Genomic DNA, 144179 nt, shown 5'->3' with positions numbered 1-144179 from the left:
GCAGACCAATGCACAGTTATGTGGAAGCAGCCATCTAGCAGGTTGGGATGTCCCCAGTGGAATGTACCCCCAAGTAACAGTGCATGGGATGGCAGGTTCAAAATACTGTTTATTACAAATCCGTCCTTTTTATTTAATCCTCATATATACAAATATTTAATATGGAAAAATATACTTTAGCGTGGCTGTATGTACCACGGGCAGTAGAGCAGAACCAGCAGGCTCAGCCAATGTTCATTTCTGTCTCGAACAGGAAGGACATGGTGGAAACACACGTCTGCCCATTTCTCACAGGTCAGCTGTGCATCCAGTGAGCATCAGACACCCGCCCCTGGTCATATGGTACATTCCATTTATCCTCACAACAACCCTGTGAGGTAGGTTAGGCTGAGAGACAGTGACTGGTGCAAAGTCACCCAGTGAGCATCATGGATGACTAAGGATTTGAATCTGTATTTCCCCATTCCTAATTTGGAACTCTAACCACTACACTACAAGAGAAGGCTATTGCCTTCATGTCCCTATTACCAAATATGTTCCTTTAGCCATGTATACAAACTTGTGCACATTCTCAGGACAAATATTTGTTCAGGGATCTTTTAAATCTTGGCAATAGTGTGTCTTTGGCAAGGCGGATCCCAATAACACCCCCCCCCCCAAACCCACACACAAGTTTCTTCAAACAATGGGGAATTTATTAAGCTAATAAGAATTTCAAATATACACTCATCAGTTTGGGGGAATTAGATGGTAGAGCATTCTTCATAAACATGTACAATAAAACAATAGTTAAACTAGGCCACGGACATCTGTGCTTTATCCAAGCAAAAATGCCTGCGGTTCTGAATGCAACAAAGTGAGATGGGGGTAAAGAGGAAACACAAGAGAGCAAATGGGGATACGAGCTGCAATCCTTTCCACTAGTTTGGTCGGGGAATGCTGCACCAAAGGCAGGCTCCAAAAATAGAACAAATCACTAAGCAGGCTCCAAAAATAGAACAAATCACACACTCACTCATACAGGGAAAAGAAGGTGTAGGGTAGGAGGCTGCACCACGTAGAAGGACTTCCTGATGACAGAAGAGATGTGGACCCAGGGAAATATATCTTTACCATCAACCTGTTCCTATAGCTGAAGTTTGGGGCATCTTGAAACCCCTGAGTCTCAGCTGACAAAGGAAAAATATGTCCGTTTGAAAAAGGGCTTTTGCGGACCTTCCTCTTTGTCAAGGTGAGGACCAGACTAGACTTAGTCTGCGCAAAATAAAAGCAATGGAAGAGTGACAGAACTGCAGTTATTCCATAATCTTTGGTATTTATCTCTGGGCTTTTCCAATGGTACTGGGAACTCCAGGATTTGTCTCTCTCTGAGAGAGATGAGTTGGAGCTCCTGCCAAAACGTGGCTGGGCCAGGAGTTTAATGTGTTCAGTAGCAAGAAACCAGATGGCACGAGCCCTCCAGCTATCATTTTTGTTGTTGTTCAGTCATTCAGTCGTGTCCGACACTCTTCATAACCCCATGGACCATAGCACGCCAGGCCTTCCTGTCCTGCGTTCTCTCTTTCATTGTATCGGTGATGCTATTTAGCCATCTCATCCTCTGCCGTCCCCTTCTCCTTTTGCCTTCCATCTTTCCCAGCATCAGGGTCTTTTCCAGGGAGTTTTCTCTTTGCATTAGGTGGCCAAAATATTTGAGCTTCAGCTTCAGTATCTGTCCTTCCAATGAGCACTCAGGGTTGATTTCCTTTAGTATGGACTGGTTTGACCTCCTTGCAGTCCAGGGGACTCGTAAGAGTCTTCTCCAGCACCACAGTTCGAAAGTATAAATTCTTTGGCGCTCAGCCTTCCTTATAGTCCAGCTCTCACAGCCATACGTTACTACTGGGAAACCAGCTATAATAGGAACCATCCAAAGGCTGGCACACTAGTGTACAAAATCCAGGGTGGGGTGGAGTTATCCAGTTTACACAATGGGTAGGTTTGCATTGGAGGCTGGGGCACAATCTGAGGGGAAGGTGTCTTGCGCACAGTGGGGGGTTCACACCCTAGGGTTTCAGAGTGGTTTGTAAACCACCCCAGCCACCCACCCTCACTGGATTTGGACTTCGCAACAACCCACACTGAATGAGAGTAATTAGGCGGCTCATGACCTGGTCCAGGACTTTAACATGATGGGTGTAAGGAAGATTCTCAAGTACAGAGAAGAGCTGTTTCTGGCTGAAAACAATGAGGCTGATCACCCTACTACCAGAACCATCAATAATACAAAAGAGGGCGATTCTTGGGAATGGGTGCTCTGTCCAGAGCTGAACCCCAACTATGCAGAATTGTGAAGCCTTTGTAAACTAGACAGGTTCTCATCCTTAACAGCTGGAAGCCCTTCAGTCAGGAGGAGAAATAACTTCAGGACTGGTTTTTGCATGTTTCCTTAATTTTACCTCTTGCCTGCCTTGAGGCTTTTTGCATATATATGCAGCTTTGATTAATTTGGTAATGCCATATCTAGCCTTGAGTATGTGACCTAAAGCTGCCGAGAAAACCCCCTTGTTAAGGCCAAAGGTTCCCACCTTGGCTCAAGCTAAATTTCTCTTAAAGGCACCCTACTTATGGCTGCTAGTATGATGGAGGTTGCAGGGCCTACTCTACCATGAGCAGCCTGCTAACATCCAGTTTAGGTGCTTCCCAGGTAGGTAACCTGGTGCCTTCCAGAAGTTTTGGGCTACAGCTCCCGTAAGCCCTGGCCAGCATGGTCAATCGTCAGAGAATTTTATGGGAATTGTAGTCCAAAACATCTGGAGGGCGCCACGTTGCCTAGCCCTAAACTAGATGGATCATTAGTCCAATCCAGCAGGTCTCCTTATATTCTTAGGAAGGACGTTGATGTGGAGTTCCTCTATGTATTCGGTGTCTGATGCTCTCCAGATGTTTTGGACTACAATTCCCATCAGCCCTGGCACTTCAACAGTAAAGCATGGGAGTCTTGCAGGATCCTAGGCAGATGGTTCCAGAGGCTGCAAACCTTAGGTTACTTACCAGAAACGGTCATGTTGCAATCAGTGGAACTAATTAGAATGAGCCGTCAGAGTGGAGCCTGGCTTCAGCCAAGGGTGCATGTTTGGAGAACAGCTGTGATGCTATAATAATTTTACACCATTGAAACAAGTCTCTCCGGGGCTATTTTTGCCTATCCATAATTGTTAGTGTTCTCTAACATTCCAACGCCCACCCAACCCCACCCAATTGCCTGCTATGCCAAGGCAGAAAGTGGAAATCAAAAAAGACCTTTCTCCAGCAAAGATGAACATCGGTGAAGTATAAAAAACAGAAGTTCATCAGCTGTTTGACCAGCTAAAACAGGACTTATCGTAGGCCTAAACGTTTGCTCTGGAATGACACCAGCACTGAAAGCAGGTATGTTTGCTGTTTTGGCTGGTGCCATGTGTTGTAGCATTGAGCCATTAAGCAGAACTGAGCGTTTGGCTGCAGAACTATTTGCCACTTAGAAATCAGATTATTTTTGTGCGTAACACTTACAACGCACATCAAACCAAGTGATCACAAGCTTATCATATGGAAATAGGCAGAAGCCAGCTTGGAATAACCTGCAGAAAGAATAAACTCGTTTATCAAGGAATTTCTTCTCCGGAGATATCTCTGTCACTAACTCTCTAAAGAAAGTGGAAGCTGGTCAGAATTCTGGGACAGGGAAATCCCACATTTGCACTGGGGGAGGGGGTGTAATGCAAATTAAGTATATTTTCATGTATTGTCTTGCAAAGTATGGACTCTGTGCAGAAGTAAAACCTACAAGGGGATTCTCCAGTCTTTGCTTTGGTTTGAAATACATATGTTAAAATAACAAAAAAGATCTAATATGGAATTAAAATCTGAACTTCATGGCTCATCAGAATCGGAAATGCCACAAAAGGTATGGTCCTGAGATCAGTGCTGGATAACCTCAAGAGTAGCTCTGCTGTTGCTTGCAAGCCAGGCTTCTTTCAGCTGTGGTAGTAGTGCATTGGTGGGTTCTTTTTAACAATTAGGACAAAATGTTGTCTGTGGAAGATGAGAGACTGCCCAAGCCAGCCTTGCCCAACCTGGGTCCCTCCAGATGGTTTGGACTACAACTCCCATCATCACTGGCCATGCTGGCTGAAGCTGATGGGAATTGTAGTCCAAAATATCTGGAGGGACCTAGATTGGGGAAGGCTGGCCTAAAGTATGCCTTCAGGAGCAAACTTTTATACAGTTAATTGAAAGGGGGTATTTGGCAAAAGAGGACTCAAACAGTTGTATGTCAGTTTTCTTGAGTATATTTCAGTGGCATTAAGCAAGTGGCGGCCAAAGTGCAATTTAAAAACAGACTGAAAGATGTATTTGTGTAGCCTGGTCTGTTTATGTTAGAAGATGATGTGAAGGCAGTGCCATGACATTGTATGACTAAACGCAAGCTTGATTAGGAAAATTGTCTACCAGAACTGAAGTGTTCAATTAGGAGAGCACTGAGACTTCTTCCATTTCAAAGATGCCATCTGTGGCTTTGGATAGACTATCTAGGAACATTCCTTACATTCTGAGTCACTGTATGAGTGGGTTGTGGAGGATATTCCTCATTATTTGTTGCAGTGTTGTATCAACACGGAGATAAGACTTCAGTATTTTGGCATAACTTCTTGGGCTGGATCCTTGTTCAAATGAACACAAATCTGAATTTTTGCTAGCCAGCAGAGACAGGAATATAATTGGAAAGATTGCTTTGCATGCTTTTATAGCAGGTGGTATGTACCAACGAGTAGTGCAATCGTATTTGCACGAGTAGTATTTGCACGAGTAGTGCAAACCTGTCTACTCAGAAGGCATGCGTGGGACTTACTCCCCAGTAACGGTGTATAGGATCGAAACCTTAAGGCTCCTTCACACGGAGCTTTAATCCTGCGATTTGAGTTTGCTCCTTCATGGAAGTTTGCGGGCTGTTTACATGACGCGGTGATCCTTCAGGGCGTCTCCCTTGGTTCCGTTTTTAAATAGATTGCAGGTAATGAGCTATCAAATTACCACCACCCCTTGTGTTCCGCTTCAGTCTCCTCCGCGAAAAGAGTTAAAGCGGCAAGAAGAGGAACGAGATCAATTAAAGATAATGGAAGACTCAGATACCGGAGAAGGAGGGGGAAGGGGGGGGGAAGGAAGTGCATGTAAAGAGAGTCAGTTGTGATCCTGCATTTAAAATGGAAGCAGAAAGCTGGTGTAGAGATGCCCTAAGACTTCTGAGCAGACATGCATAGGATTGCATTGTTATGATTTTATGTGCTACTTTTGTATATTATTATTTTGTTATGACCCATGGTCTAGAAAAATAGAATTTATTCTTCATTCTTTCATTCATTCATTAAAAAGCAACAAAAAAGCAATAATGTTCTACAGCTGTTCTTTCTAGACCGGAGGTGGGCAGAGCGTAGGTTGGGATCTTTTATTAGATGTCTGGGTGGTTTGCAGTAGCTCAGAAAAGGTTTCTGATTCCCAATTGTTTAACAATAGCAACAAAAACAACTTTTTCACCTAAATGAGACTCCTGAAATGAAGAACATTTGGGGGTAACCTTAGTGGACCTTTCCATGAGCTCAGTTCAGTTTTGAGACTGAAAACAAATTCCTGTGCTCTGAATGTGCCCAGTTCTCTAATTCTAAGTGTATGTCTTTTGCATCTGGCTCCTATTGGTGGATTTTGGTGTTCTCGTAAAAAAACAGAAGCAGATCTGACAAGCCTGTCTATCCTGTTCTAGGCTTGGATGAGATGGTCCTCTGCAGCAATCTCCTCAGATTATCAGCTTTCAGCCAGTATTAAAAGGCAGTTTATTTTGTGATGTGGCAGAAAGAGTTGGCTACAGAGTCCTGCTCATACTTGCCATTCTTCATACATGCTGCAAGAAAATATGAACAGCTGATAACAGTAGTACTTGTATGGCATATTCCAAATGGGCTAAGACTATCACCAGTACTGGGTTTAGGAACAAGCCAAGTAAGCCATGGCTTAGGGCCTCATATTATGCGGGGCCTCTAAATACTTTGGAGATAAGAAAGATTTATTATAATTGAAATCACTTTGGTTTAAAGTTTTCAGACAAAATCCACCACCAAAATTCTGAACCCTGACCTCCCCATCCCAATCCACACCCAGTCCCATCATCTTCCCCTCCAGGGCTGCTGGACTACTGTCAGGGTGGAAGATGAGCCCATAGAGCCCCAGAGCAGTTCTGATTCTGAGGAGGAACAGCAATCCGTGGGAGCGGAGCTCGCTCATCTCTCACAAGCACAGCAGCTGGCAGAGATTCCTCCTGCCAGCATTCCTGGGATAGATAGTGACCCTAGCAGCGAGAGAGCACTGGAGGGAGGCTTGCTGGACACTCGGCGCAGATGCCGGGAGCGACAACAGATGGAGGGTGCGGAAAGGAGGCGTAGCGCCTGTCTGGCGCTCAAGCAACGGTCACGTCCCATGGACCCAAGGGAAAGAGGGAAGTTCAGAGTCTTCCCGTGATTCTCCTTCAAATGGGGACCAACTGCCTACCCGGAGCATAGGCTACTCTGCTGTTCATTGCTTAGTTGCTGGTGATTAACATCTGAAAGAGTAATTAAGTTGTAAAAGGATTAAAGCCTTGAAAAGAATCCTTTTGTCTGTGTCTTGAGTTAGCTATTGGAGTAGACTGAAAGAGGCTGCCAGGGCACTCCTGACAACTACTTGCATCATCCACAGGTTGCTCAGTCTCAACTCAGGCCTCAGAGGAGACCTTGGGAGCTAGCCTACCAAAGGGACTTTAGCAGCTAGCCTCCTAAAGTCTTGTTCCATGCCAGGCATAATCTCTGCTAATCCCCTCCTGACTACTTTCCCAGCTCTTCCTATACCACCACACAGGCCTGTAGTCAGCCCCAGTGTTCTGGGGGCCGACGAAGATATAGGCGGTGTTGTGTTGCAGGAATTACAAACTTGAAGGACTTGAAGCTTCTTTATTTCAGGATCTTTGCAAAACTGAAAACTAATCCATGAGGCCACACTCAACAACACTAGCTCTGCCCTCTCACTTCGCCTTCCTCCCAGGCTCCTTCCATACCTCTAACTACAGCTCCCAGCACACAACTCACCCACTGCATTCATCTAATATGAAGACCATTTTAAAGACTACTTTATCATTGGCTAAGCAAAAAAAAATAATTCTAACAATGAAAAAAACTTGAAAGTGCCTTGACTGATGGTGAAATTTCATTCTGGACACAGAAACATCCCTCAGAGTGTCAACACTGGAAAAGCTCACTCGAGAAATCAAAATGATTATTCAAAAACTTCTAGAGAAAAATAAGTATGCTCCATATATTCCATGTGCTGGACTTGTTGGTTGTACTGCAGTTGATTGCTGCCTAGATGCAGTATTTTATTTATTTATGTTTTGCTGTTGTGCAACAAATATACCCTTTCTTCTCAGCCTGTTAAATGCTGGGCAGTACTCAGAGTTTATTATTTGATAACATCATCCATGATTTTGCTCTTTTCAAATCACAAAAGAAAAAGTTTAAGTTTGATGTGCAAAGAGGAGCTACAGTGTAAGTTACTTCTACTTCCATTTACTAAGTGCTAATCTGTGTAGTGTTCTTCTGTTCCTTTACATTAAAAGTATTCCATTTCATAGATGCTAAGAAGTTATAAGGTATTTTCATTTAAAGGTATACAATAATGCATATAGGATTACTGCAAGTCTGTATATGTTCTGTTTAGAATACCAGTATTACCTTTTCATTATAAGCTACATTGCTACTTGCATTTACTAAGTTCTGATCTCTGTAATTGCTCTTGTGTTTCTATAAATTAAAAGTCTTCACTTTCATACATGGTAATTAAGAAATCAAGGTATTTGATAATGCAAATAAAGCGTTTTGAAAGAAGTATGTTTTATTTAGTTGTTTCTCATTGCATCTTTGCCTATGTATAGATGCAAATATAATGGTTTACCTTTCTGTTATAATGTAATACTTTTTTTTCTCTTTATGTTTTATGGCATGGGGCCTCTGAATCTTGACATGATTTAGGGCCTCAGCATGGCTTAATCTGGCCCTGAGTATCACATACTTTATTTCACTACCCCAATGGGACTGCACAACCTTTTTGCCCAGAGGGCGGCATCTGGGGCATGCTGGGGTGGGGGGCTACATGCATGTGTACACCTCCCCCCCCTTCTTACCAATTTTGACATTTTCCCACCAAGCGTTCTAAGCACAGGTAAATTCTATGCATGTCTACTCAGAAGTAGGCCTGTAGCCAGCCTAAAGGTTCGGGGGGGGGGCAGAAAAGTAAGGGGGCACTTTATCTGGTCTGCAGGCATTTTAAAGTCAACATTGTACATTGTTTTTATTTACCCCTTATTTTTGCAGCCATACTGCAATTTATGTACATTCAAAAATTTTCACTGAGCAACTTCAGCAATTGTTATGGTTCTTGCCACCAATGAACAAAAAAGGTAAACAACCAAAAACAACCCACAGTAGAAAATCAAGAATAAGCTACAACAGGAATATTCTTAGTATATAATCATAGAGTTGGAAGGGGCCATTTAGGCCGCTGAGTTCAACCCCCTGCTCAGTGCAGGAATCCCATTTAAAGCATTCCTGACAAATGGCTGCCCAATCTTTGCTTCAATACCTCCAGCAACAGAGACCCCTCCCTGTCCTTGGAAGTTGAGTCCATTTCTGACTGCTGTGACCCCTAGGAAGTTTTTCCTGATGTTCAACCAAAATCTGCCTTCCTGTAGCTTAAGCCTGTTATTTCATGTCCTACAGTCCTGGATGACAGAGAACTGGTTTCAGCCCTCTTCTGTGTGACAGCCCTTTAGGTACTTGAAAAGTAATATCATATCCTCCCTCAGTCTGTTCTTCTCAAGGCAAACATAACCAGTTCTTCCTCATAGGACTTAGAGCATTTCTACACAAGGCTTTTATTGCACACCTGTGATTGGGTCACTCACAGAAGTTCATGGGTCCTTTACATGACATCGTCAACCTCCAGGGCACTTCCTGCACTTTCTGACCTTTATCCCAATTTCCAAAAGATCAGGGATAATGTGGTAATAAATGTAATTCCACTTTAATGGCTGTGTAAAATTGCACAGTTCCACTCTGTCACAGCACCATCTAGTGGCTGTATAATGAAACATGTAGAACTTGCAGACAAAGGAAGTCCCAGAAAAGAAGCCCATGTCAGCTTGTGTAAGGAACCGAGCTTAATCCCGTAAAGAATCCAGAAGCAGAAACACTGGTAAGTTGCGGGATAAAAAGCCTGGTGCGGAGAAGCCCTTAGTTTCTAGTCCCCTGATCATCTTTGTTGCCCTTTGAATTTGTTCCAATTTATCTGAATCCTTCTTAAAGTGTGGTGTCCAGAACTGGACACAGAGTATTTGAGGCGAGGTCTGCCAGCACAGAGTAGGATGGAACTATCACTTCCCATGGTTTTGAAACTATACTTCTATTGGTGCAACCTAAAATTGCAGTTGCCTTTTTTGCAGCCACATCACACTGCTGGACTCATATTCAGCTTGTGATTTACTGCAACTCCAAGGAGGTTTTTTACACGTATTATTGCCAAGCTTATGCCTGTGCATTTGATTTCATTTTCCTAAATGAAGAACTTTGAGTGCTTCAAAAGTGTTGTTGAAAACAGTATAATTTTGCATTTCTTGCAACTGCCTCCCAACACAGTCAATAAGCTTAAATGCTGCCTCAATAACCAGATTTTTCTGCTGCAGCAGTGATGTTACAGGTTTAAGATATCCCAGTACTTTTAATATAAGTTCAGTAAGAAAGGGAAAAGAAAGACTACTGATCAGATTGAGCAATCCAATAGCTTCAATTTTTAGATGATTTTTTTTTCACACGGGGAAGATGCACTGATTAATTTGAGTGCAGAAAGAATGAATTCTTTATCTGAATGTATAAACGTAACTGAATCCAAGTGGCCGGTCCAACTGCCTTTACAAATCTGAGCAACATGCCCCGTCTTAAACATTATGTACAACTATGGGCATTGTTAAGAGAGGCCCATCTGGGCACAGGTCCCAGATCTTATGAGCAGCCCCAATTGCCATCATCTACCTAGTCTGCTTCTTCCCTCAGTAGCCTTGCAGTTACCAATGGGGCCTTAGGAGTTCCTTCTAATAGAATAGCAGACCAATAGGGAGTGTAGTCTGAATGCACCAGCATTTGGAACTAGAGGGGGGACTGCCACCTTTCCTTCCATTCATTGTTTTTTCTCTCTCCCTCTACCTTTCTGCTCTTACGTGCCCACTGCTGGGAGCCAGCTTGCAATTACTTTTTGAAGAGGGAGAGGGAAGGACAGGAAGAATTCAATGTGAAGTACTGGCATTTCACAGAACATCTGAGTGTATTGCCCCCCCCCCCCACTGGAACTTTTGGCTTCTGCGGAAATATAGTAGCTTCAGCACAGCAAAAGATTCAATCGTACTCCACAAACTGCTTTCTCCCCTTTCACTTAAAGTTCTTCTAAATAGCTGCAGGCCTCAAGGTTATTCCAAAAGGAGGGTTAGGACTATGTGACATCATGACCAAGGAAGTGCTGGTGCTTTTAAATAGGCATTACAGTTTTTAAAAAGCAAAAAAAAAAAGCCCTCAGCCACCTCGCCTCATATAATCAATTTGTGCAATCCTTACAAACCCTCCACAGCCTCCTAAATTCCTCCGAAGTGCCACCTCTCTGAAAGGAGATACTTGGCTTGCGGAATTCCCTCTCTCCCCACTCCATTTCCAATCACCATTCATCTTTTCTTCTTTTCTCCCCTGTTATGGTCTTTCTATCTCTTCTTTATTCCACCCAGAGCGTATTTTGGGGAATTCTCAAGGAGAATTCTCTTTGCTGGGCAAGAGAAGTTCTGAACTGTATTTGACTTGATACAAACAGACAAGACGGTTGGGTTTTCTCTTCCTCCTCCTCTTCATCCAAGGCTTCAAGAAAAGTGGGTTCACATAGGTGCAGAGGAACGAATCTGGGGTTCTTCTGTTTGTCAGTTGTCATTATCCAGCAATGGGAAGGGCTGTGGCTCAGTGGCAGAGCGCATGCTAAGCGTGCAGAAGGTCTCAGGTTCAATCCCCAGCATCTCCAGGTAGGACTAGGGTTAGGGTTAAAAAGAATCCTGCCTGAAACCCTGGAGAGATACTTCCAGTCAGTATTGTCAATACTGGGCTAGACGGACCAACATTCTGACTCCGTCTATGGCAGCTTCCTATGTTCCTATTAACAGAAAGCTTTAATAAAAATAGGAGAGGAGGGTTGGAAGTGGAGGGGAGATACACACTGCTCATTCATATAATCCTATGTATGCCTACTTAGAAGTAAGCCCCATTATGGTTAATGAGGCTTACCCCCAGGAAGGTTTGCATAGGATTCCAGCACAAGTTACTTTTGCAGGGAGGTTTGCAGCATGATCTTCTGCATATTTACTCAGAAATAAATTCTGAGTTGTGAGCATGGTTGTTGTTTATTCGGTCAGCCGCTTCCGACTCTTCGTGACTTCATGGACCAGCCCACGCCAGAGCTTCCTGTCGGCCGTCGCCACCCCCAGCTCCCCCAAGGTCGAGTCCGTCACCTCCAGAATATCATCCATCCACCTTGCCCTTGGTCGGCCCCTCTTCCTTTGGCCTTCCACTTTCCCTCGCATCAGCATCTTCTCCAGGGTATCCTGTCTTCTCATGATGTGGCCAAAGTACTTCAGTTTTGCCTTTAATATCCTTCCCTCAAGTGAGCAGTCTGGCTTTATTTCCTGGAGGATGGACTGGTTTGATCTTCTTGCAGTCCAAGGCACTCTCAGAATTTTCCTCCAGCACCACAGTTCAAAAGCATCTATCTTCCTTCGCTCAGCCTTCCTTATGGTCCAGCTCTCGCAGCCATAGGTTACTATGGGGAATACCATTGCTTTAACTATGCGGACCTTTGTTGTCAGTGTGATGTCTCTGCTCTTCACTATTTTATCGAGATTTGTCATTGCTGTCCTCCCAAGAAGTAAACGTCTTCTGATTTCCTGGCTGCAGTCAGCATCTGCAGTAATCTTTGCACCTAGAAAGACAAAGTCTGTCACTGCCTCCACGTTTTCTCCCTCTATTTGCCAGTTCTCAGTCAAGCTGGTTGCCATGATCTTGGTTTTTTTGAGGTTTAACCACAACCCAGCTTTCTCACTTTCTTCTTTTTCACCTTCGTCATAAGGTTCCTCAGCTCCTCCTCTCTTGTGCGCATGGTACTGCAGGCGTAATACACTGCATGCCCAATTCCAGTGTAATGAATTGACTACCCTTTGAGCCCAGTCCTATGGATGGTTTGTCATTTGTGTTTTGTTTTCATTTTGCATGAACTCTAGCTTCAGTGGTGAGGCAAAGGCACTTAGTACATGCTCAGAGTTTCCCCATAATTTAGGCCTAAATTATGTTTTGAAAATAGACTCCTTGGCTGAATCCTGCTGAAGGCTTGGCACAAATTAAGTTGTGGGGAGGAAGATACAGTGAGAGCTTGTGTATAACAAGGAGGAGGTAGAGGAGACATCTGTTTTTATGAGATGCTGGAAGATGTTAGAATGAGGAGGGATTGTTGTATGGAGGGGAACGGAATTGATAGGGGGAGAATGTAAGTGCTTAGTGATGAAAGAAAAGCGTCCTGCATATGCTCAGAGGCACTCTATATTTAAGAACATAAGAAGAGCCGTGCTGCATCAGACCAAGGGCCCATCTAGTCCAGCATTCTGTTCACACAGTGGCCAACCAGCTGCCCACAGGAAACCCACATGCAGCACCCTCCTACCCATGTTCCCCTGCTGCTAACACTGGTGAAAGGTAATTAAATTCTAGTAATTTTAAATCTGCGTGCACCATGCAATAATTATACACACACACACAGACAGACATTAATTTAATATAATATAATATAATATAATATAATATAATATATATATAGTATTCTCTCTCTCTCTCTCTCTCTCTCTCTCTCTCAATACATACATATAATTAGGGATGTGCATTGAGTTTGAACAAAGTCTGAAGCCCAAGCAGAATTGGACAGTCTTTATGTCTCAAAATAACATATTTTGCTTTAGTTTTGCTAAGAGCTATAGTAGGAGTGGGGGGGGGGAGTGTGGTTCAGTGAATCACAGGTCTATCTTCTAAATCTAGGACTCATTTTTACCATGGTCTCCCATCGCTGTGCTTTGGGGGAGGGCAAGGATGGGACCATGAGATGGCCATTCTTCCAATGCCAGCACACTTAATTATGAAACAGCCTTAAACCAGATTTCAAGCATCATAATAACATAGCCCCTGCTCCTATCCTCCTGAAACTTTGCAGGTTTCTTGTCTGAGGGACACCTCTAATGACCTGTACATTTTCATACAAATGCACCCAAAAATGATGGGAGGTGAAGGAAAGGGAAACCAAATCACTCCCTCCCCCAAACTGGAAAACTCCTTCCACATGAACTGCTGCACCTATCCTTCTGAAATTTTGTTGGTTTCTTACTTAGGGACACCTCTAGGTGGTCTGTAATTTTGAGAACAATGGTCCACAAGAAACGTAGGGAGATAAGTATGTCCTCTTTTGGAGACCCTCAAAGCTACCATTGCACAAAAACTCCTGTGGCTATCATTCTGCAATTTAGCAGACATTATCTCCTCTGATGGGGCAAAGAAACCTTTTCATCTATTCTTCCAAGGAATAAAAAAGTCATTGGCAGTTCCCTTTAAATGAAAATTAGTATCTAGAGGCACTTGGCACAAAAAAACTGTGCACCTATTTTTCTGACATTGTGCAGGTATAATCCCCTCCTAAGGGGCAACTGTGCTTGTAACTATCATTCAGTTCTGACCAAGAGAAAAAAGTCACAGTGGTTTTAGTTCCCATGATATAGTCAACAGGAAGCATAAAGACTCACTTCTCCGAACCTTGACTCGGGTTTGGTACTGAGCTGAAGTGGACTGACTCCAAATTGGCACAAGCAGAAGTGAGATGTCTTCCAAACCGCTGAATCAGGGTCTGAGTTGAAGGGGTGGTGGTGGTCACTTCTAATGTATGTATGTATCTACACACACACACACACGCTCTATCTATCTATCTATCTATCTACCTACCTTTGAGGTGTGGTCCACTTTGACTGGGACATATATATAGCACATGCAAATTTGTGTTATGGGCCTGTGCCCATAACACAAATTTGTTTAAGAACCTAGCAGCACCCCTGTGTACAACTGTTCACATAAGTCAACTCAGCTCAGGTATACCTGCAATTGCATGTACTATTAGAAATATGTGGGCGATTCCACCATGGCAGTGTCCCAAAACAACAGCATCTGTACCTTTAAAAAGAAAAGGCTTTCCTTTTGGTTTCTAAAACTTCTGTAATAAATTTAATTATTTGTTTGTAAAATATTTAGAGGGGGGCAGAGGAAATTGGGGAAGCTGCCCACCCAGGTTACGGGCCTGTTCCGAGTAACAGCTTTCAGGCATGCAAAGCACAGCTCAGACTGCGCTGTTCCACTTCCAATTGTTAATAGAGTTTCACATGATGGAATGTTCTTCCATACAAATTCTCTGCACACAGAAAACTAGCATATTAAGGAAGGGTGGGTTAGACGCATTCTCCCTGGCATCTATTTTTCTACATGCAGGGAATATTTTTTTGTATGGACTGGAGCAGCATTCAAACATATGAGCCCCCATCTAAAATCTGAAGTGGTATGGTTCAGACACAGATTTGCCTCTTCATCTATTGTTCCCCAGGCTTTTAGGCCACAGTCCTACACACATTTACCTGGGAGTAAGCCCCATTGAACACAATGAGTCTTACTTCTAAGAAGACATGCAGAGGACTGCACCTTTAGTTTTAAAAGGGTGTTAGTGCTTTTTAGATCCTTGCACTGCTTTCTCTTGCTGGTTTTATTGTGTGGCTATTTGTAATCTGTTTTAGGCTTTATGACAATTTTATTCTTGTGTTTTTATATTGTATCGTTTTCGCCTCTTTTTTGTAAACCACCCAGAGAACTTTAAACAGAGTGGATGGTGTAGAAGTGCAGTAACTTAAAACAAATTGTGAGACAGCTAAACCCTGCTTATAATGGGTTTTTGGAGGAAAGTGGGTACTTTAATGTAATGTTGCTGAATGTCGGTTTGGCACCTGGACACATTTGAAACAGACAAGCTTCTCGGGGTTCCATAGCCATCCGAGACTGCCACTCCGCTGTCCCAACTGTGCAGGAAGGATGCAGTGCTGGGCAGTGTGCATGCACTATTTCCTCTTCCATAGGAATGCTGACTGGCGTGGCTCTTAATTCCTGCGACTAGTATTTGTTTGTTTGGTTTTTTGCTCCACTTCCAGTGCCGTAAACAGAACAAAATTTAAAACAGCTTCCCAAGCTGCTAAGGAAGTATTTCCACCTTTCCTGCTGCCTAGGATAAAGACAGTGTTATTTTTTCTGTCCAGTAACGTCTAAAAGAAGAAAGCCCAAGCAAACCCCACCAGCTAGAAAAGCAGAAGTCTATGTTTCCCTCTCCTGTTTTCTTAGATTTGGGAGTGACCTCCAGATGTAAGGTACATTTCTGGTGCTGTACAATTAAATTGGTAAGTGTGCTTCTATTTCCCCCTTCTCCCTGATTATTTTTTTAACCATTTTTGTTGATCGTAATATATGTGTTCTGATGCATGCACATTTTCGCTTTCAAGCAACTAAGCTTTTTGTTCTACACATTCAAGAGAATGAGGTGGAATTCTAAGGTGGAAGAGAGTACTGTAGCAGTTCAGGCTGCAGGAGGGGGTGCTGTTTTTGAATACTCCCCACCCCACCCCACCCCACCCCTGCAAGTCCAATATTCCCTGTAAGTAAAAGGTTTGCATAGACTATGTCTCTTTAGACTGTAGATGGGGATCATATTTTTGAATGCTGCCCTACATTTAAAAAAACAACAACCCTGCAAATACAAAGCTAGCACAGGAGGCAAAGGATGGATGTATTTGCTTCCACTTTTCAGAGAGATTTTTTTTTTAACCTGGGGGAGCTTTTAAGAGTGGTATTCCTCCACCTCTAACCTGAAGTGGTACAGTCCATTCTACCTCATCCTCATTCCATTCAGCCTAAAAAGGCAATGGTTGTATAGCCAACATGGTGCCCTACAACTACCCTAACCTTTATGGGCCACACTGGTGGGAATCGTAGTTCAAAACATCTGGAGGGCACCATAGAAATGCCCATGGAATCATAGGGTTGGAAGGGGCCTACAAGACCATCGAGTTGAACCCCCTGCTCAATGCAGGAAGCCTGATTCCCAGGTGGTCTCCCATCCAAGTACTAACCAGGGCTGACCCTGCTTAGCTTACGAGATTAGCCGAGATCAGCCACATCCAGCCCTTTGCTTAATCTTCAGGTAGCATACCCCTGTGGTAAAGTGCCCTGGGGCTTGCTCACATGAGCAAAATAGTAAGGCTGCCAGATTGCAGTCCAGAGGTCCCCCCTGTACCTTTAAATCTGAATCAGGAAACAATGAAGCCAGAGTTTCTTCTCCTGCCTGTTTCCCCCATCCCCTGCTTTTCTCTGCTGTAGCAAGCAAGAGTCCATTTGTGGTGAGCAGCTAGGGAAGAGGAGCGGACAGAAGGGCCAGAGGAAAAACAGGAAAGAGAAGCTACAGCTGCCTTGTCTTCCAGTTAAGCAGTGCATTTAATGCGGGGTGGGGAGGCAGGATTACTACAGTGCATACTAGAAACCTTATGAAAACAGGAAAATGAGGATAATATAAAGGATCTAATTCTCATCATCCTTGCACGTTGCCAGTTTAGAGGTGGGTTGCTTGAACTACCATTGGCAGGGCTCCTGCTTCTTTAACAGCAACATGACAACCAGACATTGTACAAGTGAAGTTTTTGTTCCCCCAGTTTAGAGCTGCAGCGATGGGAAAAGCTTTGTCTGTAACAGGTGTGGGCAACCCGCTGTCCTCGGAGGCCACTGTGTGATCCGCTGCAGGTGCCCAGTGATGCCAGCAGCATGGTTAGGCCTGGGCTCATGTGCCCCTGGCCCAGGATCTGTTTCCTAGGGCCCCAAATCCCCAAGTGTCTATTGGTGCCAATGGGAGATTTTTACCTCAGCTTAATTGCCATGCAGGGGGCCATTTTCAAGGGGGACCGCAGCCAATTAACCCCCCCTCCCCACATGCTGCAACCACCACCTCCTCAAAAAAAAAAAAACCCTACATGGTAATTAAACTTGGGGGGGGGGGATTCAGTTGAGCTTTTTTGTCTCCAGCTTAATTACAGGGGGGCCGGGGTTGTATGAAAGGGTTCATGAAAAACCTAACCAGCCACACATTTTTGTGCATTTTTTTCCATACCTGTTCACAGCCATTGCAAATTAATTGTAATTGAAGAGGAACTACTGATTTAGGATGATTTGTGTGGGGGGGTGCGCAAATAAATTGAATATTTTATTTGATGTGATTTGCATAGGAAATTAACGGTGCAATCTTATGGCTGCTAGTCAGCAGCTAGACGGCAATAGGATAGGTCGGTTCCCTGAGAACTGACCTCCACTCACTCCCACACTGCCTCGTAGGCAGCATGGGATGGCCCCACGCCTGGAAGAGAAGCGCGGAGCAGCAAAAATGGGGCGTTCCTGGGGGCATGCTAGGGCAGGGAGGACAGAAGTGCCATTTCAACGCTTCCTATGCGTTGGCCTGTATCTGCCCCCACGGCTCCGCCTTCCCGCAGCTAGACAGCTAAAATCGGCTGTTTAGCCGCGAATGCAGAGTGGCTGAAGCACAGAGGAGACAATCCCCTCCGCACTGCCCCTGCCCTGCATTGGATAGGCAGTCGCCTCTGAGTTCAGAGGCGGCCCCCTGTCCCAATAGGATTGTGCCCTAATTGGCTGACTTTGCGAAATGTAATTAAATTCCAGTCATTACTTCTAAATTTGCATGCATACACACACACACACACACACACACACATGCATATTTAGATTTAAATCCTATCAGTCTGGAGCCCACATCTTTGAAGTGCCTTGCAACATAGCAACGCGCCTCCACTATCCCCCTGCCACCCTTTGTTATACAGCACAGAGACCCTACTGGAAAATAGGTGGTAAACCTCATTGCAGGAGTCTATTCTGGGAATTTTGAGCAATCAGCTTTTAGAGGAGTTCTAAAGATATTTCTGGGATTTGGAATAACCACTTCTTCCATCATGATCCTACTTCTCTTCCACTCTGTTCTTAGGGAAGAGTGTGGATGGCAACACGCCCTTCACTACATTTACCCTCTCAATAACCCTCTGAAGCAAGTGTCAACATTGATATACTTCCATTCCCACTCCATCCATCCTGCTTCCCCACCCAGCTTCTGGCTGCCAAGCAAGAGCTTTCTCCTAATGCTGGCCTCTCCCACTGCCACAGCATTTTTTTTGGCTTCATCTTCTCAATGGCATAATGTTGGCTTAGATCCATCTCCCTTTCTCATGCCACTTAAACAAGCCATCTGAGTGCAAATGGCACCCCCTCCCCTAATACAAGTCTCGTTCCACTGGGAAGTTCTCTTGCACAAGCCTCATTGAAATCAATAAGATCGTTTGCGCAGCTCTTCTTTATTTCAGCCAGGCATGCGGAGGCAGTGCTGTAGTTGTACAAAATGCAGGCAGCTGTTTTGATCCATCTCTCTCTCTGTGTTATATACGTCCTTTTTAAGCTAACGGGTCGTAATTACCCATTCAAGACCAAGCCACCCTAAAATATTTTTCATTCCAACAAGGAACAATATATTGTTGCTGGGAAAATTCGTTTCCAATACTGTGTGGATTGCACCTAAGCTCAGAGGGAACAGGGTGGTCCGAGGGGGTGGCAGAGGACATCCAAGTCCCAACTAGTCAAAAAGTCCTGGGGCTTCAACCCTCCAAGCCCTGGCTCCACTACACAGAGACCTGGTTCACACAACATGGTGGGCTCATCCGGAATTATTTAACTCATGGTGTGCTACGGCACGTGCCTGGTGCATGCAACATTTCGAATAGGGCTGTGCACCGCCTCGTTACGAAGCCCGAATAATGAGGCGAAGCGGGCTTATTTGGAGCAAAATCCTTGTGATACGAGGTGGGTCAGAGCAGTATCGAGGCGCCCCGGGTGAAGCGCCCCCACCCCCAGCACCTCCTCCACCTTGTATACTCTCGTAAGCTCTCCTTAATGCCTGAGCAGCCCAGACAGGCTGGCTCCAAAATGAATCAACTTCTGAATGCTCACCTGGAGGGGCAGGAGGAGGAGGAGGAGGAGGGAGGGGGAAGGTAAGCAGAGGCGGGAAGGCGGCAGGAGGAGGGAAAGCAAGTGCACGAGGAGGAGGGAGTGTGCTTTGGTGAAAAGGAACTCTCTGCCAAAACTGATGCCAGCAGTCTCCAATCAGAGAGAGGTGGAGGAAGGTGGTATATTGGTGAAAGGCTGCGTTCAGTTATTGTGCTAGCTGTGTCTTTTGACTCTTTGGGAGAGGGCTGGTGTGGGTAGATGATCGTGTGTGTGCATGTGCGTGTGCATTCCTAGGAGTTGCTCCTTCAGTTCATTTGATTTTGATCGCCGTTAGGCTTTCCTCAAAATTTAAATTAAAAGGAAACAACTTGGTTGTACTGGGAGTGTTTCCTCGCTCCTTGATACTCCGTCTCTTTGGGACGGTGTCTTTTGCAGCACCTCTTCCAGCCGTCCTCTCCTATTTTCTTCTGCCTCCATTTGTTATTTGTATTTGATTAGATTCGTCTCTCCTTTCCGTAATTTTTCATACTGACATAGCTTTTCCTCGGTTGTTGCTTCTAAGCTCTCCCCTCCCCTGCCATTCCTGTGTTTGTTTGTTTGTTTGTTTGTTTATCTCAATTTTGGACTCAGGAAAAGGCTTCCTTTGTTGTTTAAGGTCAACCATCACTTCAGCTTTCTCCGCTCTATTTCCTTGTCTTTTTTGCCTGTCAACTCTGTCTCTTTTAGATGTTTAAAAACTCAGTCTTATTTTGATTTTTAAAAGCAAACACTGACTTCTAAACATGTTCCTCCTCCCCCCTTTTAAAGTCATATTCAAGCATTTACTTTTATCTTTCAAAATTCTGAAAGAAAGGCATATTATAGCAGCCTATGTAGTGCTTGTCCCCTGCCCCCCCCCCCCATGATGTGAGCCGTCTGTGTCTTCTCTCTCTGTTGATCCTCCCAAAACAGAAATTAAAGAAGGGGTTTTTTTTAACGTTTGTGATTTCTGCTCTTATCTTACTGCCTGCGCTGTCCTGTATTTCTTGACGTTACCTTGCCTTCTATAAAATAACATGAAATATAAAACAATAAATTAAAGACACCCGTCATTTGCTTAGGTATTTCTGCTTTTCTTTAGCTATTGTGTGTCTTTGTCCGTGTGTGTGCGTGTGCTAGGTTATAGTTCCACCAACACCATATATCCAAATTTCAAGTCACTGTTGAAAAAGCATGAGACACATAGTATTTATATTAATTACCTTCTTATTCCAATAAGAGTCCACTGTGTGGCAAAGCAATCCAGCACAATATGAGGCATCTTTGGGGTGTTGGCAGGGGCAGAGGTGGGGAGAAGTTACAGCTCTTGGTTTTGGGAGTTTTACTGGAAAAAATTAAAAATTCACCTGTGCCTTGCACACAAGCCAGTGGGTCAAACTGCCTGGAATTTGGCAAGTGAGATGCCCTTGAGGGGGGCTGGGGGGGGCAGATGTCATGCACATCCCTGGAAACAGGGAGAAGTTATGGCTCTTTGCTTTCTGAGTTTTTGTGGAAAACCTCAAATTTCACCAGCGCCTTGCACACAAGCCAGTGGGCCAAAGTGCCCAGGCTTTGGGGGGGGGTGCAATGTGCTGGAGGGGGGCTGGGAGGGGCCAAGGGGTCATGTGCGAGCTTGGAAACAGCAAGAAGTTACAGCTCTTTGCTTTGGGAGTTTTCTTGGAAAAAGTCAAATTTCACCAGTGCCTAGCACACAAGCTGGTGGGCCAAACTGCCTGGGCTTTGGGGGGTGCGATGTGCTCGAGGGGGGCTGGGAGAGGCCAAGGTGTGGAAACAGGGAGAAGTTACAGCTCTTTGCTTTGAGAGTCTGTGGAAAACCTCAGGTTTTAACGCCACCTATTACAAAACCCACTGAGCCAAATTTTGTCTGAAATTTTGCAGCTGGCCTCCTCTCCAGGGGGTTGAAGAGGTCTCCAAATATCATGCCTGTGTCGTAAAAACTGAAAATGTTATGACCATTTGTATTTTCCCATGCAAGTCAATGGGAAAATGCCCCAAACGGGCAATCCAGATATCCGAATCTCGCTTCAGATCCAAGTTGGAGCGGGAGGGGTCCGAATCAGTCTGAAGCGGATCGAGGTCGCTTCGGACGATCTGAAGAGGCATCCAAAGCGGATCGGGGGGTCTGTGCACAGCCCTAATTTTGAATATGCACCCCCCACCTGGGGGTTGTTGTGTCATGTGAACCCGGCTACAGAGGGCTATTTGAGCATTAAGCAACCCTTGCATAACCCTTGGTTTGTTGTAGGGTTATGCGATGGTTGCTTAACCCTCACATAACCCTCGGGGCTGGGTTTGCATGACATAGCAACTCCCACTCAGGGTTGCATATACAAAATGCAACTTGCCACATTAAATAACCCACAGTGAGCCAGCTGTGTCAGGCAAACCAGCTCACGGTGTGCAAGGGACCTTCTTGTCGCGTTGTGTCCCAGGGGTCAGGTCTGCTTGTCTCCCACTCTGCTGACCACAATAAAGAGCCTGCCACTTTCCCACATCTCAAGATCGGGATTGCCTCAGGCAACAGTGAGTTGGCATATTGACAACTCCTTGCTCATTATTTACTCCTGAGCAATGGTGGCCAAGGGAAAAGGTACATTCAGGAGAGACAGTGCCACCTATGTAACTAACCGAGTTGGAGAGAAAAATTTAGTCATCTAAATTAAATTAGCATGGTTGAAAGTGTGAGCTAGTGGTGCAATGAGGTGGAACCTAGTGAGGAATGGGAATCTCCTTATAGCTCCAGTCTTTCTTCTGAAAGGAACTGACTTTGGAAAACAGTATCCGGAATGTCCCACTGCTTGTGGAAAAGGATAACAAAATCACGGTTTGCATGTATTTGTTTGTTTCATTACAGCAATTTATATCCTCTCCCTCATGCCCACCTCTTGCACTTCAATAGCAGTGGGACATGGAGGAGGGCTTCCATTGTGAAATGAGGCTCTTGAGCAGATTCAAATGGGAGGAGAAGCCCTTCTGGAAACACACTAATCCCAGATTGAAGGTCAAAGTCTGCACCCTCAATAAAGCCCCAAAACATTGTCAACTAGCACAATTGGTTAAGGGGTTATAGTCCAAAACATCTGGAGGTTACCAGGTTATTTAACCCTGGTTTAAAGTTCCACAAGACACTTCTCTTGTTTTTGCTGCAACAGACTTACATAGAAATTAATTTTTCAGGAGAGCTCCATGAGCAGGAACAAGAAGGCCTCTCCTGTCCCTGGAGCGTTCCTGAAAAATGCATGTAGATTTTTCAGTTCTAACAAACTTTTCAACAAGTGTTTCTGTATGGCAAGCATTCCAAAAGTGGAGTTGTAGTTCAAAACGTCTGGAGAGCACCACTGAATAGAGTAGATACATACTCAAATTGGGATCAGCAACATGGAATGATGAATCCATTCTCATCCTAGTTGACTACACGCTACTTCCTGGGAAAGGAAAAGGAGCTGCAGTGTATTGTTGGTATAACCTAGGAAGAAGGAATTCATATGTACATTTCATTCGCAGATCTTTTAAATGCCTCACATTTTCCCCTTTACATTCTGTACGCCAGCCTTGCGTTACGAAGATCAGTTGTTTTAAAAGTCTCTCAGAATTGTCTTTCCCTTGCCTACAGTACAGATTGGATCATACATCTCTGAATTCACACATTTTGCTTTTACCATCTTTAGCCTTTAAAACATGTGGAAGCCTAAGCAAGCTCTTGGGATACAGAAATAAGACACAGTTTTCACTCAAGCCAGGCACATCTTTTGCTGTTCTTGAAGGCCTGCCAACTCTTCAACCTCTTCCAAGTTCTAGACGTTCTTTCCATTTGTAATGACCTTTAGCACCTAGAATTGTATATTGATAGCACAGGGATTTTATCTAGCATCTTTTATGATACCTGCAACTCCTATCATTCCTGGCAAGCATGACCATCGGCAGGAGTTTCAGGGCCTTGGATAACTCCAAGTAGACAACTTATTCCAACAAGATCTGGAGCTCAACTGAGGCCTTTATCCCTCTTGGGCTGGACTACCCTTCTTAGTCTCCACTCCCTAACTGAGGAGTGGAGAGCCTTAAAGGGGTAGTCTTCTGGCCTGAAGCCTAGCTTGTCAGTCAGCTCCTACTCTCTGCAGTGTCTACACTAGCAAACTGCACTGGGAAACATGATGCCCCTGGTATTAAAGGGGCCAGCTCCTCAGGCGAATCTGTCTTGGGGGGTTTGGCACAATGGGGGGGGGCGCTCTGGCTCCAGCTCAGCTTTGGGATCTGGGTCTGGGTTCAGCACCTCTGTGGTTTGCATCACAGCTCTTCCTGAAGCAGATGTTTCCTCTTCCTCGTTGCTGCTCCAGGTCAGGGTCATAACACAACTCCTGAGAAAGGAAACAGGAAGAGGATGCTTACTGTTTGGTCAACAATCTTTTTCCATGAGGTTACCTTGCCTGCGTGGTTATGGTATGGACCTTGGTTTCTGGTGGCTCTCCAGCTTCTGTATATTCCCTTCAACTTGCTGGCTACCTTACATTTCTCTTCCCAGGCGTGTCTGTCCATGTGCTTCCCACCTGTTTGCCCTGCTGTTCCAGGATTCCAGCCTGCCTTGCCTCTGCCTTAGTTCCGATTTCAGCTGTGAAGACTTACCTCTCCAGCTTGCATTCTCCAAACATCACTTGTACCCCAACTAGTTTGGGACACCACCATCACATCTATAAGATAGTGCCTTCACCTTTATCTAAGATATCTCTACATAAAGTGGATGGACATCCATTTTCCAAAGTATCAGATACTTAGAAGCCTGTTGTTTTACCACATGTCCTCATCTACACATGTCTAACAATGCACATATGCCTCAATGACACGTCAGGAGAAAATTTTAGCCAAGAGGCAGCCCAAATACCTCTGCTTTCTTGTCCTGTGTACCCAAGCTTTTACTTGATACTTTACCCAGGCAAAGTGGACGTTTCTAGAGTCAAGATACTAGGGGTATACTTAAAACAGCAGCAAGGGTGAGCTCAGTAATGGTAGGCAAATATATACTTGTTTTGAAGTGACAGCCTTTTTGGTTTAATGTGACTGTAAACTATCCTTGACTTGAAATTGCTTTTAACTGCAGCTGTTTAGATGACTTCTTCATATTTACAATCTAGTTTTTAAAATGACTCATATGGGTGGTACTAGTATTTTGTACAGAATTTGCATCCCCAAGGGAGGGATTGTATGCATGTATTGCAAATCTTGAACAAAAATATTTTCCAAAGGAATGGAAATTTACCAGAAACACACCCTTCCCCCCCAGCTAAACATGATTCTTTTAGCCTGATGTTAAATTTTGAAAGGAAAAGTACCATCTTCAACTTGACTAGATTTACAAGGGTGGGCAGAAGGTAGATCAGGATCCACTAGTAGTTCTCTGGGGGGTTTGCAGTAGATTCGGCAAGCATTCTGACTCTCCGTTGTTCAACAATAACAGCAGAAAATGATAGCCCTCCCCACATACTATACTGCTGAAATTAAGAAAGCTTGAGGTAATCAGGACTGGATTTTTGCATGAAAGGATGGTGAGCTCCACTCAGTTGTGTTTTTTGTTGTTTATTCATTCAGTCGCTTCCAACTCTTCGTGACTTCGTGGACCAGCCCACGCCAGAGCTTCCTGTCAGCCGTCGCCACCCCCAGCTCCCCCAAAGGTCGAGTTCATCACCTCCAGAATGTCATCCATCCATCTTGCCCTTAGTCGGCCCCTCTTCCTTTTGCCTTCCACTTTCCCTAGCATCAGCATCTTCTCCAGGGTATTCTGTCTTCTCATTACATGGCCAAAGTACTTCAGTTTTGCCTGTAATATCATTCCCTCAAGTGAGCAGTCTGGCTTTATTTCCTGGAGCATTGACTGCTTTGATCTTCTTGCAGTCCAAGGCACTCTCAGAATTTTCCTCCAACACCACAGTTCAAACGCATCTATCTTCCTTCGCTCAGCCTTCCTTATGGTCCAGCTCTCACAGCCATAGGTTACCACGGGGAATACCATTGCATTAACTATGCGGACCTTTGTTGTCAGTGTGATGTGTCTGCTCTTCACTATTTTATCAAGATTTGTCATTGCTCTCCTCCCAAGAAGTAAACATCTTCTGATTTCCTGGCTGCAGTCAGCGTCTTCAGTAATCTTTGCGCCTAGAAATACGAAGTCTGTCACTGCCTCCACGTTTTCTCCCTCTATTTGTCAGTTATCAATCAAGCTGGTTGCCATGATCTTGGTTTTCTTGAGGTTTAACCGCAACCCAGCTTTTGCACTTTCTTCTTTCACCTTCGTCATAAGGTTCATCAGCTCCTCCTCACTTTCAGCCATAAAAGTGGTATCATCTGCATATCTGAGATTGTAAATATTTCTTCCAGCGATTTTAACTCCAGCCTTGGATTCATCAAGCCCAGCACGTCGCATGATGTGTTCTGCATACAGGTTGAATAGGTAGGGTGAGAGTATACAACCCTGCCATACTCCTTTCCCAATCTTAAATCAGTCCGTTGTTCCGTGGTCTGTTCTTACCATTGCTACTTGGTCGTTATACAGATTCCTTAGGAGGCAGACAAGATGATTTGGTGTCCCCATACCACCAAGAACTTGCCACAATTTGTTACGATCAACACAGTCAAAGGCTTTAAAATAGTCAATAAAACAGAAATAGATGTTTTTCTGAAACTCCCTGGCTTTCTCCATTATCCAGTGGATATTGGCAATTTGGTCTCTAGTTCCTCTGCCTTTTCTAAACCCAGCTTGTACATCTGGCAGTTCTCGTTCCATGAATTGCTGGAGTCTAGGGTTAAAACTGATATAAAACTGATTAACTTTTGTGGTGTAGATAGACTCCTTAGCAGGAGTGGGCAACTGGTGGCCCTCCAGATGTTTTGGCCTACAGTTCTCATCAGCCCTAACCAACATAACCAATGGTGAGGGATGGTGGGAGTTGTAGGCCAAAATATCTGGAGGATCACAAGTTGCCCACCCCTGCCTTAGAGGAAAGAACATGATGGAGATCCCATTTCTGATACATGGTCCGTGCAAAATGTGATTGACCTCTAAAAGCAGGCTGTATTCAGATTCCTGTCACTGCAGAGATCAGTGTAAGTAGTACCTATGAATGAAACCTCCCCCACTGTGAACAGAATGAAGATGCAAATATTTCAAGCTGGGATTTATCATTAACACTTCTAACATTAATTTGGAAAATTGCCCCATAAATTACTCCTTTACGCACAATCCAGCCAGTTGCTCTTGCACATGCTGTTCCAAGTACATTTGCATTGCATATTTTGGTTTAGTTAGCAAAGAAGTTAATTAAACTTAATGAGGTTGAGTGCCATGTGGAAATTCTCTGAAGCATTAATCTAAATGCTCAGATGGAATGCACGAAATCTCAACTGTATTTGGTTTTAAACCTTGCCATATTCTTCATCTCCTCAAGGTCCCACATTTGTGCTTGAGATGTCCCTGTTTGCATTTGATTCAGGACAACGTGGAGCATATCCGGGCCTGTGCTAATATACATGACTGTTTTATTATGCCAGTTGTTTGAGTTGGCCACTGTTCCTATAATTACAGAATATGAGCTCTGTTGACAACTCAGATTAAAAATGCTGTTTGTTTCTGGATTGTGAGATAGGTGCTAGTGTAGGCAATTTAATCAGGCATATCAAAGAAGCATACTGGCTGTATGAACCAGTTTGCCTTTGTCATATTACTGGCAGGAAGCTTGACCTACAGAAAAGATAATATGACGAGAAACATTCTTGCTCAATAAGGTCCATGACCCAGACAGGTTAAAACCACAAAGGACAAGTTGGGAATTTTCTATAGAACTGTACAGGGAAAAAACAAAACGTCATCAAATATGAATAAATTTGAAGATGCGGGATTAAAAGAGTACAGTAGCCAGAGTACAGTAAGCAATCACATTACATATCATGTTCAAGTATAAAACTATAAAAGTAAAAGGAAGATACTGGGTGGGATTGTTCCCAGAAGGGAGTAATCTCTGCTGACAGAAATTTGTATTTATGTACAGTGTGCTTTGTCTTGTTTTCCCGTTGTAACCTTTGTCAACATATATCAAGGTATCAATTTCTTTCTATAATTGTCTTAAATACATTTGCTTGTTGTTAACAAATGTTTAAAATATAGTATATGAGTATCTATTTATAAAGTAACTGTGTTGAGTGTAAAATGACTGAGTTCTCAGCATCAGAAAGACCACATCTCTATGGACCCAGATTTAGACAGGAAGTAGGATCCTGTCAAGATAACAAAAGCTCTGTTTAATTAGATTTATTATCCATACATTATTTCTCCTACACTCATTGTTTGTTTTTCAGTTGTTTTTAAAACATCTGCTATATTGGCTTAAGCACCCTTTCACTACCTACCATTCTTTCACTCCTGCTTGAAGTCTCCAGTAGGTGCTTTTGTTTTCTTTCTTTGAAAAAATGTGGTTATCCACTCTGCAAGTCTAATTTTGTCTACTATAACAAACTGACAAGAGACTTCAGCTGATTCCAGATGGAGGACTCCTAGTGATACCAATCCAAAAGACACAGTGCAGCTATTCCATCTTTTCCTCCTTAACGGATTTTTGTTCTGCTAAGAAAAAAGGTGGAAGAAGCAATGGGAAAGCGGAGGAGGGTCACAAATGAAAGATTGTCTGGACACTCCCACCACCCCGGCAAAATTTCATGTTTGGGGGAGGGTGATTGCAGGATAAAAGCCTTGCTTGGAAGCACTCAAAGACCCTCAAATCAGTGGGACTTACTTATACATACAAAAGATGGAATAACTGCAAATTCAGCATCCCTTGGGTGCCTGCAGTTTTCATTGCCAATTGTGTTGATCCACACAGTGGCTGCCCTATCCATGTACTTGCAGCAGAGAAACCCATCCCTTGTCGCTTCCAGTCCCCTTTATATAAGAAGCAGGCATTTTCACCCAAATAGAAACATAGGCATATGCGGGCCTCATCTGTGGGTGAGGGCTAGTGTTTAGGATGGTGTGTGTGCATGAGAGAGAGATAGCTCAGAAGTCCCATTGCTTTCAATGCAGTTTTCTTTCAAAGCAGTATGCTTTGATTTGTGGCCTTGAGAAACTATTTTCTGGGCTAAAAGGGGAGGGGGGAATGCGCACATGCAGCTAACTGCGCAGCTCTGTGTATACCAAGTCCCACTGAATTCAACGAGGCTTGCTCCCAAGTAAGTGTGCATAGGGTAGAAACCTAAATAAATGGAAGATACCTGTGTACACAGTAGATCTTTGCTTTCTATTTTTAAGTAGCAAGGCTTCACTTATCAACAGTGAGAACGGAAAGACAGCTTCATGCATGGTTCTTTTCCATGCAGACATTTCCCTTGGGATTATGGTTGTAATTCCTTAAATTGTAACTGTTTGGAAATTAGTCTTATTTCCAGATCTGCCCTACAGCACCACAAATTATGTTATTTAGTTTATTTATATATTTATGAGTTGCCTTTCAGCTCAAATAAGCCAAGAGCAGAATTAAGAGCAGGAGAGAATCTTAAAGACAAAGCGAGAAGCTCCTCTGCCTTTATTTTAGAATGAGGAACAAAAGAGTATTAACAGTCTGCCTAAAACTGAACAAAGAAGGGGCCAGCCTAGCTTCCTTTGGGGGAAGAGTTCTGCAGGCAGGGTGCTGTCACAGAGAAGGCCCTGTCCTGTGTTCCCACCAACCTAGCCTCTTTTGGTGATGGGACATGCAGAAGAGTATCCAAAGATCTTAAACTATGGGCAAGTTCATATGGGAAAAGCTATGTTCTGAAGAACTCTCTCCACCCGCTCATTAAAAATATCCATAGGACAGTGCTGCACCAACACCTCACATTGGATTGTGTGGATAAAGGAACCTATATTTGTCCCCACCTGGCATACAGATAGATAGGGGACTATCATGGGCTGAAGACCCTCAAGCATGGATTGCAGTGGGAGTAAATAAGTGCAGCTGATTCCCCTAAAGCAGGAGTGAGGAACCTCTTTCAGCCCAAAGCCCGACTTCCATTTTAGAGAAGCTCTCGGGGGCTGCATTCCAGTGGTGGGTGGAGCTGAAGGCAAAAGGGTGGTGAGTAGAACCAAAAAACAAAAATACAACCAAAATCCCCAGGATATTTTACCTGAAGTTTAAAGCTATTACTGCCGGTAGCTAAGCCTCAGGGAGAGGCATTTCAACCTTTGAGAAGGACAGGGGCGGGGGGAGAACTGCACAATAGCTGGGAAGCCAGCAAAGGATTGGTAGTTAGGGGGAAAGGGGTGGGCCTGTGGGAAGGGGGCATGGCCTTCTGAGGAAGTCTGAGGGGCCAGATTGGGAACCTGAAGGACTGTATTTGTCACCCCAATCTGAGATTCTGCACCCTTGCCCTGAAGAAAGCCTGTGTGGCCACCCCTGATATTTAACGCTGAAACTCAGTCTTATCACAGTCATGAGCTTTAAGACAAGCATCACAAATTGATCAATTCTGTTTTTCAATGACAACACATCAGTGGTGTTGATGGGGTAGCAAACATCTGAGTTTCCCAGAACCCTACTATCACTGTCTGACAAAGCATGCATGTCAGGTTTCCAGGGAAACTCCTATTTGTAGTCGGATAACTTGTTTGTTTTATTTTTTTAAGGGATATTCTTTAAGAATCTGTATTTTAACATTATTTTGCTTTCTGACACTTTGATTACTTTTTTTTCGACCTACACTGATGCTTTGCTTCTTCTCTGATTTCTGTTTCCAACGTTAATAGGAAAGTACCCAGCTATAGCTGCTGACTGAAATACTTTTGACCAACAATAAGGAGCTAAGCTTCCCAGCCATCCTGAAAGGTAGGAAAGTTAAGTATTGTTCTTCCCATCCTGCCATTTTTATTTTGTTACATTTATTTAAGCATGTTTAATTCTGCTTTTTTACATGAAATGCACCGCATATGTTTTACGGAAAGAGAAAACTCTGGTTAAGATCATAGAAAAGATAAGAGAAAACATCAGGAGTACAACATTCAAAGGAGCACCTGATAGCTTCTGTGTCAGTCTTTCCCAACCAGGTAGCTTCTAGATGTATTGGACTACAATTCCATTTAGGCATGTTGGGTGGGGATGATGGGAGTTGTAGTCCAAAAAATCTGGAGGGTTCTAGGTTGGGGAAGTCTGTCTGTGAGATGATACTTCCAGATAGTAAGGCACAGTACCTTGAGGAGGTATCTAGGATGAGGTCCAGGAGCAGTGGCCAGGAGCATAAAGTTGCAGCTTCTTTCCCCACTTGAACCCAAATCTCTGAGTCCCATATATGAATCTGAACTGACCTCCCAGCCCCTGGGCAGTGCCTTAGGTATCATATTAGAGGTTAATCTAATCTAATTATCTTGCCTGTCTCCTGATATTGGCTATTCACACTTATTTCATGTAATAGTGATCTTGAGGATAAATATTTTGATAGGTAAAATAGTTTATTTATTGCTGAATCACTGACCTGTATGTGTGGGCAGGTAGATTCCAGTAGGTTGTTATAAAACGCCACAGCAAAGCACCATTCCATGAGAGTTTGTTTTGATGATCCCAGTTTCCCCGTGATTTCCTTCCCCCCATCTCCCCCCCCCCCATTCAGGAGACAGCCCGTGACGGTGGCATCAGCTGACCTCATGCAGTACGAAGACAATTTCACGGAATACCTCCAGAACTATGAAGAAGATGAGCCACCCCTGTCCTATCTCAGTTGGGCCCAAATAGCTTCTCTTGTGCTCCATAGTCTGGCTTTTCTCCTTGGAGTGCCTGGCAATGCAATAGTCATCTGGATCATGGGCTTTAAATGGGATAAGACTGTCACTTCCCTCTGGTTCCTCAATCTGGCAATTGCAGACTTAATCTTTGTCTTTTTCCTGCCTCTCTACATTACATATGTGATCCTGGGCTTCCACTGGCCATTTGGGAAATGGCTGTGCAGAGCAAATTCTTTTATTGCCTTGCTCAACATGTTTGCCAGTGTCTTCTTCCTGACAGCCATCAGCCTCGACCGTTACATCCATCTGATCCACCCGGGCTTCTCCTATAAGCATCGGACTCTCAAAAATACCTGTCTCCTGATTCTGACCATTTGGGTTTTGGCGGCACTCATTGGAAGCCCGTCACTGTATTTCAGAGATACGCTTACGCTCCCCAGCAACATCACCATTTGCTACAACAACTTTCACGAGACCGACTTCAATCTCATTGTGCTCAGACACCATGTCCTGACCTGGGTCAGGTTCATTTGCGGCTATCTCTTTCCTCTCTTAACCATGATCATTTGTTACTCCCTTCTGATCATCCAGGTGAAGAAGAGTGCTATCCTGACCTCTAGCAGGCTCTTCTGGACTGTTCTCACTGTTGTGGTGGTCTTTTTTGCTTGTTGGACCCCCTACCATATATTTAGCATTCTTGAGCTGTCTGCTTACCATAATAACTCCTTGCATGACTTGCTTCCGGATGCCATTCCTCTTTCTGTTGGCTTTGCGTTCATCAACAGCTGCCTCAATCCCATTCTTTATGTCCTTCTCAGCAAAAAGCTCCAATCCTGTTTCAGAGTGACGTTTTCGGAATTAGTGAAGCACACCCTTTGGGAAGTCAGCCGCTCTGGAACAGTCAGTGAGCAAGTGTGGAATTCCATGAGCTTACAGCCGTGGGAAGCCCCTGAGGATGAGATCCCTCCCAGTGAAATCTTGCAGTGACTGACAGTCTCTTTCCAGAGTAGCCCCCATGGTCAATCAAGCAGCAGAGGTGTTTGCAATTAAAACACTCCACGCTAAATATATGTCCACATTCCAAAGCCATAGTACAGCTTTGCCCAACCTGGTACCCTCCAGGTGTATTTGACTACAACTCCTAGGATCCCCCAGCCAGCATGGCTGGCTGGGGGGTGCTGGGAGTTGAAGTCCAGCACATCTGGAGGGCACCAGATTCCAGGAAGCCTGGCAGGGTGGACTTGAGTTTCGTCAGGTGAATGCTGCAGCTCACTTCAGCCATTTTTTACAGGCTCTCATGATCATGAGCATCTTTCATTGTCCATAGGGTTGTCAGATTTTTAGCGGCCCAAAGCTCATGTGACTCTTGGAAGATAACGGCATCAATGAAGATGCGTCACAGTGGCTATTTCTGTCAGAGGCAGCATGCCTCCCAATACCAGTTGGTGGGGACAGAGGAGCAGGAGGGCGCTATTGTTTTTGAGGGTGTCCCACTTGTGAGCTTTCCAAAGGCATCTGGTTGGCCACTGTGGGAACAGAGGGCAAAATCCAACCTAAGTCCTACTTAGAGTACACCCACTGAAATGAATGGGACTTAAGTTAGACACGACTAACTGAAGTCCCATTCATTTCAGTGGGTTTACTATATGTAGAGCTTAATTGGATTTTGCCAAGAATGCTGGACTAGGTAGGCCTTTGGATTGATCCAGTATGGCTCTTCTTGATGTGCAAGCATTAGTTGGTGATGTTGTTTATCCCCATGTCATGAAAAGCTTCACCTCCTAATTCCTGCCTGTCAAGCTGTTACTGAAGCCACAAGACTAGAGCTGAGCAATTTCCCCCTCTAATTGGCAAACACAGCATCTGAGGCTATTAGGTGACAGTGCAGTCCTTTACATGTCTTCCCAGAAATAAGTCCCATTAAATTCAATGGGGTGTATGCCCATAAAAGGGTGTACAGAGCTTTTCCCAACCTGATGCCCTCCAGATAGGTTGAATTTCAACTCCCATCATCCCCAACCAGCACAGCCTCGATCATGCAGGCTGGGCATGACTATGCTGGCTGGAGATGATGGGAGTTGTAGTCAAACACATATGGAGGGCACCAGTTTGGACAAGGCTGGTGAATAAGCGTGCAGCCGGAGTGAGGGTGTTTGATAGGGGCATAAGAATATAAGAACATAAGAAGATCCCTGATGGATGAAAGAAAAGGTCCATCTAGTCCAGCATTCTGTTCACACAGTGGTCAACCAGCTGTCCACGGGAAACCCACAAAAAGTACATGAATGCAACAGCACCCTCCTACCCATGTTCCCCAGCAACTGGTGTACATAGGCATTCTGCCTCTGATACTGGAGGTAGCATATAGCCATCAGGACTAGAAGCCATTGATAGCCTTCTCCTCTGGGAATTTGTCCAACCCCCTTTTAAAGCCATCCCAATTGGTGGCCATCACTACATCCTGTGGTAGCGAAGACCATACTTGATGTGCAGTGTGAAGAAGTGTTTCCTTTTATCTGTCCTGAATCTCCTACCACTCAGCTTCATGGGATGACCTCGGGTTCTAGTATTTTGAGAGAGGGAGAAAAGTGTCTCCCTAACCACATTCTCCTCACTATGCATAATTTTGTATATCTCTGTCATGTCTCCCCTTACCTTCCTTTTTCCAAGCTAAACAATCCCAGCTGTTGCAACCGTTCCTCATGGAGGAGTTGCTCCAGCCTCTTGATCATTTTAGTTGCCCTTTTCTGCATGTTTTCCAGCTCTACAATTTCTTTTTTTTAGGTGTGGTGACCAGAATTGCACACAGTATTCCAAGTGCAGTTGCACCATAGATTTGTATAAGGGCAGTATGATATTGACAGATGATTTTGGAGGATTATCTGTTTCATGATATCATTTTATTTTATGGTTCATCAAAATATTGTCCTCAGTGGCCTTCAGATGAACACTATAATTCTCCTATAAGTCCCTGCTATAATCACATAGGAAGCTTGTCTATAAATGCCCTTTCCTGTGCTGCTTAAATATGCTACATTACAATATTTAAAAGTAATCTAAATTACTATTTTTGGCATAATGAAACCAACAATAAAAGCACAATTTGCCTCCCCCCCCGCTCATTTGTGTGTGTGTGCTTGCTGAGGATGTATAAGGTTATATAAATTAAATGGGTTTGATTTTGTTGCTTCTGTGAGGCATGTTAATCTGTAATCCTACCAGTGAGCTATCTCAAGAATTAGAGTGCGCTTTCAGTTAAGCTGGCTTTTTATGCCTACATACCAATGCAGCATGCAGATGTGCACAATTATAAAGTTCTACAGAGCAGTATTGTGGAGTCAGTTGTGGCATTTGCACATGTGAGGTCTGTGGCCCACTGAAAAGATGTGCACGCACAGAAGTCCTCAGGGGTATTTGCACTTGCAAAAGGAAGGAGGGTGTTGGCAAAGAAGCTAAGCAAAATATTAATCAAGAATGAAAGAGTGGCTTTTAGAGATCAAGCTGTCTTACAATGCAGCTACATTTAATCTCTTGGCAGTGAGATAGTGGCCTGACTACAAAATATTTAGTGCTTGAAATGTGTCACTAGCGCTCCTAACTTCCTCCCCAACTATAGCATGTGGCCTGCTATTTATCAATGTGAGCTTTATTCAGAACACCCCCAGCCCCCCCCCACTCATCTGCTCCTTCTTGCCTCTCTTCCATGTCTGCTCAAGCCTCCTTTTCTTTTACCTGCCCTTTCCTCAAGTTCCTATTTCTCAGTCTTTTGATTATTTTGCACGCTTCCTTCAGCTATGTTGCCTCAGGCTCTCTCCCTTGGCTTCCCTATGGGGTTCATCACACGGAGCTGTTATCCTGCTATTGCGATGGCTCTCTCATGGCTTTCTCACAGAGGTTTGCGGGCTCTTTAGATGACACTGTCACCCTCCAGGGTGTCTCCCGCAAATTTCCTCCAGCCTATCCTGTGTTTTCCCCAAACGCAATAAATGCGGTATTTTTTTCCAGCCCACGGAACAGGAGCGTCATGACCTCCGCATGAAATTCTCCAATAGCGGGAGAAACCGCTGTGTCTGCCTGCTGTGGGCGTTTGTTTTCAGTTGCTGGGGGCACCGCGTCAGAATTATGAAGGCATTGAGGATGGGAGCAGGCCCTGCAGGAGCAGATTTGACAGGCCCGAGGGCAAGAATCACCTGCCAATTGCAGCTCTTGCCTATGCTCAAGTCTTGCTAAGGAAAGACTTTCCTTGATTCCTAGGTTTCTGTCATGTAAATGCTTTTGCAGATTTCTCAGTTGGAGGGAGAAGAGGGTAAAATGCCTCCCTGCAACGAAGGGAGACGCATGTGATCTCCCACCCCACCAAGCTCAGAAGTAAAGTCCTCTGTTGATTCAGAGCACCCTATTAAATTCAGTGAGGCTTACTCCCAAGTAAGTGTGCTGAGGGTTGCAGACTGACAGGGTGATCTTATGTCTACTCAGAAGTAAGTCCCATTGAGTTCAGTGGGGTTTACTCCCACGTAAGTGTGCTGAGGGTTGCAGACTTACAGCACAATCTTACATTTTATGTCTACTCAGAAGTAAGTCAGAGGTTTCCTGGGAGCTGTGAGTTATGAAAACAAGACCCCCCTTGCTCCTTTGCACACATGCCAGGGAGGGAGGGAGGCACTCCCTCAGTTCAAACCACGTGTCTGCCATGTGAAGAAGCCCTTCCTAATCCCGCAAAGAAACCGAAAGCAGGATGCTCCGGAAAGGATGTGGATTTTTGCGGGTTTTTTCCTTAATGTAGGAACACCCTATCTCTTGAGAGACTTTTTCTCAGTTTTGGGAAACTCAAACCTACTCTTGCTTCTAGCTAAAGTGTTTTATCTCAGAATGACAACTTCCCCTTCCCTCAAAGAATCTGGGCTATAAACATCCTGACAACTTTGTTCCCTGAGCAGTTGCAATGTTCATGGACATTCCAGTCCATCACAGCAACTGTGACAATCAATGTCAGAGGCTTCATCACTACAATATAGATAGATAGTCCATCCAAGGATTCCTTCCTTCCTTTATATTTCTATACCTCTCCCCCTCTCCCCTGCCGAAGGTCTCTGGGCAGTTCACTAAAATTAAAACCCATTAAAATACATTATACAAAGTACAAAAAAGCATTTACGTAAAAACATAAACAGATAACACACACACTGACAACATAGATCTAACAACAATATTTAAACCATCAGCCAAAGACGATTCAGGACCTGATTAAAAACTCATTATATGCTGCCAAATGCCTGAGAGAAGAAGATGACAGAATGAGGATTTGAATTAGACTTCACTCTGTAGGTTTTCAGCCTTTACTCCTGCAGCCTTTTCTGGACTACTGTAAAATTATAATTGAATCCTATTTGTAAAAAATAAATTTTATATAAATGTGTGTGCTTATGTGTGTGTATGACATTTCACTGAGCTGTAGGGTAGAAATATTTTACAGCAATTATAGCCTGCAATATGTTGTAGTCACATCATGGTAAAATTATAGTATTGGCAAAACAAGGGAACATTTCTAGTAAATTATTTAGATTAACTTTGTTTTCTTGGGATGTGGCATTCTTTTTGGTACTTACGTAATGCCATTTTTAATGCTTGAGAACGTATGTCCAACTACAAATATGGAGGACCGCATAGGTTTGCCTGCTGACTTGAGCAACCAGATCAGCCCTGTCTTCTCTTTCCTAGAAAAGCTGGTTTTCCTGTCCCTGTCTGGTTTACGTAACTTTTAAAATAATAATTAAAAAAAAACATTTTGTTTAATTTCTGCATGGGTTTTATGCATGCACATGAAGCAGGTCCTTAAGAGACCTGGTGCAAGTGTGTGTGTGGCTAGGGTGGCCATGTGTTCTCTTTTACAGAAGACAGTCTTTTATTTGAAAGCATTCGCTCAGGGGTGGGCATGTTAATCTGTAGCAGGAAAAACAACAAAGAGACTTGTGGCACCTTAAAGGTAACAAATTTGTTTATTCTGGCATACGCTTTCACGGAGACTGTCTACTTCATCAGATGCATTGACACAGTGTGATTTTATTTTCCCATTTTTCTCATGTAGTGTTCCCTACATTTTCTTATACCCACATGTATTCCCCTTTATATCTTACTTTTAATATCTTATCACCTTTTATTAATTTCTCTCTCATCTCTTAAATCAACCTTTACTTGATTTCTATCAATAAAGGTTGTTTCCTTCTATAACTTCTCTCCCTGTCAATGTCAAATTGGCTGATCTGTATACAAATGGAGGGGAGGTGGGGAGATGTAAACAGTATTGCCAGAGGAAATTGAAATGCAAAAAAAGTACAGACACTGATAATTAGCTTAACAATTGCCATTCATAAGGAGTTGTTGGCCAATAACACAACCATTGTAGTGGTGAGCCAATTAATATATAGAAATGCAAAACTGAAATGCAGGAAAGTACAGTGATTATTACCTTAATGGTTGCTATTCAGAAAAATTTGTTGGGTGATAACATAAACATCATTGCAATGGTGAGCTGATGAAGACATGTAGTGTGATAAAGAAACATTGCCCTTATTCAATGTAATTGAATTGTAGTATTCAAACTACAGGAAATAAGAGTTAAATTTCTTAATGAATTGTACTTCAGCAATTTCACCTGGTATTTGTCTTTGAAATTTCTTTGTACAAGAATGGCAACTTTAAGGTCATTCACAGAGACCTTAAAGGTAATAAATAATCATAGAGGTTGCCTTGGCTTGTGATGTCATCCAAACCTGGTGGCAGGGGTTCTTTGAGGGTTAAGCATCCCGCAGATAACCCATGGCTTATCCTAGGATTATCCAAGGGTTGTTTAACCCTCACATAACCCACACTGTCTGGGTTCACATGACAAGCCACAGTGCCCGCCTGCTGCAGCTTGCATATTCAAAATGCTGACAGGCACATGCTGCAACCCACTGTAGCTTAAAATAAATAAGCTACAGTTGGCTGCGGTGATTGTGCAAACTGGCCCAGAATGTCCTTGGAGGTTGAAATGGCCCCCACTGGTTTCTGAATGTTACCATACATTATGTCAGATTTTTGTCCATTAATTCTTTGGTGTGGAGAGTGGCCTGTTTGTCCTGTGTAGAGCACAATGGGGCATTGCTGGCAAATGGTGGCATATATCACATTGGAGGATGAACAGGTGTGGGAATCCCTGTAGGGTTATCACCCAACAACGTCTTGAGAATAGCAACTGTTAAGATAATTATCACTGTCTGTACTTTTTTGCATTTTAATTCCTTCTAATAATAATGTTTACCTCTCCCCCACTCCCCTGCATGTGTATATAGATTGGCCAATTTGACATTGACACGTCATGCATCTGATGAAGTGGACAGTGACCACGCAAGCGTATGCCAATATAAATAAATCTGTTAATCTTTAAAGTGCCACAAGACAGTTATTTTCTCTATTGGGAGGGCTGCCCTGTCCAATTCCAGTCTAAAGACAAAGAACCATAAGAACCATCCACAGTTAGCACCTGGGCGGCAGACTAAATAGGCCAGCATACAGATCACCTGGTCATAGTCTCCTGCACTATCGTGAGATGTACTATATTTCTATTTAAATTGTCATAATTATTTCTAAATGTGCATCTATACTTATGAATTAGCATAGCCACGCAAATGTTACGCAGATCACTGGCCTCTTTCGTCCTCTTTTTTTTGGTGATGTCTAAGTGGCCATCCTATATGGGGCTCATGGACCACAGAATCAAATGGTCAGCTGCCATTTTAGCAGGAGCCCTCTCCAGTCTGAGCCTTGGCTGCTTTTGCTCATTGTTGGCTGCCTCACTCACTCACTGCTCAGGACTCTTTTGTGACAGGTGGGGCTGTGGGAGGCAGAGGGGGTACAGGCAGGAATGCCAGGTGGCGACAGCAGCAAGGAGGGGCTGGCTGAGGCTTGGTTACTGGGCTCACTCGAGTTTGCCTGCCACCAGTGAAAAGGAGAGGTCAAGTGGCTGCTATCAATAAAGCACAGGCTAGCCAGCAAGTGAAGAGTTAGCAGCAGCAACAGTAATAAACCATGTCATGGAGGTATGAGTGAGTGCAAGAGTTTGTGTCTCAGGTCCTTCCTGTGCCTGAGAAGGGGTGGGTGGGGGAGAGAAAGAGGAGAGTGTAACGTATAATACAACCTCCCCCAAGCTGGTGCTCTCCAGTTGCTTTAGACTACAACTCCTATAAGCCCCAGCTAGCATGGCCAGTGGAACATGATGATGGGAGTTGTAGTACAAAACATCTGGGGGGTGCCAGATTGGGGAAGATTAGTATAAAAGCTTTGTAGATGCTTAATTCCTTAAGGACATAATGCAAAATTGGCTCACTTTCTTGGGTGCTGTGCTGTGCTCGTGTTTTGTGTTCTTTGCCGTGGACTCACTTGATCTATAGTATGTGGTTTACCTCATTTCCTTGAGAGATTTGCTTTGTGTGGGTTCTGAGTTTTCCCCATAAATTCAGTTGATCTGTAGTGGTGGCTTGGCTTGCTTTGAGTTCTCTGCCCGAAATTCACCACTTTGTCATGTGGATTGAAATTTTTAACCCCCCCGCCCCCACCATTGTTTCTCATTTGTAAAATGAGTAAACGTTTCTACAATATCTTCTAATTCTTTAATATGCTGGATATTTGATATGTAGAATGCAGCTGGACTCAGTGACAGGCTTTATTTTCTTGAGCTGTGCTTGTGACCTAGTTGGAGCCTTGCTTGTGCTGGGTCAATCTGTATGGGCTTTCCATGCACAACTCCATTTTGCCATAGACTCAGACTCTTTGACCTGGTTTGCATCTAACGACACCCCAGAGTATGGGTTGTTGTTACGTGCAAACACAGCACTATGGTTTAACCATGAACAACCAAGGAAGAGAAGCCATGATTTGTTGTTTGGTTGTGAACTCAACCCATACTCTGGGGTGTCGTTAGATGTGAACCAGATAGCTCTTGCCATACAAGTGGGGCAGTTTCATGTTTAAGTACATGTGGTCTAGTTAGGTCACACTTCCATTTCTCTTAGAGGAGAAAAACACCTGGAAAATTTGGATACTGTGGAAAAGTATTCTAGTGATATATAGCTATGTACATCATTCTGTTCAAGTTTGTTTCTGCAAATGTGTGTGGGCTAGAAATGGCCCTAGAACAGCTGGCATTCATGACTGAGAAACTGTGGCTTTGCAGAAATGCACACACCCCAAGCTTACCGCAGAGAGCTGGCGAAATGGACTAGGCTGTCTTGGCAGCTGGATTGGCCACCTTCAAGGTTCATCTAGCAGCTAACATATCACAGAATTTGCTGCTGGTAATTTGATAGGCGAGATTATGCTCTCTTCCATCTGACTCATTAAAGCGTCAGTGTTTGGAAATACAAAACAGACTGCAATGATAGTTCTCTGGCATATTCTTAGAAAGCCAGGTGATGCTTCAGATGCGCTGGCCGTCTGCCATTTTGGATGATCACATTCTACTGTTTTTTCCAATTCATCAACATCTTTGGTCAGCTGTAATATAGAGGGGGTGCAAGAATCTGTTCCCGTGCATCAGTACCAGATGTCATGAAAATATTTTTCTTGGATAATGCTTCTATGCCCTTTAAATTTTGGCTCAAGGGAGTGTCAGTAACTTTTTCCAGTTTGGTTCATAGTCCACCATGTTTTTATGATGCAAATAAAAGAAAAAAGTGGGGATAATACACTAAAGCAGACTTTTCCAACCTAGTGCCCTCCAGATGTTTTGGACCTCTGCCTCAGCCAGTTTGGCCAATGGTCAGAAAAGCTGGGACTTGTAGTTGGGAAGAGCTGCACTAAAGATCAAAGCTAAGAATCCCAACCTCCACCAGCTTGGGCATATTGTTACAGTAACATATTGTCAAGGGCTCCTTGGAGGGCTCTCTCAATCTAATCCAGTAGCCAAGTCCAGACGCAGACAAAGGGATTCTTTACAAAGCTTTATTCTTCTCTTACAACTTACAACTCTACAGGTAGCAACTAGATCTGAGCAGCAGCATCCCTATGCCCTAAGTTGGAACAGTTGGTCCCCGTTTGAAAAGCCTTGCGTAAGAGAAGGAATAAGAGAATTACTGGCAGACCCCTGAATATAAGGACTAGGGAGAATCCCTCCCCTTTTCCCTTGGATCCTCTGGGCGCAACCGTTCTTTGAGCGCCAACCGGGCGCTACGCCTCCTTTTCGCGCTCTCCATTTGGCGCCGCTCTCTGCGTCTGCGCCGCGCATCCAACCAGTCTGCTATCGGTGCTGGGTCACTCCCTGGACTGCTTTCTAATCTAGGAATGTGGGTGGGAGGAATCTCCGTCAGCTGTTGGCCCTGGGAAAGAGGAGCGCGCTCCCCTCCCAGGAGCGACTGCTCTTCCTCCGAATCAGAACTACTCTGGGATTCTATGGGCTCAGTGTCCACCCTGACACATATGTTGTTCATGGAAGATACATCTCTTGATGGCTGCGGTGCAGACACAGTATGGCACTTAATACTAGCTGCTGAGGGGCAACAATGTGTGAGATCTGTTAGCCTCACATCCTTCCTGTGGGCTTCCCAGAGCATCCAGCTGGCCGCAGGCTGATGGACTGTCCATCTTGCCCAGTCTTCAGTTGGCAGAAGTTGCTGGACCACAGCGCTGATAATTCCCAAACATTGGCCATGCTGGCTAGGGATGATGGGAGCTCCACCAGCATCTAGAGAACCAAGGTTGGGAAAGCCTAGACTAGAGGGACCTTTGTTCTGATACCGCAAGGCTTCTCTTACGTCCATATAGGGCTCCTTCCTTCTGTGGCTGGGTTCAGTCAACATGATAACCCACACTCAAGGGTTGAGTACGTGTTGAGTGTGGGTTGTCATTGAAGCATGGGTTATTGTGAAGTGTGGGTTATCGTATCGAACCGAGCCGTGAAAACAAACCATGTTTTTTTAACCACCAACAACCCTTGAAGAGAACCCATGGTTTGTTGTTGGGTTGTGAACTATGGGTTGTTTGTGGTTAAGAAACCATGCATGGTTTGTTATCACAGCTGGGTTCAGACAACACAATAACCCACATCTCAGCAACAACCCATGGTTCAATGCCAAGCCACATTCAACCCATACTCAACCTTTGAGTGTGGGTTATTGTGTTGAGTGAACCCAGTCTGTGTCATCCTATTGACTTTTGTTCACTAGCTCTGTCCCATTTTCTTTGAAAAGGTCCAGGTTAATTCACCTTGAAGACTAGACTGTGCAAATGCAAAACAAGCCAATCTGCACATGTGGCTGCATAAATTAAACAAAGAGATACCAGGGTACAGAGTATGGGAGGTTTTGTAGTTCTTTCTCCCCTTCCAAAACACCATCACCCAGGTCCTTTGTAAGTGGACCTACTTCACTTGGACCAGGGGCATCGAACCTCAGGCCCAACAGCCAAATCTAGCCCTCCTGGGACCTCCAGGTAGCCACGAGCCCTTTCTCTGACCCCTTTTCCCCAACCACTGGTCATTTGGTGGTTTCCTGGCTTGTTTCTATTCCAAAAGGTTGACACGCCTGTCCTAAAGCTTAATGATTGGCAGGAAGAGCTTTTTGCTAACATGTGCTGGCACTTTTGGTATTCCTAGTATTTTGCCCCTGCCCCCTTTTGCCTTTGGCCCCACCCACCACTACAATGTGGCCCCCGAGAGCTTCTCCAAAATGGAATTTGGCCCTCAGGCAGAAAGAGGTTCCTCACCCCTGACTTAGACAATCTGAAGAAAACATTCATAGCTTCTTTCCGTGTGTGTGTGTGTGGCGGGGGTGTTTGGTGGCACCAGTACCCTGAAATAGGCCCTAAAAAAAGACACTCACTTGCTACTTTTGCCTATTTTTCTGCGTTACTTAGAAGTTATTTACATCCACTCAAGATTTTTGGGGGGTCATCTTTGGGATAGAAATCGTTTAAATAAAGCCACTTGTTTTATTGCTTTTCTGGTCCATGAACCTTATGCAACAGGGCAGCTAAACAGATTGCTGGAATATGCCTTTTCATTTTTCCCTGGTCGGTGCTTGAGAAAGTGTTTACTGGAGCCTGGGAAAAAACCTGCTGAGGTGTACACCTTGCACCTGCTCTTTCCCACATCTCAACTCAGCACCTTTTTCAGAAGGGCATTTTTCACTATTTAATTTTTCAAAAATACTCCAAAGTTTTGCAGCAGTATGCAGATAATGAAAACAAAAGTCAAAGCAAGCAGGTCAAATTTTCTTTACTTGTGGAAGTGAACTTGGATAGTGTTTCAGCCCTGCAGGGTATTATTAGGTTGCTAACAAGCAAATGCACTTTGAAATAAGATGGTCAAAGGTCAAAATACAACCACATCCGTCTTAAGGGGCAGGAAAGAGCAATATTTCTTGCACTGTTGAAAACCAAGGACTTTTAGTCAAGCTTGCTAATTTCAGGCCCTTTAATTTACTTCTTGCACTGTTTGATGTGCTTCCTCCAAATAGCTCTGAGAGGTTTAGATAGTAATATAGTCTCTGGTATCTGTTAAGCTTCTGCAATGGTCTGTGTGCCTTGCTCAGATCATCACTCTCTGGGCTTTAACAGCAAAGGTGATGAGCTAAAGCAGCCTTCCACAACCTGGTGGTCTTCAGGTGTGTTGGACTACAACTCCCATCATTCCCAACCAGCATGGCTTCAACACATCAGGAGGGCACCAGGTTGGGGAAGGCTGAGTTACAGAATTATCCCTGGCCTGAAGCAAAAGACAATTCAGCACCATAGGCATATCTAGAACAGGGGTGGGCAGAAAGTAGACCTCCAGATGTTTTAGATGTCAACTTCCACCATTCCTGACCATTGGTCATGCTGGCAGGGGCTTCTGGGAGTTGAAGTCCAAAACAATTGGAGATCTACCTTCTGCCAGTCCCTGATCTAGAACGCAAAGGATCAGCAGCTCTCCCAGACAGAAAACTACCAGTAGCCGCCAAAATAAATGCAAATGGAACAAAGTCTTTGTTAACGGATTGAGGCAAGCTCAGCGAATGAAGGAATATCGGAACAGGGCAGGCAGTAATGCTAAGGAAAAACCAACAAGGTATTGTGTGTGTCTGCGTGCATGTGCATGCATGCATGCGTGCATGTAGGAATGCCTAAAATTCAGCAAAGAGTTGAATATATGAAAGTGACCATTGGAAAGATGTTTATGTCAGGGGTGGGAAACCTGTGGCCCTCCAGATGCTGCTGGGCTGTACCTCCCATCATCCCTAGCCAGCATAGTAAATGGTGAGGGGTGATAGGAGTTGTAGCTCATCATCTGGAGTGCCATACTTTGCTCCACCCTTGCCTTAAATTTCATGTAGTTTTCAGTAGCAAATATTGCTTCACAGCAATTATGTATGAAGAGTTTTAGTTAAAGGGATGGAAGGGATGAGAAAACAATTCCAATATGCAAGAAATAGGAAAGAGAGGCATACAGTTATCAGCACCCTCCTCTTGCTCACCCAACAGCATGAAGCAGTAGGTCACCGTCTATATTAAAAAGCATGACAGGAGCTGGAAACAACAGACAGTTGATCACCACACCTTCTGGTCCTTTTCTGTTGCCAAAGTTCTATTCAAACTTCTCCCCCATCTTTCACCAGTTTTGATGCAACAGTTAAAAGGAATAGCGTTACATACATCCCAACAATCCTGTGAGGTAGACTGAATGCTAAGCCAGGTTCTCACCTGCAGCAGAAGGGAGGCAGTGTGGACTGCAGGAGGGTATTACATTCCAAATGCTTGCCTGCATTAAAAATTTCCTGCAGGAAAATGTCTTGCCTGCAGGGAGAGTTAGGCCAGAATCTCCCCTCCCCGCAATCCCCTTCCCCGTCCTAGTTTACCTTTGAACCAGGTATTTTATTTTTTTGCATCACCTCAGCCTACCTTCTATGGCTAAGAAGGGTTGTGAACCCAAATCAGGTTTCCTTGATCAGAATAAGGCACACTATACACTTGAGACACAATATGGCAGCCTTCCCCAACTTGGTACCTTCCAGATGTTTTGGACAACTCCCAATATTTCTGATCATTGGGCATGTTGCCTGGGGCTGATGGGAGTTGCAGTCCAAAACATCTGGTGGGCACCAGATGCTGGTGGAGGTTGCGCTATGGTGTATTCGTTCATTTTCGCAGTGTTTTGGCCAAGGCACAAAGTAAAACTATATAGAGCTTGCTGCTTCGAAGGAAAATACATGTGCACCCTCTGTAGGATATACGAACACTGATGAGCCATGACCAAGCACCAGCTGTTTTTAAATAGCTGAAGGCTGAAAGCAAAAGGTTACACACATGCAAGGTTTTACTAATTTGTACTGACGGCAAATGGACAGGATCATTAATCAATCCAAATATTACAACTTTGGCAGATTGCACGGCCTTTTCCCTTTCAAGCAAAGCCATCCCAGATAAGCAGGTGAAGAGGCCCTGTGATAAAACTAACCAGCCATCTGAAGATGTGAATGCAAGATGTCACAGTTGCAACATTTAGCACCTCTAGCCGGATTCAGAGGGATGACATTCAATTAATCCCTTTGTTTTCCATCTCAGGGCGACAAAGGGATGCGAGTTATCTTCACAGAACAGAAAGACTAGGAGTTTTGTCAAGCAAAAGGTTGCACTACCAAGCCTGAATTTTGACCATATGGAGATTCATGCCATTACTGCTGATCACTCATTCTCTTTCAGAACAGTTAAGAAGTGCTATGGATGTATTCGCACAGGGTTTGTAACCGCATTCGGTTACAGCACTTCAATAGCTAATGTGCTGATCAGAATTAATTCCGAACGGACAAAGCTCCCTTGCACACCCACGGTCCATATACCCACACAATGTAGGTTCAGTTGTCTGATGTAGAATTTGGGATCCTGAGACCCATTCAGCATCTATACCCTCCTAGGGATGTTTCTAATCATAGCAATGGATTTTCCCCAAGCAATACACTTCCCCATAAGTTTCACTAACGGCCAAACTAGATACAGTGTTAATCATGCAATTAGCTGTTGCATGAATTTAAGTTGCAGTCGTGGTGGGGGATGATCTGGATTGGGATCTTGACATGCAGGAGCGGATAGTCTTTTGACCCCTCTGCAGTTCCAATTCAAATCCCCCTTTTGTCTTCTATTTGCCCGCAGAGGAAAGCTTCCATGAGTGTGGGAGGGGCCCCAGTTCAGATCAGGATCATGTTTGAAGTAATGCCCCTCCCCCTCCATGGTCCTGATCCAGTTTGCCCCCCACCACAAAAACGTATAAAAAACCAAATTGCACAATGGCTAATGACACGACGATATGTCTTGTTTGGCTGTTGTAGGAAGTAACTTATAGTAAGATCTTAGCGAATTTAATTCAGGTGACCATCATATCTACTATTGTGGGCAAGAATCCCTTAGAAGAAATGGAGTAGCACTCATAGTCAACAAAAGGGTGGGAAAAGCAGTACTGGGGTACAATCTTAAAAATGATAGAATGATCTCAGTACGAATCCAAGGCAAACCATTCAACATCACAGTAATTCAAGTCTATGCCCCAACCACTGAGGCCGAAGAAGCTGAGGTTGATCGGTTCTATGAAGACCTACAACACCTTCTAGAACTAACACCAAAAAAAGATGTCCTCTTCATCATAGGGGATTGGAATGCTAAAGTAGGAAGTCAAGAAATCACCGGGATAACAGGCAGGCATGGCCTTGGTGTACAAAATGAAGCAGGACAAAGGCTAATCGAGTTTTGCCAAGAGAACACGCTGATCATAGCAAACACTCTTTTCCAACAGCACAAGAGGCGACTCTACACATGGACGTCACCAGATGGTCAATATCGAAATCAGATTGATTATGTCCTTTGCAGCCAAAGATGGAGAAGCTCCATACAGTCAGTAAAAACAAGACCTGGAGCTGACTGTGGCTCAGATCATGAGCTGCTTCTTGCAAAATTTCGGCTTAAATTGAAGAACGTCGGGAAAACCACTAAACCGTTCAGGTATGACCTAAATCATATCCCTGATGAATATACAGTGGAGGTGAGGAATAGATTACAGGGATTAGTCCTGATAGACAGAGTGCCTGAGGAATTATGGACGGAGGTCCGTAACATTGTTCAGGAGGCAGCAACGAAATCCATCCCAAAGAAAAAGAAATGCAAGAAAGCCAAGTGGCTGTCTGATGAGGCTTTACAAGTAGCTCACGAAAGAAGGGAAGTGAAAAGCAAGGGAGAAAGGGGAAGATATACCCAACTGAATGCAGAGTTCCAGGGAATAGCAAGGAGAGACAAGAAGGCCTTCTTAAATGAACAATGCAAAGAAATCGAGGAAAACAACAGAATGGGAAAGACTAGAGATCTCTTCAAGAAAATTGGAGATCTCAAGGGAACGTTTTGTGCAAAGACGGGCATGATAAAGGACAAAGAAGGCAGGGACCTAACAGAAGCAGATGAGATTAAGAAGAGGTAGCAAGAATACACAGAAGAACTATACAGGAAAGATCTGAATGTCCCTGATAGCCATGATAGTGCGGTCACTGAACTTGAGCCGGACATCCTCGAGAGTGAAGTCAAGTGGGCCTTAGGAAGCATTAGTAACAACAAAGCTAGCGGAGATGACAGTATTCCAGCCGAGCTATTTAAAATCCTAAAAGGTGATGCTGTTAAAGTGCTGCATTCAATATGCCAACAAATCTGGAACACTCAACAGTGGCCACAAGACTGGAAAAGGTCAGTTTACATTCCAATTCCAAAGAAGGGCAACGCCAAAGAGTGTTCAAACTACCGCACAATTGCACTCATTTCACATGCCAGCAAGGTGATGCTCAAAATCCTACAAGCTAGGCTTCAGCAGTATGCGAACCGAGAACTACCGGAAGTACAAGCTGGGTTTCGAAGAGGCAGAGGAACTAGAGATCAAATCGCCAACATTCGCTGCATCATGGAGAAAGCAAGAGAATTCCAGAAAAACGTCTATTTCTGCTTCATTGACTACGCTCAAGCCTTTGATTGTGTGGATCACAACAAACTGTGGCAAATTCTTAAAGTGATGGGAGTACCAGACCACCTTACCTGTCTCCTGAGAAACCTGTACGAGGGTCAAGAAGCAACAGTAAGAACCAGAGATGGAACAACCGATTGGTTCAAAATTGGGAAAGGAGTACGACAAGGCTGCATATTGTCACCCTGCTTATTTAACTTATATGCAGAGTACATCATGAGAAATGCCGGGTTGGATGAATCAGAGGTCGGAATTGAGATTGCTGGGAGAATTATCAACAACCTCCGATATGCAGACGATACCACCCTAATGGCAGAAAGCGAAGAGGATCTAAAGAGCCTCTTGTTGAGGGTGAAAGAGGAGAGTGCAAAAGCTGGTTTGAAACTCAACATTAAAAAAACGAAGATCATGGCATCTGGCCCCATCACTTCCTAGCATATAGAAGGGGAAGAAATGGAAGCAGTGACAGATCTTACTTTCTTGGGCTCCAAGATCACCGCAGACGGTGACTGTAGCCATGAAATTAAAAGACGCTTGCTCCTTGGGAGGAAAGCTATGGCAAACCTAGACAGCATAGTAAGAAGCAGAGACATCACCTTGCCGACAAAGGTCCGTCTAATCAAAGCTATGGTTTTCCCAGTAGTAATGTATGGCTGTGAGAGCTGGACTATAAGGAAGGCTGAGTGCCGAAGAATCGATGCTTTCGAACTGTGGTGCTGGAGAAGACTCTTACGAGTCCCCTGGACTGCAAGGAGGTCAAATCAGTCCATCCTAAAGGAAATCAACCCTGAGTGCTCATTGGAAGGACAGATAATGAAGCTGAAGCTCCAATATTTTGGCCACCTAATGCGAAGAGAAAACTCCCTGGAAAAGACCCTGATGCTGGGAAAGACTGAAGGCAAAAGGAGAAGGGGACGGCAGAGGATGAGATGGCTAGATAGCATCACGGATGCAATGAATATGAACTTGAGCACGCTCCGGGAGAGAGCGCAGGACAGGAAGGCCTGGCGTGCTATGGTCTATGGGGTCACGAAGAGTCGGACACGACTGAACGACTGAACAACAACAATCCTATACCCCTCCGTCTCATCCCTGTAATCTAGTCTTGCCCAATCTGCTGTGCACTAGATGTTGGCTGGGAATGCTGGGAATTGTAGTCAAACACATGTGCAGTCTTCCTCAACCTGCTGCCCTCCACAACTAACCCTACCTCTTCTCCCCCTCCCATGGCTCTAAACTCAGTAGAGAACATAGGTCCTATCAACAGAGAAAAGTATTAAATGCATAGAAATCCCCAAACATATTCAACTATATATTCCTCATGCATAACGTAACAGTCCAATAGTCACCATAACGTTTGGTCCAGCCAATCATCACAAGCTTCCTTAGAAAAGCTTATCTGCATATCACCAGACCATGGTCCTGTGCTGTTCTCCTTAACCATGCAGACCCTTGTTTTTTTAAACCCCCCTCATCCTGAAGAGTGAGGTTGAATGGGCCTTAAGAAGCATTGCTAATAACAAGGCAGCAGGAGATGACGGTATACCAGCTGAACTGTTTAAAATCTTGCAAGATGATGCTGTCAAGGTGATGCATGCCATATGCCAGCAAATTTGGAAAACACAAGAATGGCCAACAGATTGGAAAAAATCAACTTATATTCCCTTACCAAAAAAGGGAAGCACCAAAGAATGTTCAAACTATCGAACAGTGGTACCTATTTCACATGCCAGTAAGGTAATGCTCAAGATCTTGCAAGGTAGACTCCAGCAATTCATGGAACGAGAATTGCCAGATTACAAGCTGGATTTACAAAAGTCAGAGGAACTAGAGACCAAATTGCCAATATCTGCTGGATAATGGAGAAAGCCAGGGAGTTTCAGAAAAACATCTATTTCTGTTTTATTGACTATTCTAAAGCCTTTGACTGTGTGGATCATAACAAATTGTGGCAAGTTCTTGGTGGTACGGGGATACCAAGTCATCTTGTCTGCCTCCTGAGGAATCTGTATAACGACCAAGTAGCAATGATAAGAACAGACCACGGAACAACGGACTGGTTTAAGATTGGGAAAGGAGTATGGCAGGGCTGTATCACCCTACCTATTCAACCTGTACGCAGAACACATCATGCGATGTGCTGGGCTTGATGAATCCAAGGCTGGAGTTAAAATCACTGGAAGAAACATTAACAATCTCAGATATGCAGATGATACCACTTTGATGGCTGAAAGCGAGGAGGAGCTGAGGAACCTTATGACGAAGGTGAAAGAAGAAAGTGCAAAAGCTGGGTTGCGGTTAAACCTCAACCCCCCCCCCCAAGATTATGGCAACCAGCTTGATTGAGAACTGGCAAATAGAGGGAGAAAACATGGAGGCAGTGACAGACTTCGTATTTCTAGGCGCAAAGATTACTGCAGACGCTGACTGCAGCCAGGAAATCAGAAGACGTTTACTTCTTGGGAGGAGAGCAATGACAAATCTTGATAAAATAGTGAAGAGCAGAGACATCACACTGACAACAAAGGTCCGCATAGTTAAAGCAATGGTATTCCCCATAGTAACCTATGGCTGTGACAGCTGGACCATAAGGCTGAGCAAAGGAAGATAGATGCTTTTGAACTGTGGTGCTGGAGGAAAATTCTGAGTGTGCCTTGGACAGCAAAAGATCAAACCAGTCCATCCTCCAGGAAAGAAAGCCAGACTGCTCACTTGTTGTTGTTGTTCAGTCGTGTCCGACTCTTCGTGACCCCATGGACCATAGCACGCCAGGCCTTCCTGTCCTGCGCTCTCTCCCGGAGCGTGCTCAAGTTCATATTCATTGCATCCGTGATGCTATCTAGCCATCTCATCCTCTGCCGTCCCCTTCTCCTTTTGCCTTCAGTCTTTCCCAGCATCAGGGTCTTTTCCAGGGAGTTTTCTCTTCGCATTAGGTGGCCAAAATACTGGAGCTTCAGCTTCATTATCTGTCCTTCCACTTGAGGGAATATTAAAGGCAAAACTAAAGTACTTTGGCCACATAATGAGAAGACAGGACACCCTGGAGAAGATGCTGATGCTAGGGAAAGTGGAAGGCAAAAGAGGGACCGACCAAGGGCAAGGTGGATGGATGATATTCTGGAGGTGACAGACTCGACCTCGGGGAGCTCGGGGGAGCTGGGGGTGGCGACGGCAGACAGGAAGCTCTGGCATGGGCTGGTCCATGAAGTCACGAAGAGTCAGAAGCGACTGACCGAATAAACAACAAACATTCACTAAAGGTGCCTTGGATTCAGTGGACTGTTTTGGGGTCTTGCAAAGCTTGCTGCTTGCAAAGCCCACTCAAGGTAGAAATACACCCACGGAGCTCTCTGCAGGCATAGCAGGGGCTTCTGCCAGGAGAGGGCATCCTGGCACCAATCTCCAGCAAGCAGATCTGGGAGTTGGGATTGCCCAGGAAGATTCTAACCAATGACTGAACAGTAGCTTTGTCTAGTGGAATATACGCCTTCTTTAACCAAGGAAATAAAGCGGAAGGAACAGGAACACAGGGGAAAAGACTAAACACCACCCCCATCTCTGCTGAAGCCCCAAGAACTGCACTAGAATGAGAAAGCAGGTGCTGCAAGGAGTCCTGCCTTGGGGTCTCTAGAATGGCTGGGTACAGAACTGCAGCCTCTACAGGCTTTCTAGAAGCAGAGGGACACCCAGAGCACAGGGAAAGAGACTAATTATTTCCCCCTTGTCTCTGCCGGAGCCTGATGCACTTCACCAGAATGAGTGAACGGGGCATGGGAGAGAAACCTGGTTGCTGTTTGCTGCATTGGGTGTTGGGGGGGAGTAGTGATTGGTTGTGCGTTTGGTAATGCATTGGAAAGATTTTGTGCATTTGTCTTCGGCTTACGCATTACTGAGTAATATAAACTGATACTGTGCCTTAATAGTTGATATTGCCTATTGTTTAATTAATGTGAAATATTTATTGTTGGTGAAATGAATTGCTTCCGTTGTTTTGATAATGATGTATTACTGCGCTTGATATACTGATAGGCATTCTTGTTTTCGTATTGCTGCATTTGTTTTGTGAGCTGCTTTGGGCACATTGTGTGGAAAAGCAGCATACAAATTAAAAGTGGTAAGTGATTTCTTATTAACCTACATATCTCACTTGTAAACAACTAGTTTGAGAGGGGAAAATGCTCTATTCTTTCAAGGATAATAATGTAACTCAAACCAATACATTTTTTAATTGCACCTTATGAGAAACAAAACATGAAAAGCCTGGGTGTTGCAATAGTTTTATTCCTGATGCTACCAGGACTTAAATTTTGTTGAAAGCAGCTACATCCATTGATTGTACATAATCTTCAAACGCAGTGATCTTCTCTTCCAACAGATCAGTTCCAACTTTATCATCTTCTACTACACACTGAATTTGAAGCTTCTTGATTCCATAACCAACTGGAACCAGTTTGGCTAGAAAGAAAATAAAACAGGTATTAGAACCAGTGTTCTACTCTCCCTATATTTTTGTAAACTGGTGTTCATGAGGGATGGGTGAGAATTCTGCCCCCCTCTCCCCCCACTCCTGAAGGGGGCAGAAGCATGCCTGGAACAAATCTACCCTGTCTGCACCTGTGTGTATGTGGGGAGGCTAGCAACCAGGTGCCTGAGCTGGAAATCACCCCCTACCCCATCATCTCATATTCAGGCAAGGTGTGTTTTAATTTACTTCATTAGAGCAGAAAAATTATCCCATAAGGGCAGTCCACTCTCCTAGCCTGTCAATGGGGAAGGGGGCAGGGGAGGAGAGAAACAAGGACACTTCCCTTCCCGTTACTCAATCAGTCTCACAATCAACAGAAGGCTGTTTTTGTATTTAAAAATATCTTTGGGTAAGGCATCCTCTATGATGCTTTATAGGGCGGAGGTTTGGGAGAATGACAGTAGGACTGTTGAGAAGCTTCATAAGAGATTTCTGAAATCAATTCTAGCACCCCTTAGGGGGACCCTAGCAACTCTGGTTGGCCACTCCTCTGTTACTTCAAGAATCCATTCTTGCCTACTGAGATTTCATTAAAGGGTCTTGGCCCTACCAACCCAGCAGCTAGTAAGGGTGGCATGCACTAGTGTATAGCCAAAGGAAATACAAAGACAGACAGACAAACCTCCATCCCTTTTCTGCAAGGAGTGGGGAGGAGCTCAATGAAACTGATGGTAAGTTTTATTTTTTACAATATTTATATACTGCTGCTCATCAGAAGATTTCAGAGCGGTGAACAACAAAGGTAAAAGAATAAAAACCAGGCTAAAACTACGACGAATTCCAATAAAGTCGAATTTAATAAACCATGGCTGGTCACACAATGAAGGTGTGACCAGCTTTATCAAACATCTCTGGATTGGCTACAGAGCACATTTCACCAGCACATCGACTTAAAAAAATGTATTACAGAAACTGAGGTAAGGGCTGCCTACATTTGAAACTACTTCACCAAATAAAAAATTACTGTGCATTCCAGCATTGGTCTGCACATATACCCCCGCCCCCTTAACAAACACCACCAAACATCTCCTCTGAAGAGGCACCATCCTGGCAGTGATTTACAGGCACCATCCTGGTAGTGCTCACTCTCATCCCATCTGACTTGCAAATGCAGACGGAAAGATAGCTTCTTATTCCATAATCCAAAAAATCCAGTGGGTGAAGTTTTAGAAACCACACCCCTGCCTCCATCTCAGACTGTGATATGCAGGTGGGTGGTGGCTGCAGTCATCTGGATTCTACGATCCATTCCAGAGTTTTGATGAAACTCTGCCAAAAGTCCATTCTCTGCCAAATTCAGTAGAGAGGACCTGTGAGATTGCACTGATCCACAGCTGTCCTACAACTGCCCATCAGAAGATCCCAAGGGTTTCTCAGCAAGTGGAAAGAGATAAAGAGTGCCACTGCCCTGGGAAACAAGTTCTCTAGACTCCAATTTAAGATCATGGGCCCTTGTCCATGCAAAGCATGTGCTCGACCACTATGCTATAACCTTTCCATCACCAGTCAATTACTTACAAGAGCCCCAAACCAGGCCATCGGCCTGAATGCTTCTGACACACTCCTCCAGTTTGGCCATGTCTGTCTCATCATCCCAGGGCTTCACATCCAACAAAATGGAGGACTTGGCAACAAGAGCTGGTTCTGGAGAAATCAAAGAACAGCTCAGTAAAAACAGCAGAGGAGATTGTTCAAATTAAAATGAGGAACTCAGTGCAAAAACATTTTTGCACGTTCCCTACACATTCCAAAAAAAAAAAAGCACCCCAACAAAAATTATATTGGTTCCAGTTTTCCAGGGAGCTGGTAGTGTAACATACGAAGTACTTCTAAATTTTAAGATGGTCTTAAATTCTCTAACTAGAGTATCACAAAAACCTAACATCTTGTCCGTTACACTGAAATTCTCTTCCCCTGATTGAGAAAGGAGCATTGTCTAGTGTAACTGCTGATTTCCCACAGTTGGAATACTGCAACTGCTACAGTACAGAACAGTTTCAGTCCAGTAGCTGTGGAATTCTGTATTAGTTATTAATGGTCAGTATTTCACCATCAGCAGCAAAACCCAGGAGTAGCTCATAAGCAATCTGTCCTACTGCTTCCATACCACTGCTTGCACACAGCACTGATTAAAATGGGAATTTAACTCCAGGTTTATTAAGATATTTTAGGGTTGCAAGTGGAGGCCGAGTGTAAGCTAGACTATTAATATGCATGGTGAGTTTAATTCATAATGAGCTTAATCTAAGAAGCAATTCAAAGTGAGTACACTGAAAGACCAAAGGGCTGACTAACATACTTTTGGCTTTCTTGGATTCATACTGAGCAAGCCGCTCCTCCCTTAATCTTTTTGCTTCTTCGCTTTCCTGCAGAAAAGAAAAAGATCAGGTTAAACAAAACAAAGTAACTATTTCCATATACTGGGGCTCACTTGGAATGTGAGATTGCTGAACAAGAGATAAGGAAATTTAATCAGGGACTCAACAGGGACTATGGTTTTTATGCACATTATAAAGACTCTCAGTGCACCCTGTGGTTTGCAACTGTTCTTTAAGGGGATGGAATTGGACCAATGGGGCCTAGAACATGCTGGGGCTTAAACAAACCACTGTGGCGATGGTGCAAACTGGGTCTATATGTGCATTACACTTAACCCTTGAATTTGTAAACAGAAGAGTAACACAGTTATACTATAATATTACGTCCATATAGTGATCAGCTACAACTGGATCGTTCAGGTAAAACAAATCATCATTATTTCAGCCGAAAGATGGTGATTTGGTTTTGTTCATCATATCACCAGTTAAAAGCTCAAAAAATCTGCATAATCTGCGCAACAAAAATTGAACAGGAAAAGGTTTCTAGGTACCTCCTCTTCATCAGAGCCAAACAAATCGATGTCATCATCATCTTTGCTATCTCCACCTGTTGTGTCTTCGACATCTGCAGGACCATATTTCCCCAAAGCCTTCTTCAGTCCAGGCAGACTAGGAAAACAGACAGCACTTCATTATTTATAGTGACCTCCTACCAATCCTATGCACTCCTAAAGTAAACTGGCAAAACTGGGATGCAGTTTCACAATCAGTTAACAAGGGCTACCACTTAACTACACTGACATTTCAAAGTCAAGACACCAGATGCCAGTTACAAAGGCACCTGCTGCCCAGCAAGCTAGCTTACTACACTTTGCATACATAACCATCAGAGATGGAGGGCGCAATAGGACACAATCCTATGGCCGCTAGACAGCCATAGGATATTGGTCGGTTCCTGGAGAACCACCTCCTCGCCCCCTCGGATTGGCTCTGGGCTCGTAAGAGCAGTACGGAGCGGGGAAAAGGGGGCATTCCCGGGGGCGGGGAGTGCTGGTACAACGCTTCTTATGCATTGTCCGGCCTCCCCACCCCACACTCAGACGTCCCGTGGCTAGACAGCCGAAATCGGCCATCTACCCATGAGTGCAGGGCAGCTGGAGCGCAGAGGAGAGGATCCCCTCCGTGCTCCTCCCGCCCTGCCTTTGATAGGCGGTCGCCTCAGGGTTCAGATGCAGCCACCTAACCTGAAAGGATTGCTCCCCAAGCAGAACAAGGTGAGAACATGGTGGATGAATGGAGTGCATAACTTCAGACTTTAGGTGTGCGGGGTGTGTGCACTATTTTTGACTGGCCCCATTCATTTAAAGACTCCCTGCAAATAGACGATTGGCACATTGGGGTGGGGAGATTCTAACCCAGCCCTTTGCCTGTTGTGCTGATTTTTATTTGCATGGCATTTTTAGCATTGTGGAGCAACAGAAAAAGATTATTATCCCACCTACAGCCTGAAGTGGTGCAATCCATTCTACCACCCCATTCTGCTGCATGAGAAGAACTAGGACTAAGCAAAATGTATATTATTTCTTTCTACTACCTAGCTTTTCCTGAGGTGTTCTCATAACAAACATACATTTGACCTTAAATTAGGTTCATAGCTGCTCTGGCAAATCGAACATGCTCTTGCAACCAAGAGATCACTCAGGCGGCAATCCTAAACATAACTATGCAAAATTGACCACCTTAAGGCAACTGCAGGGTTCTCTTTAGGCAGGTCTCCATGAGTGTCTCATAAGCCCTAAATTCTCCCAGTCCTGTTTTTTAGTGAAGGATTAAACAGCTCATTAAGTCCAGCAACTGAATAGGGTTAAATGTTTTATCAAAGGCCTGGAGTTTGCTTAGATTTGCTTCAAAACTTAAAAATATACACATCCGAATGCAGTGCTAGACAGAACTCTTTTTTAACTTAAAGAAGTACAAAACACTTTTAAAGCTTGAGGAGAGTGCCACCTGGTGCTTGAAAGTATAGTTTGGGCTATACAACACTGACTCTTGTGTATTCATTATAAAGCCACAGATTTTTGAAGAGCAGTAGTTAACAGCTAAGTAGAGCCCCTGTTTACATTTTTACTGTACAGAGAATAATCTAGATCGTTTTACTGCAGCCACTGCTATTACTTTCAAAAACAATTTCTTGGTAAAAAGTGTCTGTCATCCCTAACTTCCCTAAATATTGATTTAGAGAATCTCTTGAGTCAAATCCTTATGAACAAGAGATTAAGTGATATCAAAAGCTGTATAATTTATATGCTGCTCAAAGTGAAAATTCAGTCACCACAGTATTGTGCTTAGTGTTTGAGAAGACACGAAAGACGGGAGAAACTACCCCATTTTCATCCCAAGGTGGTTTGTACAGAACTAAATTGAGGGATCAATGATGGGGCATAGAAGAGATACTGCAAGTGAAGTACCTTTCTTAAGGAAGACCTCAGTTTCCAGGAATAGCATCTTTCATGAGCAATAACATTCTCTAAAAAAAGAAATGAATATTTCACAATTTCCCTTACAGGTAAGCCTTGCAGTTGACATTAACGTAGCTTAGCTTCAGCATTTGATATTCACACTATCTTCTCAAACACCATTAACAGAAATGAATTGCCAAGAGGAAGAGCTTTCTGTCCCTTTTCTGCTAGCCCCCAGCAGGCCCACTAAACAGTTTTGCAGGCTAGTAACCTTTGTGAGTTTATTTACAAGGCTGTGTTAAACGTATCAGGCTTTTCTACTACTAGATTTATTTCATGCCCACAAAGTGACACTCTTCTACATAAAAAATGTGACCTTAAGTGATCAACGGATATTATGGGCACGTAAAATGCCAGAACCGGGCTGAGGGATAGTGCATTACACAAGCTTGCCCTGATATTATCTGTACAGTAAACCATTCAATTAATGCAATTCTTACTGATGTGCATTTTCCAAGTACTTTTGAAACTGGAAATTTTCTGATGTCCTAAACCTACTGGGATCTGATTTAGGTTTAGTTTATCTCATTTTAAATTTACACCCCCCTCCACTTCTCTCTGCATTTGTGGTAAAAAGGAAGCATGTATATAATATGGTTTCTAAAGCCCAGAAAGAAGTTAATCACAACTCTGAAACTGCTTAGTTCAACTGGCATTGTATGAATTTATTATATTACTAAGCTTATGAAACACTGCGTTTTAACAAATGGGATATTTTACACTCCACATTGCTGACTGGTGTCGTCATACAACTATCCAGGCCAATGAACTTCTAAAGTAGTAACATCTTTCATTTCACTGTCTGGAAGAAAGACTGACTGCAATCCCAACACAAAAAGTAATAGAAATGGCACAAAGTGAATCTTACCTTGCTTTTTGTTTCTCATAGGACTTAATGTGGTTGTACCATCGGAGGGCATGGAAGAGCTCAAGGGGAGGGGGAGCACCAACTGCTTCAAATATTGCAACATCCGCCTGGGATGGGACATACCTACAAGATGACAAATCCATGGTAAAATGGGTTTTATTTAGCATAACAGCATAAGTATTATAAATGAAAAATAATCACAATAAGCCATTCAGGTTTACTCCCAAATGGTAACCAAGTTCTACAAAATTTGAGGAGGTATTCTAATGACAATCTTTCTTTTAACCAATTCTGTGACAATCTTTCGGTCAAACAGAAAGTGAAGATAGCCATGCTGGAAAAATTCCCCAAAGAAAATGTCCAAAATCTTTACCATCATAATTCCTTTACCAGGCCAAATCAAAGATCACAAAATACCGTGCAAGCTTTTGAGTTCTCCTTGCTTGATGAAGAGTTCTGGAGAACTCAAAAGGTTGCACAGTATTTTGCGACCTTTGAGTTTGCCTAGTGAACATGTTATGATGATATGGATTTTGGAAATTTTCTTTGGGAATCTTTCATTTGATAGCATATGTCCTTCAGAAACTCTAAATACAATAAAGCTGTTCAAACTGAAGTAATTGTTCCAAACCACCTTCCTTCCTTCTGTACTGTTCATACACTGACCCTGTTCACGCATCATGGCGGCATGTGGTTTAACCCACAATTCATGGGGACAGTGCACCACCCTTGTTTTCTGTAAACAACCTCTGATTGATGCAAACAGAGGTCGTCAGCGTAACATTCAAACTCAAGACAGATGGGTTCTTAGATGCTCAACAACCCAGTGTGTAACCCAACACCAACCCATTGGTTAACCCCTAAACAACCCATTGGTCTGGGTTTGCATATCACACTGACAACCTCCAATCACACTGATCAGGTTATTTACAGAAAATGGAAGTAGCTCGTGTGTGGCACGCACCCGCCAAATTATAGGTTAATTAACAGTCCCATAGTGTATGAGCAAACTTGCCCCAAACTAGATGATCATGCTTGGTTAAAACCACAAGGTTATATTTATGGGCCAGAATTCTCCACGGCTGTCTATTGAAAAAGGAACTGAACAATCTTACTCTGATCATAGATCTGTGTAGTCCTGCACCTTCTCACTTTAAACTCCTTTCTCAGGGACTCAGTTATGCAATCACTGGGAACATGGCTATTTGAGCACTTGAAAGGTCTGCCTATTGATCATGAAAGCAAAATGAAACCACCATGTTCAGAGGCAGTATACCTCTGAATACCAATGCCAGTGAGAAAAATTCATTATTACACACAAAATTCAGTTCTTGAACTTCTTGGCAAATGCTAAAAAAACACCACTTACAGTGGCATTCTAAGAACTGAAATGCCCAATAGAGATGCATGCAACTACTTCCCCACAGGCTGAAGAGCTCATATGAGTAGGCTTTTGAGGTAGCTACGTCTTCAGATGGTTGTGCAAATAGGCTTTCAGTAAGAAACAAAAAGGAAGTCAAGATCATGAAGGGTTTCTTAGAATAGCTCTCCATGTGAATGTGACCATAAGGCAATTTTGCCCTAGAGCTATTACCGTTACCAGCTGTAAGAGGGCCAGAGTAGATGTGATATTAAGCATTTGACTGGCCCTTGTGTGCTTGGTTTCTGTTTATTAAATAGCAGTGGCATCACCTTGATCTAGACTGGAAGTGCAGCATGAAGAAATGGTTCATTTCCCCCTTTCTCCATGCCATGGTCCTGATCCAATTACCCCCTGCAGGTGCTATTATTGAGCAAAATAGTAGCAGGTGTTTTTGACCCTTAAGTTCTCCTCTACAGTCAGGGGCTATTCCAGAGATTAAGTGCACAATCCTATGGATTAGAGATTCTGAATCCATAGGAATACCTCTTCCTATGCCCTGCCAGGCTAAAGCTGGCTAGGCAGGAGGAGCGGCAGAGGTGATCTCCATCTCCCCGGCCTCCAATCTCCTGTATTTTCACTAGATGGGCTTTTCAGCCCATTTAGCAAGGGCACTTCAGAGGGGGAGGGAAGCACGCTCAGGATAATTCATATCCTGGCCTCTTTGGTCTCCTCCCTTCCCCTCCCCGCCCACTGAATGCCCCCTTTCCTACTCCTCCAAGGTTGTTTTTCTGACCTCAGGGAAGCAGTCAGCGCAATTATTTTCACACTGCTGTGAGGGGGATGGGACTGATCCCTGATTCCCCCTTCTGAGGTTGGAGTGCTGTCCCCAACCTTGGAGGGGTTTCCAGAGCCATCCTATGGTCCCTGGGATGCTCTCCCACGGATCATAAGATGGCTCTCTAAGTGGTTTGAGGCAGTGGTGTAACTATTCCCTCACTGTAAACACCAGGTCAAAAAACACTTCTCAATGAATAAACAACTGCTGTAAAAGTTGGTCTCCCCACTGGCTCCTTTTCCCTACTAATTCAGTTAGTCCTAGACTTTCGGAACTAATACTTCTGGGTAGGGCAGACTGTACCCCATCACCCAGAGAAGCTACAGAAGAGGCATGAGCCAGGAAAACCACTTCTCTCAACCCCTTTATGCATAATAAAATAATATGACTTTTTTTGGTAATATTTGTCTCAGTATTTAAAAATTGCAAACTACCTTGGGTGCCTCAGCAGAAAGGTGGTATAGGAATTATTAAATCACTAATACTTATGTATCTTAATGGGCTTTTGAAAAAATTACAGGATAATGTAGATGAAGCACTTTGAACATTCTAAAGCCCTGTATAAATGTTTATTATTAAACTTTCTCCCAGCATCTCAGAATGAAGTGCCTCTGAACATGGGAAGTTCCATTCTTAACTCACATGGGTGGCTACTAGCCACAACTTCAGCAGCACTGCTAGGCCTGCGCCCATGGCATCAAGTCTATTCCCCAGAGCCCTAAGTGTCAACTGGTGCCAATGGAAGCCTAGTTCACTCAGCTTAATTGATGTGTAGGGGGCAATTTTCAAGGGGGATTGTAGCTGGGGACGGAAGGGTCAATCCTCCCTTCCCCGCATGCTGCAATACCTTCCCCCAAATCCCCCAACATGGCAATGAAAAAATCTTTCCACTGGCGCAGAGGGGAGAGTTAACTAAGCTTAATTTCTGAACAGGGGCAGAAGGGGGGGATATCAACTGGGAACAGGGGCAGAAGGGGGATTCCCCTCTCTGTGTGCTGTGGCTCCCCAAAATCCTCCCACCACATGGCAATTAAGCTTAGAAAAACACCTTCCATTGGTGGCAATGAAAACGTTTTTTCCTAAGCTTGATGACATGGGACTAGGAGCATTTTCTGCCAGGAGGGAAGGAAAGAGAGAAAGGGGAGAGAAGTGTATATATCAGGTGCGGGGATGATGAGTGGGCAAGAAATGAAAAAAAGTGTGTTTTGGTCTCCTGAAAAGTTAAACTATCTGGACAGGAGATCCTTCTCCAGGTACCCCAAGTGTGTGTAAGGTCCTGGTCTTTTGTGTTTGTGGTGTGGCTCCTCCTAATCTTTGCATGCCTTAGATTGTGGAGTATAGAGAGGTGGTACACAGCCTGCTTGCTTGAATCTTCCTATGTGTGTGGGAGGGTTTGGAGGAAAAGTCTAAAGTCCCTGCTACAACCCCAGAAGCTACAGAGAAAGAGGGGAGAGTGCCATTGTTCCACCTCCTCATCCCCTTTCTAGGTTCTCTCTGTCTCCTCCCAGTCCTAGCTCCATACTTCCTCTCTTTGATCCCACCCCCAAACCTGCCAGTTCCTTGTTTCCTTCCAGTCTTCACCCTCTATTTTCCTTGATAATCTTATTTATAGCAATTGCATCCCACCCTTTAGCCAAAAAGGCTTCCAAGGCAGCTTACAAAGTTAAGAAACAGGACAGTCCCTGCCTGCAAGGCTTACAATCTAAAGGACTCCACACAAAAGGAAGAGTGGGGGGGGGGAGCAAAAAAACAAAACAAAAACACACACAACGTCCTTACCCTTTTCCTCTAACCCACTCCTCCCACCATTTTGAGCCCCCCCATGGAATTATGACTCACTTGATTTTATTCTTAAATTAATGGAGTTAACGATGGTTGATGAATGGGGTAATTAATAGAAGGGGAATTCATTACATTTTGGAACAGGATCTGGGGAAAAACTGTGAAGTTAATTGGGGGGGTAACCTTTTGGATTAGCAGTCTTGACAAATTTTTGAAACTCCATTTTGGTGCAGAAGTCACCAATTTTAAATGTGTGTATGTGCAGAAAAGAGAGAAACCTGCCAGCCACTCTCTGTTGCGCTTTCTCCACGCTACTGCAAATTAATTCCAATTAAAGAGAAACTACTGATTTGGGATGATCTGGGGCAGGCAAGGTGCAAATTAACGTTAGAATTTATTTCATTTGAAGTGATTTGGATGAGAAATTAATTGGCCGGGTTTGCTTTCTGTGAAATCTAAACAACCCTAAGTAATTATTTTTAAATATGCATACATAGACCCAAATTATCCTGCACATTTTTTAAAATCAGTATTTGAATCCTATGGTCCTGAGCCCTGAATCTTTTAAGTGCTCAGCAAGGTCCCTGGCCACAAGAGCTGCCTGTCTTCTTCGGCGGATAACGTTACAGTCCTAACAACCACCATCTTTGGAGGGGCGGGGTTGTTTCAGAATACTGTGCGTTAAGTTTCTAGCCCTTATTATATCGCGCTGCGCAGGCCTCCTGCTCAACCTTTGCCGCACGCTCCCGTTCGGGATTACTTGGGAAGCAAAGGCCAATGAATGGCTAACAGGCCTACTCTGCTCGAGGCGGGCGGGGAAGGGCCCCCTTCTTGCAAGGGTCCCACAAGGCGAGGCAGAGGAAGACTCGCGGAAGCTCACCCCTCGATGTAGCTCTTATCCGCTAAGAAGGCGTTGAGGAGCTGGAGCCCCGCGGAGGATTTCAAGTCCCCAAAACCCATGATGGCGCCGAAGCAGAGAGAGCGGAGCAGCGAATAGGTAGGTCAAAGTCCTCCAACCCTCCGACCAGCACAAGGCCGTCCAAAAGAGAGCGCGTTTTGTCCCCTCGGCCCTTATATACCCACAGAAACGGTAGCCGGATCCGTCCGCAGAGGCGGGTGATTTAGTACGACGTATCCCTCCGCCGCGCAGGCTACGATAGAGAACGCGCACTGCGCCCAGCCAACGGACGCGCCTCTTCTTCCCGCGTGGCGGTAGAGCAAACGAGGTTTAAAGCCGGAGGGTAGAAATTATAATAGGAGGACGTCGTTATTGCCAACGTCACCGAAGGCGGAGTTTTTTTTCTGATTCCCCCCCCCCCCCCGCAGGAAAGGAAATTGCGTTAGTTTTTTTGTCAGCTGGTCTGAAGAGTCGAATATTGCCGAGCGCGTCACGGAAATTGCCGACACCGCCGCCATCTTCTCGCCAAGGAGAGCGTTCGGGCGGCGGCGGCGGCTTGGGTCGTTAGGGCCGGAGCCCCCGGCCGAGGAGGAGGTAATACGGGCGCGCGCGGCGGGCAACGCACAGCCTTAGTGGGGCTTCTCTCCTCTCTCCCACCGCCGCGAAGGGGAAGCACGGAGCGCGTCTCTGTGGGCGAAGACGGGGTCGCTCCTGCTGGCACTCGCGACGCCCTTGGCTGGGGTCGCCGCCTCGGCCGCCTCGGCCCCCTCAGCCCCGGCGGTGGGAGGGAAGGCGCCCTTCCGGGCCTACTCCTGACCTTGCTCGTGTGGGTGGCCCACCGTTGTGAAGGGAGGCGCGCAGCCCCCCTCCCCCGTCAGCCCCCTCGTGTTAATGCACCTGCGTTAAGCAGCCTCGTTCTCTTAAAAACCACGGGGTTTTGTGGGCCCCGTGAAGACGAACAGGGTTATTGTCTCACCAGCTTACCTTCAGAGCCGTTCATCAAGTGCATTATCCTCAGTTAGCAGAGGGAGTACAGAGGGATGCAGTTGTAAACAGTAGGGCCGGAACGACTTGAAATGTAAGGGGTCTGCAGCGCAGAAACGTGCCCAAGAGCGGTGACCGATTCGCTGTAGCGGCAGTTGGTGGTAATCCCCTCTAACTAATAGAAGCCCACCGTCCTTATTACGCCTGCATTGAATAGAATCAGATTTCCTGATAAACTCAAATACAGCAATGGAACACCGGAACTTCCCTTTGAAGTGTTTTATCGAAGTGTCATTACAGCAGTTTGTTCTGGGAGATTCTTCGTGCCATCCTAACCGTGCTTACTCAGAAGTGAGTTCAATCAGACTGCCTTCTTAGTAAATGTGTTTAGGATTGCTGCTTGAAATGCCCCCTCATTGCCATTTTTAAAGTCAGATTTGTGTTGTCTTGCATAAAGGCTCATCTGTTTGCCCTACGTAGATGGTAGAAGAGCATTTCAGGGCATCACCTGCTGATGCATAAATATGCTACATGTAATAGAACAGACAGCCAAATTCAGTCCCCTCTTTCTTTCAATTATAAGTATTTACTGGCAAGGTTTATAGGACTGGTCCAGGATTGAGATTGAGATCTTACCCCTGGGATGTTTCTTATTCTGGAATATTTTTCACCCTACTCTACTGCAGTTCAAGTGTTCGTGGCAACTAGCCCTTTAGTCATGTGCCCTCTTCATTCGGTTGTGCATACTAGATGATGAGTACAAACATGCTACTGTATCTTTTTAATAATTGCATGGAAGAGAGCTTTTCAACAGGTGCAATATGACAAGTGCTGTCTAATGTTATACTGTGTGAAACTGTATAGACTATGCTTAACTTTAAAGTTTTGTTGTTCCGAGTTCTTTGCAATTTTGCAAAAGCCGTAACCAACGAAAGAAAAGACAAGCTGTCTCTGCTGACATTCCCTCTTTTCATGCAAGATCACCGCAGACGGTGACTGTAGCCATGAAATTAAAAGACGCTTGCTCCTTGGGAGGAAAGCTATGGCAAACCTAGACAGCAGAGTAAGAAGCAGAGGCATCACCTTGCCAACAAAGGTCCGCATAATCAAAGCTATGGTTTTCCCAGTAGCAACGTATGGCTGTGAGAGCTGGACTATAAGGAAGGCTGAGCACTGAAGAATTGATGCCTTCGAACTGTGGTGCTGGAGAAGACTCTTACGAGTCCCCTGGACTGCAAGGAGGGCAAATCAGTCCATCCTAAAGGAAATCAACCCCGAGTGCTCATTGGAAGGACAGATACTGAAGCTGAAGCTCAAATATCTTGGCCACCAGACGCGAAGAGAAAACTCCCTGGAAAAGACCCTGATGCTGGGAAAGATGGAAGGCAAAAGGAGAAGGGGACGGCAGAGGATGAGATGCTAGATAGCATCACCGATACAATGAATATGGACTTGAGCGCACTCCAGGAGAGAGCGCAGGACAGGAAGGCCTGGTGTGCTATGGTCCGTGGGGTCACGAAGAGTTGGACACGACTAAACGACTGAACAACAACAACAACAAAAGGTGGGAGCCCTGCCTGCTGTTGCATCTGGTCACTCTAACAGCCTGCTCCTAGGACCATAGGGACTAAGGGGACCTAGTTGCTGATAAAAGGGAAGTTTTCTGTATGATCTAAAAGGAAGTTTGTAGACAGTGTGTTTGGTCTTGGCAGAATTTGTTTGAGATATTTCTGTGCCATTAAAAACTCCTAACTAACTGACCTATATTCCTACATATGCAGAGTTTTTGCATAGGATTGTGCTGCCAGCTGCAGGTTTTTTGTGAGGTGGGGGCTGTTGCTAAGGATGTTTTTTAGCTCTCTGCTTCTTTCTGGGACAACAAAAGTTGTTAATGCAAATCCTAGCACTATCAACACTATCCTTTTTGTACTGGTGCCCATTGTAAGTTAAGACATCGGTTTGCATCTATCCATCTGCACATCATGTTCAGAAGGTAGTTGTGGCTAAGTCATGTTGCATAGCAGTGTGTAAGGATTACAAAGGATATTGTAAGCTATATATGAAATCAACATAGTCATCTGTTGCCCTGGATCCCCTCAGATTGCCAGAACAGTCTGGACATGTCCCATTAATACAAGTTTCCTTGGGGTGCTTGGAAGGGTGTCTGCATTTTCAGAAATACTACCTTAGATTTAGCACCTTTGCTGAGCAGTGCAAAACTCTCCAGTAGTAGCAACACTTCTGGAAGTAGTTTATTAGTAAATCTGCAGAAAGCACTAGGGCAAACATGCTTCGAAAGGGACAGCAAGAACAGAATGTATATTAACTACTTCTAGCCTTCCAGCTGGAAATAGTTGAAAGGGATCATCTTCTGTATTCTGTGCAGGGCAGTATGAGAACAATTCCTAGTATGAAGTGGGGGAAATGAAGAAATAGTGCAAAGAGAAGTAATAGCAGGAGTAAATATGGTATTGGGGGTGGGGGAGTAAAGTCAGTATGAGAATACAGACCAAAGTACTTAAATAGTGATGGGTATGAGGATGGTTGAAAGTAAGTGCAAAGTATTTGCAGAACTGGGGAGTTATCTAAATGTAACCATTTAAAAACTTGTTTTTAATTTGTTATCTCAAGTAGTTTGAAATTCTTTATGTGATTCTGGCTCAAGAGCGATATTGTACATGATTGATTAAGGAATGAAGCTATAAAGTGGAAACAAGCTGAGATGTGTTATAACAATGCTTACTGCATACACACATGCTGTAGTTTATATTCCCAACTTTTAGGGTGCAATCCTATGCATGTTTAGACAGAAAAAAGTCCTACAACTCCCAGCATGCCCCAGCCAGCTATACTGGCTGGGGCATGCTGGGAGTTGTAGGACCTTTTTTCTGTCTAAACATGCACAGGATGATAGTTGTTGTTTTTCAGTCGTTCAGTCGTGTCCGACTCTTCGTGACCCCATGGACCATAGCACGCCAGGCCTTCCTGTCCTCCGCTCTCTCCCGGAGTGTGCTCAAGCTCATATTATGCATAGGATTAAGATGGGTTAAAGATAGGGTGTTGCACCACTTCTAGGTTTGTGATGTTTTATCTTCCAGACATTGCCTCTCTCATGCCCCATTTTTTTCCATCCTGAAAGATCTGAAGGCACAACTATGTATATGTGGCACTCCTGGGTCTTTCTGGTTTTCAGAGCACAGGACACCCAACTCTTTGATTTGAAAAATTCTAGCTGTAAATCAGTGTGTGTCCACACGGTAGATTAGTGCTTGACTGTCATGGTAGCCAGTTCTCATATGATACAGGGTGGAAAATAATATGTATGCTTATTGCATGGAGGCAAATCACAGAAGTATTAAGCCATATGTATTGTACTCCAGATCCACAGGATGTCCTTCTGCTTCAGATTTCCAGTGTCTTTAGTAGAATACCTACAATACCAATGTATATGTGTATGTTTACATGCAGAGTACTTACATTAAACATTGAGTTATTATGCAGAATTTGGATGTTTGTTATATAGTTGCTTAAGAATAAATAGTAAAGTATATCAGAGTGAATCTTGTGTTTGTGACAATGGGCAGTATCCAATGCTATACATTAGTAAATTACCTCTAACACAAGGGCAATAGTGATAGCTGGCATGATGGGATTCTCTGGAAAACCTGTTGGTAACACGCTATTGGTGCTGCCCTAGAGGTCATTTATGCTAGCACAATGTAACTTACGTTACTACTAGGGCCACATTGGATCCTGCCCCATAGCTGCTTAAACACTGGAAGTGTCATATGCTTGATATAAAAAATACTAAGTTACAAGCTTGACTTGATCTTCTTCAGTTCTTTCCATCCTAACTTAGAAAGCTATTGCTTGAACCTCATCTTAGAGCTTAAATGTTAACATTTATTTCCAGCACCATGCTGCGACTCCCTACTGTCCGCAGGGCCTTAGCTGGTGTCACTCAGACTAAGGGATGTGGTAAGTGGCCTTTTTATCCTTGTATCCTGCTTTTATCCTGCTTCCATTTTTGGTGTAACATTCATTACTGAGCTAGTGGTTCACAAACCTTGTATTAAGACCTTGAGGCTGATCATGGGAGTCCTGTGGGGGCTACGAACATTTGATGTTGGAAACAGCATGTCAGGATCTGGGACTAAGAGGTGGGTTTTGAACAAATACGCATTCCATTGATGAATCCTGTTAGGAAAATTTTGGAGGAGTAACTCTTCTGTTTGTTCATAAGGCTGTACTGAAATCTTCATTCAGCCAATGGAAAAGCTCAGCTGGATCAAAAGCCTCCTGCTGACAAAAGCAGGCTTTTGCTGGATCCAACTTATAATGAAATTGTCAGAATAACCTATCAGAAACAAGCATATGGTAGGAAGCAGAAATCACTTTTAAAAAACTGAATTTAATGCACGTTTATAAAAATATATGAGAATAGGCCTTGCTTTAATGCTCAGGAGACGCATCCACCTTTGGGCTGTGTTCTCTTGCAGTTTTCTCTTTACCATCTGTGGTATAAATACACCTCACAAATAATACCATCCTAGGGAATTTAGAAGACCTTTCCTCTCCTTTGGTAAAGTCAGTTTGGTAGGTAAAATCAACAAAATGTTGCATTTCATGTTGGTTATTACCAAGGTCCTAAAATACTTCATTCACTGTGCTACTTCTCAGCATCGAGATGGCTGACAGTTTGAATTCAGATTAGGTTTTTGGCAATATGTGCTTGGGCTCTCTGTTCATCCTTACCAATGTGCTATTAGTTAGTGCTAGTGAATCCAACATATGTAATGTTACTTTGAAACACAATAAATTACCAGCAATCACACATCCAGTTTATAAATTTTATAAACAACAGACTTTTAAAATCTGAATTGTTTTGGCATAAAATGCTGGCTTCAGTCACAAATGAGGGTATGCTACAGCACCACTTTATAAACTGAGCCAAAACCAATCAGGAGCAGACCAGAAACAAGCCTTGGGAGAATAATTAACAATCAGATCCTCTGTTAAACAACCCATCAAGCCACATTAATAAACATTACGGCTTGTTTCATTTCATCCTTCACATTATATAGATTTCAGCTGATCAGTAAACATCAACCCCTTAATCTTTCTCTTTTGGAGGTTCTGTTCAATTGCCAGCACTTAACTGAGGCTGGCCTACTGGCATGTTTCTCCTTCATGTGAAGAGACCACAGTCTAGCACATGTTTGCTGAATTTAGCAAACAGTCTAGCATTGTGCTGAATATCAGCCAGGTGCTCCTTAGATCTTTTCAGGAGAGGTCTTCCAGTTTCACCAATGTAAAAGGAGTTACATTCTAAACACTCAGTTTTACAGGTAGCACCCTTAATTGAACTTTGCCCTCAACGCAGATTGGATGTTGCTGGTCATTTATTGCGGTTTGGAGTGGTGTGTCATGCACACTGCATCACCTGTGTATTGATTTAATGTTCCTTTGAGCAATAAATAAATTCCAAGTCTAAATTCTATTCTTGTCTTTCAGTACGCACCACAGCTACAGCAGCCAGCAACCTGGTAGAGGTTTTTGTTGATGGGCATCCTGTCCTGGTACCGCCAGGAACTACAGTACTTCAGGTAGAATTAATTAGGGCTCTGTATCCCTTTCCACTTCCACTCAGATTTTTGTTATAAAGGTGATAGTTGATTGATTCTATCTTGGTGTAGATTTTAAGTAGCTTCATTTTTTATTAGGAATCTATATGAAAAGAAGCCTCTTCATATGTGTAACTCTGTTCCGTTCTCTGATAATCAGTCCCATGACTACATTTGAGTTGGCATATGGTGTTGAATTACAGTTGTGTTTTCTTGGTTCCTGTCAGAAGCTTTAGGATTATTGCCTTGCATTTTGTTTTGGGGGGTTTGTCCCACGCTGACCTGGTTTGCATGTAATGACAACCTATTGGTTTAATAACAGATGGGTTGTCATGCATGAGTGGGTTTTCTGCCTGCAGTGTGCCTGCCTCTTCTACTTTACAGCACAACCCATGATTAGTTCCTTCATAGGTTGTGCAGCATGATGTGTGAAACCGGACCCATGGTTTGCTGTTTGGTTAATCACTGGGTTGTGTAGCCCCTAAACAACCCAGCGGTCCAGGTTTGGATGACACGTACAGCAACCTATGAAGGAGCCGATTGTGGGTTGCCGAGTAAAGCAGCAAAAGCAGGCCCGCTGCAGGCAGTGCATCCCTGATAACCCATCACTTTAAAAAACCAATGGGTTGTCATTACTTGCAAACAGCCCCTCACTCTTCTTCCCGGACTTTTATTGAGGTGTTTGGAACAGATCTCTTGAGATGTTTTGCTTTTCCCTTGTGACCTCTACAAAAAAAAAAAGCATAACAACTTCCTCTCCTTTGCTGTATTACTGATGACTCAGAATACTGCATTTGCAGTACTTCTGCCATTACTGGTCTGCAGAGAGAGGACATTATGCAGTGGTATCCAGGCCTTTTAGAGCTATATGGTTATGGCCTAGTATTTGCAGAAAGGTTAAAACAGAACAGCTGTGAAGAATGGAGACAAAAGGAGTGCAGTTTGGAGAGCGGAGTATGTACCCAACTGTAATGTTAGAATTTTTGGAACTGTCTAATGTTGTATTTTACGTAAACTCATTTCTGCTGAGTCACCATGTGCTCTCTGTATGGTATGACATAATGCTAGAGTGAGCCAAGAGTTCATAGGTTGCCACCAACTAAGTCTCCAGGGCTACTGCAATGACCCATTTTATGTTCCACGGTATTATCTTGCAGAGCTGTTGGTACTGAAAACACGTAATCTGCTGTGACAGAAATCACAGGCAAGGCAAACCCAATATTTCTGTGCAAGTTAGGCTTCTGTATGTGGTACCAATCTGAAAAGCTCCCTTTGGTCTGGAAGTTAAACAGTACAGCTTATGGTTTACATTTACATCACTTTATCGTTTAGACTCTCCAGTGCCTGCTGAAATATTCCTTCAAAGTAGATTGGAGCTTTATTATAGAAGCATGTATTTATAGCAGAGTGTAGTTTAGTAGTACAAACCAACTGCAAAAATTTAGTGTACTGGGAAGAAAATAGTACAAATTCTTACTCCTTGACATTTTATAAACGGAACACCATGTTATATAGAAGCAGTCTAAACAAAAAAAACCCTAAGCTGTTCCTTGACACTTCTTTATTTTGTCCTTTCTCTAGGCATGTGAAAAAGTTGGAATGCAGATCCCTCGCTTTTGCTATCATGACAGATTGTCTGTGGCTGGAAATTGTAGGATGTGTCTTGTGGAGATCGAGAAAGCCCCCAAGGTTATTAAAACATATAACTTTGTCAAAAGTTGTTGTGTTCTAGATTAGTAGAGGTCTGTAATTTTGCAGAGGTAGTGGTGAAATTGCTTGCATGTAAATAATAGTGTTAATACATTACTGCTAGCAGCTGCTTTTTAGCATTCTAAACATTACATTCACCTACAATGTAATCATAAAGCTTAATTGCATCTTCTGTTATAGACACATGTTTATATTCTTCCAAAAACACTTTGTCATAAAGATTTGGCTGTTCATGGGACCTCAACTTCTGGTTTTCATTGAGAAGAACTGTTGTGAGTTAATCTACCATTATGTCTGTTGAAGTCAGGGGAAACATCTGTTAGCTTCAATCAGTGATAAACAGTGTTGGTAGCATGCATTTTCATGAGCATATATACAAAGTAAAGCAGCAACATGTTGCACACAACCCAGCAAACTATCTAAAACCTGTTGTAAAGATACTCTTGGGGCCATGCCTCCTCTTCAGAACTGAAAACGCTTTAGGCTTGGAACTCTGCCCATCTTGTGTGTGCATGTCTCGAATCTGGACTTACTCATGGTCTTGAGAAGAACTTTTAAGGCAAATGTATGCTTTACTTGCCACTTGGGCTGCCTCCTGAAAACCCTTCCCCATGTTTGGCAAAGACATTTAAATACTTCTACAGTATATGTTAATCTAAATCAGGAATAGGGGGAAATTTGCCAAAAATTGTGTCCTAGAAGTGTGAGATAAGTAATTTTGCAGAACAAAATTACTTAGGGGTAAATCTGTTTGTGGCTGCATGCCAGCAGTGGGCAGGGTCAGAGCAAAAAGGGGCGGGGCTGGAGACAACACAGATGCACACTCCCATTCATCTATCCTACCCCCCATCCCACATCTTCTCTCTTTCTCTTCCCCGTTTCTCTTCTTCTGTTCCTTCCTCGCCACCCTGTATCAGTAAGACTTTGGAGAAAAAGCTTTTATTGGCACCACTAGAAACTTTGTTTAGAGCCTAATTGCTGTGTGTATGGATCTTTCAGGAGAGTTGCAGTGCATGAGGAAGATTAATGGTTTTTTAAAAGCCTAATGCTGCATATGAGGGTTGGGGCAGTGAGAGGGGAATGCTCTGGGCCAGCTGGCCCATGTGCTGGAGGTTTCCCACCCCTGCTGTAAATGCTTGCAGTGGTCACATGACTGCAGGGTCCACTGAGTAAAACATAGCTGATTTCCCACGTGGGCCATATCTTCTGGGAAGACCATAAGCAGGGTATGAAGGCAATAGTTATCTCATGTTGTTGTTCTTCCCTCTCCCTGCAACTGGTATTTAGTGGTATATTGCCTCTGAACATTGCCTCTTTCCAGCTCTATAATATCCTTTGAGACATATTCTAAATGTGGCTGCACAATAGATTTGTATAAGGCTATTATTGGAGGCACAGTTGTGCCTCCAATAGATAAGGCAATCAGTCAAAAAAGGATTTACAATACTGACAGCACAGTGTTTATAATAGAGGAATTTAAGTGTTAATTCCCTGCCACTTGTTCCCTGTGCATACTTGTTCACAAATTTAGTACTGATGCATCTTTCTAATGGATTTGTAGCCAGTAGCTGCTTGTGCCATGCCGGTGATGAAGGGGTGGAACATTCTGACAAATTCTGAGAAGTCCAGGAAAGCGAGGTAAGCTGCATCTGACTGTGTGCAACTCGCAGTGCAATCCTGTGCATGCTTACTCAGAAGTGAGTTCAGTGTGACTTTAGCCCAAGTAAGTGTGCATAGGATTGCATTCTTAGTCTTCAGTGTTAGAACAGTATACTAATCTAATGTCTGCCTGGATGCAAGTCTTTTCTTTTAAAAAAATCTGCATTAAAAATATAACTTTAACAAACACACTTTCTAAGGGAAGAAAGGGACAAAAAATTATTCTTAAAATGGGCTATTTTAAATTTTTTCTTTCATGTATCCCAAGTTTAAAGTGTGTTTTTAATATGTTAAATGCCGAATAAGTATGATTCTTACTTTTACTTGCTGGCCTCCAACAGAGAAGGTGTAATGGAGTTCTTGTTGGCAAACCATCCATTGGACTGTCCCATCTGTGATCAGGGAGGGGAGTGTGACCTTCAGGTATAGCTTTTAGGATTTTTTTAAAAGCTATTTGGAGTGAAGCTCTGCTTCTCAGTCACATATGCCAATATATTTTTGGTTGTCTTTAGGACCAGTCAATGATGTTTGGCAGTGATAGGAGTAGATTTCTGGAAGGCAAACGTGCAGTTGAAGACAAAAACATTGGCCCACTGGTGAAAACTATCATGACCCGGTGCATACAGTGCACACGATGCATCCGGTAAGTGCTGTCAGATCTTGTTCACCAACAGAATGTTATATATGCTTTTATGTTGCGATTAGGGGAAATTCATCAGTCTATTAGTGTGCATTTGTATAAAGTTTGCACATGTGTGTTTATGTTGATTGCCCTGTTTGGGTCACTAGATCTAGTGAAATCATCCAGCAAAGAAACAGTGCTTGGAACAGAGCATCGTTTGTTCGGGTGAATTGTATTGATAGTTACCAGTGGAAAACTGGATATGGAACAGATACTACAACATCCATTAGGTGACCCAGAGTTGAGAACTGGTGATGTCCCTTATGGCCATCTAGCAGAGAAAAGCAGATTCTCAGTCTTTGCTGCAGATTGGTAAAACAAAGGCTATTGGCAGGATGCTGTATGTTACATGTGATGGAAAATGCTTATGGTTATCCAAAGGAATTGTTAAGGAAGGTCAAGGTCTCGCAGCCACAAATAAGGAAGCTGGTACCCATCCGCTTCTGCATGCTAAGTGTGCTGTAAAACATGATTTCAAGTCAGTGTCGTTGGCAGTGGAAGATACAACAGGCTGATCTTGTGCTTAGCCTTCAGTAGCCAAATGCACTGTGACATTTACATGTGGTATATGGTACAAAGACCAGGACTTGGGTTATCAGCATAAATGAAATAGTGTCTACACCTGGAAAGTAGGTGCGCATCTCACTGTTGGGACTGCTTGCATTCACTGGATGTGATACTTTTAGTGCCTTTCCAGGACAGAAAAACTTAAGGGACTGAAGCCCATCTGCTATGTAATATTTGGGTTGGCTATTAATGGCTGAGGATAAGCTGGTGTGGGGTAACTTTAACTTGATACAGTATTTTACATTTAATGGAAACTGGCTTCGTTGTACATTTTAAGTTTTATTTTCCCTAGAAACCTAGGCTGGGGTGGTATGTAGTAATAATAATAAGTTCTATATTTTATTTATTACATTTCTATACTGCCCAATAGCCAAAGCTCGCTGGGTGGCTTACAAAGATTAAAAACATTAACAATACAGCATACAGAGGTTATAAGCCATTTATATTAAAAACACATGGACAGATAAGATCTAGGGCTCTATATACTTGTTTTTATTTATTACTTCAACATTTTTATACTGCCTTTCAGGACAAAAAGCTCTCACAAGATGGTTCACAGGTAAAGCAATAAAAACACAATATATAAATAAAACAGCAGCATAAAACAATCAAATTAACAATAAAAATGCAGCAAAATATAGACTGGTATTATTCAGCTAAAAGTGGATCAGAACACCCAGGTCTATAAGGCCCATTTTAAAAACAGGGAAGGAGCCAACTGAACTTCCCATGGAGAAGAATTTTACAGGGATGGGCCCACCACTGAAAAGGTCCTGCCAACCTGATGGATCTTTTTAGAGCACCCTTGAGCAGGGCCTGGGCAGTCATAGAGCAGTCATAAAGATTGGGCAGGTTCATACAGGTGTAGGTGGTTCTTCAAATAAACTTGCCTCCAGCTGTTCAGGGCTTTAAAGGTAACAACCAACACTTCATATTGGGCCTGGAAATGTACTGGCAACCAGTGTGACTGGTACAGAATTGGTGTTACATTGTCTGATTGATTAGCCCCATAAGGAACAGAGAAAGATGTAAGGAACGGAGAAAGATGCATTTTGTATAAGTTGAAACTTCTGAACCATCTTTAAAGGCAATGGCATATAAAGCACATTACAGTAGTCTACTCTGGATGTAACCAGGACATGAATGACTGTAGCAATGCTCGTGTTTTCTAGAATGGGATACAGCTGACAAATCAGCTGAAGCTGTAAAGGTACTCTTAGTGGCTGATGCCACCTGCACCTCCATAGGTGGCACCAAATCTGCAAGAACCCCTAAGCCACATACTTGGTCTGTCAGGGAGTGTAACTCCATCCCAACAGCTGTTGCACACTTCCATCCAAATCAGCAGGTTTTCCCACCCACAGAACTTTTGTCTTACCTGGATTAAGCTTCAGCTTTTTTATTTTCATCCATCCTAAAACTTTTGAAACTTGAGTTTATTTACTCATCAGTTGTTATAACAGTTCTTTATTCAGTAGCTGGACCTGAACTTATTTCTATTTCTATGAATACACAAGGCCTTTGTTACAAATCCTTCTTTTTGATTGCATGCAGTTTTTGTTTCCCTAGAGACAAAGAAACACCTACAAACTGGCATTTAATGTGTTACCATGTTATTATACTTTCTTTACCAGATTTGCAAGTGAGATTGCAGGGGTTGATGATCTAGGAACTACAGGAAGAGGAAATGAGATGCAAGTTGGGACTTATATTGAAAAAATGTTCATGTCTGAGCTATCGGGCAATGTGATTGATATTTGCCCGGTAGGTGCCCTTACCTCCAAGCCATATGCATTTACTGCTCGACCCTGGGAGACAAGGCATGTATCTTTGCTGATATTTAAAATGTCACATTACATATAATCTTTTTTATGCCGTTTGTTAAATACCAAATATGGAGATAGGTTCAAATATGCCAACTTAATTTTTTTCTTGGCTTTTGGACTGCATTTGAAATCTTTGAATCTTGATCAGAAGAATCCCAATAAAACTGAGCTACTACAAAAAGAATTTTTAATGGGTGGGGGATGGGCTTTCAGAACACATTCATTGGCAGTAGTGCAGTGGCTAGAGTGTTGAACCGGAAGTCAGGAGATCTGGGTTCTAGTCCCCACTCAGCCATGGAAGCTCACTGGGTGACTTTGGGCCAGTCACAGACTCTCACCCCAACCTGCCTCGCAGGGTGGTTGTTAGGATAAAATGCAGAGGAGGAGGATTATGTATGCTGCCTTGGGTTCCTTAAGGAGGAAAAAAGGTGAAATATAAATATGATGAATAAATAATAAACTGGGAGAGTTTACCCACTATAAGTTAAGCAAAGCCCTGGTTTCTTTCAGAGTCATGCACCACCTACTTCATGCCAGGCAGTGACATCACTAACAGTGTCCTCTTATTCCAGATGAGCTGTTGTACAAGCAGAAGTGCTCATCACTTCAAGTTGCCACTTTAGGCTGCTCAGGATGCAATATTGAAGAAGGAGGTGGCAGTCCTTTTATAAGCTGCATTTATCTTGATTGCTGCTAGTTGCTGACTGCTGTTTTGCAATATAACATAGGAGATGAGTTACCTGAAATCCATGATCAGAATTGCTGGAAATAATGGCAGCATTTGGGAATCTTTAATTTAGGAGATCTGTTCTTCAGATACTAATATTTCCCAAATTTCTGATGATTGGATGCTGTGCTCTTCCCTTAGGAAGACAGAGTCCATTGATGTTCTCGATGCAGTAGGGAGTAACATTGTGGTGAGCACTCGAACTGGAGAAGTGATGAGGATTTTGCCAAGACTACATGAAGATATCAACGAGGAATGGATATCTGATAAAACAAGGTGTCTGTATATAATTGACTATCTTCTCAGGGAGTCATGATATTGTACAAAAATATACAATTGTAGTACTTCCTTTAGTCCTGTGCTTTAGAACCTGTTTAGGAACTATTTGTAAACTTGTCTTGATAGTATTTCCTGTTGCTGTACAGACTGTCAAAACTAAGCTCTTCTTTAGTTATAAGCCATGTTAGGGCGCATTTTCCCAAGAAAAATATGGACTGCTCTTTCCTCTTGAAACCATTGTCATATTGGGCAGTGCATACTTTTCAATAGGATTGTGCGTACTATGTCTGGTTTAATTTTTACATTGGTACAAGGACAAGAATGGGAGGTTTTCTACCTTTTTATGTGTGCCATTTGTACTGGAGTGCCGGTTCTACATGAACAAAACAGTGTAAGCATATCTCTCACAATAATGACAAAATAATTGAGTGGTTTTTTTAATTGCTGTTCCTAGTTTTGAGCAAGTGGTATTCTGGTAGTTGAGAGTTGAAATAGGTGGTGTCAGGTGGATTGGTCAATTGGTAGTTCAGCAGTTGCTTTATATAATTAGCTTGGTCTTCACTCTCCAGATTTGCTTATGATGGTCTGAAACGTCAGCGTCTTATTGAGCCAATGATAAAAAATGAAGAAGGGCTGTTTACTTATGTATCTTGGGAAGATGCCTTGAGCCGGGTGGCAGGAGTGGTAAGAACATTTTCTTCTAACAGCGCATTCTAACAGCGCACTGTTGTCCAAAGCTTACACATTACTTTTAGCAGTACTTTTGAACCCTATGAAATGAAATTACAAATAAGATTAGTCACTTAATAATAGTTCTTATAATTTTGGGGAGTGCTGCTTTCTACATTTCAGAATTCAGTGGTTAGCTGCATTGCACACCTTGCAGTTAAGGGCTAGTTCAAGAACATGCTTTGCATTTTGGGTCATGAAAACCCCTTTTGGATCTGCAGTACCATTTTTATATTTCAGAACTGTTTTTCCCACTGTGCCATTGTGCTTTTTATAGACGTAAGCATTCCATCGTATCTCCATTATTCTGTGAAAACTATTTTGGCTCACCTTATTCTCTGTTTTTCTGTCTTGTGGAAGATGAATTTCCTGTTATCTAGGACTGACAATATTTTTCTTTCTTAGAAAACATAGAGTATTAGATTACAGCAACAAATGTATTATTTCATGGCATCTTGTGTTTATTTATTTTATTTTATTTATTTCATTTCTATACGGCCCAATAGCCGAAGCTCTCTGGGCGGTTCACAAAAATTAAAACCAAACAGCACACAATAAAACAATTTAAAATATATAGAACATTAAAACCACAATAAAACTTAGCAGCAGTGCAGGAATTTAAAATACAGATTTAAAACAGCAAAGCTAAAAGTCTAGAAAGCTAAAATGCTAAAATGCCTGGGAAAATAAAAAGGTCTTCACCTGGCGCCGAAAGGAATACAATGTAGGTGCCAGGCAAACCTCACTAGGGAGCTCACTCCACAGCCAGGGTGCCATAGCAGAAAAAGCCCTCCTCCTAGTAGCCACCCGCCTCACTTCCTTTGGCAGGGGCTCACGGAGAAGGGCTGCTGACGATGATCTTAAGGTCTGGGCAGGCACGTATGGGAGGAGGTGATCCTTCAGATAACCTGGCCCCAAGCTGTTAAGAGCTTTAAATGTTAATACCAGCACTTTGAATCGGGCCCGGAAATGGACTGGCAGCCAGTGCAGCTGAAGAAGTACTGGCGTAATATGAGCTCGCAGGCCAGTCCCTGTTAACAATCTTGCTGCCCTATTTTGGACCAGCTGAAGTTTCCGGACCGTTTTCAAAGGCAGCCCCACATATAACGCATTGCAGTAATCCAGACGAGAAGTTAGCATAGCATGGATAACTGTAGCTAGGCTATCTCTGTCCAGATAAGGGCGTAGTTGGTATACCAGCCTAAGCTGATAAAAAGTGCTCCGTGCCACTGAGTTCACCTGTGCCTCAAGTGACAGTTCTGTTTCCTCTTCACAGTTGCAAGTTAGCCAAGGTAATGATGTTGCTGCAATTGCGGGAGGACTGGTGGATGCAGAAGCTCTAGTATCTCTCAAAGACTTGCTGAACAGAGTTAACTCTGACAACTTGTGCACTGAAGAGGTTTTCCCTACTGCAGGTGCCGGGTAAGATAATGGTAATAGATAGCCTATCCTTAGGTCACTTTGAGTTGGTCAGTATACCTTGATAATTCTAGAAGCTTGTATAGTAGAGGAATTCATGTAGGCTTCATTAGAGACAGATGTAGGTTCCTACAATGCCTTTCAGTCCAGGCTTCTACACTGTTCTGCACAAAATGCTGTGCTACCTATTGTGCTTCCATCATTATAGAAATTGTTAATTGAAGGTATAATGTGAAAGTTGAGAGCTCTTTTTATAGAAGTGAAAATGTTCATCTGGTTGTTTCAAAAAGCATCTCTCCAAACTGGGGGAATGGGCATTAAAATGACAAATGTGATTCAATGTAAGCATAAAGTGATGCACATTGAGGCAAAAAATCCTAACCTGCTATGTACTCGCCTTCCTCAACCTGGTCCCCTCCAGATGTTTTGAACTACAATTCTCAGCATTCCTGACGATTGGCCATGCTGGCTAGGGCTGATGGGAGTTAAAATCCAAAATACCCAGCGGGCGCCAGGTTGGCGAAGGGTGACATATACACTGATGGGGTCTGAACTGGTGGTGATTAACCAAGAAAGTGATTTTGGGATTGTGGCAGATAGCTCAATGAAAACCTTGACCCAGTGTGTGGCTGTAGTGAAAAAAGCAGATTCCACACTGGACGTCATTAGGAGAATAAAAAAAATAAAACTGCCAATATCATAATACAAATCTATGGTGCAACGTTTGGAATACCATGTAGAATTCTGGTCAACGCACCTCAAAAAGGATATTGTAGAGCTGGAGAAGGTCCAGAAAAAGGCCACCCAGGTGATCAGGGGGTTGGCGCAACTATCCTATGAGGAGTGATTACAATATTTGAGGCTTTTTAACTTGGAAAAAAGGGAAGTAAGGTGGGATGAGGTGTATAAAGTTATGCATGGTGTACAGAAAGTAGATAGGAAGTCTTTCTCCTTCTCTCATAATACTAGAACCCAGCATCAGCACAGGAAGCTGTGTGGTGGGAAATTGAGGACACATAAAAGCAAGTACTACTACAGACAGCAAATATTTACGCTATGGAATTTGCATCAAAATGAAGTGATAGCCACCAATGCAAATGTCTTTAAAAGGAGATTGTACAAATTCATGGAGGATAGGGCCATAGCTACTAGTCATGATGTTTATATATTACTTCCTGTGTCAGAGGCAGTATGTATGTCTCTGAATACCAGTTGCTGGTGAACACTAGTGGGTGGGTGCTGTTGCACTCCTGTCCTGCTTGTGGACTTTTCATAGGCATCTAATTGGCCACTGTGGGAATAGAATGCTGGACTAGATAGGGCTTTGGTCTGATCCGGTATAGCTGCTCCTCTGTTCTTCATTAGTTTAACTTGCTGCCCAATAGAAGTCAAGTCTGGGTGGACAATTGTTAGGATTTAGCATTTTAACTAGTATTGCTTTTGTTTTAAACTTAAAATAAAAGTATTTTAATAGAGCTATCTACGAGTCCTTTCTGTTGGAATTCCATGTCACAATTATATTTTCACTGATTGTTTTGTGCATTCTGTTTATAGAACAGACCTGCGATCGAACTACTTGCTTAATACCAAGATTGCAGGAGTGGAAGAGGCAGATGTCCTGCTTCTGGTTGGCACTAACCCACGCTTTGAGGCACCACTGTTCAATGCCAGAATTCGAAAGAGGTTTGTAGTTCCATGACATTTGATTACTGTATTTCTGCAAACTACATCCTGAGAAGGCATACTGGAATTTCACCTGTATGGTCCTGTCAGTCATGAACATAAACCGGAAGTTAGATTTGATTTGAATGTCATGTATTGATGGCCATGGTTATTGTATTAATGCAGTGTGCATTAATGGACTGTGTCTCTTGTGGTCACCATACTAAGAAAAGGGCGTACTTTTGAATAAGAAATGCAACAGTTTCAAACAGGTGTATATTGCATTTAATAAAATTACAAAACTCGTGATAAATTTTAAGCAGTATGTAGCTATGTTAAAGGAATGGGCCTCCATCCAAAAATGTTGAGTTCTGTGTGTGTACTGAGATTGCGTTCTCTTCTTCTTACAGAGGTGTCCCATACTGCCTAATGAACTGCCCCTGAAAATCTGGGCAGCTTCACAAACATCTTCTGATGCCATTCAAGAACCTGCTTATCAGTTTAGGGTGGGGAAAATGAATGCAAAGCCTTGAATGTGTCTGGGTAGTATCTGTTGCCTTAGAACTTAGAGGCTCCTGTAATTGTGTGTGGTGCAGGTGTCAAGTTCAGCAACTTCTATAGAAAGCGTTCTTGCAAGAATGTATCGTATAAAAATGAATTCAACAGGCACAGTTCTGTCTGCACACTGCAAAACCTTGTGTCTTAATAGTGTGTTGTGTTTTACTCTATTTTCAGCTGGCTACACAATGAGCTCAAAGTGGCTCTTGTGGGCAGCCAAGTTGACTTGACTTACACATATGATCATCTGGGAGATTCCCCACAGATACTTCTAGACATTGCCTCAGAAAAGCACCCATTCAGCAAGGTATCATTAACAAATATTCAGTACTTCTGTTTAAAAGTTTTCTTAAATGGTCTGCTGGTCTAGTATCCTTGCTATGTATTGACTTTCTCCTCTCTTGTGTCTTGCTCCATTGACACAGGTCCTGACCCAGGCTAAGAAGCCTATGGTGGTGGTTGGCAGTGCAGCACTTCAGCGTAGTGATGGAGCAGCTATTCATTCAGCCATTTCTACCATTGCACAAAATGTTAGGACAAAAAGTGGAGTTGGTGCCGAGTGGAAAGTCATGAACATTCTTCATAGGTTTGCTCAAAGTTGATGTATCTGTCCACCCCCACCCACCCTGGTCCATGGTAGATATGAAGACATCTGCTGCACACCTTTTGGTTACAGCTCATAGAGAATTATTGGAACATGATGGGGAAAAAATCTTAACTGCCACTTTGATATAGGACCAAGCATTTTGACAACTTTGGACAGAGTAAACTGGTATCTAGAAGGGACCGTAGCCCAGTAATGTGCCTAGTAGGATATGTGTAGATACATGCAGAACAAAATACAAACTTATTTTCAGAACCAAACATTGATTTATTATTACATTTATAAACACCCTTCATCCACAGGATCCCAGGGTGGTGTACACAACATCAAAAACAAAACAACATGAACACAACTTCAGATATAAGAACTCCTTTTCCCTGTACACATTTGTCCCAAATTAAATCTCTCGCTGCACTTCTAAATGACTGCATACGTGCACATATTTTCTATACAACTGTAACCTAGAGTTTGGAAAGTACTTCCAATAATTACGGAGCTTTGTCTTATTAGCTTTCAGAATATTTTGTAGTTCTGGGTCTGAATAAGTAACTTATGGTTTCATACCCTGAACATTTTAGAAATTGTTCCCATTTTAAGAGTGGAACTGTTCATAAATATTGTCACAACTCATATTTATCAGTTTTACCGGAACATGTGCTGCTTTGCTGTAAGAGGACCATTTTCCCATCATAAACTAAACTTCAGGAAAACTCATTAAGGGTATATAAAGCCTTAAATGTCTATGTCCATTTAAAAATTATATAGGCCTGCCTGAATGGAAATAAGAATGTTTCTGTTTAACAAGTTGCATATCCTTGCAAATGGATATATTTAAGGTGCTAATACAGTCTATTCTACACACCTCAATTTAGAGATGAGAGAACTGTAGACCTATAGCTATTTCCTTCTATAGGGTCTGCAAGGTTGTTCCAATGGACATCATTTGTTTACATTATTCCTTAAAATTTTTAACTCTTACTATCCCTTTTCTAACCCCTTCTTCCCCTTTTTGGCTTGTTTACTACATTTGGTTGTCTTCCTTTTAGCAAGACATAGTTCTACTCAACAAAGTGTTTTTGTTTAATTATAACAAGGGACACTTGACAAAGAGATTACAGGACTGAGATTTTTAAACTTTTAGTTGAAGAGGAAAAACTTGGGTGAAACAGTAGTTTCTTCCTCTATAGGGTTGCAAGCCAAGTAGCTGCTCTTGACCTAGGTTACAAACCAGGAGTGGATGCAATCCGGAAGAATCCTCCCAAAGTGCTGTACCTCTTAGCGGCTGATGCAGGTTGTGTTACTCGTCAGGATTTGCCTAAGAATTGCTTTATCATCTATCAGGGTAAGTAGCACTATAATCTAATACCTTACTTTTGCCCATAAATTAAGAAATGAAGTTAAAATAAACAAGTTAAATCTGCAAGAGCATGGACTTTGGAGTCTGAAGTGCATTTTTGGCTAAGGACTTAATTCCCAGTTGTGCTATCCATAGGTGTTCCCACTGCAGATTTTTCTACTGGTTCTTTGAAACTGTCTTTACACAGTGTAACATCTTGTCATAAGCTCACCATACCAAGCATCAAGTAAGTGCTTAGAAAGTACAAAGCATTTCTCCATTCTTCTGTCTTTCCCAAAAGCCTGTCTAATAGATTTTTGCTTTATCAACCATCAAAGCTATGGAAATTATAGTACCTTTCATATTCAGTTTTCATGACTTGAAGGCTAATAAGTAGCTTCTGTTCATCCTGCTAAAAGCACCAGTAGCAGTTCTTAGCCTTGGCACAGAAGAAATTGACTGCATTAAAAGTTTCTTGGCAGTGCTTTCATTTGTTAGGGATAAACCTAACTTCAGTGTTTGCCTTGTGGTTTATCCCTAACAAATGAAAATGTGGGTGACTCTGGCACCCTGAAACTGAAAAAGTTTAAGCCAGATGAGTTACAAGGGTAAGAGACCTAATTATTTAAAGCCTCTCCTGAGAAGAATACCATTTGAAAGAATTGAAGTATCACATACCCAATTTAGGGTGCAATCCTACACATCCTTACCTGAACTCAATGGGATTTCCTTCTGAGTAGCTATATACAGGATTGCACTGTTAGAGATGGAAGACATTTCCAAAAGAAATCTTATCCAATCAACTGCCTTTAACACTCTTATTGAACAAAACATTGAAGAGCCTTTTAACTTAAAATAAACTGGCTGATCCTGTCCGCAAGCAAATTAATACACCGCTGGTATTGGGAGAATGATGGCTTTTATGATGTTCAGAGATAACACACCATGAAGCAGAGCTGAAGCAAAAGTGCAGTTTGCGTTCCATGGGTGGTAAGGGCTAAGAGAGTAGCTGAGGATAAAGGAGCACAGAATAAGAATAAATAATACCTGGCCAGAGAGAAGTGGATAGTGTAAATTCAGGATATATGAAGTTATTGGGGAAGAAAACAGCTGTTGGCACTGGGGAAGATTCTAGCACTACAACTGGGAAAAATGTTAAAATTGAGAACTTCTTCTGAAACTTTTATACAGAGATTTAAGCCTGGTTTAATATTAAATATTTACAAAGCAATAAAAGACCTATATCTGTAGTGATATCTGCAAGGACTTTCTTGAACATAGTAGTTATATTAAAAAATGCATCAAGGCTACAGCTAAAGAGGTAAAAACAGGATATCCAAACACAAGATCTAACCTGCAGACTTTAGCCTGAAAGGTAAAAGTAGCCTTGGGGAAGAATGATAAAGCTAAAGGCAGCTGAATAGAGAGACTAGAGGTTGTGTTTGTATTGGTCCTCAGAGTGAAAGAACTACCGTAATCTTTTTTGTTGCTCTTAAATGCAGTAGATACATTTAGGGCGCAATCCTTTGCATGTTTAGACAGAGAAAAGGCCTACAACTCCCAGCTGCAATTAGACATATTACTTACACATAGTTGCTGTGAAGTTTCTTATTGCTATTGACACTTCTGTTGCAATCTTTTCCAGGGCACCATGGTGATGTAGGAGCTCCTATGGCTGATGTTATTCTTCCAGGAGCAGCTTATACAGAAAAGGCTGCAACCTATGTGAACACTGAAGGCAGAGCTCAACAAACCAGAGTAGCAGTAACACCACCTGGCATGGCAAGAGAGGACTGGAGAATTATTAGGGCAGTCTCTGAGGTACTACAAGTCTGCTAGAAATGGTACCTTCTAGTAGTTGTCTTTTATTTAATGCATGTATGTATTGCCTTTCTGCTAAGGCATTTAGCGGTTTACAATTTTAATACTAAAGCCAAAATAGTTATACAAGACAAAATAATAAACAGTTGTCACAGGTTATGTTGGTTCTTTTCAGAAGCCAATGGCATAAGCTCCCTGGCTTGGGTTTCTCTTCTGCCTTCCCCTTCGGTCTTTAAATAGTCCTTGGGAAGATGGGGAAGGAATGTTCTTTCCAGGAGCTGATGGCATCAGCTCCCCAGCCAGAGCTTCTCTTTTCAAATATTTGGAAGCTCTGTTGGACTGCAGTCTTCGAAAGGTAATTGCTATAGAATGCAAGTAAAGGCTTTCAGCAGGGGTGGGCAACTTGTGGACCTTCAGATGTTTTGGCCTACAACTCCCATGATCCATCACCATTGGCTATGCTGGCTAGGGCTGATGGAAGTTGTGGCCCTCCAGATGCTTTGGCTTACAAGTTGCCTACTTCACCTTTTAGGAATATAGGTAATATGTCTAGTGAAATGCATTTTCTTGAATGATGAGATTCCCTAGAGAAGGCTAGTAGAAGACTGTGGGTTTTGCTTTACTGCTTCGAATATAGTTAGTTTGTACTGCATGCTGCTATTATAACATTTGGGGCCAAACATACTATAACAATTCTTGTTGGGACACTATACACAGCAAATATGTGAACTGTTTCCTTTTTAGTTCTACTTATGCCAAGAAGAAATTCTACTTTGTAACATTGTGTAATTTAATAACTGTGTTTTCAATTAATATGATAAGACTTTGATCACAACTAACACTTCTGAAATTACCATAATGTTAAGCACACTCATTGTAAATGTAGGGCTTTAACAGAAAGGAACATACCTGCACCTGATCATGAGTTTGTTCCTCCCTCCTCATTTTGTCTTTCAGTTGGCTGGCATGACCCTGCCTTACGACAATCTAGATCAGGTGAGGAGGAGATTAGAAGAAGTGTCGCCTAACTTGGTCCGATATGATGATGTGGAAGAAGCCAACTACTTTAGTCAAGCAAATGAGCTGTCCAAGGTATGATGTCTTTTAACCAGCTATAGTAAAGTAGAGATGCATTGTTTACTTCTGAAAAGTACAGTGTGCCACCTGGCAAATGAGAATAACCATATTTCCAAACTGCTCTATTCTTTCTTCCTTGCCATCATCAAATTTGCTGTAGTAGCCATTGGCCTTGACAACTTCCAGGTAGACTTGCCATATAAAACTTGTCAAAAAGGTTACAATAAAATTTCCCATGCAGAATCTTTCTGCCTTAATCATTCTGTTTGAAAAGATTTTTATTCAGTACAATAAAATCTTAACTAGAATATCAAGGAGTCACACCAACTACCCTGATTATTTCCATTTCTTTAGTCTAGAGTTTCCTTGCAGTTAAAGCAAACAAACGTGTTCTAGAAGTCACAAAAATGTGAGAATCTACCTGTAAACACAGATTTCCTGATGAGACTAGGTTGGTAATTTAAACAAAATGTTTTCAAAGAATGTTTTCCTTGGCCTATCATAAGGGGTGCACCAGGCCATAATGAATTTTATATTTCCCATCTGATTCAAAATATGGACACATATCCATTGGGGAGCCAGGAATTTCATTATGCTTGCCATTCTTTCTTGCAATTGCAGGCAATGAATCAGAAGCTTCTTGCTGATCCTCTTGTTCCACCCCAGCTCACAGTTAAAGACTTCTATATGACAGGTAACAGTCATACCAATGTTAACGAACTTAAACATATGGATGCATAATTATCTCCTGTAAACTCAGTTAAGAGGTAAACAGGTTATGTTTCACTTCTGTATGAAATACTTAATTGCTGAAAAAAGAAGAGTGTTATTTACTGAACATAAGTCTTAGACTTCTATATTTAAAACATGTTTGTCTTTGCAGATCCTATTAGTAGAGCATCACAAACAATGGCTAAATGTGTGAAAGCTGTTACAGAAGGAGCTAAGGCAATTGAAGAGCCCTCCATCTGCTAAAGAATGAAATCCTAGTACCGGAGTCCATCAGGCACTATTAACAATTGACTGATTTTTAAAAGTGATTTTGCAATCTCTTTAGGTTCCCACTTGCTTTATGAATGCAAGTAAAAGTTTATTTAAGGCCACCTGTCCAATGTGCATTTGGTAATTACGTTCAGCACAATATTATATGTACTGAGTGTGTACAAACATGATGTAAAATTAAAGTGGTTTTATATATGCAAGACTATTTCTGTGTATTGTGATTCTTCAGTGAAATATATGAATTTCTCAAAGTATAGAAGGCAGATTTTAGAAAATCTGGAAAATGGATTTCTTCTTATGGAAAATTTCTTCTTATGGAAAATCTAATGCTTGAAGTAATGTGAAATTCAGCAAGATTAAGTCACCTTGTTGCATTTCACCATGTTGTCAAATTTTGTTATCCAGCAGGTTTAAGATTCCTTTTGAAATAAAATAGTATGGAAAAACAGTATATTTCTTATATTTCCACTCAAAAGAAGAAAGTACAGACTTTTCAGACTTCAAAGTTTGACTTTACCAATTCAAACTGTTAATATATGGAAGTGCTAAGTTCTTTACAAAAATACATAAAGCCAACGTAACTAATGTGAAAGTACCCAGAAGACAGTCTTGAAGTCACAACAAAACCTTAATTCTTTCCTACAAAAAACAAAGGCAACCATGCTGGCCATATGAAAAATTCCAAGATTCATATAGAGAGCCAATGTGGTGTAGTGGTTAGACTGTTGGACAGGACTTGGGACTAGTCCCCACTTGGCTGTGAACCTCACTCATTGATGTTGGGCCAGTCACTCTCTGCCTAACCTACCTCACAGCATTGTTGTGAGGATAAAATGAGGAGGAGGAGGATCACATAAGCCACCTTTGGTTCCTTGCTAGAGGATAAAAGGCAGGATATAAATTTAATAAATAAAACAGTATAATGCCTTTGTTAGGCCAACTCAATTTGTTAGGCCAATTCAAAGATCACAAAAAAGGTGCAAGCTTTCAAGATCTCTTCATCAGGCAAGACGTTACAAAAAGTAGTTGGGGAAGGGAAATGTGGAGGAAGGCTGATGTTGTAGTTTCGATGACACGGTCAACAATCTTATGCTGATATCTAAGAAGAGGTGCACACATTCAAATTAGCTCTGCCTGGTGATGTGATGGTTTCAGGTCTCGGTATCCCCAGGACCACTGGGTAGAAGGAAGTTTCAGATAGTTATAGATCCTCCATTTTCTAAAACATAAAATCCATCTGTTAACTCAAAACTCCATCCAGGGAAAACCAGACAGGTTCCTAGTATCCTTAAACCACTTTCGCCAATATGGTACATACTCATTATCATGGCAGCCTTTATACCAGTTAATCCGAACTAGTTCTAACTGGATAAAAATGACTCTATGTATGGCTTGATCACAGGATACAATGGGAAGAGGAGGTAGCTCTTAAGATTACTCTGTGGACTGCAGCTTTTTGCCAAGCCTAATTTTTCAACGATGTAACTCAAGTAAAAAGCCTCATTTATTTCAGCAGGACATTTAGAGAGGGAATGCGAAGGAGCATACATACGGCTTAATTTATAATTGTCTGCCAATGGTTTTAAAGTACTGTTTTTTACAAGAAAGGCTGGGATACACAGTTCTGTGTGCTTCTATGGGGTGGATCACTAATTTCTCCGCTCCCCACAAGTTGCCCCCCCGCCTCATACAACATAGGCCACTTTGGAGGTTGTGTGGCCCTCTAGGAACGATGGGAGGGAGGTGGACAGACCTTTTTGATCCCCAACTGTAGTTAATAAATATTACATAAATGTCCTTCGGTTACTTTGCTACCGTTTTTCATTTCCCAAAATCTTTGTGACTGCTCACACTTTGTTATGGGAAGCCTTAAATTCCCCAGGGTGGGTGAGGGAAATTGGCATTCACACTATTTAAAACTTGTTGGGAATGACATAGATGCTACTATTCTTATACGGATTAGTGGTTAAACAGGGCAGAGTAATGGAATTAACTGTTCCAATTATCAACTAATTTAATTAAACAACAATTAGCTAATTGCCTTTCTCCCAAATTGTTGAGCATGTTCCCAAACAAATGTACTCATTACTAACTTATTGTATGCAAAATGGCAAATTGGATTTAAGCTACTTTTATTAGCTGTGATAGTACTAGTTTTCAGTAACATATGGTATAGGTACACTTACATTAATGCAAGCTTTTGAGTATGATTTGTTGATCAACCATTCAACATGAGAACTAAATAGAAGTGCTAAAGGATTCTAGTGTAACTTATTTACAGGGAAAACAATGCTTTAAGTGTTAAGACTGCTGTTTTTCTTTTGCTTGAGGAAACATCTATACAGCAAACTCCCAATCAATCTTGTTAGCAAGCTAAACATGGCACAGTAGACATGAAAAATTATGCACTAATGGCTGGCATAACTTTAATGCTAGTTTAACATGTGGTCACTTTGCCCCTAAATATTTCTTAAACTGTCCCACTGAGAATGTAATTTTTGAAAGTAATACAGCAATAGGCATGATGCCAACTGAACAGTTAAAATGCTGTCAAATATGGACTATAATAGGTGGGTGGGTGGAATGTCTGCCTGAACTTCCTGTTTCAGCTGCTTTTGCCTCCACTTCTTCCCTAGGACACTCCCTACTTCCCCAATGCTTGTGCTGGGATTCTATACAATAGTTCTATTGTGTTCATCTCTGTATGTCCACTATTCATTCTTTATCATATGCTTTATCATATCTTCTCCCCTCTTCTTAGGGGAGGTGTGTTAGTGGAGGTGATAAATAGATTTAAGGGATTAGAACTGATAGAGTGGCTGAGGAACTATGGACGGAGGTCCATAACATTGTTCAGGAGGCAGCAACTAAATCCATCCCAAAGAAAAAGAAATGCAAGAAAGCCAAGTGGCTGTCTGATGAGGCTTTACAAGTAGCTGAGGAAAGAAGGGAAGCGAAAAGCAAGGGAGAAAGGGGAAGATATACCCAACTGAATGCAGAGTTCCAGAGAATAGCAAGGAGAGACAAGAAGGCCTTATATGAACAATGCAAAGAAATGGAGGAAAACAATAGAATGGGAAAGACTAGAGATCTTTTCAAGAAAATCGGAGATATCAAGGGAATGTTTTGTGCAAAGACGGGCATGATAAAGGACAAAGAAGGCAGGGACCTAACAGAAGCAGATGAGATTAAGAAGAGGTGGAAAGAATACACAGAAGAACTATACAGGAAAGATCTGAATGTCCCTGGTAGCCATGATACTGCAGTCACTGAACTTGAGCCGGACATCCTCGAGAGTGAAGTCAAGTGGGCCTTAGGAAGCATTACTAACAACAAAGCTAGCAGAGATTACAGTATTCCAGCTGAGCTATTTAAAATCCTAAAAGATGATGCTGTTAAAGTGCTGCATTCAATACGCCAACAACTTTGGAACACTCAACAGTGGCCACAAGACTGGAAAAGGTCTGTTTACATTCCAATTCCAAAGAAGGGCAATGCCAAAGAGTGTTCAAACTACCGTACAATTGTGCTCATTTCACATGCCAGCAAGGTGATGCTCAAAATCCTACAAGCTAGGCTTCAGCAGTATGTGAACCGAGAACGACCGGAAGTACAAGCTAGGTTTCGAAGAGGCAGAGGAACTAGAGATCAAATCGCCAACATTCTCTGGATCATGGAGAAAGCAAGAGAATTCCAGAAAAACGTTTATTTCTGCTTCATTGATTACGCTAAAGCCTTTGATTGTGTGGATCACAACAAACTGTGGCAAATTCTTAAAGTGATGGGAGTACCAGACCACCTTACCTGTCTCCTGAGAAACCTGTACGAGGGTCAAGAAGCAACAGTAAGAACCGGACATGGAACAACCGATTGGTTCAAAATTGGGAAAGGAGTACGACAAGGCTGTATATTGTCGCCCCGCTTATTTAATTTATATGCAGAGTACATCATGAGAAACGCCGGGTTGGATGAATCACAGGTCGGAATTAAGATTGCCGGGAGAATTATCAACAACCTCAGATACGCAGACGATACCACCCTAATGGTAGAAAGCAAAGAGGATCTAAAGAGCCTCTTGTTGAGGGTGAGAGTGCAAAAGCTGGTTTGAAACTCAACATTAAAAAAAACTAAGGTCATGGCATCTGGCCCCATCACTTCCTGGCGAATAGAAGGGGAAGAAATGGAAGCAGCGACAGATTTTATTTTCTTGGGCTCCGAGATCACCGCAGACGGTGACTGTAGCCATGAAATTAAAAGACGCTTGCTCCTTGGGAGGAAAGCTATGGCAAACCTAGACAGCATAGTAAGAAGCAGAGACATCACCTTGCTGACAAAGGTCTGTATAATCAAAGCTATGGTTTTCCCAGTAGCAATGTATGGCTGTGAAAGCTGGACTATAAGGAAGGCTGAGCGCCAAAGAATTGATGCTTGCGAACTGTGGTGCTGGAGAAGACTCTTACGAGTCCCCTGGACTGCAAGGACGTCAAATCAGTCAATCCTAAAGGAAATCAGTCCTGACTGCTCACTGGAAGGACAGATACTGAAGCTGAAGCTCAAATATTTTGGCCACCTAATGTGAAGAGAAAAGTCACTGGAAAAGACCCTGATACTGGGAAAGATTGAAGGCAAAAGGAGAAGGGGACAGCAGAGGATGAGATGGCTAGATAGCATCACCGATGCAATGAATATGAACTTGAGCACACTTCAGGAGAGAGTGGAGGACAGGAAGGCCAAAGATTTGGACACGACTTAACGACTGAACAACAACAACAACTGCTGCTGTCAAAAGCATGGAGGCCTCTGTAAAGTACTTTGCAATTTGAGCAAGTTGGGCAGCTTTTTCCAGGTGAATGATTTCAGGTTCCTCATGTTACATTCACCTTCCTCTGAGCTTTTCTCATTCTGACATATTGTTCCAGTATGTTTGCTACATAACCGTATGATGCAGTACAGGTATACTTTTTTTTTAAGAATATGTGAAAGTGGTTCTCAGTGTTGTAATGGAGTGTTCCCTGCCCTTCTAATTGCTGAACCATTTCATCTCTTTCCAGTGTAGACAGTGGAAGCCTTTCTACTATTCCCATCTTCTGTAATCACCACCCTGCTATCATCCTCCACAAAGAAACACTTCAGTACAAACAAGTTACTACCTTAGTAACTAGTTACTATCAATGCAAACAAGCCACAATGCTATGAATTCCACCTATATATCATCATGTGATTATGTGAATAGCCATGTGTACATGCTGAGAAAGATATGAAGCAACACTTCATAGGAACTCACCATTGTTTTACCGCTAAACCTAAATAAAATATTTAATCCTGAGTTTAAAAAAGGAAATATGGGAAGAAATTCTGCTGCTTCCCAATTAAGGCCTACAACACTGGAATCAATATAACTTGCAAAATAAGTATTGTAACTGGTCTAAGACAATGACCAAAAGGCATTTGGTTATGCATATTGCTAAGCAGCTGCAGGCCTAGCCAGGAGCTGTATGACAGCCTGGCTGCAAATTCCATCTGCCTTGCTCTGAACAACTAGCAATATACATGTAATAAGCAAAAGCTAGTACAAGAATGAACTAACCAGACTTCTTGTCCTCCCCATCCCTCTCATTTTAATTACTTTATCTGTTTCCAGTCCCCATATTCCAATCTAAATACGGCATTTTAACTAGAGAGAACAAGGTAACAGACAGAAACTAACTCATTAGAATAGAAAGTAACATGAAAAGGATCTCCATAAACACAGATGGACTACTAAGGAGTCTGCTTATTTAATTCCTCACCAAGTAAAAATGCCTTGGAATCAGTAACTTATCTGAGATGTATGTGTTTTTAAACTAAGACATACAACAATATTTACAGTGCAAGCTTATACAAATCTACTCAAAGTAAGCCTCACTGGGCCTGTTTGCATCTAACAATCCATTGGTTTAAAAACTTGTGGGCTGTCATGTACAAGTGGCTTCACTGCGTGCAGTGCACCCACCTGTTCCACTTTTACCCTACAGCCCATGATCAGCCCCTTCATAGGTTGTTGCGCCTGATGTCCAATCCTGGATGCATAGTTTAGGAACTGAACAACCCAGGGGTTAACCCAACAACAAACCATGGATATAGGATTGCGGCCTCAATGTCCCACCTTAGCATTTTTTCTGAGGACTGTGTCATATGATCATCTATTAAAAAATGTCCCCACAGCAAACACTATAATGTTTGAAAGGGAGATAACTTTGCAAAACTGCCTACGCGTATGTTGAAGACTTGCATCTCCCAGTCAAATGTCAGTGTCTATAAGGTTCTAAATTCCCTGAAAACATCTATTGTCCATGTTGCTTATCACACAGCCCCAAATAAGACTTAGCCTGAATTTACCATTTGTAGAGGGCGGAGAAGCAAAAGTACCCAATGTGCAATGTACAATAAAATCACCAAGAACACATGTATTTAAGCTGTCAATTTAAGCTGTGAGAAGCAGGGAAGGCACCTCTTACAAACAAAAGGTTTTGATATATGGGATTTTAGTGTTTTGGGGAAGTTTGGACAATCACGGGGAAGAGAAGCCATCATAGCTTTTCCCCCTGCCCATGCCGCACACATGCATCTGTGGTTTACATAATTACCCATGCTGCAATGTGGGTTGGTGTGTCATGGCATGGCACAAGAGCTTTGTCCCCACCCTACCACATGTTGTGGGTTGTAGTGTGGGTATGAAGCCACCCCCACTGTGCTGCATACTGGGTTCGCACAACATGGCAATTATGTAAATGGCTGCACATGGCATGCAGGGGAGTGGGGGGAGAAGCTGCAATGGCTCTCTCCCCGCCTCCCATGAGAGTCTGAATGCAGTGATTGTGTCAGGCACTTTCAATAGAGAGGGTATTCAAAATTTCTTTGAATGTTGTATTTTTTGTTGTTGTTTTTCTCATACTCCAGAAGTAGAATTATAGAGATTGTGATCAGATATTGCTGCAGTCTTGGGTCCAGATTAACGTCCCTATAAACTAGTTATGTCTCTAAAAGATTGCTGCACTTTTGTCTTGCTGTTGCTCTTCTGAACATCACTGTTAAAGAACAGCTCTGTAAATTTCAGGAGTCTGAATTAGTGTTACTGAGCTATCATGATAGCAAAAATAATGGACACAATCCAACCAAAGTTAACCAATTTCGGCTACAATCCTGTATGCATTTATATGATAGTAAAACCCACTGAATTCAATATGACTTACTTCTAAGTAGTACAAGCACAGAATCACAATGTGAAAGACCTGCTGACTTCAAAGGGGGATTTGAGCACATATTTTACTCTTCCATTACAGCTAATGGGGCTTTAAAAGTTCTTAACTTTGGCTGGAGTATGCTCAATACTTAACGACACTCTACACAAAATTTTCTATTTAACAGGTCTGCATGAACTGTGCAAACCAAGTCACTGGCTTACCATCTCTATAAGAACTAGGCCCAACTTGCACAGTTTTTTGGAGCCTAGGCTATATGAGATATTGAGAGAATTTCAGTGTATATATGTACAGGACCTCACCAGTGTAGGCTGATCATAAGCATGTTTACCTATATGTAAGCCAACTGAGTTTTCTCCCAGGTTAAGTGTGCATAGCACTGCAGCCTTGGCATCTTTCAACTGAAAAAACTTTTTAGATCTCCCTCAAAAGCAGGGATGGGGAACGTTTGCCTCCAGGCTGAACCAAGCCATATAGCCTTGCAACCCCACCTGTGGGCTCCCCTTTGTTGACCCTAGTTTTGCCCCCACTAATGGCAAACAGCTGGTGCTTAAAGTATGGGGTGGGGAAAATTGGACAGGTAAGAAGTGAAAGGGGTTTGTTTTGTTGCAGGAGGGGTGTTTGTACACTGAAGAGTGTCAGAGCAGCCAATGGATTTGAAGTGGAAAGGGGAACATTTTGGATAGAGGAGGCAGGAGGTAAAGAGGCAACAAAAACACTTTTGGAGGGGGAGGATACTGGAGAGTGATGGATGTGTGGTTAAGTGGGGATGTGGTGTGTATGTCTGGGGTGCGGAACTTAAGATTCCTCCCCCCTCCCCACAGAGAGAGAGACACACACAGAGATCACCATTACTCCACACAGTCTTGCTTAAAATACTTAAGAGTAATGTGTGTGGTGGCTCTGGTCCTGCCTGCTGCCTGCATTTAGCCCCCAAGTGATTACCCCCAAGGTAATACAACTCTTGACAAAAAAAGTTACCACCCCACCTCTTACCTCCATGATTGTAAATATTGGATTAGCCTATGGTCCACAAATGGGTACACTGTGTTGGACAAGTTCCAGCAAGAATAGAAGTCCAGCAGAAATTATAGACTACGCACATATGCGAAACCTACACTCAACTCTACGGATGACTGAAATGGCTGTAACACAGCCAATTTCCAGCATCTGTATCTCGGTCAGAGCATTTTGCAGGCCACATTCTGTTTCCCAGCACTGAAGATGACAGCACTGTCGATTGCCAGTACACAGCAGCCAGAGAATGCTGCAGATGGAATTCTGCCTTCTGCTTGGTCCTAGCAAGAGGCAGGGTAGTTTAACTTTGGCAAAACATTTGATTCTGTAAAGCCTAACATTAGCCAACAAACTCCTGCATTTGGCCAATTTCTAGTTTTCAAAAATGGATGATTTGGAAAGTCCAGTTAAAATTTAAGATGTTATGGATTAGAAACATATGCTTCCAGAAGCTAGTGCTACCTCACATGTTTGGTGTCTGACCACTAGCTCTGATTAGATACCACATAAAGATAACCAGGAGTGGCCAGCGTGGCCTAAAATCATCCATTCAGCAATCCTACTAAGAAGCCATCTATTCTCTTTAGAAGACTTATTCTCCAGGAGGTCAAAAATAGTGTACTTGCCAACTAACAAGGAAAGCAACACTACTCCTGCCAAATATGCAGGACTGAAGGGAAGTTTGACAAGAATAACCAGCATTAGCAGACAATGCTGCCAAATTCAGAAGGGAAAGCCTATAAAAGGCTACTGCTTCAGAACTAGATCCAACCTGTTAAGTTTGCAGCACAGTAGAATCTTTTTAAGCGAACTCATGCAAAGAAGCCTCCGTGGAAATCAGTGGGAATAAATACTAAGTAGTTTAGGAATGGGGTGCACAATTCAGTGACTTACATAAATTTGTCAAACATATTAAAATAATATATCCAATATTGGACAATCAAGAATCAGCACTAATTAAAAATGGAAACAGATCATCTGAGACATTCTGAAATATGATGCCAATGCTGAATTGGAGATATCAGATAATACCTCACCTGATAGACACAATGATCATGAAGCAAGAGACAAAAGCTAATGTCAGTTTAAAACCACTGCACTGTTACAATTGCCTCAACCATAACACAATTTTAGCTAAACAAATAACACTTTGAAATGCAGCAAAATGTGTAGTTTTGCACTATAAATCTTTGAACAGTGTTCTGGCAGTAATTTGCATAAGATTATACTGAACTGGATAACATAAAAGTACACTAGTCTTTTTTAACGGTATAACTTTTACACACACACAAATACATACACATACAGAAATCATAACCTCCCTTTACAAACAACAAAGTGTATATTTGTTTCTGAAAAGACAGCCTAGAAGTTTCTCAACTTTGAAATACATCAGACCTCATCACTCAAATGTCAGACATAAAACACAAATTAATGTATATAATGACCGAAACACTTGTAAAACAGTTTGAAAATATATTAAAACTCCACAACTATCAAAAGTTATTGAAAACATTTTATTCTTCCCCATGTTGCACTGATATAAACAAAGAAACTGAAAAAAGTACGTATGTTACATGTACTTGTATTTAATATTTCCTGTATATCACCTTGGACCCTAAACATTTATTATCCTCCCACCTATTCCTTTACCTTATCTTGAGCAAGAAAGATTCAGTTCTGCCAGAGCCATCCCATATCAATTTCAGCTTGCTTGCACAGAAATACTAACCATTCTATGAGAGTTTGCCTACATTTTCAGAACTTACTAACTTTACATTAAACTTCTGAGGCAAAGGGAGGGGAACCAAATACTCCCGTTTTTATTCTGAAATAATACTTTAAAAAAACACGTATTACATACTCCTTTTTCACCTTTTAAATCGCATCTGAGCTTCAACGGGAAAAAATACACAAACCATCTGCTTTTCAAAAAAAATGAAGTATGTACAGCCCCACATCTCTACAAAAGGCGCCGTTCTAAAAATTACACTTCATAAAAACGTACTGTACTTTTCTCCCCTTCTCTTTCTCCTCCTCCTCCTCCTTCTTTCTCTCTATACTACCTCCAAGATGGTAGGAAAGTTGTTGTTTTGGAGGGCAGAGGAACCGCTCTCTGGTGTTATGTCCTCTCAGTGCCTGTAGTGGTGCTGTAGGAGGCTGCTACGCTCTCTTCTTGAGCAGCCCCAGCAGTCCTGCCTTCTTTGCTGGAGAATATATTCAGGGATTCCCCTTAATAATCACCTACCCTCTGAGCACTTTGTAGTTTTAAAATAATAAAGAGCTCCCGTTCAAAGCTTTCTTCTCTTCTAAAAGCAGGAATCTTTCTCCTCAGAGCCAGGGGGGCAGCAACAGCTCCTCAGCACTGAAGCAGCTCCGAGTCCATTCCCCGGTCCCTCTGCTGGGGAGGAAACTCTGGTCTGTCAGCCCAACAGAGGGAAAGGGGGGAGAGGAGAGAGAGGAGAGAAAAAAAAGCAGCTGGAAAGGTAAGCCAGGCCCGGCCTCCATCCCCGGGCTCTCTTAGAGCGGCAGGCGGCGCTACATGCGCAGGGCGGGCGGCCAAGCGGGCTACGCGAGGCCGGGGATTCAAAGGGGCGCTTTGGGCCTCGGGGACTTGAGGGGGGCGGCGGGATTTTGGAAGCCGTGGGGTGCTGCGGCGAGAAAGAGGGGGGGCTGAAACGGCTGGGTCCTTTTACAATGGCAGAAAGAGACGGCGGCACCGGGCTGTATTTGACGGAGAGCGAGAGGGGGGGAACAGGCCGCAACCCAGCGCGGGCCTGTGAGCTCCCCGCCCCCGCAGGGTCCCGCTCCAGCGCTACCCGGCCCCAAACACCAGACACTAAAACGGATTCAGGCGGCATCTTCCCGCCTCCACGCTGCTTTGGGGTTCGGGGGTGGGGTGGCGGGGGTGGCGCCTAAGCCCGGGAGCGCTGACCGAGGCCCTAAGCCGCGCCGTGGACAGGGAGGAGGTGGACGGGGGAGGGGGGTAGACCCTGGGACGGGGGAGGAGGGTGAAGAAGGTTATTAAGCCGACTATTATTTTTTTAAAATTATACTTTTAATCACAATTTCGTACATGCTCCCCGACTCCCAGTTCAGACCGCGGTCGGGTGTGGGGGGGTCCCGACATGGCTTGGGGAGCGCGTTTAGTCTGCCGCCGGCCTTTAAAGTTTAATTTTCGGCACCGCCGCCTTCCCCCCATTTCGAATTCCCCTGTTTATTTTATACTTGTGTATTGCAATAGAACTTGGCCTGAAATAAGTGTAAGAATATTTTACGATCTCTCCTAAATTGTAGCGTGTGTGTGTGTGTTTCGGGGGGGGGGGGGCTTCTCCGTTTTCTAACCCTCCGGTGACCTACCCTTTCTCTTCCTCTTCCTCAGAAGCCGTAACGTTAATTCGAATTTAAACTTGTTATGATAGTGGAAACTTTCCGAGATGCCCCCTTGTACTCGTGCGTTGGACAAAGGGTTAAAGGTTCTAAGTAGAAGGGAGCAAGGGCATTTTGCTACTTAGGTGCTACAACGTCCCCCTAGAAAGAGTCTTGCAGCGCTTGTCATTACCTTGGTTGGTTTAAGGTTTGTTTTAGGGGAGTGGAGGGGGATGTATTATGCTACTTCCCATCCGACTTCTTACTTCTGTAGCTCGTTTTTCGGGACTACTCGATCTTCCCTCTTTTAGTAGTTTGTAGGTGCTGTCACTGGGAGTCCAGCCGTGGTAACGCATGCTGGGTTTGTGCATTAAACCCCAGTTTTGTGAATGAGGTGTATTGCGCAGGCTGGTCTCCTTGGTTCTGATCGTATGTAGTCTGGAAATAATGTATTACCCAAGCCCATAAAATAGAAATTGTGTGGTGTCGGAGTGTGTTGGACAATAAATACATTATACAAGGACATTTTATCGTATTATATAAATGAATGTTGTATTGCTTGTACGGTCAGTGTTTATGCATAAAAGCCTCAAGAGTAAGCTTTTGTTGCAGATTACTCATATTAGTTTCAAAGATGGACCTGTCATTCTGTCTTGATTTCTTGATGCTGGACTTTATCAACATGGAGGGCCACAATGGTCAGATTGCTGGGCTGGTGTTAGGAAACGTTATTTAAAGCAAAGGCAGCCATGTTGGCCGAAAGAAAAATTACAAAATCCGTATAGTGTAATACTTTTATTCTGCCAACTGAAAGATTACAAAAACGGTGCAAGATTTTGAGAACTCCCAGATCTCTTCATGAGGAAACATCTTCGATGTTGCTGTTGTTACATCTTGCCGGATGAAGAGTTCTGGAGATCTAAGAAGCTTGTGCATTCCTTATGATCTTTGAGTTGGCATAATAAAAGATATTACACTATATGGATTTTGAAAAGTTACTTGACTTTCGGTACCCACAGTATATTCATCTAATCTGCCATGAGGTGAACTTTTGGCACGGATACAAAGAATTCGGGATCTCAGAGTTTGTGATTTTGGATTTGTGTTTCTCAGACTGCAGCCCTTCAAGCCACATGTCAAACAGCTTTAGAAACTGGCAGGAGTTGGGATCTGCTCTACAGAGAAAAAGAAAGTTAAAAAACAACAACCCTGTGTGCCTGCAAGCCAGCCCCTTGATTTGTATGCAGAACATATGCAGAGTAGAAGCTCATCCCATAGAGGGAAGAATCAGATATATCCGATTAATTTTTATAAGGTGTCTAATGGAAGACCTTATGCGTGTGGGGCATTTTCTTTTTAATCCTGCCAGAGAGACTGGCTGAATCTACACATAGCAGTTATACCATTATCATACCGTTGTCATAACTATTGACACCAGTGGGCACCAATAGTTATGATAACGGTATGATAACGGTATAACTGCTGTGTGTAGATTCAGCTTCTGAATTCAAGTGTGTTGTGCAAAGCCCTCACACAAGTACATCCCCGTATTAATACAACTCGGAGCTGTAGCTCAAACCAACACAACTTTGTCACACCTTCAAATGTTAGGCCTAAATTGCAACCCAAACCCATTCTAAGCCTAAACATGATGGGGAAGTTTCATTACAGCCATTTTGTCTGCGCTAGGTTAAGGCCTGATTTATATTTTCACAAATATATTTAAAATCAAAGTTAAATAACATTTAAAGCAAACTTACTTACGTGGCAAAGAAAAAAGTATTCTTGTGTCTGGATTTTTATTTATTATTTATATAGTGCCATCAATGTGCATGGTGCTTCCCAGAGTACAAGAGGACAGGGTTCCTACTTGCCATCTGTCCTCCCATTACTTAAGCTTAAGTATTTCAGTATTTAATAGTTTAATATATAACAACAGGTGAATATATTATAGATTTCTCACACACATACACACACACACACACACACACACATCCTAGCACTGAAATCCATGTTTGGAAGCTGGCTTCATTAAAATAAGGGTGCAATCCCTTATTGTAAGCATCTGAACTCAGAGGCTCATGGTCATCTTATGCAGGGCGGGAGGAGTAGTGGAGGTGATCTTTGTCTCCCTGTCCTCCCACCCTGCATTTTTGCTTTTTTGTCCATCTAGGAAAAGGGGTAGGGAAGGAGGCTGCAGAGGTCTCAGGATATGTCATATCCTGGCCTTTCCAGTGTCCTCCCCACCCACTGAAAACGCCCCCTTTTCCCCCTCTCTGAGGTTGCGTTCCTGACCTCAGAGAGGCAGCCAGTGCAGTTCTTTCTGCAGCAGCTGCGATGGGGAGCGGGGGTGGAGCTCTGCTTCCCCCCTCCGTGGTTGGAGCACTGGCTCTGACCTCGGATCTGGGAAAGCAAACTGTTCTATGCCCCCTCAGATGCTGACTAGAGGCCATAGGATTGTTCCCTCCATGAGTTTTACCTTTCAGTAAGTATTTTAGGAGGGGGATGCAAAAACTGTTTGCTGTTCAGTGCATGTCCCCATTCAGACATCTTTTAGTAAGGTGATATTTCCAATTTCATTCTTGGTCTTGATTCCTTGTAACAGATCCTAGGTTTAATGTTAGAAGTTCACCTGGATATAAAAATTAGTCCAATTATGGAACATCACAATCTATTTTAGAGTGGGCCTTCTTCTCCAAATTAGGAAAAGTAATTGTCAATCAAACGGTATCGGTAAACCTTTTGCCAAACAACCTAATCAGCAATCTCAGTAAATGGAAGTGTTTGGTTTTTACAGTTCCATCCTGTGATCTGGTTTGCTTGGGGGTGGGCAATGTATGAGGTACAGATCTTTTTGATTCAGAGCAATGGTATGAGTTGTGATGTTTCAGCCGTGTGGAAAATGCTCAGAAGATACCACTAATGCAGCAACTTGCAAAACTCAACTGTACGAGGTGTAATACTTGCACTGAGCATACTAGGAACAGGACAAGAAAGTGGCAGCATTAAGCACAATCCTATCCATGTTGCCAGGATCACAAATGTTACGAGTGCAATGTTGTGAACACAAACATTACCCAGAATACAGGTGCTTAGTGTCAAGACTCTTCCTTGCCCCAAATAGGGTGCTGACTAGCTTGTTGGTGCATCAGTACCTCTTTCCATGCCCCCAGTGGGTTTGCTCTGCCAATCCAGGTGATTTCAATAGAATTAAAGCTGGCCTGCCCATGCTTTAATAGCTGTAAACTCAGTTTAAACTTTACCAATTATGTAGACATATACAACCATATAGCCACATGCCTTTAACATCTGCCTATATGGAGCAGAGAACTTTCCCACACATCCACATCTAATCAGAAATCCAGGGTATCAGGTGATGTTAAAAATATCACCACGTGGGTGAGAATGGCTTTCTACAGGTTGTATGTGCACTGAGGAAAGTTCTAACATGATAAATGGGAATTACTTCTCTGAAGCTGAGGAAACTACAATTTAAAAATTAGAGGCAATCTAAAGTGGAGGGTTTCATTCTGCTGAGTGGTAAGTTACAGAATATTCTAAAATAAGGGGTATCATATTTCATGAGGGGAAGGAACTCTAAAATAAGGATTATCTGACAGTGCTATCAGTGAGGCGGCATATGCTATTTTCTTGGGTTAATTCTGAATATTTTGGTTCCACCAGCCTACCCTGTCTGCAGATTCTAAAACTATATCAGCTTTAGAGAGACAGAATGGGGGCAGTTTTGTCACATCTAGCTTCTGGAGTTTTTTTTTAAGTGGCTTGAAGTGTTCAAATATAGAATTACAGATGATAATGAGAAAAATGCTGCTGGGACTAAATTAACATCTTTCTGATATGTGGGAGTTAGTTCCGAGAGCAAGATGATATGAGTCACTTTCACTCTGATCCTAAATAAATGTGAAAACAACTTCTATTAGTTTCAATGGAACTTGTTTTCATATTAGGGTTGTGATCCTATGCTCATACCTGGGAACAAGCCCCATTGAATACTCTGGGACTTACTTCTGAGTAAACATGCATAGGATTGGGCTGTAAATGTGCTTAAGAACAGGCTGTACAACCATGACCCCAATGTTCATGCAGAAGAGAGGTGGTTGCACTACGGGCTTTGTCTGTAGTTTTCACCAGTAGCTGTTCCTAGGTGATTCACTCTGTAAGCCAACAAATCAAGAAAAAGTTGTTTGTCAATTTGCAGGGGTGAATCCCTGCCATGGAAGACTAGACAAAAACCATGTGTGGAGGATATTAGGATCATAGCTGCTGCATGTAGGTCCAGAGTGACGGTGACACAAAATGTTCAGCAGAACATTATGAATACCTGGCAATAAAACGTGACTTTACTCATCTGTAGAATGTGAAGTCTAAGAGGCTTTCACCATGGTAACTTTAGCACCTTGAAAACTTAAGGTTGTAATTCTTAGCACATCTACTAGTGAGTAAGGACCACTGAATTCAGTGGAACTTCTTAGCAAACATGGTTAGGATCCTGTCAGAAAGGAATTTAACATATGCTTTCATAGGCTAGGTTTCAGTTTGTTAGATGTATTGTAACTACCCAGTCACTGTAATAAGCTGTTACCCCTGACAGATGTGGAAGTTTTGGTGTGTGTTCAAATGAATCTCTCTGAAGCATGGATATTCACCTTTCCTTTTTCAGACTCTCACTTTAAAGTGAGGATTACCACTGAATCCCTGCACTATTTACAGCAGGGATAGCAGCTAGAAATGCTCCAATCACAGAAAGATCCAGATCTCTTCCATGAACTTGCCTTGTTTATTTCTGTGTAGGAAGGTTTCAAATGAGTTCTGAACATTTGGGGGCGACTTGTAGTAGATATCTGTGTACACAGTTATAGGATACAAGAGTCACAAGCTCCTGTATGGGTCCAGAAATTACTGGCAGAGTTAACTACATTTGGGGAGGGCATATGGCATGTTACACGTTTCGGAGGGTACTAAAGGATACCCAAAAGCTGGTTTTAAAAGATTATTTGGCAATGAGAACCTTCATTATATTGTTTGCTGCTTTTCCAGAATTTTATGGATGTTTGTGGAGGTTTTGTTCATTTTAAAAGGTCACTAATACATGTTTGTACACTGAATTGCTGAGTGATTTCCCATGTGATAAATTCTAACCATGTGAATTGAAAAACCTTAGTTGTTGCATTTGTCCAACCCTTTCTCAAGGACTAAAAAATTCCTTGTGGCCCTCAAAGCAAATGATACCGTTAAGCATCTATTTATATAAAATCCACCCCAGTATTCTACTGTGACCAAGAAACAGACAGCTTGTTCATGTTAGTGATTTTCTAGGGTTTATACAACCAATCCAAACTGGACCCCGGTGTTTTCAATATTACTTGCTCAGATAAAGGCCCAAATATGGTCTTCTCTTACGAGGTAGCCTGAATTTAGCAACTGTTTTCATGATTTAAAATATTAACCATTTTCATATATTTTGTGTTTGTGTGTTTTCACAAATAGTTAGTTTTGTAGATACATCTAAATGTTGGCTCTGTTGGGTTAGGATTGCACGATATGATATGTGATTGTCCAATGCTACTAACCTTCTAGTCAGAAGTCAATAAATATATAAACATGACTCTAAATACGTCTAATGTTATACAGGAGATCCATGCAATAATTGGATGGGTGTCTGAAGCCTGGAAGCTTACAACGGCACATTTGCATGTCATTTTAAACCAGAAATCCTGTGTTAATAAACCACAGTGTAAACAAGCTACATGCTTGAGCACACAGCCTGTTCAGTCACATGAGCAGGTAAACAAACTTGGCATGGATATCTTTGCATGACATCCAAACCTGGCATCATGGTTTATTGTGCCCAGACAAACCAGGATAGTAAGGGAGCTTTAAAGTAGAGTGTCCTCTTGGCTTACAAATCCTGACTAGTTTGGGTACATCTGATCGTCATTTCAGGTTTAGATGTCACACAAAACTATCCATGCTTCGTTTGTTTACTTGCTCATGTGAGTGAATGGGCTCTGTGAACCAGCATGCAGCTTGTTCACATTGTGGCTTAATTAGCCAAGGTTCCTGGCTTAAAGTGATGTGTGAACATGGCCATTGTCGCATATAATGTGGCCCTGCAGAGCAACTTTGGTGGCCAAGTGATCTTTAAAAACTGGAAATCCAAGAAACCTCCAGGGCTGGATCATTGGATACATGACTTGCTAGTGCAGGCAGCCCAGGAGCAAGTGATATGACTGAAAAGGGAGAATGAAGACAAATGTATAGATGTGTGAGGCAATTACAATTGCTGTATATTGGCTGAGGAGAGAAGCAGTTAATCTATTGTCTACCATTCTCCTCCCCTGTCCCTTACTGTAGCTTTGTCTTGTTTGTTATATTTCATTTGTTCCTTTTTATTATTTCCATGCAGGATTCTGTCAGTCCTACTACTGTATATTTAGAGGGCAGTCTGAGGCAGAGGGAGAGTAGAATAAGAGGGTAAGAGGGAACAGGCATGAGGAGGGATGGGGCTATAGATAAGAATACCTTGTCACTGTTTTTCACTTTGTTTCTAAATGATTGAAAACCTTAATAAGCTTTCGCTGACAACAACAAAACAAATCAGCCATGGAACCATGGCTCCCAGAACACAAAAACTGGTCTAATTTGTGAATAGTTTGCCAAAAAGATAATAAACACAAATTTAAGACAAGTCTTGAACCAAGGGCTAAATTGTTCCTTCTGGCCTTCAAAGCAAGGAACATGGTGCTCAGCATCTGTGTGCATAAAAACCAGCTCATAACATCCTTGTGCGACTAAGCAATAGAGCCCAGGCAGAATGAGTCTATGCATGTAGGAGCAGGCTAAAGTCTTAATAAATGGGATCACCAGGGGCAGGAAACAAGATTAGTTCCCCCCCCAGTTATCTCCAATGATATGTGATTTTACTTTTTTTCCTATTCAAGAGTGACTGCCATTCATTTCTATGGGGAAAAGTAAAACACGTCACTTGGGAACATGTTACAGCAGGGTGACCCTGCCCACCATCCCTGACATTGCCTGGTCTTGAACACCGTGCTCTGCCTTTCCCTTCTGAAGAGAGCTCTGGAGTTGCAGAGGAGGGGCAGTATGTTTCCAGCATCCCTCCTCTCAGTCAGGAGGCTGGTTTGGGAAGAGGGGCTGTAGCTCTTGGGTTGAGAGGTGGGGTGGGGGGGAAGCATTTTTTACTGTCTCTTCAGGAACTGAAGCAGTGTTCAATTTCAGAGAATATTAGACAGATTCAGTTTTTAAAAGGAGGCCTGGTCCCTTGCCCATTGGTCCACCAATAGCAGTTGCCTTTCTGTCCCTCCTTCCTTCCTGGCTCCCTTAACAGGTCTTTTGCTTGATTGCAAACACCAAAACCTGCAAACATGTTAGCTACCAGCTATCTCCAGGTAAAAGAGTATACCACACAGCACTATATTTTAAGAAACCACACATGCTTGGTGGTAAAAGGATCCACAAGGCAGATCAATTCCTGGTAGGTTTTGGAGCTTCTATATGCTTTCAGAGATAGTTGAGGAGAAGAATTATTTGACAATCGGGGGGGCCACAAGGCATGCCCTGCCAACTTGTCCCAACAAATTTCCTTTTTTGGTAAATTATGCAGAGACAAATCAATTTGTACCCCTTCTTCTACATTATGGTAAATTGAAGTAGTAGGCAGTTTCAAGCTATGTCTGCAAAAAGAAATATATTTCCTTAGTGCTTAAATGGGGTCCCTGTTCCTAGACTACAAATGGAGGAAGTTCTCCAACATTTTCCCTGCTCTCCATCATGGAAATTCCCTAGGACTTCATCTTTTATGAATGAGTTGAGACAAGTGTGATTCTAGGAGAGCTGTACATTTCATCCTTGCTCAAATAAGCCAGCATGTATTCTCTTGTGACCTTCTAATGTTGCTGTGTGCCTGCTACTGATGAGGAGTAAGACTGTCATTGTTTCTTGTTCTACAAAGTTATCATCCACCATGTGCGTAATGGCATCTTCCATTAGTATTACAGAGAATATATTCTATAGGTGAAGTTTCTGTAGGTAGGTAGTAGGTATTCTTTTCCAAAATACTGTTGCACCATGTCTGAAAGGTTGGGAAGTATTTCAGGTCTTACCTTTGAAACGCTGAAACTGCTTTGCAGGGATGGGGTGATTTTTTTTTTAAGGAAAGCTTTGTTTGTTGGCTGCCCCTTTTGGATTTGCATTCTTGATCCATTGTAAATGGTGACATTGTTTTGTAACTTTTAAATATTGGATTTCTGTAATGAATTACAGGAATTCTTGGATAGCACCAGAAATTTCTGGCACACCTGCGTGGGAAACAGAAGGGCTGGCTATGACCTAGAGGTCTACACTCTTTCACAGTGCGCGCCACAGTTCAGTAGGCTAGTAGCAAAACCACACCAGTTCTCTGGGAGCTTCGTCTGTACTATAATGCACGCTGAAGTGGCACATCCTTAGATTTTTTGACTTGATATGTGCCAAAAAGATTGGCTGCCATTGGGCTACTAGGTGATTGGACAATGCCAATAATGCATGAGTTGACATTTTGCTGCCTGTGTATGTTTGTGTGTAATGGAGAATGGGCCTTCTTGGGGAATTGGAGTAGGAAGGTTCCCAGATTCTTGTTGTAGTCTGTCAGTCGCTGTGCTAATGTTGCCCTCCGAGGTACTCTAGGATGAACCTCCATAGGAGTAGGTCAGAGCGCCCCTTATAGGCACCCACTGTGCTCCCTGGTCTCATGGAGGTGTTCTCGTAACCAACTAAACAATCCCCATTTTGGAAGCTTTGCAACGCAACTAGCTCCCTTTCTAATTCTGAGCCCCCAACGCTTAAAGTAAAAAGTTGTAGTTTCTGTCAGTAAGCCCAACTACTACTTCTCATACCCAGTCCTGTTCACTAAGGCCATATCACAGGACTGGGCAGAAAGCACAGGTTTCTTGGCCTAGTGCTTTCACTCAGACGGGGGGGAAGGGTGCATATTAACACCCCCCCCCCCAGCTTTCCTTCTCCTTTTCCTCCCTGGCTCAGCATCCAGGCCTCCTCTGAGGGGATCCAACCTGGCCTAGCTGCTTCTAGCCCTTAACTGCTGCCTCCCAGCCAGCATCCATTTCCTCTTACCCCCCTCTCTCACTTCCTTTTGGCCTCCCATCCGCCGAGTGTGAACACAGAACACGCCTCAGAGTTCCTTGGTAACATTGATCCAGTGTTCCTCTCCTAGCTTTAGCTCCAGGCCAGCCCTGCACAGTTACCTCAGCTGGTCTCCAGTTTGGGTTCTGAGGACTCTGCCAAGGGTTAGAGTGCTTTTGCTATCCTCTTATCACAAAGTGCAGGTCACTTTCGAAATAATACCATGTCTTGTTTACTCTTTTAAAATAATGGGGCACCTGTCCCTTCTTCCCTTGTCTGACACGTGGGAGAAGGGCAGTGATGGAAAGGGCATATGAGATGGGGCAGACTGTGGGAGACTTCAGTTGTATGGGGCATTCTTGCATCTCTATAAACTCCACTGAAAGCATGTGGATGGATCAGACCATGACAGCACAGAAATGAAAGACAGAAGACCTGGTTCAGCAAACAAGGCTTGGAAAAAGTATGTCTGGTTCCCTGACTGAGGTGTTAATCAATTTGTGACTATAATTTTAAATTTATCATGAACCACTGGCTAGCAGATTCGCAAGAGGAGCGCCACTAGATGCATGCTTTTGTTTATAAATCCAATTATTTAGGTGTAAAATATGGGTTTTTACTACCCCTAAGCATGTACATTGGTCCCAAATTCACTTTGTGATCTTTTGTTCCATTGTAATGAAGGTCAGTTGGGTCTTGCACCAATACCTTAGAAAGCTATCATTTGAATTTAATTACAAGCGTATTTTGAACCCTGCATGGGAAAATGCAGCTGGTGGGGGGATTTAGAGCTGAGAAGGGGTAGGTGGGGAAAGAGTTAAGAATCTCCTCCCTTGCCCAGAGCCAGCCTGATCCATGTTGTCCCTATAAAAGCAGCTTTTCCTGAAGGAGAAAGAAATAGGATGCTGGGGTTTGGTTACACCTATTTGCATAGGCTCTTGGACCTGTGTTTGGGGCCCAATGAAGTTGTAGCTCAAGCATTTCTAAAGATTGCAGTGTGTGTGGAACTGAGGACATCAGTGAGTACTTTCCAATACTTAGGTGGTGGAATTCACCAGAATCTTTGGAACATGCATACTATTCTTAGAGATAACTTTGTGCAAAATATATTTCACGTGCAAAGTTTTTGGTTAGCATTCCCACTAATAATTGATCTGGGGTGATCAAATGGATTCAATTGGACTCCGTAAGTAGTATAGTTCTGTTTCTCTCATATATTTTCATTAATGTCATTTTTCTGTGGAATTTTTCCTAGACAATCTGCTTCATCTTGACTCGTCATCATTCCAGGATAGTGGCGTCCCTAGGACTCTCTGCTAACATTGACATGGTACAGAAGATGGTACAGAAGATTTAAAATTGGGTAATTAGTTTCATTCAACTAGATTAAAACTGAGACTTTTCTTTTTCTTTTACTTTAAAACTTTAACTTTCTTGTGGGGGGGTCTTCTTTCAGCTGATGTTCACAAGGAAAAGAGTCACGTGATGTATGAAGGCAAACACATACACTTTTCTGAGGTTGACAATAAGCCGTTGTGCTCGTACAGCCCCAAACTTTGCAAGCAGAGGCGACTTAACGGCTACGCCTTCTGTATCAGGCACGTTCTGGAGGACAAGACCGCCCCCTTCAAGCAATGTGAATATGTGGCCAAGTACAATAGCCAACGCTGCACCAACCCCATCCCCAAATCTGAGGACCGTAGGTAAGTAATGGTGGCACAGTTTTTAATAACTCTGTGTGGTGACCTGGAGCATAGCTTGGATGGAAACTAAGCGGATCTGTGTCTGGTCAGCATTTTGAATGGGAGACCACCTGGATTCCCTAGGTGAACTCCGTGGAAGAAATACAGGATATAAATAAAATATATTTTAAAAATGGAAGAAAATAATTGTTTAGTTACACTTAGCCAGATTCAGATCCAACAAAATAAATAATAACTGATGTCCCACATTAAACATGAGATGAATATTTTTGTGACAACTGTTGAAAAAGTAGACGTGTGTGTGTGTGTGTGTGTGTAAAGTGGCTGGATGCCATGAAAATTGGGCCATGTATCCATAAAATATAGATAGAAGGTCTTCTCCCTACCAGAGGCTGTTTACATGTTACAAGCTGATCATTTTCAAATGTATGCATGCAACCATGAAAACTAGATATAGATATACACACACACACACACACACACACACACCCATGAATGAAAGCTGAGATTCCGTGGAGTCTCCATTTAATTTTGCACAGTTCTAGAAACTTGGGATGAATGACTAGGATTGAGTATTACAAAATTGCCTCTTTTCTTTCACTGTTTTTTCTTTCTTTTTTTAATCTGTTTTTTATTTTGTTTTTATAAATGAAATAAACACTACCAACAATATAATCAGAATCTTCAGTTTCCAACAATACAGTATTCTAAAAAAAGAAAAGAAAAAAGGGAGGATAGCAAAAGAAGGAAGAGAAAGAAAGAAAAAAAGAAAAAACAGAATTATATTAAATTACAATAAGAACAAACCAAATATCCAAATAGACTTATACCCCAGAAATAGAAGCAAACAATCCATTTCCATTGGCCATAAATTACCATTCAATTAATGTGTATTAATATATCTTAAAGGTTTAGCCAACAAGGAATAGTAATAACAGTAATCCCATAATGGTATTAATAATAATAATACTAATAAAAAGCGGGGGGAAGAAGTGTAAGAAATTCTTTCACTGTTTTTCTGAAGCTTCCGTCGTTTGTCTTTGTTGAAGACAAGATAGTTGCCTCAGGCCAAAGGCCTGATATATCTGCTCTTAAGTGTTTAGCTACACTAATAGTGTAGAAATAAGTGTAGATTATATGTAAAAATTCTGAAAATTTAATAGTTTCCACACCATAAATTCTGGGAAACATTCTGAGCTCAACGATATACAAAACATATTGTTCTTGGTACTATCGCATAAATAGAAAGAAATAATTCTTTTAAAGAATAAAGAATTGCTTATTAAAGAAATGGGGGGAAATCAATATATTAGTGATTTGGTTACAGGTAGCTTAAGCCTATTCCCTGCTACAGTAGTTGGCAGTGCAAGCAGAGGCATGAACTGCAACAGTCAGAGTGGCCTCCTTTACAAGGTAAATGCGTAGAGCAGCCCCATATAATATGTGTTACAGGAATCTTACCTGGCAGTGACTAGGGCATGGATGACTGAGGCTAGACCAGAGTCTCCAGTAAAGGGTGCAGCTGGTGCTCAAGCCTTTTCTGGGAAAAGGTGCTCTTGACCTTCCCGGCCACCTGGTCATCCAAGACCAGGGCTGGATCGAAGAGCACACTGAAGCTGTAAACCTTCTGTTTCAGAGTCACCCAGCCCTGTTTGATAAGTTCAATGTAAAATGTTTATTTTCTGCTTTCTGTCTCAGCAGCCATAAGTTATGCATTCCAACCTAAAAGCCATTTTAGCACCACTCTGATTTTTTAACAGATGCTGTCTGAAGCTTTTAAAGTGTTTCAAAAAGCCATGGGAGCTAGAAAAACAGTCCTTTCAAAACTGAAAAGTATGATCCTTTGAAGCCAGACTATGTGATTGACAGTGCATTCCTATGCATGTCTGCCATGTGTGCAGTGGGGCTTACTCCCATGAAAGTGTATAGGATTGTAGCCCTAATTGCCTATATGCCATGCAAGTGCCCTGGACTGTACTTGTGCAGTGCCTTGCATAGTATTCACCCCCCTTTGACTTTTCCACATTCTGTTGTGTTACAACCTGGAATTAAAATGGATTTAATTAGGATTTCTTGTCACTGATCTACACAAAATAGTCCATAATTTCAAAGTGGGGGAAAAATCTACATGTTTACAAAATGATTTATCAGTAAAGAACTGAAACGTCTGGATTACAGAAGTGTTCACCCCCTTTGCTCTGGCACCTCTAAATGAGCTCTGGTGCAACCAGCTGCCTTCAGAAGTCACATAATTAGTTGAATGGAGTCCACCTGTGTGCAATTCAAGTGTCACATGATGTCAGACTAAATACACTTGTTTCTGGAAAGCCCCAGAGTTTGTTGGAGAGCATATCTGAACCAACAGCATCATGAAGACCAAGGAGCTATCAAAACGAGTCTAGGATAAAGTTCTGGAGAAGCACCAATCGCGGTTGGGTTATAAAAAAATATCCCAAACTATAAATACCCCCGGAGCACTGTTAAATCCATTATTACAAAATGGAAAGAATATGGCACAACTGTGACTCTGCCTAGAGAAGGCCGTCCACCAAAACTCAATGACTGGGTTAGGAGGTAACTAGTCAGAGAAGCAACCAAGAGGCTAATGGTAACTCTGAAGGAGATGGAGTTGGGAGAAACTGTCCATGGGACAACTATCACCCAGATGCTCCAAAAAGCTGGGCTTTATGGAAGAATGGCGAGAAGAAAGCCATTGCTAAAAAAAACGCATATCAAATCCCGTATGAATTTTGCCAAAAGGCATGTGGAAGACACAGCAAACATGTGGAAAAAGTTTCAAATTGAACTTTCTGGCCTTACCACAAAACCCTACATGTGGCACACAGCCAACAGTGCTCATTGCCCTGAGCACACCATCCCCATGGTGAAGCATGGTGGTGGCAGCATCATGTTGTGGGGATGCTTTTCATCATCAGGGACTGAGAAACTGGTCAGGATTAAGGGCAAGATGGATGGAGCCAAATACAGGACAATTCTATCCGACTGAGAATCTGTGGCAAGACTTGAAAAATGCTGTTCACTAGCGGTCCCCATCCAACCTGACAGAGCTTGAACAATTTTGCCAAGAAGAATGGGCAAAAATTGCAGGACCCAGATGGGCAAAGCTGATAGAGACTTACCCCAAAAGACTCACAGCTTCCAAAGGTGCTTCTACCAAGTATTGACTCAGGGAGGTGAATACTTATGCAGCCAACAAATGCAAGTTTGTTTTGTTTAATTAACTTTAGTGCCACAATAAAATATTTTGCACCATCAAAGTATTAAGTATGTTGCGTAAATCAAACAGTAAAAATGCCAATTAAATCCAGTTTAATTCCAGGTTGTGACACAACAAAATGTGGAAAAGTCAAAGGCGGGTGAATACTTATGGAAGGCACTGTCAGCTTTTCAATGGGATGTCCTGAGCAAAGTCAACAAAAATTCCTGTATATCTTTTTGTGTGTGTGTATCTCTCAACCATTAGTTGTAAAAAGGACCACTTACGATATCTTCAAGCATGGGCTTTTGTGATTCACCAGGCCATGCAAGCAGAATGTGTGTGGAACATTGACTTGTGTGGAGAGCAAAGAAATTATCTCAGGCTTTACAGCACAAGCTTGGCCTGCTTCTGGTGGTGCTTATGTCTATTTATTGCTTCATGGAGTACTAGCTCACTGCTTCTGAGGGACAGATAGTGCTCAGGTCAATAGCCGTTAATTCCATTGCATCTTATGATGGGACCTGAAAGTGATGTGAAGCTGGTACCCCAGTAGTATTATCTTTATCATAGTTGTCACTATCCCACCCTTCCTCCAAGGAGTAGGGTAGCATTTATTGTTCTTCCTTTATCTTCACAATAACCCTGTGAGGGAGCTTAGGCTGTGAGTGATTGGTCCAAGGTCATCCAGTGAGCTTCATGGCAGCTCAGGTCTCCTTGCTCCTAGATTAATATTTTCAGGTTTAGAATAGTTAGCATAACACCAAAAATGTATTTCCTATTTGCTCCGGCTTAGTAATGATGACAGCAAAAACACTTTTGTTACTTTCTATGTCTTGGTCTATTAAATTAGACAGTAATTTTTATGCTTTGCCTCATTTTCGAGCCTAAGACTATAGTGTTAGGGATGTAAGCTTTCCACAGAAAAGTGTTAAACCTAGCACAGCTATTTTTTATTAGGATAAGAAAAAAAAGATTGCCTTGAAAGATTTCTGTTGTGCTTAAATGTTACATTTCCCCCCATAAATAGAACATTTGCAGAATTATAGCCTGCATTTAAAGGGTACTGGTTTATTGGAAATGCACCATATCTGTGGCTATAATATATCTCATGTAAAATGTTTAGTGTAAGTCAAACAATATATTTTTGAACATACGTAAATGGCCATGAGATACTTAAATTTCCTCCATTTCTCCCAAATATGAATAGAAAAGTCCACTTTCCCCAGTTGAGCTATTAGCAGATGAATTGTTGTGTTTTAATGCTTGCTTTCCAATTTTTCCATGCGTAAGAACTGGGTAGAAATAGCATTTTCCTGTTTTTGCTCTTCAAAGGTACTGCAACAGTCACCTCCAGGTTCTTGGTTTTTTACCGAAAAAGGAGAGGAAGAAAAAGAATGATCCGATAGAGGAAGTAAAAGTTCGGCACCAGATGGATTCCATGGCTTTCAGTCTGACCGTTCCTCCCCTGGCCTTGAAGATGCCCAATGGCCTGGATGGGATGTCCCTCTCTCCACCGGGGGCCAGGCTTCCTCTCCACTACTTGGAAGCAGAATTGGAAGACCCCTTTGCTTTCAACGAGGAAGATGATGATCTCAAGAAAGGGGCCACGGTGAAGAAGAAGTTGCAGAGCAAATTAGCCCAAAACCGACAGCGCCAGAGAGAAACAGAGATTCTGAAAGTTCGCCAAGAGCACTTTAGCCCCCTTCCTGCACCTTTGCAGCAGCAGCAGCCTCTGCAGCAGCAGCAGCAGCAGCAGCACTCCCATCTGTCACCTTTACCAACTTCTTTAAAGCCAGCAGGGCTACCGCAGGGCTTAGTTTGCAAGTCACCTCAACCTCAGAACACCAGCCTACCATTGCAGGGAGTGGCGCCCACCACACACACTATAGCACAAGCCAGGCAGTTGTCCAACAAAAGACCTCTGCCTCTCCTGCACCCCACTAGGGCTCCTGCCCCAGACCCACCCAGGGCTGACAGGATCCTCATGAAAGCCACAGCCTTCTCTCCGCACTCATCCTGTATGAGCCGGCTACAGAGACTGGTGAAACTGTGCACTCAGAAACAGCAGCTGGATGCTGATCTGTTTCCACATTTAGGTAGGTGGGGAATTAATTGCACCCTGGAGTTGGGTTTTTGTTGTTGTTGTTGTTTCCTTGGGTTTAGTGAAAAAATATGCAAAGGTACTACTTGAGTAAATTGTATGCTTGCAAGTGCCTGCTTTTTATGTGAAAGTCCAAAGTATCTCATAGATAGACAGTTACCTCATAGCTGAGCCCCTCCAAAATTTAGCGTATTCCTTCTAGGCAAGCATTTCATGTGTTAATTGTTGTTTCTGAAGGCAGCTCTTCTAAGTGTACAAGGAAAGGGAGGATGACTATAGCTTTGAGCACCAGTTTTAGCCTTTATTATGTCAAGCTTGACTCTCTTAGGTATAAACAGATGTGGTTATACAGTCCAAAGTAGCAGAAAATATAGTTGCACCATAGGGCAGGATCCTGTTGCTCCTGGTTGCCAGCAGGACCAACCGCTAGCACAATGGGGAATTATCCGTTCTAAAAAGCAACCTGAAATGAGTGGAAATGCTTGTTTCCGGAACAGAGCTGATCAGCGAAGCTCACAGAAGAAAGCTCCACTTACCTGTCAAAATATGGAAACTCGTATTTCCGCTCATCTTAGAACCACTAGCTTCCTGTTGCACAAGAGGTCGATCCCACTGGGGCATCCAGATCAACAGGAGCACAGCAGCCCCATTGGATACTGTCCATAGAGCAACTCTGTTGCCACAGACAAATGGGCAAGCCTCTAGTATGTATGATACCCAATTGCCCTTTTCCTTGGATGCACCCTCTCCCCTGGTTAACGCGATACGTTTAGCTGTTCCCTTTCCTACATAGCAGTGGTCAGAAATGAACACAGGGCACATTTCTAGTAGTACTGATTGAGTACATCAGTACTATTAAGCCCCGCCGCAAGAGACCAGAACATAGCACCAGGGGAAGAAGAGGGACTGCCAGGCTGGCTAGACATTGGGGATTAGAACTATATTTATCTGCTTTTGCTCACTTAGGGAGATGTAAGAATAATCCTACATGCAACTATATGAACACTTGGTGGGGGCCCTGAGGTTGCAATTGTTTGGGAGACTTCCATATCTGCAGGACATATTTTTGTTATGTGTTTTAATACACTTACTTGTGATGAGGTTTCAGTCCATGAGGAGGCCTTTTATGTGCAACCCTAACAATACGTTCTTATATCTAAAGAGTCAGCCTATCCATATCTTGTGTACTGCCACAAGAAATTCAGGGTCATTTGAATATGTATGTTCATTTCCTTTCTCACTTTTCAGGGTTGGACTGGTCTGAAGACAGTGGAGAAGAACTGGAAGAATTGGAGCAAACTTCACCGTATCAGGTTGCATGGTCTATCCGGGAAGCCCTCAGATATGAAAGGAATGAGTAAGTACATGAGTAAGAGCAGAAGGACTGAGTAAGTACAGAATAGGAAATATAGCTGTCAAATTGTTTTTCAAACTGTTTTTGAAACCATTAAACTTTGTTGCTTGTGGAGAGGGGAGACACTTATAGACTTGGAGGGTCCTGGCTGTGGTATTCAGATTAGTCCTGATTCTGCAAAGCACTTACTTTTGTCTTTGTTTTCAATACTGAAATGTTTGTTCAGAAAAGGCCTCAAAAATAGGCTTGAAAACATTGTTCAGATTTCCTGTAGTTGAATGTAAGTGAATTCTTAAATATTTTATTGTTAAAAAGTAGCAGCTAACTTCGCCTGCTGAGACTGAAAAAAAAAGAAGACATTTATAATGCTGCAAGTGAGGTCAGAATCAAAAGAGCAATACATGGCTTGTGATCTTAATCCTTCTCCTTTGTGGTGGTGGTTCTGGTCTGTGTCCTGTCTTAAGAGCATGATTTTATGGCACAATCTTATGACCCACCGCATGGCAAAATTGTACAGGGTCGGGCATAAGGACTGCTCTGTACTGTGGTGTCACAACTTGGTGGGATTGCATTCGCATGACCATTTGACCACTACAGCCATTTGCATTATGGCTGCTACACTTGCAGTAGCCACTGTCATTGGATGTTGCATAGGAAGCGTTGTGCTGAGCTGCTGCATGTCGCAGACGTAGGCAGGGAAAGGGGATGGCAAGAGGGAGGGGAGCATGATCTTTGTGCCCTTTGAAGAGCTTTTGAGAAGAAAGCCAGCTATGTGGCTATTCCTTAAATAGTGCAGATGGAAGTTATACTGGAAGGGCCCTCTGTTTAATGATGAAAGTTCTATATTGCCAGTCAGTCCGTTAATTCCCAGGGTGATTTATAATCAAAACGCCAAGACTTGGATTCGAAGTTCTCATGAGCAGAGTTCTGCTTGCAGGATACTCCTGGCAGAAGAAGGGGAGGCAATTTTTGCCAATTCCCCCTTCAGCGTCCTGAAAATCTGCTCCATGGTGTTGGGAGACCCTCAGGAACAGCATGGGAGGTGAGACTGGGGGCTGCAGAGGGAATAAACAAATGTCACCACCCCCCGCCCCTTTTCCACCAGCAGGAGCCCCCGCTGGATCAAAGAACCTTCCATGAACAGAAGGGGCCTGTTTGTTTGTGGAAAGGCAGCTCAGGATCCAAGCCAAAAATAATTCCTAATTCACTAAAACACCACAAACAGAAATTAAATCAGCAGAATAAAAGCAGCAATAAAACCAGATGGCAAAACTTCTCCAGTAGTAAAAGCCTGGGATAATAAAAAGGTCTTTGCCTGGTGCCAAAAAAACATTAGCGTGAGCACTAGATGAGCCTCTCAGAGGTGCAAATTCTATCCATGGGGTGCTATAACAGACATATTGTCAGGAGCGCCCTGGCGGCCTCTTTCAGTAGACTCCAATAGCCAACTCAAGACACAGACAAAAGGATTCTTTTCAAGACTTTAATCCTTTTACAACTTAATGACTCTTTCAGATGCTAATCACCAGCGACTAAGCAAGGAACAGCAGAGTAGCCTATGCTCCGAGTAGGCAGTTGATCCCCGTTTGAAGGAGAGTCACTTGAAGACCCTGAACTTATGGGCTAGGGAGAGATCCTCCCTCTTTCCTTTGGGTCCACGGGAGGCGGCCGTTGCTTGCGTGCCAAACGGGAGCTATGCCTCCTTTCTGCGCCCTCCATCGCTCGTCGCTCCCTGCGTCTGCGTCGAGCGTCTAGCAAGCCCCGTTCCCGCACTTTCTCACTGCTAGGATCACTATCTATCTCAGGAATGCCGGCAGAAGGAATCTCTGCCAGCTGCTGTGCCTGTGAGGGATGAGCTGGCTCCTCTCCCACGGATTGCTGATCCTCCTCAGAATCAGAACTGCTCTGGGGTTCTATCGGCTCAGTTTCCACCCTGAGACATCTCTCTCTCCCTGGGGTACCACTCACCTTACCCTCAGATGATGGGGGCTTCCAAAGACTATTGCAGCACATGGGTAAGCTGATGTGGAAATAGATGTTTCTTCAGGACTCAAGCTTTATAAAAAAGAATTTCAGTAGCACATATTTGTGTAATTACATTTTTTTAAATTTTAAATTTTAAGCTCTTTTATTAACTGCTCCCCCCGCCCCATTTCACAGGCCAGATGATGATGATGCCAGCGGCAGGAGTTCCCGCATTTCCCAACTTTGCACTTACTTTCAGCAGAAATACAAGCACCTCTGCCGCCTGGAGCGGGCAGAATCTCATCAAAGGAAATGCCAACATACATTCCGGAAAGCATTGCTGCGGGCAGCCAGCAGAGAGCCAGAGTGCACTGGCCAGCTGATAAGAGAACTCCGAAGAGCATCGTGTACTCGGACCAGGTGAGGGACCATCCACACTAGTGCATCAACTTAATGCACTGTGAAAACATCTATGTGCACGCGCACACGCACACACCAGTCATTTCAGTAAAACTTTGAATAAAGGTTTTTGTAGGAGCAAAGTCTAAGAAACCAAATGTTCTAGTATGCCATTCAGGGGAGCAAAATCTGTTGTGAACAATTAATTTTTACAAAAACATGGTAAATTCAAGCACAGTTTTTCCATATACTAAGTTTTTTCCCTAGTTCTTCATTTCATAAGACTATTATTTTTTCAGCATAGGAACATAGCAAGCTGCCTTATGCTGAGTGAGACCATTGGTCCATCTAGCCCAATATTGTTGACATTGACTGGTAGCGGCTCTCCAGAGTTTCCTGCAGGAGTTTTTCCAGTTCTACGTGGAGACACTGGGGATCTGCTGCTGAGCTACGGCCCCTCTACCAAACCGCAACACACACATGTGAATGTTTAGTTACTAATAATCACACCTCTTTTTAGCTCATGGTATCTATAAAAACTAATCACTGTCTCAAAATTGCTAGAATAGAAAGTGGATATGAAATTTCAAAGCAATAAACATCCCAGTACCTGACCAAAATTTTAAGTTTGGTATTTGAAATTTTGGAAATGCACCATTTGAATTTGGAAAGACCACTATATGTAGTTGATAGTCATTATCTCCCCCCCCCCCCGCCCCCTGCAACATAAGTTGGGAGTATTCACACATAGTAAGTTCATTCCAAATTTGGATTAAGAAGTCAGAATGTTATGGATTTGAAATCTAAATTCAGATTGGTTTCAACTCTGCGGTAAGACATGGAGGCGATAATCCAGTGACTGAGTATCATAGACACCTGTGAGCTTTTTCCTTAATCAGCCTTGGAATGGTTTGTGTTGGCCATTCTTCACCTCCCTTGGCTGACAGTAGAGCCTGGCTGTACATTCAGATCTCCGTGTTGCTAATTAAATGCACATTTCCTAACTTCAATGCTGGTGTTATATTAAATAAAAATAATTGCTGTAATGCAGCTTTTGCTTTAACAGTTTTAAATGGGAGAGGCCATAGCTCAGGAGTAGAGCATATGCTTTGTGTACAGAAGGCCCCAGGTTCAATCTCTGGCATCTCTAGTTAAACAGATCATATGTAGCGGGGTTGGGAAAAGCCCCTACTTGACATCCTGTAGAACTGCTGTCTGTCCTTGATCAGTACTTCATGCCAAAGCAGGAGTTGGAACTGGAGCAGATGCAGGGCACGGGGGCTAGAGCTGAGCAAAGAAGCTCAGTAGAGAGTTGCTATCCCAGAAAGAGGCCAGGGCAGACAGACAGGCCTATATCTTTACTGCCAGCCCCTCCACTTCCTGGTAATGTGCTGGGTCATTGCTCACAGCTGAATCTTTCCTGTGTGACTTCTTCCCCTTCCTGAGGAGGCACCTGGTGATGGAGCCTCCTGGCAGTCAAATGAACACTCCCATGCTGATCCTGGGCTTCCCACCAGGTCTCCTGCCACCTACACTTATGAGGCATGGGGGGTGGGAAAAGGGGGCCTGGAATCAGGTCGAGGCAGGGCCCAGGATGTGGTTGGAAAGGTTGTTGGGGGGTTCAGGAAGGTTGTCCATGAGACTTGTGACTTCGGCCTCCCTTAGGAACATAACAGGTCATTGCACTCCCACCCCAGCCATGCTGGGCTTTTCCACAGAGTCCCACACCTATTCTTAAGGGAGGCCTTTCCAGGGTCTTGGTCAGGCAGGATCCAGACACTGCCAGTCAGCACGGATGTCAGGAGTGTTTCTGAGTGCAGGGAGTTGGATAGCAGTTTCTGAAGGAGAACCGTCAGACATGGGGGAGGTGTTTTCCCAGGCTAGTCCAGATATGAGTAGGTGTGCTTCTCAGGTTACAAACGTCCAGATGGCTGAGCATGAGGGTCCCTCCTTACCCCCCCCCCCCCGCTGAGAAGCAGTGAACGGAAGGAGGCGGGGTTTGGGGAAGATGACCTAATAGATGCTAGACACAGAGCAGAGAGAGAAGGCAGGGCTGGAACTTAGATGGTCTACTCGATTGGCCTTGTGTGAAAAGCTGCGCTTAGAGGCCTCACGAGAAGAGAGGGACCTCCCCCCCTTAAGTTAGGCTAGCCAGACCGCCTCCCTCTTCAAATGGCAGGCAACGAGAAGAGAGGGACCTCCACCCCTTAAGTTAGGCTAGCCAGACTGCCTCCCTCTTCAAATGGCAGGCAACTCTCGTAAATCCCGTTTGAATTCCCTGAAGGCATTCCTTTGTAGACGGAGAGTCTCTGAGAATTTGCATCTGTATGACCCTGTGAAGTAAAGCTATAGACTGAAGCCTCTTGTCTGTGTATGTTTGGGCGCTGAAGTGGGGGCTAAGGGAATCTTGACAATGGACAACAGTAGCTAGATGAACTAATGATCCAACTTCTTAGAAGGCAGGCTGATAGGTTCAAAAGGTTAGCACTTTTATACTATGCCGTTGTGCTGGTGTATCTTCTTGTACCACTGGGAGAATATCTGAGGGCCTGGCTATCTGAGGGACCACCTATCTTGGTATGAACTTACTCAGTTACTAAGATCAGCAGGGATGGCCCTTTTGAAGTCACTCTCACTTGCAGAAGCTTGTTTGTCGTTCACTCGGGAAAGGGTGTTCTCAGCATTGCTCCCAAACTCTGGAACACACACCCCATGGAGTTGCGACTGACTCCCATGCTCTCTGCATTCAGGAATCAAAACACACAACTTTTTAACATGGCTTTTTAAATTGTTATGCTTTTTAATGTTGTTTTTAATGTTTTATTATGTTTTCATGTGGAGACGTCGTTTATGTTTGAATTTTTTGTAAAGCGCCTTGGTTGGCCTCAGAAAGGCCATATAGAGGTACAATCAGTCAATAATAACACCATAGTTTGTGGTGTTGTGGTGCAGAAATTGATGCTGCCCATCTTAATCCATTTATTCCTGCCACAGAAAGCCCTGGGTGCTTTTTTCATGAAACAGCCTTCCTACATGCAGTGCATGGCAGTTGTCTAATCTGGGTGTTTCCAGAGCATGGATAACTGTTGCCAGGCTATTTCCATCCAGGAGGAGCTGTAGCTGACTCACCAGCCACAACTGGTGGAAGGCACTCAAGGCCATTGATACTATTTGGGGCTCCAGTAACAAAGCTGGATCTAGGAGCAGCCCCCGACTATGCATTTGATCCTTCAGAGAAAGTGCAACCCCATCCAGAACATGTTGAACTCCATTCAACATGGTAAGGAGAATGACCTACCAAAATTATTTCCATCTTGTCTGGATGGAGCTTCAGTTTATTGTCCCTCATCCAGTCCATTACTGATTCCATGCTTCAGTTCACCACTTTCATGGCTTCCCCTGACTCAGATATTAAATAAACTTGAATGACCTCAGCCTGTTGATGATACCTCACTTCTAAATCCCCGGATGACCTTCTGCAGCAGCTCCGTGTAGATGATAAAAGTATTGGAGACAAGTCAGAACCTTGCAAGATCCCACAGGCCCAAACAGAAGTCTTCCCACTTCCAATCATAGAATAGTGGGGTTGGAAGGGGCCTATAAGACCATTGAGTCCAACCCCCTGCTCAGTGCAGGACCCCTTGCTCAATGCAGGATATTGTGCCTCCAATCCCCTACCCAGGGAGTCTCTAAAAAAGGATACTGTGGTTGGTGGTATTGAAGGCTACCTAAAGATACAGGAGGATAGGCAGGTTCATACCCATTAAAGTGACGACGGCAACAATCCTATGGCTGCTAGTCAGCAGCTAGACGGCCATAGGTTATCTGGTTTTCCGGGAACCGACCTTGGAGCCCGCACTCTGAGGTTGGTTCCTGGAGAACTGAACTTTCCCCACTTCTGCGCTGCCTCTGAGGCAGCACGGAAAAGCCCCGTAGTCCATGCTCGCAAGAGGAGCACAGAGTGGCCAAAATGGGGTGTTCCTGGGGGGCATTCTGGGGTGGGGAGGGCAGAAATGCCTGTATGACACATCCAGTGTGTTGTATGGCAGCCTCCTCCCTTGCTCAACCACTCCGTGCTTCTCCTGCCCTGCATTGGATAGGCGGTCCCCTCTGAGTTCAGAAGCAGCCGCCTATCTGCCTAGGATTGCGCCCTAAGTCAGTGTTTGTACCATACCAAGTTGAAGTAGATCTAGGTAACTGGTACACATTTGCATTATTTTGCACAATTTATTCTGAAGTTTTTGATACTTTACGTCATTGTTTCTGATTTTGCTAGTCCGGGGGGTGGGGGGCAGGAATAGTGAAACTGTGTCCAAAACCACTGAGGATCTTACTCAGCCACCTCTCCAATTTCTAAGATTTCAGTAGGTATCGTCTACAAACTTTCAAGCATGTCTTCACATTCGCATGGGCTAGGAAAAGGGCTTTAAAAAAAATAGGGAAGCTGAGATTCTCAGGAAGCAGAATTCTACACCTCCTGTGGAATCATAGTACATGCAAAGCCTTCATTATAAACCTTAAAACAGTATATACTAAGTGTTTGGGTTCTGTTTATACACCTGGTCCAATAAGGACAGTATAGGTCTCCATTAATTATTCTTTATTAAATAGATGCGTGGAGGGTAGGCTTATTGGTCACTGCAAGGAGGCACAAACTCTGTCTGTACTAGATGCTAAAGTCTAACAACAGGGGATGGATACAAGCATCATCCCCTATTTCTGAATTTCCTTGCAGTGTGTGTGCCATGATACTTCCAGAATGCTGACCTAGGCATGGAACTATTGGCCTCCTTAATGGTCATGTCAGTTCTTAACTTCCTGATATCCTTTTGTTTCAGCACAAGCCAAGTGAAGAAGAGAGATGCATCACCATGTAGTGGAATGACGAAGGGTGAATCATGCACCAACAAGGCTCTTCCATTCACCAAACATTGTTTTCAACGTATCTTTTTCATTGTGCACCTGTTCATGTTGTAGGTGAGGAAGTATAATTAGTTACTTCTGGCCAGCTTCCATTTCCAGTGAATATTGCCAGGAGGCTCCTGCCAATTTTTCCAAATCTAGTTTGTTTGCACCTTTTCCGCATCGACCTGTCTCGCACCTAGCCGATTGCTTGTCGTGCCTCTTCTGCTTTACCATACCACCCACAATTGGCTCCTTCAATGGTTGTGCTGCATGCCGCTAAACATGAGGCTAAACAACCCAACGGTTAATCCGTGGTTTGTTTTTGGGTTAACCACTGGGTTGTTTAGCCACTAAACAACCCAGCAGTCCAGGTTCACATGTCACTTTGCAAACCTATGAAGGAACTGATTGTAGTTTTGTGGTAAAGTGGAAGGCAGCATGCTCGCTCATGCACCACAACCCATCAGTTTTTAAACCAATAGGTTGTTGTTACGTGTGAACAGGGCCATTGTGGAGCAAGAGACCAGGTTGAATTTTCGACACTATCTTTGTGTCATTGATTTATAAGATGAGAATTATCTGTTAGAAAATTATAAATATTTTTCTGCTGGATATGCGTGTTTGCACCACAGTTTGTGATTTCTTGCTTAGAAACATTTAAGGCAGAGTAACCTTATTTCTTCTAAATATGTAGACTTGATGGGGACAAGTTCAGGGAAAGATACAATGGCTAACACATTAGCAGTAAGGATGTATCATGGGATCTGCTAGTTAAAATTGTTGTTGTGAACCACCCAGAGAGCTTTGGCTATTGGGCGGTATAGAAATGTAACTAATTAATTAATTACTGTGTACATAAATGACTCCAAATCTGGCCCAGATCTGAAGGATTGGGACAGTTTGACAGTTACAGATCCATTGTTATTACTGAGTCCTGGTCTTAGGGCAACAGGAGCTTGAAGATCATGCCCTGCCCTGCTACACTGAAAGACCAAGTAAGTGGTTAATCTGTCCCATAGACTTACAGTCTACAGGGCAGACCCACCCTGCCCTGTAGACTTAACAGTCTCCAGCCTGTCTCTCTGGTGTATCATTGGAAGAGGACATCAGGGCAGGTTTTGATGTGGCACAACCTCCACTTTTCTACTCTGACTGATCACATCAGACAGGGAGCTGCAGGTAGGAAATGACTGCTACCTATAACTACTGGGAATGTTCAGATATTAGGGGATTTTTCACAGGTACTCAAGATACCATTTAAAATTGCAGGCTGATAAGAGAGACTTGGGTGAATCCTTATGCAGTTGGATGCCCTCTGAGGCATCAAAGGGACCCAGAAGCAAAGGTAGAACCTGGTAGCAGATGGGGTGCAGGAACTGTTTAGGACCTAGTCAGCATTTGAATTTGTCTCTCTTCAGGTTATTGGCATCTAATTGCATGATTAGTGAGGAACCAACAACCTTACAGAGCTGACGTGTATCAGTTGTTAAATGGAAGCACACTGATGATGGCCTTGTCTGTGTGAGGCTGGCTCACACAGAAAATCTGAATTATCTCGTAGCTTAAATTGCTTTAAAGGGTGTCAGCAGGGTATGCAGACGTAAAGAATGTGAGGAAATAAAATGACCTATAAAGAACAAGAGATGAAAGATATATAACCCGCAGTATCAGTAGAAATGGCAGAGACCAGGGAGAATGGGAGTTCTTACGTTAGAAAATCTGTACAAAGGAGGAGCCTGAGCATGAGTACATGAAATTGCAGGAGCAAAGAAAGGAAAAGGAAAAGACTCCAAATTCAACAAGCTCAGAATGTTAATGAGCCATCTCTCTTCCCCACTCTCCTCACCACCACCACACACACCTTATAAATTCACTTAGGGGGTTTTTACCGCTTCTTTCCCGCTGCTCCTCTCTAATCACAAACTTAGCCTTAATTTTACAATCACTCTAGGCAGTCAAGGACTGAGAATTATAAAGGGAACAATGAAGACAAGAATGGCTAAGGACAGAAAGAGCCTTTGTAGATGAGACGAGAACAAAGTATTTGAAAGGAAGTGGCATGTTGAAGGTTGGCAGACTGCTGAAATGCTTTTAAAGTCTGGTTTCAGCATGACTGTTTGTAGACTAGATTTGGCTAATTAGATATGTTGGTGGACTAATTCACATATCTGGCAGCCCCCACACAGTTACCTCAGGCTCTGCAGAAGGCTGCCAAGTCCACAGCAGGGTTGCGCTTTGTGTATGAACTGGTGCCTCCTATGGAGGATATAAACCAGGGGTGGGCAACTTGTGGCCCTCCAGATGTTTTGACTTACAGTTCCCATGATCCTTCACCATTAACTGTACTGGCTAGGACTGATGGGAGTTGTGGCCTTCCAGTTGGCCTACAAGTTGCCTACTCCTGTAAATGCTGGTGCCGTGCTTTGTGTGAGCACAGCAGCCCTTGTTTGAGCTGCCACAGAGATTATTCATTGGTGTTCGTATCCTAAATCGCTGCCCCATGTTTATGCCATCAAGGAAGGAGTCCCTGGATATAGTAGTCATTTGTGTTTGCTCACTTCCTCTGTATTGCCTGAAATAATGGTCATGCCACTGATCGCCTGGCTACTTGTTGAAGAGGTGAAGTGAGTGCCCTTATCTTGAAAAAACAAGGAAGACTCTTGTGGCACCCTAAAGCCTAACACATTTATTCTGGCATAACCTTTTGTGGACTATAGACCTCTTCCTCAGATGCCTGGGCTATTATGGAGAGTTTCAGGTTTATATACAGTACACATGGGGTGGGGGTGGGGTGAACGGGAAGAATTATAAACAGTGAGGCTAGACGGAAATTAAATGCCGAAAGTACTGAGAGTGACAATCACATTATTAACAGTGGTCATTCGCAATGCAGTTGTTTCTGATAACACAAACATCCTGATCCTAGGTAAGCCAGTTAACACATAAAAATCCTTTATCCTGATTCAAGCCACTGGTGATAGAATTAAACTCGTTGATGAATTCTAACTCAGCAGTCTCTTGCTCTGATCGCCCTTTGAAGTTTCTTTGCTCCACAACAGCCACCTTAAAGTCAGTGACAGAGGGCTTCTCCTGCTATATATAGCTTTTATCCTGCTATTGAGATTCGTTACTCACAGAAGTTTGCAGGACCTTTAGATGACATCGTCAACTTCCAGGGTCTCTCCTGCGCTAAATAACCTTTATTCCATTTTTTAAAACATCAGCGATAGTGACCTATAAAATTACAGCACTTGAGTTCTGCTTGAGTTCCCTTGTGAAAAGAGGAAAACCTGCAATGAGAGGAGCTAGACCACAGTGTCATCTAGTGGCTGTGTGATGAAATGTATTGAAGGCGCAGATAAGGGGGGAAAGCGGGAGAAGGAAGTGAGTGTAAAGGGAGTCCGCCGTGATCCTGCATTTAAAATGGAAGCAGAAACCCCATTTTAAATGCAGGAATTTAGGCTGGTGTAGAAATGCTCAGAGTGTCCTGGGAGGCTGAAGTGTTTTCCCACTGGCTTTTGAATATTGCCATTTCTGATGTCACATTTGTGTCCATTTATTCTTTTCCATAGCCATTGGCCTATTTGCCCTATGTAGAATGCAGAAGGGCCCTGTTGATGGAAGATGGAATGTAGCACATTGAAAGATGAGCAAGTGAATAACCCCCAAATATTGAGGGTGACATCATTAGGTCGTGTAATAGGGTTTCCCAAATCAGCCCTTTCAGTCATAGAGTCATAGAATCATAGGGTTGGAAGGGGCCTACAAGACCATCAAGTCCAACCCCCTGCTCAGTGCAGAAAGCCTGATTCCCAGACGGTCTCCCATCTAAGTACTAACCAGGGCTGACCCTGCTTAGCTTCCGAGATCAGAGGAGATTCGGCGCATCCAGTAAATACAGGAACAAAGCCAGCGAAGAGCTGTTTCTGGAAAACACATCATGTAAACGTGCTCAGAGAAGGAAAGTGCTGGTGCAAATTGTGGGGCATGGGGTGGAATTAATTATAGAGAGATTAAAGATTCACTAAGTTTATCTTTTCTGAGCAATATAATTTCAAATTCAGGATCCAATTTATTGACTTCCTCTGTGTGTCATCTTTCATAAAGGCAGGAAGATTTTACGTTTTTAATGTCTTCCTATATATGGATGACAGAAATCCTCTTTTTAATATTTGAGTATGGATTGTCATTAGTGGGTTAGAAAGCAAACCTATTGATTGCGTTGCCCCCCATAAATGACAATATTGATTAAGGATCTCCAAGAAACAGACACATGAACTCATTAGCAAAATAGCTACTTCAGTAAACTCGACTTAGTAAATTACAAAATCACGAGTAGTTCTGCTTGATGGCAGTTTTCAGCTTTAACTCTTGACTTCACATCTCCTGTAGCTTGAAACATAAATGACATTTCATGGAATTGGTTGAAATTTAGATCTTAACTGAAAACAGAATCCAAGGCATTATATTTTTTTCTCTTTTGAAAATCAAATAGTTTTCCCTCTAGTTTTGAATGTTATTCCTGACACAAATATATATAGATATCCTCTTGAACCGGTCGCAGCAGCTGTTCTCAAGCTGCACAGCCAAGTTTGCCGATGGACAGCAATGCTCTGTGCCAGTTTTTGACATTACACATCAGACACCCCTGTGTGAAGAACACGCCAAAAAAATGGTAAGTATATTTGATTGTCAGAATACTTGAAGAAAACACACCCAACCCAACAGTGGGTTGTATGCAAAGGTGTAATGCCACTAATGCAAATGACGTTGCGCTAGTGGAAACCAAGTTCAGAACTGTGCGCAAGGGGAGAAGGCAACTAAACTTCAACTTGCTCAACCACTTGCCGACCTTATGTTTACAGTGTGGTGTGCTAGCGCTTGTACATCAGGAAAATGCACCACAGCTCTGCTCGTGCAGCAATTTCTTCCACCAATGGTACATTGGATTTTGGCCAGTATTTCCAGCAAACCACAACATAACATCAGAGTGCAGCATGTTCCACTTTCACATCTCCCTTCAGAAGGCTGTAATTTGGGCTTTGAATGGGGCCGCCATGTCTCTTCTGTCAATAATGATTAAAAATCCATATCTACCTGAGCTACCTTAAAAGATTACATGGGGGAGGGGGGACTTCAGAGCTCCATCGTCACTTGATCCCATGAATGCTTATTTGGAACCAAGTCTGACTGCGTTCAGTAGTCCCAGGTAACAGCCGAAGAATTATTTTTGCCCTCTGTGTGTGTATCCATCTTCTGCTTATTTTCTCACCATAGACCAGCCTTTTGAAACCTGGCATCCTCCAGATATTTTGGATTTCAATTCCCATCAGCCCAAACCAGCATGGCCAATGGTTATTAATGCTGGGAGTTGTGGTCTAAAACATCTGGTGGGCACCAGGTTGGAGAAGGCTGCCATAAACTTAATCTTTCAGGCTGTCATATTGGTGTGCCACACTGAAGTGGAAGAAGTGTTTCAGTTATTTCACACAGTTTACTTCTGTTTCCCAGATAGATGTTGCTTCCATTTGTGTTACTCAGTGAAGCACAAACTCTTACAATTTAACTCAGGTTTTCTTTTTTCCTCAGGCAATCCCCATACTGCCTCTGAAAGGCTTGAAGATTATTCCCTGCCTTTTCTCTTTGCTAGGCACAGAAAATTATGTCATAGTTCTCATAGTAACAACTGGAGTCTGAATTTGGCTAATTCTAAGATCACATCAATGACTCTCATTTTGTCATTGGGTAGTTGCTTGCTTAGTAGCACAAAGGTCAAATTGGGCTCCCCTAAACCAAGTTCCCAAACAGCCTTTTTTAATTACAGTGCTTTGTTAAACACTTGCAGCATTAATGCAGACATGTGCACAAAATACAGCCTACACACCACCCACCATTGGTGCAAGCAAGAATGCAACGAGTTGAGTTTCATTATTTTTTCAAGTTATCAGGTGTTCTGTTTTGCTTTTCATAACATAGAAATGTTTTGGAGTGGCAAAGAAAGACAAAAGGACTTGTTCTTCATGTGTTCTTACCATTCTCACTTTAAAAGGACAACTTCTTGAGAGGAGACAGCTCCCGTAAAGTTCAGCACCAGCAGCAGAGGAAACCCAGGAAAAAAACAAAGCCACCTGCGCTTACCAAAAAACACAAGAAGAAGAGAAGGCGAGGGCCACGACGTCCCCAAAAACCAATTCCCCCTGCTGTGCCCCAAGGAAACCTCAGTATGCCCACCAGCGTCTCACTGCCAATGGAGATATCCCATATACGGTCAGTGCCCAGCAGCGATTAATTTTTAAACTGACTACCCAGCATTGGAAAAGATGGGCCAAGTGAATAAATATATTCTATGAGAAAAAGGATAAGTACATTTGAAATTCTATGTGCACTTACTTGAGGATAAGTCCCATTGAACACAGTGGGATTTACTTCTGAATAAACATGCATAGGAACAGGGTGCAAGTTTACTTTCATGCAATTATGGGTCATGGATAGTAATAGAGGGGTGAATGGTTGCGGGCAGTTATTCCACACACTTGCAGAATTATCACTCACTCATTTACCTCTTAACTGTGCATTGCTGCCTGGCCAGGTTTCCAAGGACTATTTATTATGCTAACTTGGAGGCAGTTTTAACCAGTCTTTATGACCTAATGTAACGCTCTTTGCTACTGATGTAGTGTTCTTTTCATATAGTACAGCTCTTTCCTTCCGTAATAAATTGCCCCATCACATAGGCAGACCTTTGCTTTGGCATTGTATATTTGCATGCTCCTTATGCATCTGAGAGTATTGAAAAAGGCAGAATTGTATTTATGTGGCTGACATATCTTACCAATAGAATCTGAGGATTAAATTAGTATGAGATTTAACACTACTAAGGGAGCAATCCTATGGCTGCTAGTCAGTGGCTAGACAGCCATAGGATAGGTCGGTTCCTGGAGACCTGACCCCCACTGCCTCCAGCACCACCTTGTAGCCAGATTCGATCGGCCCCATTCTCCGCACTCGTAAGAGCGGCGTGGAATGGCGAAAAGGGGGCGTTCCCGGGGGCGGGGCAGGGAGATCAGAAATGCCAGTACGACACATCCTATGTGTCATCCAGGCGCCACTTCCCATGCTCTGAAATCGGCTGTCTAGCTGCGAAAGCAGGGCTGGGGGAGCGAGGAGGAGATCTGCTCCTCGCCACTCTTCCCGCCCTGCGCTGGATAGGTGGTTGTCCCTGGGGTCGGAGGCAACCGTCCATCTTGATAGGATTGCTCCTTTAATGGCTTCTTTCTAGTAATATAAGCCAATCTTAATAGCGGCTGAGCTGGCAAAACAACGAATGTCAGTCAACGAACATATTAAGATGTTCTTCCAAACTAACCTGGTGCCCTCCGGATGTTTTGGACTTCAACTCCCATCAGTCCCAGCCAGCATGGCCAATGCTCAGGAATGCTGGGAGTTGTAGTCCAAAGCATCTGATTGCAACCAGGTTGTGGAAGGCTGTTCTGAACCGTGGTTTGGAGGAGTGTCTTAATGCAGCCAGTGTCTCCTAGATTTTTTGATGCCAGGGTGCAGTTTTCTTCTGGATTAAAACAGGAGGTGAATTCGTACTTACTAGGTGATACGTATATAATATCTTGAACAGCCTCCAGAACCTTGGGCAGGCATCCTCCTTGAAACTTGAGGAGAGCCTGGTTAATATTGCTTCCTGGCATTCCTCCCTCCCTTTTGCCCAGTCAAGGCTCAGGAATGGAACCATTCTTTCTGGGCAATGGTGACACTTCAGGGATTCCCCTATACCTGCCTGCCTAAGTGTGGGCTGAGTTGAGGAATCCCTCTGCATCTTCGCTCACTGCCCATATTTGGGAAAAAAGAGGGATGGAGAGGATCAATTCTGCATCAGTTCTCACAGTTCCAAATGGCATGGGGTGATGGCTGCATCCATCATGTCTCAGTGTTGAAGACACACTTAAGCTTCCCTTGCATCACACTGGTAGTGCAAGAGGTACACAGTTTGGGAATCATTGGCACAAGTTCATGCAGTAGTCCAGCCTCCCCCAACCTGGTGGCCTCCAGGTGTTTTAGACTACAACTCCCAGCATTCCTGACCATTGGGCATGCTGTCTGGAGCTGATGGAAGTTGCAGTCTAAAACACCTGGAGAGCACCATGCTGGGGAAGACTGCAGTAGTCTCTTTTCCTACTTCTGTGCCAAAGATTAGCACAGCAGCTTCAGCAAGCACCTTCTGCACCAACTTTTGTGCAGCAGTAGAGGTAGAAAAGTGGCAGGGCTCTTTCTGGCCCCAGTACATGGGTCCTAGTTACAGCCATGCATCATCTTTAGGGGGAAGAGGTTGCCTGACAAGAGCAGTTTGTAGTGATAGGATACTACTGTAGGATTGCAAATCGCTGCTTTGTCCATAACGACTACAATGGCTCCATAGATTCAGACTGTATGGGCCAGAGGGAACAGTTAAAACCTTTGAAGAGAGAGAGGGAGAACACATATATCCCACCATAGATCAGTGCCCAGCAACCAGTATGGTGCCAAAGTGAAGGGGGTGACTGGTTTCCCTGTATTCTTAGGAGCCCTTCCACACCGGAGCTGAGTACAGACGAGCTGCCAGATGACATCGCCAATGAAATCACAGACATTCCACATGACCTCGAATTGAATCAGGAGGACTTCTCTGATGTCCTGCCGCGGCTGCCTGATGACTTGCAAGACTTTGATTTCTTTGAAGGTACCTTCTCTCTCTTGTTTTACCTGAAAATCAGTGCTGATGGCAAAGAGCAGTTCAAAGCAGAGTTCTCAGATAATGAGGTGAACTCTGTTGGATTTTTGGAAGTTGCTTCATATTTTTAAAAATTAAATAATTTCAGAAAATGCTGAATTTTAAGGATAGAAAAAATCATATCTCAGGCTTCAAGATTTAAAGCATTATCAGGATCCCAGGACTAATCTATTTGGGAATGTCAAGCAGATGTTGTTATCACTTGAAATGTATGTCTCTCCTACTTTGGAGAGTAATCTTGCACAAACTTGTGCAATTATTGGATGATCATATACCCTTAACGCTTGTCTTTTCTATCCCACAAAACTAGATTTTATTTTATTCACATATTAAAATTTGTTGTTCAGTTGTTAAGTCATGACTGTACTTTATGTGAGTTTCTGAAAAGGAATGTTGATCAATGTAAATATTGTGTGGCTTTTCAATATTGTGTTTGACTCTGTGCCTGAATTTGAGGTTATCATTGATTTTTTAATTTATAATAGAATGTTCGATGATGTGAATTTAAAGAGACCTCTGAAAAAGTGTTAAAAGAGGCGGAAAAAGAGCAATTGCGACTAACTATGCATTGGAACAGATTGTAAGCTTTGTATTAGAAAGGGCAGTTTTTGAAGGAAAGACTACAAAGGGCACTTATGTAACTTTGAAGAGGCCAAACTTCTTGCATAATATCCGAAAGATCCAGGAGTGTTAGCCACTCTGCTGCCTAAAAACAGACTCATTCCAAGCTGTATTGCCTGGATGCATGACGGAGTGACTTTTCCCACTTTCATCTCTCTGGGTATTAAAATTGTCCTCCAGGCCCTTCTCCATGTCCCCCCAACCCCACCTTCTGAAGTGAGGCGGGTGACAACTGGGGGCAGGGCCTTTTTGGCTGTGGTGCTCCATCTTTGGAATTTTCCCCCCAGGGAAGCTTGCCTGGAGCCCGCTTCACTAGCATTTTAGTGCCAGGTGAAGACTTCTTAATTCTTCCAGGTCTTAAAAAAAAAAATCAGTTCATGTAATTTTAACATGCCTCTTTGTGCTCTATCCCATTGCCATGCTGTGTTTTACTGGAGGTTTTCACTGCATTTGCATTTTTACATTTTTAGTGTTAGCTGCCTGGGAACACTGTTAAAGAATAGGATTGAAAAGTACTAAGTTAATAAATAAAATTAGGTAGAGAGAAATACAGGCAGTGCATGATTCTGGAAACAGCTGTGCATCAACTGCATCTCTCTCTCTGAGCCATTTATGCTTATAAATCTTTCCCAACCTGGGAATATATTGTATAAATGTTCTAGTATCATTAGGCTGTCACATGGGAATCGGTTGTAAAAGAGAATGACGTGCCCATCCTTATTTTTAATGCTATGCAAATATAATTGGGTTTAGCATTCATTTCATTTATTTTTGCTCTCTTATGCACATCACATACCACTCTAGTCAGTGAAATTAATAGGACCATTCTGTCATAGCCTGGGGCTAGAATTTCATCGAGCCCAACATATGTAAGTCCTAACACTTTGCACTTTGATCTTGTGATGTACAGATCATGCAGTTGGGGCCTACATGCATTGGGATCTATATACATAGACCCTCATATAAATGTGCCAGACCATGTAGTTGTCAGTGGGGCATGCACTTTGGGGATGGGGGTGGGGGTGGGGTGTGATGCCAATCCCCTCCGTGCAGATAAACTCCAACATCTACTGCCATTAGTGCTAATGTTCATTTTTACTATGACTCCTTCATTGATGTATTTGGCTGTGAGCTTAATTCTGTAGTTGTGTGCATTGTTATACTTTGACAATGACTGTGGCTTGGATAATAAATATGTACAGAATGTTACCATAGCATGTTATTAAGGCTTTCTATACTGTACATTCCAAACTCTAAGAACCCCCAGTTCTTAGGATAGCAAATTCTGCAGCAAATTTTTGTATCCCATGTTTGTGTGTCAGTCCCATGGTATACACACAACCCTGATTAATAATGTTCACATGAATGTTGGCCAGTTCTTATGAAACACATATTTTCTGTTTGCATTTATGGTTAAAGCATGTCTTGCCCTCTAAAACAAAAAAAAATCTTTGAAACTTGCAACTGTAGTTGAGAAGAACCTTCTTTTCTTCTTTGGTGTATTAAAATAAATGAAAATTCTTCTCTGACCTATGGTACACCTCTCTGTTATTAATTTAAAAAGTTGCCTCACCAGGGGCTAGTTCAGTTTAGGGAAGCAGATTTTTTTTCCCGAATCAAAATTTTCCAGAAAACTCACATCATTATTCTAAGCACACCTAGCTTCGTAGACAGACTGCTCAAGCTACTCCGTAACATGTAGGTTCATTTTAACAGACGGATAACACTTTTGGTGGACTGGAAAGAATATACATTTTTGTGCAGTATGTATGTAGGATGGGATTGGCAACTTCAAGGGGGTGGGGGCCAATTCTCCACCCCATCCCACTTGGGGCCATACGCCTGACACAGCACCACCAAATTTGCCACCAAAAATCGGTGACATAACACAGCGGTGGCAACCCCCCCCCCCCACATTTTTGCTTTAAATCACTAGTTTGGCAGCAAGGTGGTGGTGAGAGGGCACACAAAAGGCCAGGGTGTGTTACCCACCCCTGATACAGAACATAAGGATGAAGAAGGGCCAAGCTAGACATTACATAAAATAGCACTTGCATGAATACTTTTACAAATGTCAATTGCCACCCCCCAGGGTGGGGATCAGGATCTTCATTGGATCCCTAGCGGGGAAGAGGGGCTTTAACCCTTTGCCCCCTGCTCAGGTCCCAATATTGCATGAAAAAAGGAAGCTCCCATTAAAGTTTACCTCCTGACGCAAATAGCTTGTGCAAGGATCCCTGCAATTTCAGTTAAAAAAACCCCATTCACGTGATTAGCAATTGGGGTCAAATGTCTAGTTTTGTTCTAAGTCTCTAGTGTATTTAACCTCTTTGGCTTATCTCGTAGGCCCGGTATATCCAATGGATACATAAATGGTATGCTAATTAACTATTTTTTAAACATTTAATGCAGGTAAAAATGGAGACCTCCTCCCCACCACCGAAGAGGCAGAGGAGCTGGAACGGGCCTTGCAGGCTGTAACTTCTCTTGAGTGCCTGAGTACTATTGGAGTGCTCACCCAGACGGATGGCGTGCCAGTTCAGGAGCTGTCGGACAGAGGCATAGGGGTGTTCTCCACAGGTGCTGAAACTTCAGGAATTCAATCCTTGAGCCGGGAAGTCAATGCAGATCTAGGTGAGCTGCTGAACGGGCGTATAGTACACGATGACAATTTCTCTAGCCTGGACCTGGATGAGAGCTTGCTCCGTTCCGCTACCTTATCCAACCCACCTACGCCCCTGGCAGGGCAGATTCAGGGGCAATTCTCTGCCCCTGCCAACGTTGGCCTTACTTCTGCCACTCTGATAAGCCAGAGTGGGCTTGGGGAGAGAGCCTTCCCAGGACAGTTCCAAGGACTTCATGATGGCAGCCATGCCTCCCAGAGGCCACACCCTGCCCAGCTGCTAAGCAAGGCAGATGACCTAATCACCTCACGACAGCAATACAGCAGTGACCATTCACACTCCTCACCCCATGGAAGCCATTATGACAGCGAGCATGTGCCGTCGCCCTACAGTGACCATATAACGTCCCCCCATGCCACCTCCTATCCTGGCGAGACCTTGGCAGCTACGTTCTCCGCAGAGATGCCCATCATAGCACAGCATTTGCTCCCGTCGCAGCTGGAGGTGCCACTTAGTGGGGTGGTGAACCCCAGAACTCACTGGGGGAACCTCCCTGTCAACCTTGGGGACCCTTCTCCATTCAGCAACCTGCTTGGCGCAGATGGACACCTCCTTTCCACCTCCCTGTCCACACCGCCTACCACGTCGCACTCAGAGACCACACAGCCTGCCTTCGCCACCGTGACCCCCAACAGCTCCAGTGTGCTTCCGGGGTTACCACAGACCAGTTTTAGTGGCATGGGTGCTGCATCTTCTGAACTCATGGCCTCCACGTCTCCCAAGCAGCAGCTCCCGCAGTTCAGTGCAGCCTTTGGCCATCAGCTGAGTTCCCACAGTGGCATCCCCAAGGACCTGCAGCCCAGCCACAGCTCCATAGCTCCTCCAACAGGCTTCACAGTCACAGGTGCCACAGCTACCAGTACCAATAATGCATCTGCTTCTTTCACCACCTCCAGCTGAGCTTGTCTGACTGTAAATGTCAGGCAGTTGGGGACTTTGTGTTCCCCTCCACCCCACCCACCCACCCACCCTCCATCTTCTCTCTTCCTGGTTTTTGTCATCCCCTTCTTAAAGACGTTTCTTTTTTTTTAATTTTAAACAACAACAAAAAGGGGGCAAAAAGTCCTGATTCAGTACAGACCAGGTTTTTCCTGTCGCTAAGCTGTGCTCTGATGATCTTATGTGCTGTTTATGTATTGGTGCTCATTTACTCCTGGCAGGTTTGCTATACTTACCCAGTTAATACCCCAGTTAGGGAATATAGCACAGATACTGGATGTAATTGACCTTAGACCAAGAAATGAGAAGATGGATGTAATTGACCTTAGAACCAGAAATGAAAAGATACCTCAAACAAAACTAATGCAAGTTCCTAAGGTTCAGATCGGAGCTTTCGGTCCCATTAGCATCTGGGGAGGAAGTGGGGAATTGCTTTATTTTTAAAGGTGCAAATGGGATGAAAGGGAGATCAACCTTTTTAATTTGGTAATTGGGCACTGTAGAATTAAGCCAAGGCCATAGTTCAATGTTCATTCTGTCAGCTTAACAGCGGGCTCTTGACCACCTCTATGAGTGTAGGGATGTGTTTGTGTATTTGCGTGCGTGTGTGTGTGTTTTGATGGGTAAATGGCAGTTCTTTTCTTTCCTGTCCTGAAGAAGCCCCTCTAACCAGTGACTGTTCCTACTGTGAGCTGTGAAAATCAGTTTGTGAAACAGAAGGAAGATTGAATTGGTAGAACAAGTCAGATTGAACCTGTTGGTTCAGCATACCTAGGGTGGTTGTTTAAAAATCTCTAAGTATTGGGATAAATTATAATGATTTGCTTGCTCAGATAAAACCTAACGCTAATTCCTAAAGATGATCAATTACTGCAGTAGTGTTAGTAAGCTGGCATTTGCCAGTAGAGTACAGCATTGTCACGGATTTCTTACATGGAAACAAATTCCTAAATGAAACTGGCAGAACTGTTGTGGACCCCTTTTCCCATTCAAACAAATATAAGAACTGATGAGTGATTTTTACACACTTGCAGCCATCTCCAGATATTGATACTCCAGAAGATTTCTACAGCATTATGATTTCTACAGACCTTATGGTGCTCCATAATATTCTAGAAATATTTAGATACCTTTAAAAATCTATAGTGGGAAGCCAGGTTTGGAGAAAGAACAGGCATCCTAAGTAGGATATAAGCTGCTGAAGTTTTTTGTTTGTTTGTTTTAAAGCAGGCATTTCTCTATCACTTATCAGTGGTCTTGCTAATAAATAACATAAAACTTTTTCAAAGTCAGAGATTCTATTTGTATTTCTGTATGGTCCCTGAAGAGCTGCAAGAATCATATTTTAAGGTGTTTGTCAGCAGATGGGCTACTTCCTCCGTGGAGTGTTATTTATCAAGCAACCCTGTTATTGTCGCTTCACCCACTCACCCCAAATAGGCGTCGTGCTTCTGGTGATGTTGATTCTTCAAGAATCAAAGTAGATTATGCAATGTGTTTCTCCTGAAGTCAAATTCTGCCCAGTGGAAATAATCCTTGCTATTTGGGTTTCCTTCCCCCCTCCCCTCCCCTGGGGTGGACATGGAAAGGTTTTATTATATCTTATGGCAACAGGTTTGAACTGTACATAATTTCAACTAATTTTATAATATATTAAAAAGATATAAAGAGTAGGCGCACTCCAGCAGACTATTTTAATTGGCTTGAGATTGGGAACGTGAGAGAGCTCAAGATTTTCCTTTGTGTCTGAAGCAGTTATTTCCCACCGTAGCTTTTGTATTCCACTTACAATGGTGCTCACGTGAAAAAATCTGGCACAGGCCCTTCTGCTCTCACACTTTTTGGGAGGAAAGGGTTACAAGGATTGCCTGTTGATCTCCCATTAGTTAGAACTGTTGCCTTCTTTTTAAAAAATTGTGCTGCTTATTATCTTGAAAGGATCAGGTAGTAGGAGTCTGCCCTTGAAAAGACATAAGTAGTTGGAAAACATTATTGTGCTTTGAACCTTGTGAAATCTCCCCCCACCCACATTTTGAAATGGAACTGTATAATAAACATCTTAAGTATGGTCGAAATTATATTTATAATGTAAATGTTTAAGCCACGTAAAGAGCTGAGGTAAAGCTCCTTACATCTTCCTTATTCTATTGTAGTGCACAGTGTATTGTGAAATGAGGCTCCACTGGCAGGATGCAATCCCCCCCCCCCCCCAAATCCCGGCCTTTATGCTAAACAGAAAAGATGGTATTGCCCCACTATCCTATCTGTCTCTTCTTTCCATACATTTTGAATAGACAAAGAGGATTAGCTCTTGCAGGAAGGTGATTTGGTTTGGGAAACTACAAACTCTTCCTTGTAACTTATAATCAGTGTCACTATTGGCACTATTTTATCCAGGTATCTGAAAACAGAATGGCTGGGATCCAAAGGCTGCTGTCTTCTACGCACGTGCAAGAGCTTTTCAACCCCCTCTTCCTATTGCATGCTCCTCTAGACCCCAGAAAAGCTGTCTGGGGCAGTGATGGCATGAGGTGATATTGCCAGAAGGGAAAACACAATTTATAAGTGAAAATTGGCCGGTTGCAGATATTGTTGCAGCGCTTTCTGCTACTTCTCAGCTCTGTTCACAGCCTATCTTTAAAAAACAAAGCATAGCTCTGGTCACATTCAGCACAAAGCCCTGCCTGCGTAACTTGACACAATGACATCACTCTTATGCACATGACACAATGGCTGCATTTGGTCATCACACTAAACTATGGTTATCATGACTGGAATTGGACCTAGCCTCCCGTCACCTTAGGCTTGTATGCTCCCTCATCCTCCTCTGATGCAGCTACTAGGAGGAGTTCAGAGGCTTTTGCTTCCATTTTTGATTAACCACAGCTTGTTGCATTGTCTGAACCTGACAAACTGAGTATTGCTAACAGTGGCTTGTTTCAAACAAGCAACTTCAAACCATGGTTTTATGAAGCTAGCTTGTTTCAACAAACCATAGTAAAGATGACCCACAGTTTGTTGGGTTCAGATGACACAACAAGATGTGGTTAATCAAAAAAGTAAAAGCTTATAAACTCCTCTTTGCAGCCATACCAGGGGAAGAGGGGGAGTGCACAAGCCCAGGGGGGGAGAGCTTGATAAGCTGTGGTTTAGCCATGATAAACTATGGTTTAGCATGATGTCTGAACTCAACCTGTGGAAAAGTGTTTGAGACTGCAACAGGGATAATGCACACATTTGAGCAGGAAGCAAGTCATGTTTCAAACTACATTCAAGTCAGGTGGAGAGGGGGATCCCAGTTTTAATCTCAGTTTCAGTTTCCTTATAGAAATGTAATTGTTTTATTAACATTAGTCATGCAGGAAACCCTGCTTCTCCATTACATTCTTCTTACTGCTGGTTTGCTGCTACTGTTCCTCCTCTCAAAACACCCCCCTTGTGCTATCTTGGAAAGAGCAGTCGAACTGGGCTACAGATGTATTCCAACCAGAACACAGGTCTTTAATGTCATAATTTAGGCTAGAATTTTCAAAGGCATCTTGGGAAATTTGATTTGATTTTGTTTTATTTCTTCTTGTGCATTCTCACTGCCCCGCCGCCGCCCCTTTCCTTCTATTGAGCGGCTTGTGGTTACACCCAGTTGTATCACATGGGTTACAGTAACGCAGAACATGTTCTCATATTAGGTTAAAGAAGATGACGGGAGGAGGTAGTATCTCCTGTAAGTTAGGAATGACCCAGGGGTGGGGGTGGATTTTGTATTCTTTCAGTATGTTTAATAGAATAGCTTGAAAATAATGCCTCCTTTAAAGTATGATGTGCATGTGAAAATCCCAGTACTTTATTCTAACCGTTGGTTCACAACAGACTTCCCGTCTTAACACATACAAATAGTAAAGACAGATACTGTTTGTATAAGGTAGTATTTTATATGTTAACAAAAGAAACTAAAACGAGGTAGGATCAGTGGTTCTTGCCATTGGTGTCCAGGTTTGTAAGTGAAAAACTATAAACTGGTTTCATTTATTTCTGTTGCAAATGGATCTCCTGTGTAGATCCTGGTTGGTCCTGTTGTTGTTGTTCTGACTGCATTCATCTTGGCTTTCCAGTTGTCTCTATATGAAGAGTGTGTGATAGAAATGCAAAAGAAATGGGCATGCTTTGCATTGCCACCGGAGGGCAGCCTTTGGAAATCCCCCCCCCGTCTTTGAACCACGTGAATTTAGTCTTTTCTGGATTGTGCGAAAGCTAGAAAGACAAAACTCAGGGCTGAAAAAAAGAGAATAAGAAAAGAATTCAGTGTAACTCCTTTCTAAGCCCCTTTCATCACACATACATATATGTACAGGCACACACTATGTTAGCGTACAAGCTGGTTTAATATATTGAACTTGGTCTACTGACGTGTCTTCACCCTCTTGGAGCCCATGTTTCTTAGTCCCTTTTGTAATGTTCCCAGATCTGTGTTGCCAGAAATGCAGTGCAGCTTACTCCTCGACTTCTGTCATTGCTTATATTATGGACTGGGCAGTTTTGCTCTAAAACGACTCTTTAATCTGCATATTAAAAACAAACCAACTAGGAAATGGTTCCATTCTGAAGAGAGGGGCAGTTGGGTTGTGCTATGGAGTGTCTATGTCCACGGATGGAATGGGGTTGATTTTGAACCAGTTTCTCTGAATGGTGGTGATGATAGCGGTCCAGTTTTGGGCATGTCTCAGGGATTCCGTATTGAAATGAGGGCAGTTAAAGTAGTTTTAAACAAGTAATTTTTCCGTAGAATGTCATCAAGGAGTGAGCACCAGAAAGAGAATGCCCTATTAATTTTTTTCAGCCTGTAAAGGGGTGTCGTTCTCTTGTAGAAACTGTGCTCAAGTCCAACATACAAACTTTTTTTCCTCCATCATGCTCATCTTTAAGCTTTTATTTAAAGACACCTTCCCCTTTCTGCCCTGCCTGCAGTTGCAGTGTTCAGAATACTTATTGTAGATTTTAAAGAGAAAAGGTATATTAATTTATGGTATTAACATCACCTCATAAATTATACGTTTTATACTAAAAAACTATTGAGTGTAATGAATTATGTTGCATATGTGTTTTAATAGCTATAAAATTATACACATTAACAAAAAAAATCTCTACACCCCCCACCCTCCATGAAGCACCTTTTTACACTGGATCTCTGCCGTGTCAAGGTGTACAGTTATTCTTTGCTACCTTGCAGATATAAATATATAAATAAAAATATAAATCATATAAGGTGAAAATGGTATCTTGTATTGACAAAACATAAAATTCTTTCTGACCCATATTTTCCTCCTCTGAGGATTCTTGTTTTTCTGCAATAATTTATCTGTGCTTTGTACTTATGATGGTTAGATATTTTTTAGTTACAGGGTAAATAGATCACATTTGAAATCCAATTACTGCAGCTGGGAATTGTGAACCACGTTTGTAAGACTCCCCAATCCACCCCTTTAATATATATATATTTCCAGTTAGCTCTACAGGTTGGAAGTTCAAATGACAAAATGTTGAATCTAGGGATCCACAGTGTCTTAATCGGGAATTTTCTCCCCTCCTGTCCTCACAAAGGAATTCCCACTGTGACTTATAAATAGAACTTGGGTATCTTGTGTGCATGTATGTATACTATATATATATATATATATATATACACACACACACACACAAATATGCATTGGGGTGGGATTGTATGTGTGATATATGAATGTGTATATTGTATGTAGGTTACGGGGATTCTTTTGTTTTCATTTGGTTTTTTTGTAAACGGAAAAGTAGTTGAGGGGTGATAGAATGTCATTGTGGAAATGCGATCACTTAGCTAGGGCTCATTTTGTACTCACTCTTGTACAAATAACCAAACTGCACATAGTTTTCTGTTACAAGGTTAACTCTCTGATATCATGCTTGTTTGTTTGTTTGTTTGCTTGTTTGTTTTTTATTCTCTGAATCCAATTGCATTGAGTCTTGTTAAAATGACAGAAAAATGCCATGTTCCCAAGACAGCCTTTAAAATAAATGAATGAATGAATGAATGAATGAATGGGGGTGTTGCTTAAGGAGAATTTAAAGGGAATTTTTACATTTGGCGGGAATATCAGCCATGGGAACCAACTATACAAATTTAGGGTAGTAGTATTAGAATTTTCTCCTTGTCAGTATGAACCCTTGTGTATGTGGCTTTCCCATCCATATTAGATTTTCATATCAAAGATCTATACATCATATTTCAGAAGGGGATCAAGTGTCTGAAAAAGACTTGCTTGTGGGCTTTTATATAGGACTAATTCTGCTTTCAGTTTCCAAGATTGCTGCTCTAATAACCATTTTAGTTACTGATAACTTCAAAGCTTGAGTGCCAGTGTAACTCCTGCTCCTTGCTTATCATGGTTAGCAAATGGGAGTGTGCTTTCCTTTCCCACAGCTACTCCCCTCCCTAGAGCAAATTACCTGCTTCTCCCCTTAATCGTGGTTAAGCAGTTAGCATATAATGGTAAGCCATAATTTAATGTTGTGTGCACAAGCCTGCTCCTTAATCCTCTTCCAGCTTGGCTGCGAGGAGGGGGTAGGAGGCATCCACATCTACTTTCAACTAATTGCATGTTTTCATTTTCCTGGTTTAGATTATTTATAAGCCAAGATATGAATGAGCATTTTGCCTGCAAGTGCAGCCCCTTTGCTCCTCCCTTAGCAGCACAAGCAGTCAAACCAGGAAGTCTCTAACTACTATAGTTTCCTATTTCAGCCAAACTGGGAAACTATGGTTACCAGGTATGGAACTAGCCAAGATCCTAAACCATGAAGTTCGTTCAGAGTCTTGACTTGTTGCAAAGCTAGTAACCATAGTTTTCCACTGAAACTTGGTTTTGGACAAAACAGAAATTATAGTTAGTTAGAGGCTTCCCAGTTTAATCGCAGTTCACAGAAAGGGAGAAGCAAAGGCATTCCATAGATGAGCAAAATGTTTGTGCATATCCTGGCTTATTAAGGCAGTATATGTTTGTCTGAATATGGCCAATGTCCGAACTGGGAACTGGTTATTGTTAACTGTAGTTGATTGGAACAAGCCAAGATCATGAACCATGGTTTGAAGCTGGCATATTTCAATAAACTAACCACAATTTGCTCAGCTTTGGATATAATGACAAACTGCAGTTAGCTGAAAATGGAAGCAAATGCTTCTAATCTCCCCCACAGCTGTGTTTGAGACTTGAGCGTGTAACGCTGAACTGTGGCTTGGTATCACATGTGAACACTGCCGCTGTCT

The 144179-nt window shown here is 43.0% G+C and overlaps 4 protein-coding genes and 2 non-coding genes across 11 annotated transcripts; 3 read left to right on the top strand and 3 right to left on the bottom strand.

The window, feature by feature from the left end:
* Positions 1 to 30981: 30981 nt before the first annotated feature.
* CMKLR2 (chemerin chemokine-like receptor 2) lies at positions 30982 to 32046 on the top strand. The gene has a single exon (XM_084830008.1). The coding sequence runs from the start codon at positions 30982 to 30984 to the stop codon at positions 32044 to 32046; it is 1065 nt and encodes a 354-aa protein (XP_084686134.1).
* Positions 32047 to 52321: 20275 nt separating this feature from the next.
* Positions 52322 to 63316, bottom strand: EEF1B2 (eukaryotic translation elongation factor 1 beta 2). The gene is made up of 6 exons (XM_084818528.1): positions 63149 to 63316; positions 58289 to 58411; positions 55453 to 55570; positions 54883 to 54949; positions 54102 to 54227; positions 52322 to 52513 (listed from the first exon to the last, which is right to left on the bottom strand). Exons 1-6 carry the CDS (start codon positions 63226 to 63228, stop codon positions 52359 to 52361), a joined length of 669 nt encoding a protein of 222 aa, XP_084674654.1. The 5' UTR covers positions 63229 to 63316; the 3' UTR covers positions 52322 to 52358.
* LOC146358727 (small nucleolar RNA SNORA41) lies at positions 54468 to 54600 on the bottom strand. Its single transcript, XR_014787062.1, has one exon. It is a non-coding gene; the product is annotated as a small nucleolar RNA SNORA41 (small nucleolar RNA).
* Positions 55310 to 55386, bottom strand: LOC146358726 (small nucleolar RNA SNORD51). The gene has a single exon (XR_014787052.1). It is a non-coding gene; the product is annotated as a small nucleolar RNA SNORD51 (small nucleolar RNA).
* On the top strand, positions 62918 to 87637 carry NDUFS1 (NADH:ubiquinone oxidoreductase core subunit S1). Of its 5 annotated transcripts, none has more exons than XM_084818494.1 (20): positions 63671 to 63760; positions 65281 to 65714; positions 68064 to 68128; positions 69665 to 69756; positions 71356 to 71463; positions 73046 to 73122; positions 73485 to 73566; positions 73656 to 73786; positions 76027 to 76212; positions 77087 to 77221; positions 77794 to 77908; positions 79230 to 79375; positions 80927 to 81055; positions 81770 to 81899; positions 82018 to 82178; positions 83384 to 83538; positions 85178 to 85353; positions 86311 to 86445; positions 87052 to 87124; positions 87314 to 87637. In XM_084818494.1, exons 3-20 carry the CDS (start codon positions 68068 to 68070, stop codon positions 87403 to 87405), a joined length of 2184 nt encoding a protein of 727 aa, XP_084674620.1. In that variant the 5' UTR covers positions 63671 to 63760; positions 65281 to 65714; positions 68064 to 68067; the 3' UTR covers positions 87406 to 87637. The 5 variants fall into 5 exon arrangements, with proteins under 5 accessions (XP_084674630.1, XP_084674620.1, XP_084674610.1 ...); XM_084818484.1 differs by having other exon boundaries at positions 65278 to 65714; XM_084818504.1 differs by lacking the exons at positions 63671 to 63760; positions 65281 to 65714 and adding an exon at positions 62918 to 63265.
* Positions 87638 to 98123: 10486 nt separating this feature from the next.
* Positions 98124 to 138179, top strand: INO80D (INO80 complex subunit D). Of its 2 annotated transcripts, XM_084818454.1 has the most exons (12): positions 98124 to 98176; positions 109474 to 109581; positions 109675 to 109921; positions 114474 to 115237; positions 116491 to 116599; positions 117534 to 117638; positions 118757 to 118981; positions 123799 to 123902; positions 128407 to 128540; positions 129915 to 130132; positions 132436 to 132593; positions 135678 to 138179. In XM_084818454.1, the coding sequence occupies exons 3-12, from the start codon at positions 109704 to 109706 to the stop codon at positions 136847 to 136849; spliced, it is 3207 nt and encodes a 1068-aa protein (XP_084674580.1). In that variant the 5' UTR covers positions 98124 to 98176; positions 109474 to 109581; positions 109675 to 109703; the 3' UTR covers positions 136850 to 138179. The 2 variants fall into 2 exon arrangements, with proteins under 2 accessions (XP_084674580.1, XP_084674589.1); XM_084818463.1 differs by lacking the exon at positions 117534 to 117638.
* The last annotated feature ends 6000 nt before the right edge of the window (positions 138180 to 144179 follow it).

Source organism: Heloderma suspectum, chromosome 1 (genome assembly GCF_057233095.1).
Source record: "Heloderma suspectum isolate Gila_16-S chromosome 1, 16-S_ref, whole genome shotgun sequence".
Taxonomy (NCBI): Eukaryota; Metazoa; Chordata; class Lepidosauria; order Squamata; family Helodermatidae; genus Heloderma; species Heloderma suspectum.
This window is presented reverse-complemented; position numbering and strand designations above follow the sequence as displayed.

Bases quoted from the DNA above. Each gene is read 5' to 3' on its own strand.
- NDUFS1 (XM_084818504.1), top strand. From the start codon at position 68,068: ATGCTGCGACTCCCTACTGTCCGCAGGGCCTTAGCTGGTGTCACTCAG. The intron at 76,213-77,086 runs GCATGTATCTTT...CTCTTCCCTTAG, and splicing joins GCTCGACCCTGGGAGACAAG to GAAGACAGAGTCCATTGATG. The intron at 82,179-83,383 runs GTTTGCTCAAAG...CTTCCTCTATAG, and splicing joins GTCATGAACATTCTTCATAG to GGTTGCAAGCCAAGTAGCTG.
- INO80D (XM_084818454.1), top strand. From the start codon at position 109,704: ATGTATGAAGGCAAACACATACACTTTTCTGAGGTTGACAATAAGCCG. The intron at 116,600-117,533 runs GTAAGTACATGA...TTCTGCTTGCAG, and splicing joins CTCAGATATGAAAGGAATGA to GATACTCCTGGCAGAAGAAG. The intron at 128,541-129,914 runs GTAAGTATATTT...TCACTTTAAAAG, and splicing joins AAGAACACGCCAAAAAAATG to GACAACTTCTTGAGAGGAGA.
- EEF1B2 (XM_084818528.1), bottom strand. From the start codon at position 63,228: ATGGGTTTTGGGGACTTGAAATCCTCCGCGGGGCTCCAGCTCCTCAAC. The intron at 58,412-63,148 runs GTGAGCTTCCGC...GTCATCTTGTAG, and splicing joins GATAAGAGCTACATCGAGGG to GTATGTCCCATCCCAGGCGG. The intron at 54,950-55,452 runs GTACCTAGAAAC...TCTTTTCTGCAG, and splicing joins TTGGCTCTGATGAAGAGGAG to GAAAGCGAAGAAGCAAAAAG.
- CMKLR2 (XM_084830008.1), top strand. From the start codon at position 30,982: ATGCAGTACGAAGACAATTTCACGGAATACCTCCAGAACTATGAAGAA.